The sequence below is a fragment of the Trichomycterus rosablanca genome, chromosome 19 (genome assembly GCF_030014385.1).
Source record: "Trichomycterus rosablanca isolate fTriRos1 chromosome 19, fTriRos1.hap1, whole genome shotgun sequence".
In the NCBI taxonomy this organism is placed as follows: domain Eukaryota; kingdom Metazoa; phylum Chordata; class Actinopteri; order Siluriformes; family Trichomycteridae; genus Trichomycterus; species Trichomycterus rosablanca.
The window spans coordinates 19633353-19777531 of NC_086006.1; the positions used below are offsets into that span (position 1 = coordinate 19633353).

The 144179-nt window shown below is 39.2% G+C and overlaps 8 protein-coding genes and 2 non-coding genes across 14 annotated transcripts; 7 read left to right on the top strand and 3 right to left on the bottom strand.

The window, feature by feature from the left end:
- Positions 1-8833: 8833 nt before the first annotated feature.
- On the top strand, positions 8834-22305 carry prim1 (DNA primase subunit 1). Its single transcript, XM_063015693.1, has 13 exons — positions 8834-8988; positions 14810-14967; positions 15048-15154; positions 15267-15340; positions 16431-16567; positions 17616-17674; positions 18532-18641; positions 18791-18882; positions 20960-21095; positions 21258-21327; positions 21523-21629; positions 21771-21869; positions 21983-22305. Exons 1-13 carry the CDS (start codon positions 8877-8879, stop codon positions 22000-22002), a joined length of 1281 nt encoding a protein of 426 aa, XP_062871763.1. The 5' UTR covers positions 8834-8876; the 3' UTR covers positions 22003-22305.
- A 2993-nt stretch (positions 22306-25298) lies between these two features.
- On the bottom strand, positions 25299-34269 carry tfip11 (tuftelin interacting protein 11). 2 transcript variants are annotated; one of them, XM_063015948.1, is made up of 14 exons: positions 34167-34269; positions 32297-32506; positions 32022-32175; positions 31359-31515; positions 31147-31274; positions 30869-31024; positions 29674-29865; positions 28649-28963; positions 28449-28555; positions 28084-28252; positions 27662-27905; positions 27407-27549; positions 26894-27059; positions 25299-25871 (listed from the first exon to the last, which is right to left on the bottom strand). In XM_063015948.1, the coding sequence occupies exons 2-14, from the start codon at positions 32500-32502 to the stop codon at positions 25498-25500; spliced, it is 2511 nt and encodes an 836-aa protein (XP_062872018.1). In that variant the 5' UTR covers positions 32503-32506; positions 34167-34269; the 3' UTR covers positions 25299-25497. The 2 variants fall into 2 exon arrangements, with proteins under 2 accessions (XP_062872018.1, XP_062872019.1); XM_063015949.1 differs by lacking the exon at positions 34167-34269 and adding an exon at positions 33984-34032.
- Positions 34270-34297: 28 nt separating this feature from the next.
- naca (nascent polypeptide associated complex subunit alpha) lies at positions 34298-45070 on the top strand. The gene is made up of 8 exons (XM_063015950.1): positions 34298-34350; positions 36763-36835; positions 41404-41489; positions 41889-41966; positions 42051-42197; positions 42834-42962; positions 44656-44778; positions 44958-45070. Exons 2-8 carry the CDS (start codon positions 36766-36768, stop codon positions 44970-44972), a joined length of 648 nt encoding a protein of 215 aa, XP_062872020.1. The 5' UTR covers positions 34298-34350; positions 36763-36765; the 3' UTR covers positions 44973-45070.
- On the top strand, positions 42677-42750 carry LOC134334027 (small nucleolar RNA SNORD59). Its single transcript, XR_010015448.1, has one exon. It is a non-coding gene; the product is annotated as a small nucleolar RNA SNORD59 (small nucleolar RNA).
- LOC134334025 (small nucleolar RNA SNORD59) lies at positions 44816-44888 on the top strand. The gene has a single exon (XR_010015446.1). It is a non-coding gene; the product is annotated as a small nucleolar RNA SNORD59 (small nucleolar RNA).
- A 632-nt stretch (positions 45071-45702) lies between the features above and the next one.
- LOC134333897 (calcium-independent phospholipase A2-gamma-like) lies at positions 45703-55193 on the top strand. The gene is made up of 12 exons (XM_063016063.1): positions 45703-45775; positions 46759-46761; positions 49067-49073; positions 49185-50442; positions 50894-51043; positions 51172-51329; positions 51415-51509; positions 52308-52479; positions 52574-52631; positions 52744-52938; positions 53024-53219; positions 54642-55193. Exons 1-12 carry the CDS (start codon positions 45703-45705, stop codon positions 54902-54904), a joined length of 2628 nt encoding a protein of 875 aa, XP_062872133.1. The 3' UTR covers positions 54905-55193.
- A 5587-nt stretch (positions 55194-60780) lies between these two features.
- Positions 60781-79995, top strand: nfascb (neurofascin homolog (chicken) b). Its single transcript, XM_063014895.1, has 27 exons — positions 60781-60847; positions 60924-61107; positions 61576-61681; positions 61762-61952; positions 64310-64432; positions 64515-64685; positions 65673-65784; positions 66844-67028; positions 67981-68112; positions 68203-68346; positions 68435-68546; positions 68629-68792; positions 69942-70089; positions 70174-70298; positions 70378-70479; positions 71319-71531; positions 71676-71752; positions 72221-72446; positions 73047-73162; positions 73497-73707; positions 74060-74182; positions 74277-74450; positions 75493-75624; positions 75751-75817; positions 76046-76057; positions 76208-76243; positions 77353-79995. Exons 2-27 carry the CDS (start codon positions 61017-61019, stop codon positions 77582-77584), a joined length of 3525 nt encoding a protein of 1174 aa, XP_062870965.1. The 5' UTR covers positions 60781-60847; positions 60924-61016; the 3' UTR covers positions 77585-79995.
- Positions 79996-83456: 3461 nt separating this feature from the next.
- Positions 83457-90536, top strand: LOC134333192 (acidic mammalian chitinase-like). Its single transcript, XM_063015054.1, has 11 exons — positions 83457-83517; positions 83625-83651; positions 83747-83951; positions 84047-84103; positions 85001-85166; positions 86660-86784; positions 87406-87529; positions 88124-88306; positions 88972-89088; positions 89770-89902; positions 89989-90536. The coding sequence occupies exons 1-11, from the start codon at positions 83493-83495 to the stop codon at positions 90267-90269; spliced, it is 1443 nt and encodes a 480-aa protein (XP_062871124.1). The 5' UTR covers positions 83457-83492; the 3' UTR covers positions 90270-90536.
- Positions 90537-91893: 1357 nt separating this feature from the next.
- Positions 91894-101410, bottom strand: pm20d1.2 (peptidase M20 domain containing 1, tandem duplicate 2). 2 transcript variants are annotated; one of them, XM_063015424.1, is made up of 13 exons: positions 101191-101410; positions 99229-99315; positions 98581-98816; positions 98390-98476; positions 95736-95869; positions 95514-95633; positions 95308-95383; positions 94235-94296; positions 94070-94148; positions 93884-93955; positions 93468-93633; positions 93256-93355; positions 91894-93173 (listed from the first exon to the last, which is right to left on the bottom strand). In XM_063015424.1, exons 1-13 carry the CDS (start codon positions 101408-101410, stop codon positions 93044-93046), a joined length of 1569 nt encoding a protein of 522 aa, XP_062871494.1. In that variant the 3' UTR covers positions 91894-93043. The 2 variants fall into 2 exon arrangements, with proteins under 2 accessions (XP_062871494.1, XP_062871495.1); XM_063015425.1 differs by lacking the exon at positions 98390-98476 and having other exon boundaries at positions 101191-101397.
- Positions 101411-104758: 3348 nt separating this feature from the next.
- lemd1 (LEM domain containing 1) lies at positions 104759-112986 on the bottom strand. 3 transcript variants are annotated; one of them, XM_063015426.1, is made up of 8 exons: positions 112792-112986; positions 111508-111649; positions 109551-109694; positions 109261-109316; positions 107558-107644; positions 106113-106217; positions 105745-105809; positions 104759-105376 (listed from the first exon to the last, which is right to left on the bottom strand). In XM_063015426.1, exons 1-8 carry the CDS (start codon positions 112984-112986, stop codon positions 105064-105066), a joined length of 1107 nt encoding a protein of 368 aa, XP_062871496.1. In that variant the 3' UTR covers positions 104759-105063. The 3 variants fall into 3 exon arrangements, with proteins under 3 accessions (XP_062871496.1, XP_062871497.1, XP_062871498.1); XM_063015427.1 differs by lacking the exon at positions 106113-106217; XM_063015428.1 differs by lacking the exons at positions 106113-106217; positions 107558-107644.
- Between the last annotated feature and the right edge of the window lie 31193 nt (positions 112987-144179).

Below are 144179 nucleotides of genomic sequence, written 5' to 3' on the forward strand. Positions count from 1 at the left end.
AGTATCTATTACCAACAATTTTGTAATGAACTGCAGCAAGACATTAAAACATTATTTTTGTTTTTTTCCATTTAAGTGCAGTCAGACAGAAAATTATGTTGATACAGAATGACCAACTAAAAGTAGTTCTTGAAGTAATCAGATGCAAAAAAAAAATTCTAATTTCAAGCCTCATTACCAAATACCTGTGACTGGCTTCCAAAAACAAGTATTTGCATTAAAATAGTGTGACTGAAAGCAGCAGCTCTCAGACTTTCATCCAGCCTTTCAACTGCTGCTTGTCATTAAATCACCTCTAATAATATATTCATTTATTTATCATTGTCTGTTTTAACACTGCTCTTACCTATCCGGGGTCACAGTGGGTCTTATTCACTGGACGAAAGGTAGGGAATACCCTGGACAGGTCGCCAGTCTATCACAGGGTAAACACACTAACACACATTCTCACACATTCTTGTCTTTTGCCCCTACATACAGTAAAGATGATGGTTAGGCAGGCAAAAGCCCTTTACTTTTATGTCTATACAAATGAAAGTTACAGAGTTTGCTACACACTACTGGAAATTTCTGTTCTTCCTTGCACCCTATTGGTTCTTGTCCCTTTATCGTTACCCTGACCAGAATGAATAAAAAAAAAAAATTACGGTGTTTTAAGCAACATCAGCATCTATGTAGAGTCAATAGAATTAAAGGTATAAAATAGAAATATAGACCTATTGGCTCATTGGTATATTATGCTAGCCCACTACCTCTGGGATTTAGGGTTCGAATCCCTAACTGGCTGGGTATCTAAATACAGACATGACTAGTAATCAGAAGATTGCTGGTTCAAGCCCCACTAGCACCAAGTTGTCACTGTTGGCCTTCTGAGCAAGGCCCTTAATCCTTAATTGCTCAAATTGTATTCAGTCATAATTGTAAGTTGTCTGCTAAATGCCACAAATGTAAAAGTGAAACTGATTGGCCATGTCTAAAAAAAGAGGATTGGCCGAAGCCCTGCAATAAACTGGTATCCTGTCAAGGGTGTGTTACTGCATTGCCTCCAATGATTCCAGGGTAACCAGACCCACCACTACCCTAACCAGGATAAAGTATTTAACGTGCCAGGTTTAAGGTATGTTATCCAGCTATGTCTTTTTGTACATACTTAATGATAACACACCTCAAATATGTGGAGCCTGTATGTGTGTTTGCGTGTTTTAAAATGTTCTTGGATAAGCTGTGGCTTCATTAAAATGCTGATTTATTGTGTGTTTGTGCAGATTTCATGGTGATTCCAGCACCGTGGCAGATATATGAATTCCCCCTTCCTCCACCACTGCAGTTTTTGGGAGCATGGCATTACCCCCCCTGGGGTTTGTAGTCTGATAGCTCCACTGCAGATGAGGCTCAGTCTGCAAGATACTCTCTCAATATAACATTTCCACAAACCCAGATTGCTCCCTGGAGTGCAACATAATGCTCCCTTGGTTTCTAATGTATTGAAAGATTGCAGACACGGAGGAGCGCACTTATTCTTTGCACTGTAGCGTCAATGGTAGATATAGTAACAATGTCAAATGACCTTTAGTATTGTTAACTGGCTATTTCATTTTATCGCTGTTATATTAAAGGTAAACAAAGATGTTCGTTTCATTTTATCATTTCATTTTATCATTTCATTTTATCCTGGTCAGGGGCTTGCTAGGTCCGGTTTCTCCAGGCGCAAGACAGGAATATCTTGGACAGGGTGACGGTCCATTGCAGGACTTTGGCTATTCTGCTTCCAGAAATAGCCAATCCTCTCTGTGTAGACACCCATTTGACCGATAGCACTCTAAAATCTTGAGTACTTTTAATAAACACTTGATGTAATTTAATTATTTGTTTATTCAATTTTACTAACCATGTCGTCCTGGTCAGCACTGCAGTGGGTTCAGTGCCACTTGTTTGTGCCACACTGGGCACAAAGCTGAATAACAAACTGTAAATTAGTAGCAGTCCATCACAGAGCATCACATGCTCCTGCATTTACTCCCTTACATCTAAGGCAATTTGAAGCAGTCAGTCTACCTTCCTACTATCTTTGGGAGGTTGGAGGAAACTGAAGATCCAGAATGAAACCCAGGTGTCAAGGACCCATGTTGTGGAGCAGCACTTACTCTACCAGCTTGGTCACTGTGCAACAATTTAGAAAATACAGTATCAGCAGTATGTACCGGATACGGACCTTGAGAGATGAAATGTCATTGGACAGCTTAGCAGCTTAAAACCCTGTCCATCAGATGCCTGGCTACTAATGAGCTTGAACCCCGTGAAACAGTCAAAACTACCCTACAGCTTAGACTAAAAAAAGACAGATAAGAAATTGCAGTGGGTTCAGTGCCACTTGTTTGTGCCACACTGGGCACAAAGCAGAATAACAGTCTGGCAATGGCGGCAGTCCATCATTGGGCATCACATGCTCCTGCATTTACTCTCTTACATCTAGGGCAATTTAGAGCAGCCGGTCTACCCTCCTACCATTTTTGTGAGGTTGGAAGAAACCAAAGATCCTGAGTCAAACCCAGGTGTCAAGGACCCATGTTGCTGAGCAGCACTTATACTCTACCAGCTTGGTCACTGCGCAACCCTTTAGAAAATACAGTATCAGTATGTATGACGAAAATACGAATGTCATTGTACGGCTTAGCAGCTTCAAACCCTCTACATTTGATGCAAAGCCACTAATGAGCTTGAACCATGTGAAACAGTCAAAACTACCCTACAGCTTAGACTCAGAAAAGAAAGATAAGAAGTGATCAAGAAAACGTACGCTGTCTTTTTACTGATGTGCCGTATAGAGCCAGTCTTCTAAATCATACACACACCCAAGCATTCGAATGCAGCCCCCCTGCACTTAGACACACATGGGTTACTATGGCTTTTCTGCAGCCCATCAAAGATGAATGCACATAATCAGCATTAATAAGCACATTAGCATAGACAATGTGCTCCCAATCAGACTTGCTTTTTGCATAATATCTCTATTAAACATTTACATTCACCACATTGCTCGTCTTTGCTTGGTAAATTTTTGCATTCTTTATTCCGTTTGTTAATATACTCTCTTCATTATGCAAACATAATAATCCATACATAAAGAAAGATCATTTGAATTTTAGTGGCATGTTTGCTAACATTAATGAATTAATTTTACCCTCATTTTCAGACATTTTTCCTTTTTCTTAGCTCAAGGACATTTCTTGGCTTCTCCAAACAAAGCCCACCCTTCCCCCGGTACACACGGACATGATGCCTTGGGGCTACGATGCTGATGGATGCTCATGTTTGGCCATTTAATTAGCTGTCTAGGACTACATGGCATCAGGGTCTTGTCAGGACTCAGTGGGGAGTGGCAGCGAATAGATTGGTGCTGTATGTGTGTGCATTTGATTTGGTGTGTTATTCTGGTGTCCACAGTATTCATTGTTTATATAACCATGGTCACAATGTGTTAAAGGAAGACATGAGTGAGTTGAGAAATGAGCTGTCAGCCACACCCAAAAAATCAAGCATGCAGCAGTGCCAAACCATCACCAAACACTGAAACCTTTACTGATATAGCATGACCATCCCATTGTGCTCAAAGCATTGTCTACTATAAAAGGGTTTGCTCAGTTGGCTGTGGAAAACATTGACTTGCCTGCAAAGATTCCTGAACCCAAACCCATTCAATATCATTGAGATGATCTGAAATGCTGTCTACAAAGCCTTATTGTCCAGCATCTGCTCACTTTCTACTAAGGTTTGTAATGTATAGCTGAATTGATTTCTTATAATCATGTTCCAAAGTGGGCACTGTGGCTTTGTGGGTAGCACCATCACCTCATGGCAAGAAGGTCATGGGTTCAATGCAGTCAGGTTGGAGAAACTAAAAAGGTATGAGTGTGTGTATGTGTGTGTTTGCTCTGTAGTGGGCTGGCGATTCGCCCAATGAGTTATACCCACTGCGTGCGACCCTGGGTGGGATGGAGCGGTGGTAAAACAGACAATAAATGATTGTTCCAAATCTTTGTGGATTCTGATATTAAGGACTATGTGCATGATATTCACAAAATTATGGCTATATTAGGAATCTTAAACAACACTCAATTTACATTTATGCTAACATATCCATTACTGTGCTTATAAAGTAGCAAGCAACCATCTTTAAAAACCTGTCTCTAATACTTTTTCAAGACAGAGCATGTATAAAAAAAACTGACATTTCATCTAGAAACTGGGTGTTTGTACTTGTAATGGGACTTCTGTTTTCCTAATGGAGCACAGACAGTCTACATTCATTTCAGCATATGGTAAGCAGTTGAGCGTGAAACAGACTTGCATTACATAGGATGCTAAATAACTAATTGGGTCATGCTACACTGCTAAAGTGTGTGCTCAATCATAAATGCGGGAGGGGGATTTCTATGGGGACACTACTGTACAGCGTGCATTTTATACTAATCAAAACAAGAAACTATTGGTCCCAAGCACCATGCCAGTCCCAAGCCAGAATAAAATGAACAGGATTGGGTCAGGAAGGGCATCCAGCTTAAAAACAATAATCCGCGGTGGCAACCTCTAAATACGAAAACATGTGAAAGGAGAAATAAATATAATGAAAACTCAGAACAGAGTGCAAATAAAAAGCTGCATGAATGGTTTGTCATTAAAAGTGGCATTTTGTGTTAAATTTAAATAAACCACTTGTTATACTAGTTGTGTTAAGCTATAAATTGTTCTTGTTTTTATTGGTTTGTTGTAAACAGCTGAAAGTTTGTACGTTTTGCTAATTAACCTCATTTAATTTAGATTGCTGAAAGTGTGAATGTGTGAATAAAATAGCAATTTCACATATTAGACTAAGTGTACAAATTTCTACATTTACAGACAATTATTCTTCACCTTTTATTAGAATTAATTGAATAATATTTGCACAGTGATAGAAAGCAGTTCTGTTCTACAGAGCTACCAGAGTACTCAAAAATAAAATACTCAAGGTCAAATCGGATCCCAAATTACCTGCAGAGCCTGAAGCATCTGTGAGAGAGTACGCTCTTTCTTCTTTTTAGTGTTTGAAAATGCCCCTATGGCAGGAGGAATGTAGTCATGGCAACATACCTCTTAAGTGTGTGATGAGCTGTATGAACTGTGAATACAGATCGACTTTTACACATTAAAAGAATGAGAGCAGACCAAAATAAAATATTTAATAGACACCTTTCTAGTTTATACACTTTCTGGGTTTTTTTTCACTCTTTCTTGCAATCTGGAGATACAACCCCAAATCAGAAAAGGTTGGGACAGTATGGAAAATAGAAAATAGCAGTGTTTCTTACATTTACTTATTACTATATTTTATGTTTTGTCTGGTTGACTGGCAACTCTTCATGTTTTGTCTGGTCAACTTGCAACTTTTAATGCTTTGTCTGGTCAAATTGAAAGCCTGCAACACATTCCAAAAAGTTGGGATGAGGGCAATTTAGGACTAGAAATGAGGTAAACAAACAAAAAACAAACGTAATAATTATGTGATTTTATTATGATGTCAACAGGGGGTTGTACTGTAATGTTATGATTTGGAACAAAAGCAGTATCCATGAAAGGCTGAGTCTTTGAGGAGCAGTTTGTCTCCAGTTTGTCAACAAATGTGTGAGAAAATTATTAAAATGTTTTAAAACAATGTTCCTTAAAGAAAGATTAAGAAAGATTAATTTGCTTATTATTTCCTCTACAGTGCATAATATCATTTAACGATTCAGTAAATCTGGAGGAATTTCAGTGCAAGAAGGCCAAAGTGCAAGCCTAAGCTGAACACCTGTGATCTCTAACCCCTTAGACAGAACTGCATCAAGAACTGTCATTTATCAATAGCTGATATAATCACATAGGCATGGGATTGCCTTAACAATACAGAGTTACATTCACAAATGCTCCTTAAAGCTTCACTGTGCAAAAATGAAGCCTTATGTTAACCATGTCCAGAAGCAACATCGAGTTCTCTGGGCTCTGAGGTATCTGGGCTGGACCATCACACACCGAAAAAAAGTGTTGTGGTCAGACGAATTAGCATTCCAGATCTTTTTTAAAAGAAATGGACGTTGTATGCTCAAGAAGGACCACCCAGACAAAAGAAAAACCAGGGTTTGTTGTGGTATGGGGATGTGTCAGTGCCCTTGGAAAAGGTAATTTACACTTCCGTGGTGGCAGCATTAATGCAGAAATATTCATTGAGATTTGCTGCTTTCAAGTCGACATCTTTTCCAGGGACATATATGCATTTTAACAAGACAAAACCACATGCTGCAGCTGCACACATTACAAAGGCATGGCTGTGAAAGAAGAGGCTACAGGTACTGGACTGGCCTCTAGTGTTTAATAATAGAATTACACAGCAATGACCAGAGAATATTAATATAATGTACCTGAGTGTTCAAATGTTTAGTAGCAGTAAACAGAGGGGAACCATCAATCATAAATCCTTGTAATACTGCAAACTAAAAATACAATAATTTATCAAAATTTACTTTTTTGTTTTATGGTAACATCAATAAAATAAGCTTATTTATTAAGATTATTTACAATGCTGAGAAGTGGGCACTCAAAACTTCAGTCTCTAAATTATTAAATGAGCCATAACATTAAAACCACCTGCCTAATATTGTGTAGGTCCCCGTCAAGCTACTAAAATTGCTCTGACCAGTTGTGGCATAGATTTAAAAAGCGCTGTTCAAATGAAAATGTCCTGTGGTTCTGTAAATTGCAAGGTGGGGCCTTCATCTATCAGATTTATTTGTCCAGCACACACCACAGGTGCTCTATAAGTATTGAATCTTATATAATTAACCTTATAATAATACTAGCTAAATATTATGTTCATAAAGCTAAAAACTATTTTATTTGTCTGCCACCTTTTATTTATTTTATAAATTTAGAATTGAAAATAAATTTGCAGATGGTAAATTCCTTGAGCCACTCTTTAAACTAGAAATTATGTAGATTGTTAACTGTTTTAAAGCACTTTAGATTTATATAAAGATAACACATTTTCTGAAGAGGATTATTGTCTCTTTATTATTTTAGAATTTATGCTACTTGGAATAAGATTTCTTGAATGATTTACAATTCCTCTGGTTTTGTTTCTTTGCTTTTTATTATTATTATTATTATTATTATTATTATTATTATTATTATTGGGCGGCACGGTGGCTTAGTGGGTAGCACTAACTGTGCGGAGTTTGCATGTTCTCCCCGTGTCCGCGTGGGTTTCCTCCGGGTGCTCCGGTTTCCTCCCACAGTCCAAAAACATGCCACCAGGCTAATTGGAAACACTGAATTGTCCTATAGGTAACTGGCCGCTAGATGCACAAACCAGTGCATTGTAGTGTCGGTCCCAAGCCCAGATAAAATAGGGAGGGTTGTGTCAGGAAGGGCATCCGGCGTAAAAATTGTGCCAAATCAATGCGGATCATGATCCGCCGAGAGCCGACCCCTCAACCGAACGGGACAAAGGCTGAGGAAGAAGAAAATTATTATTATTATTTGTTGTTGTTGAATGTATACAGTTTATTATTGTCTTAATGTTAAATCTTTTTAGTAATATGTTCATATATATTATTTATACTGTATACTGTTTTTTTTTATTAGAAAGAAGTTGCTCTATAGGATTGAGATTGGAAGCATTTGTCATGTTTCCTCCCACAGTCCAAAGACATGCAAGTGAGGTAAACTGGAGATACAAAATTGTCCAGGACTGTGTTTGACATTGAACTTGTGAACTGATGAATCTTGTGTAACGAGTAACTGCTGTTTCTGTCATGAATGTAACCAAAGTGTGTAAAAGTGTATTAGGGACAGTGGTAGCCTAGTGGGTAGAGCTTTGGGCTATGAACAGGAAGATTGACGGTTCAAATCCAGGCTCTGCTATGCAGCCACTGTTGGGTCCTCGAGCAAGGCGTACGATGGCTGACCCCGCGCTCTGACCCCAGCTTCCAAACAAGCTGGGATATGTGAAGAAAGAATTCCATTGTACTGTACACCTGTATATGTATATATGACAAATAAAAGATATCTTCTTCTTCTTCTTAAAAACATAACTTAAAAAAACTGCCATTAGTGAATATTGCTGCCATGAAGAGGTGTCCTCAGTCTGCAGCAGTGTTTAGATAGGTGGTTTGTTTGTTTATTAGGATTTTAACGTCGTGTTTTACACTTTGGTTACATTCATGACAGGAACGGTTGTCACTCAATACACAAGGTTCATCAGTTCACAAAGTTATTTCAAACACAGTCACGGATAATTTAGTGTCTCCAATTCACCTCACTTGCATGTCTTTGGACTGTGGGAGGAAACCGGAGCACCCGGAGGAAACCCACGCAGACACAGGGAGAACATGCAAACTCCACACAGAAAGGACCCGGACCGCCCCACCTGGGGATCGAACCCAGGACCTCCTTGCTGTGAGGCGACTTTGATATAAGTGCTACCCACTTAGCCACCGTGCCGCCCTAGATAGGTGGTATGTGTGGAATTAACATCCACATGAATGCCAGGACCCGTTGCTTAGAGCATCACACTACCTCCGCTGGCTTTGTCTTCCTCCCAGAGTGCATCCTAATTATTAATCTATTCTTATTGCTATTAATTACACTAGCAGATTTGTGTTGATTAGTGCTGTGGGTTATACAGTATGTAGAACCTAGCTTGATCTATCCTCCCAGGCTTTAGCGGCAGCAGAGCACCACATACATGAAGCCAAGAACCGCCAAAGTCACGTGGTAGCAGATGACGTCAGTTCCGTGGTTTTTCCCGCGCTGGGATTCGAGCTGTCAGTAAGCAGTACCAGTGTGAGAGTGATCAATATTATCTAATGATGTCGAATTCAGATTATGATCCTGCTTCATTACCTGATCTGTTACCTCTGTATTACCGCCGCCTGTTCCCCTACTCACAGTACTACCGCTGGTTAAGCTATGGAGGAGGTGAGTCGCCCTGACAGGGAATGAACCGCATTGTTGTGACTGCTGAATGATCTGATCTGAATAAAAGAGAAATAAAGAAGTTAGCTACTAATCTGTTAAACTGTCTACAAAAGCTGGAGGTTTGGATCCACACTGATCTCAATCTGATCAAATATTACTAAATAAGTGAAACTCCAGCGTTGGTTTACAAAGAAATAACAAATTGACTAAAGCAAGGTTTATACTGTGTGATTTCTGTGTTGTGTGATCATTACCGGTCACTATATTCACTTTATTTGTTTATTCAAAAATATATTGTCCGATTTTGTGACATGCTGTGCAATAACTTGTTTACTCAGTGTCATGATCAGATTCTTTAGTAAACAGATCTGTAACGTAATGTGCAGATCTGTTATTAAAATGTGTTTAATATAAATTATACATGTTATGATATGTGATAAAACAACGCTTTATTGAGAAATTATCCTTTAAGAACGTTTTACCTGATCGTTAACTAGACATGGTGATGCTAATCATTGAAGGTGGACAACAGGTCACGTGATCTGTTACATTTGTTGCCTATTTTGATTAATTAGACAAAGTATATATTTATATATATATATATATATATATATATATATATATATATATATATATATATATATATATATATATATATATATATATATATATATATATATATATATATATATATACACTGCCTGGCCAAAAAAAAAGGTCACACACTCTAATATTTGGTTGGACCGCCTTTGCTTTGATTACAGCACGCATTCACTGTGGCATCGTTTCCACAAGCTTCTGCAATGTCACAACATTTATTCCTGTCCAGAGTTGCATTAATTTTTCCTCAAGATCTTGTATTGATGATGGGAGATTTGGACCACTGCGCAAAGTCTTCTCCAGCACATCCCAAAGATTCTCAATGGGGTTCAGGTCTGGACTCTGTGGTGGCCAGTCCATGTGTGAAAATGATGTCTCATGCTCCCTGAACCACTCTTTCACAATCTGAGCCTGATGAATCCTGGCATCGTCATCTCGGAATATGCCCGTGCCATCAGGGAAGAAAAAATCCATTGATGGAATAACCTGGTGGTTCAGTATATTCAGGTAGTCAGCTGACCTCATTCTTTGGGCACATAACGTTGCTGAACCTAGACCTGACCGACTGCAGCAACCCCAGATCATAAGCACTGCCCCCACAGGCTTGTACGGTAGGCACTAGGCATGATGGGTGCATCACTTCAGCCGCCTCTCTTCTTACCCTGATGCGCCCATCACTCTGGAACAGGGTACATCTGGACTCATTAGACCACATGACCTTCTTCCATTGCTCCAGAGTCCAATCTTTATGCTCCTTAGCAAATTGAAGATTAACATCTTTTCCACGACCACAGGATGTCTTTCCACATGGTTGTTTAACAAATGAGAAGCTACTCACTGCATCAGTTAGGGTTAAATAACTTGTTACCAGCTGAAACATAATTACCCATGCAATAATTATCCAATGGGAGACTCTTACCTATTTGCTTAGATACAGTATATATATATATATATATATATATATATATATATATATATATATATATATATATATATATATATATTTATGTATTTATGTATATATATATATATATGAAGGTTTTTACAACGTTGCTAATAAAGCCAAATAAAGCTTTACAAAACAGACGTTGGACGGTATCTACAACCCTGTTTCTACTGTACGGTGCCCTGTTATACGGTGTTTTTAATTCTCGCATTTAGTGGTTGTTTCTAGTAGTGGGCGGATCAATCCAAATATCGATAGTACCTATACCAACCTTGTTATTTGAATCGGATCGATACTTCAGTTTTACTTTTTCTCCGCTACATTTAGTATGTTTCTCTGGTTTAATAAGAAAGTAAAGATCATGTGTGTGTACAGACTGTAGCAGCTTCTCTCACTAGAGGTGGGCGGATCGATCCAAATATCGATAATATCGATACCAACGCTGGTATTGATATTGAGCAATACTCGTGTAAAAAGATCGATACTCAAGCTTTTTTTCTCTCCCGCACGCACTGACTGCTGCGCACGCGGATTCATCAAAGTCTCTCTGTCTGTAAGAGTAGTGCTGCACTGTGTCACACAGCACGGAGCAGCGCACCATCCCCCCTCCCCCCCCCCCCCCTCTCCTATCCTAGGTCTTTTGGATCCTTTGGATCTATATAGCTTAAATATTAAAAAGTATCGGTATCGGTATCGATATCGGCGATACTGGCCCTGCATTTACTTGGTATCGGATCGATACCAAAATTCCCGGTATCGCCCACCTCTATCTCTCACATCTTACATGCGCCCCTCTCTCCCCTCTCGCCCCTCCCCTCGCTCCGCCCCTCGCCCCTCCCCTCTCGCTCCTCCCCTCGCCCCTCCCCTCCTGCTCTGCTGTGTTTTGTTATGGTACCGTCTAGAGATGCATGAGTACCGATACTAGTATCGGGTATTAGCCCGATACCGCGCTCATTAACTCGTACTCGCACTCGCAAATGAGGCTCCGATACTAAACATCCGATACCTTGTGACATTACGAGATTTTTTTACTTCTAAAACTAAAGCAATTCATTTTTCACCCACGGGAGACAGATTGAATTATTCTCACTGACCACGCTCACATGCACGTTTAATGTTATTTAGTTCCGTTTGAAAAAAAAAAACCTTCAAAATAGAGCTAACAGCGAAGATAACCGGTTACAAAAGCAGCGGCCGCTGTTATAGGACGTGTTTGTGTTCAATACTCTGTTCAGTGTCGATACAAGTGATTCAGGAGTCGACTCATTTTAAGCTTCTTTTCTCAGTCATCTCTCCGTGTTTACTGTTATAATAAATGTTGCGGTTGTAAATAAACACCAACTACTACAGAACATTTTGTGTGACTCGCTTACATTATAAAGCTCAGGCTTAATTATACTGGTTATTACCACAGAGCGGGAGCCGACTCAGAGTCGTTTACGATTTACCGAGGTGAACCACGAATGGATGTGCTGATAGAATCGGCTCAGATGGGATCGGACTGTATTATCCTTTTAAAGTAAATATTTCAATCAGCAGAATCGCCAGAAGCTTTCTCAATCGTCTGTGCGGTGTTTTTTTTTTTTTTACAATTAGTGATGGCAACCCAAGCAACTGTTCCACTGCACTATTTTACACTAAAAACTACACTATTCCATAATGCTCCAGATTGCATCATTCTAAATAGGTATCGGTATCGGCGAGTACAAAAATACATGTACTTGTACTCGTACTCGGTTTGGAAAAAATGGTATCGATGCATCCCTAGTACCGTCACGTGACTGGGCGGCACTGAGAGACCAAACACATGTAGCAGTGAGTGAGAGAGAGAGAGAGAGAGAATGGAATACTTTTTCAATACTTTGCTTTGCACATACTGAAATAGGGGCAATTTTATGGAAATGATAATGTAAATTATACGTATGTAAAGTACGAACACACCTTACGCACTTTGCGCACCCTACGCAAATTCACGAACCACTAGGTACGTGGGTCATGTTCGTGAATCGGAGCATGCGTAGTGAGGCTCTCACTCCATGTGTTTGTGTTTATGTATAAGTGCTCTTTTCTTTTGACTTTGTGCTTATAAATGTATATAATATGCTTAAATGTAAACAGATTTGTATCTATTTTAAAATTTAAATTAACAAGGACACATACATTTGGTCACTATTACAATTCTACATATTTATTCATCCGGCAAGCACAACTATGTGGTGTGAGTTAGCCGCTTGGTGGTGATACACCATGATGGTAACATGAGAAAGTAAAGCATCTAGAAACAAGAAATGTGACCGCTTTAAACATTTAAATTAATCTACAACCCTACGGACAGCAGCTACTTACAAAAATGTATGTATTACAATATTAATATGATGAAGAGTTGTAAATACTGAGTGCTTATAGAAATTACTGCAATTAGCATAGCCGCTAACACTAGCGACTGAGCTAACAAGTACCATTCTTGTTGACTTTTTGGATATTAACTCACAGCCATACTGTCTTTCCTATACTAAGCGTACTGCACACAGTGCACAAGTCTTTATTTAAATCTTTCATATTAATAATAGTTATGGTTTATGAGTTATAAGGGTTTTAGTCAATATCTCAGCTGTGAACTAGTTGGCTGGGCTAGGTATTGACACCTTCACACGGCCGATCTAACCTTATTACTAGGAGTGGGCGGATCGATCCAAATATCAATAGTATCCATACTTCAGTTTTACTTTTTTCCGTGACATTCAGTGCGTTTCTTCTGATTCATAGGAAAGTAGAGACCATAGCTGCGTCCGAAATCGCTACTTCCACACTGAACAGTACGCGAGAGTGAGTAGTGTGTCCGAATACATAGTATTCATTAAACAGTACACGAAAAGTACCCGGATGACTGTTTTCACACAGCACACTAAAGGCGGTCCAACGAAATATTAGAGTGTGTGACCTTGTTTTTTGGCCAGGCAGTGTATAATTCCTATTGGCAAACCGCTTCAGAGAACTCCAACATCTGAAACCCCAAACTGTAAAACCGGACACTGATCAGATGAAGGAACATCAGAGGAACATGCTCACCTCTGCTCTGCAGTGTTTTGTTGTGGTACCGTCACGTGACTAAGGGGCACTGAGGGACCAAACACATGTAAGAGAGAGAGAGAGAGAGAGAGATGAGCGCTGTGTGGGGACTTAGTTTATTATAGTAATAAATGCCCTACTCATAAATCATGACACACTGCTCTCCCCTACATGAAAGTAAATAAACTGCTTTTATAAGTAAAAAGTATCAGTATTGGTATCGGCGATACTGGCCCTGTATTTACTTGGTATCACCATAACTTGTTTCCATCCCCAAGTGACCCAAACTGTACCCAAGTACCCGTGCTAAATTTGGTTAGTCTTCATGACCAGGAGCCTAGTTTGGTGGCACAAGAAAGAATGTCAAATTCCGTCGACACACAAATCACCTTTGAAGTGGCACAAAACAAGCACCATGTTTAATACCCAATTTCATTGTTGTTTTAATTAATACGGTGCCAGAACCACATATATATATATTGGCGGGGGATATTCAAATATGCTTAAAATGTACTTTCCTTCCAATATTCTGATGTAAAAAATATAAATAAACATATTTTACTTACATATTTGTATAATGTTATGATCCATCAGTGTTCCCATCAGTTGTTGATATGGCAGGGATGTTTTAGAATGGCAGGACCCACACTAATTTGTTCCCCCAGTGTTTGATTCATGGCTACAAATCTGTATTAAAACGTTTATGTGAAAAACACACAAAAACTGGCTACTAATAAGTAAACACCATGACAAACGCAGCAGAGTAAATCAAAAACCACCCTGTTGTTGCTACTGCTATTGTTTACATTTGTTCTGGTGCGTGGAGAATGCTTTTACAGCCTCACGTATAGCAAACGTCTTGTTTTTTGGAAATAAGCAATAGTACATTAAGTACCGTATGGATAGTTCTGAATTTGAATATGTACCATATTGAACTAAGTACGTACTGAACTAAGTAAGTACTGTGCAATGGAACAGTTCTTAACCTTGCTGAACAATTATGTTACAACCCCTATAAGCGTTTTAATTTAGACGTTCTAACTACATTCGTACAATGTTGCGAATGTCCAAAATAGTGGTTGTTAAAACATCTTAACCACGTAGTTGTGTTTGCTGGAACAAGCTTTCAAGCTCACCCTTGACTGTTGGTCAGAAATTGCAGTAAATTGGCACCCAGTTCTGACACACTGACTGTTGTTTTCCCAGTCGCTAAGAACTACTTCCAGAACCGTGAGTTTTCCTTCACCCTCAAAGATGACATTTATATCCGGTACCAGTCTTTCAGCACCCAAACCGAACTGGAGAAGGAGATGCAGAAAATGAATCCATATAAGATAGACATTGGTGCGGTCTACAGCCACCGGGTAATTAAGTGCACATGCATTGTTAAATAGTAAGACCTAAAATAGATGTGCAGTTAATTTGTTAATTTCTTTCTGTACAGCCAAGTCAGCACAACACAGTAAAGTCGGGAACGTTCCAGGCTCTGGAGAAGGAACTGGTATTTGATATTGATATGACTGACTATGATGATGTTAGAAGCTGCTGCAGGTAACTAAAGATTTAATACATTTTTCATCCTCTGACTTTCCTCACCTCTGACTTTCCTGTCTTTGTTAAAGAGAGTAAAGTGTGTTATAATGTTTCAATATTTTATTTGCAGTGCTGCAGATATTTGCTCAAAATGCTGGACACTGATGACTATTGCGGTTCGTATTCTGGATCGAGCACTAAGAGGTAAGAATAACAGCATGCACTGTATTCTTGGAATAAATAAAATGTTTCACTTTATTCTTATTTTATAAACATTCAGGTAATATATTTTTAAGACAGGAATTCATTAGTACTTAGGATCATTTGCACCTCCTTTTACTTCCAAAATTACAAGTCTCTCTTTTTTCGCTTAAAAAAAATCTTTCACTCTGTTCTTCAATGGTCAGGACCACTACAGAGCAGGTATTATTTAGGTGGTGGATCATTCTCAGCACTGCAGTGACACTGACATGGTGGTGGTGTGTTAGTGTGTGTTGTGCTGGTATGAGTGGATCAGACACAGCAGTGCTGCTGGAGTTTTTTTAAATACCGTGTCCACTCACTGTCCACTCTATTAGACACGCCTACCTAGTTGGTTTACCTTGTAGATGTAAAGTCAGAGACGATCGCTCATCTATTGCTGCTGTTTGAGTGGGTCATCTTCTAGACCTTCATCAGTGGTCACAGAACGCTGCCTACGGGGCGCTTTTGGCTGGATATTTTTTTGGTTGGTGGACTATTCTCAGTCCAGCAGTCCTGACCATTGAATGACCGCATGAAAGGGGGATAACAAAGCATGCAGAGAAACAGATGGACTACAGTCAGTAATTTTAGAACTACAAAGTGCTTCTATATGGTAAGTGGAGCTGATCAAATGGACAGTGAGTGTAGAAACAAGGTGGTTTTATTGTTATGGCTGATCAGTGTATATATAAATACAAATATACTCTTAAACTTTAGTTACTTGTATTTGATACACTGCAGAATGTAATAAATTTCTGCACTGCATAACATCTGTTTGCTTGACACACAACAGTGTATACATCTGTGGTCCCATAAAGTTAGAATAGGGTTCAGAAATCCAGATCAAAGAATGGGACATAAACAGACTTGGCAAAAAAAAACCCCAGCTTCCTTCAATTAACACAGTATCTTGAATACTTATTTAACACAAGTACACTGCAGTATTCCATATAACTTTACTAATTAGCCTGTATTATATGGTGTTCGCATAACAGCCTGTTTCACAGAATGTATCTTGGATGTTAATTTTGTTCCACTTTTTATGTTCTAGACGATTTTGGATTTCAGCACCTTCTTTGGGTGTACTCGGGCAGGAGAGGAGTTCACTGTTGGGTCTGTGACGAAGGTGCAAGAAAGCTGTCAGTGGCTGCTCGTTCGGCTGTGGCCGAGTACCTCAGCTTAGTCAAGGTAAACCTTCATCCAGTCCAGTCGACTTTTTCAATGTTTTCTAAATTGTTCCATTAATTCAACGTAAGGATCACACAAATGTTGATACTATGTTAATGCTTTTTTGTAGAGATGGACCGATCGGGGTTTTTGGCACCGATTCCGATCTCCGATCTCCTTTCAGGGACATCGGCCGATAGCCGATTCCGATCGGGGGGGGGGGTGGGGGGTGGATTAGCAGTAAATAAACTTAAAAAGAGCCTCACAGTAAAGATAAACCGGAGCAGCGCGCGCGCGCGCGTGTGTGTGTGCCTCTAAAAGATACGCTTTGTTCACAGTATCGCTATAAGTGATTCATTGATTCATGAGTTGATTCGTTTTTATGTGAAGCGTAAGTTTCTCTTCTCGGTTATCTCTCTGTGTTTACTGTTATTAATTAAATGTCGTGGTTTTAAATAAACACCAGCTACTACAGAACATTTTGTGTGACTCTCTTACATTAAAAAGCTTAATTAAAAAGCTTAATTAAACTGCTATTACCACAGATCTGTAACCGAGTCAGACTCGTTCCGTCTAAGGAGCTAAACGTTTTCTAAAAGTTCAGCAGATGATCCTGAACTAACGAATTTGGTAATGAATAAATTTTTGCCTCTGATTGGCTCTGTAACGTCTTCTGTTCTCATCTACATCACAAGTAAGAACCACTTACGATTTACCAAAGTGAACCAGGAGTTTATATAACGTGCTGATAGAATCGACTCAGATGTGACCGGGTTGAATTATCTTTTTAAAGTAAATATTACAATCAGCAAAATTACATCGTCAGAGCTTTCACGATGGTTTCTGTACGATTGTTGATGAATGGTGATGTGATGGTTGGTGCTTCGTAGCTCAAAGTCTGGATCAATCCACTGAGCTGTTAACTTAACGTGATCTTTATATATCACACGATCGGATCGGCTACTTTTAGGAAATATCGCCGATCGCCGATAGCATATTTTGATTAAAAATCGGCCGATACCGATTCAGCCGATCGATCGTCCCATCTTTACTTTTTTGTGTATTTTAGGGTGGTGAGGAGACAATAAGAAAAGTGGTGCTTTCGGACCCCATTCACCCCTTTATCAGGTGAAATATTAAACACATTTCATAAATCAATTACAAATCAGTTACAGCAAAGAGTTTCCATTGTTTTACATTGTTTTCCAAGTGTTTTAGACTATCTGTACATTCAAACAAGGCCAACCCCATCCTGAAGTTATTTTTTTTCTGCTGTGTACATTTTTGGCTGTATTATTTTTGGATGTAACTATTAGGTACTGGGCAAAACAATCCACATATAAATATCAAAAATAGGTGGAACAAAACATGGTCCATGTCGGATTATGCAATCCAATAAAATTGCTCTACAAGCACTAGAACATGCAGTGTTTGACCACTCAGTTGTGTGTTTTTGTGGCATTTTTTAAAATTGAGCATATAGATTTCAGCAGAAATATATATATTTTTCCCATTAAGCATTTTTTAATCCATCTATTGCAGGGCCTGTTGCCCCACTCAGACATGGTGCTCAGATAGCACTGCTAGGAATCTGAACCCTGTATCCCACCAGTATTGGACTAGCACAGTTTACAACTGCGCCCTTGAGTTCAGGTTATTATACACAAATATTGGAAATGTTTGTAATGTTGGAAAAGGTATCTTATGTAGTAAAGAAGAGGTCTTGACTCCACTATAAATGTAGCTACTGTGTAACTGCAGAAACTGTCTGTCTTTTACTGTGAGCAGCTTTTTGTAATTCAATACTGTGCGACAAGAATTGTGATTGAATATTCTAGCTGATTTGTTAGAGGGCTGAACACACATTACTAAAAAATTAGAGCTTCTCGAGGACTTACCGCTCATTCAGACAACCCAACAACCATGTTAAAGAATATATCAAGCCTGGTCTTTGTAATGTGTGATTTTGTTTGTTTGTTTTACAGTAAGTCTCTGTCTGTAGTGGAGCACTACTTCCCTCAGTATGCCATTGTGGATCAGGACCTGATGGGCAGTAAGGAGAGCGTGGATAAAGTGCTCACCCTGTTACCTGAAGATATCCTTTCTGTCTGAGTCCTCCATTCAGTTTTAGCTCAGTAGATGATGTGATTGTAACTTTGCAAATATGCTACGTACCGGTGAAAGAGTATAAAAAGAAGTATTTAACAGTGAGGCGAGTTGTTATTTCTTTAACTTTGGTTGTACATGTCAGGAAAGAGCTGCACAATTTTTACCAGACTGAGAAGAACCCAGTGAAGCGCTGGGAAAGACTGACTTCTCTAGTGCATCAAAAAAAGGTCAGATCTTTTTTCCATATATAGTTTGTATGCTTAAAAGTTTGGTGCTGAATTTGCTTCTGTAGTTTTGCACTGGCTTTACAATTTACATTCTCAGCACTGCAGTGACACTGACATGGTGGTGGTGTGTTAGTGTTTGTTGTGCTGGTATGAGTTTTTAAACACCTCACGGTCACTGCTGGACTGAGAATAGTCCACCAACCAAAAATATATCCAGCCAACAGCACCTCGTAGGCAGCATCCTGTGACCACTGATGAAGGTCTAGAAGATGACCAACTCAAACAGCAGCAATAGATGAGTGATTGTCTCTGACTTTACATCTACAAGGTGGGCCAACTAGGTAGGAGTGTCTAATAGAGTGGACAGTGAGTGGACACGGTATTTAAAAACTCCAGCAGCGCCACTGTGTCTGATCCACTCATACCAGCACAACACACACTAACACACCACCACCATGTCAGTGTCACTGCAGTGCTGAGAATGATCCACCACCTAAATAATACCTACTCTGTAGTGGTCCTGTGGGGGTCCTGACCATTGAAGAACAGCATGAAAGCAGGTTAAAAAAGTATGTAGAGAAACAGATGGACTACAGTCAGTAATTGTAGAACTACAAAGTGCTTCTACAGGGGTTGGACAATGAAACTGAAACACCTGTCATTTTAGTGTGGGAGGTTTCATGGCTAAATTGGACCAGTCTGGTGGCCAATCTTCATTAATTGCACATTGCACCAGTAAGAGCAGAGTGTGAAGGTTCAATTAGCAGGGTAAGAGCACAGTTTTGCTCAAAATATTGCAATGCACACAACATTATGGGTGACATACCAGAGTTCAAAAGAGGACAAATTGTTGGTGCACGTCTTGCTGGCGCATCTGTGACCAAGACAGCAAGTCTTTGTGATGTATCAAGAGCCACGGTATCCAGGGTAATGTCAGCATACCACCAAGAAGGACAAACCACATCCAACAGGATTAACTGTGGACGCAAGAGGAAGCTGTCTGAAAGGGATGTTCGGGTGCTAACCCGGATTGTATCCAAAAAACATAAAACCACGGCTGCCCAAATCACGGCAGAATTAAATGTGCACCTCAACTCTCCTGTTTCCACCAGAACTGTCCGTCGGGAGCTCCACAGGGTCAATATACACGGCCGGGCTGCTATAGCCAAACCTTTGGTCACTCGTGCCAATGCCAAACGTCGGTTTCAATGGTGCAAGGAGCGCAAATCTTGGGCTGTGGACAATGTGAAACATGTATTGTTCTCTGATGAGTCCACCTATACTGTTTTCCCCACATCCGGGAGAGTTACGGTGTGGAGAAGCCCCAAAGAAGCGTACCACCCAGACTGTTGCATGCCCAGAGTGAAGCATGGGGGTGGATCAGTGATGGTTTGGGCTGCCATATCATGGCATTCCCTTGGCCCAATACTTGTGCTAGATGGGCGCGTCACTGCCAAGGACTACCGAACCATTCTGAAGGACCATGTGCATCCAATGGTTCAAACATTGTATCCTGAAGGCGGTGCCGTGTATCAGGATGACAATGCACCAATACACACAGCAAGACTGGTGAAAGATTGGTTTGATGAACATGAAAGTGAAGTTGAACATCTCCCATGGCCTGCACAGTCACCAGATCTAAATATTATTGAGCCACTTTGGGGTGTTTTGGAGAAGCGAGTCAGGAAACGTTTTCCTCCACCAGCATCACGTAGTGACCTGGCCACTATCCTGCAAGAAGAATGGCTTAAAATCCCTCTGACCACTGTGCAGGACTTGTATATGTCATTTCCAAGACGAATTGACGCTGTATTGGCCGCAAAAGGAGGACCTACACCATACTAATAAATTATTGTGGTCTAAAACCAGGTGTATCAGTTTCATTGTCCAACCCCTGTATATGGTAAGTGGAGCTGATAAAATGGACAGTGTGTGTAGAAACAAGGATGTGGTTTTAATGTTATGGCTGATCAGTGTATACCCCATTGAAGTGCTATATATTTATAACTAAACACATCTTGCTTGTGTATAATTCAATGTACCATATTAACAAAATGTGTCTGTTCTTGTGGAGCAGATCAGCAGTAAAAAGGGAGCTCAGTACTTGGATAAGGAGATCATGCTGCAGTACTGCTACCCACGCCTGGACGTTAACGTCAGCAAAGGCGTCAACCATTTACTGAAGAGTCCATTCAGCGTCCATCCTAAAACAGGTAACAGAAACTTGCTGGAGGGTGGAAGGGTAACTACCTGGTTGTCAATTCTTTAAATAATAAGATATATTTATAGTCTCACCTGTTTTATATATTTAATGATATTTTCATTGTTCTGGTTATTTTCTGTTACTAATTCTTTGATGTGTGTGTTTGGTTAAGGTCGAATTTCTTTACCAATCGATCTAAGGAATCTAAATAAATTTGACCCCTTTGAAGTCCCTACAATCAGGTAAATGTTTAGACTTTCAACTTTCACATAAATGTCTGTGATTTTAGAATCTGATGTCCTAGAAGCTAATGCTCAGGTGTCCACATAATTTTGACCATTTAATGTATATAATTCAGAACATAAGTGGAATAAAGTAAAAAGGATACAATAGTATCTTAATATATTGACTTCAGCTGGTCAATTAAAACTTTACAGCCTTATCTGTGAGGAGCTGGACAAACCCAGAGCGGGCGAGGAAGAGGAGGAGGAGATGAAGGATATAGAGAATGAAGCAGACTCTGCTGAAAAACGTAAAATCAGAGGTGAGCACAAACACAAACTACATCTTAGTAATTAATAGGGATGGCATGATGTCCAGTGGTAGAAAAACATGCACCTACTGACCAACATGTTGCCAAAATTAACATGGTCATAAAGGGCTTTAAAAAATAAATTTCTTTCAGATTACAAGAGGACGAGTCTGGCCAAGTATGTGAAGCTGTTTGATCAGTTTTTAGATGCGATGGCTCGTTCTAGAAAAGGAGAGATGCTGAAGAAAAGTGGTATGTACACACTGTCCTCCAAATACAGATGTTCTGCATGGTGTAGCACTCAAGAACACTTTCGATATTTAATTATTTATTTGAATTATTTTTATTTTTTGCTTGTTTGGCAGATCTGCAAAAGGAATTTTGATGTTTTGGTGGTGGTCCAAACACTTGATCTACCAGGAGATGCCTTGTTTTTTACTGCCATGCTAAAGCACTTCCCTTCAGTACAAAGGAAAGAAAGTTCTGTAGACTGCTCTGTATCTCTCATTTAGATCAGTTTAGGTTTGGTTTAGGCTTAAACACACAGTTTGATGCCACATCACACACACAGATGTAAAACAATAAGGCGAATATTATTAGTTCAGGCTCATAATACCAATAAACAATGAAATACATTTTTATTACTTACAGATCTTGTATATTAGAAGAAATGTCATCATTCTGGGCATTTGGTTTTTGTATATTTACTATTTCTATAAATAAAATGCTTGTTTAATACCTCTTTGGAAAATCATTTATCATGGAATCACAAAAAAGCTGATTATCTGCAGGCATCAAAAAGGTTCTATTTGGAGAAAGCACATGTAAATATTTACAGGTTGCTTTTGTAAATTTAGCAGAATCAGGTCTCTAGCACAAAGTCAATTGTCGGTTGACCCTGATAGCCGTACCATTCCTGACCAAAACTGGATTCCTCAGACCAGTCGGCCTTCCTCTGTTGCTCCAACCTTCAGTTCCAATGTATGTGCGCCCATCTGTGACAGGAGTTTGCAGGAGTCTCGTGCCGCTTGTATCAGACTAGCACCTAATAATAATATCCACATTGTGGTGATGTCATTCGAGCTCAGTTTTGGTATTTTTCATCCTGTAGTAACACTTGCTTTCAATAATGTCATGTAAGTGCCTCATCACATGCCCAAAGTAACGTAGTGCTCCTTTTCTGTTCTGGATATCTCAAACACTTGCTCAGTGGTCATCATCTCCCTCTTCTGATGAAATGAATGCATATATCTTCCTCTTTCTTTAGGTTCCAGGCTTTACGTCCACATGTGGCTACTGGCCAGACCAAAGCTTTCATCAATCATAGCTTGATGATGGTACTAATTTGCGAAATGAGTACGGATTTGCGAAATGAGTCGAATCAGAGACGGATTAATTCAGAGAGTCTTTGTTAAAATTTTACAGTGCTCAGACAAAACAATAGTCATTTCTTCTCTTGGCTCCCCTGTTATCAGCAACGGCCTAGCTGATAAGGAAATTCCTCCGGAGGATTTGCTGCTACGTACCTACCCCGCATCCACTGACTGTTTTTCATTCTGGGCAGTAAGCGCTGTATACTGCCATGTTATCGCGAACTTTGTACAGACTTTTTCTTGCTGCAGGAATGAAGGACAGAACTCTTTCCCAACCCCCTCACCAAACGTCTCCACTCTCTGCTTCTTAGCTTAATTCCACCAATACAGTAGTTGGTTACTTTTCCGACCCCCCCATCCCATCCCTAACCCGTGGCTAGTTGTGTGATGTTTTTACATGTGCTTGTGTGCTGTATGGGGCTGTTTTTTCGTGTTACCAAAATGTGCTCCTAAAGGGAGCACAATCTGGTTGCTGTTTTTTTTATCCCCTTCTTTCCCAATGTGTTCATTTTTTTCTTGTTTCTTCGAAAGATGGCGCCGGTGAGGTGGCTGCCGTCAGACTGCTCCGAACTACTGTGGCGGCGCAGTCTCAAAAGCATTTCACTGCTAGTTGTACTGTGTGTATGACCATGTATGTGACAAATAAACTTGACTTGGTCCAGAATATACTGGGAGAGACCAAGCTCTTCGATCAAGAAACTAAATCTAGATGTTTTGACAACTCGTGACAAAGCCAAAATATATTCTATATGAATATACAGGGGTTGGACAAAATAACTGAAACACCTGGTTTTAGACCACAATAATTTATTAGTATGGTGTAGGGCCTCCTTTTGCGGCCAATACAGCGTCAATTGGTCTTGGAAATGACATATACAAGTCCTGCACAGTGGTCAGAGGGATTTTAAGCCATTCTTCTTGCAGGATAGTGGCCAGGTCACTACGTGATGCTGGTGGAGGAAAACGTTTCCTGACTCGCTTCTCCAAAACACCCCAAACTGGCTCAATAATATTTAGATCTGGTGACTGTGCAGGCCATGGGAGATGTTCAACTTCACTTTCATGTTCATCAAACCAATCTTTCACCAGTCTTGCTGTGTGTATTGGTGCATTGTCATCCTGATACACGGCACCGCCATTGGATGCACATGGTCCTCCAGAATGGTTCGGTAGTGACTAGCACAAGTATTGGGCCAAGGGAATGCCATGACATGGCAGCCCAAACCATCACTGATCCACCCCCATGCTTCACTCTGGGCATGCAACAGTCTGGGTGGTACGCTTCTTTGGGGCTTCTCCACACCGTAACTCTCCCGGATGTGGGGAAAACAGTAAAGGTGGACTCATCAGAGAACAATACATGTTTCACATTGTCCACAGCCCAAGATTTGCGCTCCTTGCACCATTGAAACCGACGTTTGGCATTGGCACGAGTGACCAAAGGTTTGGCTGTAGCAGCCCGGCCGTGTATATTGACCCTGTGGAGCTCCCGACGGACAGTTCTGGTGGAAACAGGAGAGTTGAGGTGCACATTTAATTCTGCCGTGATTTGGGCAGCCGTGGTTTTATGTTTTTTGGATACAATCCGGGTTAGCACCCGAACATCCCTTTCAGACAGCTTCCTCTTGTGTCCACAGTTAATCCTGTTGGATGTGGTTTGTCCTTCTTGGTGGTATGCTGACATTACCCTGGATACCGTGGCTCTTGATACATTACAAAGACTTGCTGTCTTGGTCACAGATGCGCCAGCAAGACGTGCACCAACAATTTGTCCTCTTTTGAACTCTGGTATGTCACCCATAATGTTGCGTGCATTGCAATATTTTGAGCAAAACTGTGCTCTTACCCTGCTAATTGAACCTTCACACTCTGCTCTTACTGGTGCAATGTGCAATTAATGAAGATTGGCCACCAGACTGGTCCTGTATATATATGAATTAACATTATATATTAAATTATTACAACTTGTATTTCAACATATTAGATATTTTGGATTGATGACTAATGGACTGATCCGGTCCAGTCTACTCTATGTAAAATATAAAGAAATTAGCTTTCTAAATGTTTGAAAACTGCTTTATCCTGGTCAGGGTCACAATGCAGTAACACCCCAGACAGCATGCTAATTCATTGCAGGGTCTCGGCCATCCACCCCGCTCAGACATAGCCAATTATGTCTGTATAAAGACGCTTGACTGAAAGCACAGCTGGGGATTCGAATCCTGCATTCCAAAGGTAGTGGGCTAGCATTTACCACTGCACCATCTCAGTGCCCAGAAATAAGCATATAAAAAAAAAATTCAGCACATTTTCACAATGAACAATTTATTTTCAACTTATTAAAGCACTAAACATTTTACAAATGTATAAAACATTAACATAAAGTACACAAACACTACCCCACCAGTTGAAACAAAAGACAGATGGTTCCCCATGTCACTAAAGCAGTGCTCCAAACCGCAGTGCATCCACTGGCAGGGTGCAGTCTCTCTCACTCTCTTGTTCACTCACTTGGCCATATCGATGAGACTCTGTAATGATGTGGGTACCCATGTCTTTTTACCCTGGACAAACACCACTCCTCTCTCCACATAGATAACGATCCTGCCAAACGTGTATAGCTGCTTTCCCATGTGCCTCTTGCCCACCAGAGGAATGAAGACAATGCCGTTCTCTTCTGCTTTCGCCTGGATCAAATCTTTGAAGTTGGTTGGCACTGAGGTTAGAAGGCTGCTGCCCGGCATGCGTGGGATGCTGGCCTCGACTTCGTGCTGTGGCGGTGCTGCTGCTGGAGCTGGTGGCTTATACTGGAAGTCCTTTCTTCTCTCTGTCTGAGTCAGATAGGCGATGTTTTCCTTGGCTCCAGGCTGCATGTAGCCACCTGTAAGGCACAAAGGAGAAGGTGGTAAGGCAAACTTGTACACTTGTTTCAGAGTCACGTTAAGTGTTAATTTATTGGTATTTTAACATCATGTTTTACACACTTTTTACATTTATTTATTTTTATTAGGATTTTATTAGGCTTTTTTATTTGTTTTACACACTTTGGTTACATTCATGACAGGACAGGTTACTGGTTACATAAGATTAATCAGTGTAATGACCAATTGCTCGATTGCGTCATGCTTCCTCTCCACCAATGCCGATCCCCGCTCTGATTGAGAAGAACGAAACTGACCCACGCCCCCTCCGACATGTGGGCAGCAGCCGTATGCATTTTGTCACCTGCACTTTGACGAGTGCAATGCGGATCAGCACTGTGTATGGAGAGACACACCCTGACAGCGCTCTTTTCCCGTCTCTGTGCAGGCGCCATCAATCAGCCAGCAGAGGTCGTAATTGCATTAGTTATGAGAGAGTCCATATCCGGCTTTAATATCCCACCCCTATCTGAACAACAGGCCAATCGTCGTTCATGTGGCTGCTCAGCCCAGCCGGCAGGCGGAGCTGAGATTCGATACGATGTATTCGAGATCCCAGCTCTGGTGTTCCAGCGTGTTTTTACCGCTGCGTCACCTGAGCGGCGTCATGGACAATTTTTGTATCTCCAATTCACCTCACTTGAATGTCTTTGAACTGTGGGAGAAAATCGGAGCTCCCGGAGGAAACCCACACAGACACGGGGATCCACACACAAAGGACCCATGCCACTCCACCTGGGAATGGAACCCAGGACCTTCTTGCTTTGAGGCGACAGTGCTACCCACCGAGCCACCGTGCCGGCCGAAAATATATGAATTTTAGAATTTCTTAGTATTTTGTATAGGAATATTTGTAAGACACACAAAGTGCACTTTTTTCTGTCTGGCACTTCATAACAGGAGGCAGCATAGTAAAAAAAATTAAACAAAACTAATGGATGGGATATTATGTTAAGCGAGTGTAGATGTAGGTGAGTCTGACCTATTCCGGAGGCTACAGCTCTATTCATGATGTCCAGGGCCTCATTGAGCTTTTCTTTAACGACCAGCTGGCTAAGCAGTTGCTCTGAGAACATGCTCTTCCAGCCCAGATACCACTTGGTGATCTCTTCGTAGTTCGGATTGTTACTCAGCCATGAGCACAACACCTGAAACAGAGGGAAAGGTCAGAAAGAAAAGAGAGTAGGAAACTACTTGTGTACAAGGGTCCCTATACACAAAGTTGCTTAGTACCAATGATGTAACCTGATGTAAACTCTAAATGCGATGGGTACGGCTTTCTAAGAATGAATGAGCACAATGCAGTAATACAACCCACCGTGACCCACAGGCCGATAGCACTGCTCGGAGTCAAACTCAGGATCCCAGCAGTACTGGGCTAATTTACCCCTGAACCCCTGACCTCCTGAATTTTACTGTTCAGCTATATTATTATCTTTTAAACACTGCCTTTTGGAATGTGCTAGCCCTCCAGAATATTCTTGCTTATACACACCTGTAACCATTTGTTGAAGAAGTGCTTGTCTAGTAATCCCACCATAGTTGAGAGAGAAAGCATCCCCTCCCAGTCCATTACCCAGTTAAATGGTTCGATCACTTGCTGATGGGGATTCACCACCAGCTCTCCAAGACTTAAAGCTGCAACACACAAGACAATATATATTAAACACCTATAATATAGAACGTTTCATCAGTTCTACTGACAGATTAGAAATAAAGACCTGGAGAACCTGCAAACGTTGACACATACCTAACTTGGGGACAATGTTCTTGACCATGAAGGCCTCCCAGGCTCCGGGAGTAAAGACATCTTTCCAAGGCTGGAGGATAAGGCGGGCTGAGGGGTCGCTGGGGTGCCAGCGCTGCAGAGCGTTTGCTAGTTTGCTGCGTATTGGCGGGTACAGGGGCTCCAGGCGCACCTGCATCAGAGGCAGCCATGGGTGAATCCAGGAGTGGATGGGCACCGTGTCTGTCAGCGGGTTCCAGTTATCCACCTAAAAAAAACAAGATAAAAATAGTATGTAAGACATTGTTTTGTTTGGGTTTGGGATGCAGGCAGAAAATATCTTGCAAGCATACACTAGATAAGTTCAGTTAAGTGTCAAGTCATTTTCCAAGTCAAAAACTAATGTTAAAATATTGAAGTATTAGTTTTAAGGTAGTAAAAGTGACCTCTTTCTGTAGCCGTGGAAAAATGAGCTGATCCAGCATGTAATCTAAAATCCAGTGAGGCAGCACAGGGGCCCAACAGTCTACCAGGTCCACCATAGGTCCTACGATCCTTGGTTGCCACTGAGGCACACAGTTTCTCATCACTGGAACCCAGACCTCCCATACCAACCTGCACACAGATAGATATCAGGTTTTTTTTACTACATAAACAATCAGCAAAACCCATACATGTTCAATACCCCTTCCTCCTATTGGCCATTATTTCAGCTTAGATTTCCTAAAGCTACTCCACTGTTCATCTACCCTGACCAGGGTAAAGCAGTGGTAAAATGTAAAATGAAAGAAACAGTTCCAGTGAGGTTTACCTGTGATAGGGGTCCATTTGGGTGGCATCAGGGGCGCTATGAAAAAGCTGCGTATTCTCTAGAATGGCCCTCCACTGACCCACCTCTTCTAAACCATATGAACAGTCCTAGAGAGACAGAATTCCATACAAATCTTTAACAAAAACACATGGAAATGTATTTCTTCTCTGACATTTGTTTCCTGTGTGCATTTTGTTTACCTTCAAAGGTTCCCAGATTTTAAGTTTTTCATTCAGAAGTGGGTGTACCACGGACACTGCGAGGTCAGACACACCCATTGCCTTGTACTCGTTGTAGAAGTTCGTCTGCAACTCCTGGAAGGCCTGGGCACATTCGTCAAGGCTGAGTGGTGGGTCGCCCCCTTCTCTAGCTGACTCCAGACGGTCCACCAACTCTAGCATGCCCTCTAGTCGCTCCAGAGCCTCGGTCTCTTCGCTTAGCCTCGACTGCAGGGCTGTGCTCTCGTGCTTCAGAGTCACTACTGTATCCTTCTCGTGCTGCAAACGCCGAGCACTCTGCGCACACAAAAACACCAGTAGAAAAAGATTGGTAAGCACCTATTCGATTTGCACACATTATTAGTTACTCGATTATGACTGTACTGCATTTAACCACATTAAAGAGACAAGTCACTGTTATTTATAGCAATGCAGCCTCCAACTATTTTGCCTCCTTTTTTTGCTGGAGAGCTGCAGGCTAGCAGATGCATCCTCTAGCGTATGACTTTAGCTTGCACAGTGTATCAGTGTAACCCACCATTGTTTACCTCAATATTCAATATCAGCACCACTGTATTTTGTGGTTACTTGGGCGTCTTCGGGTTATAATAAATTAATAGTAAATGCCAGGGTATGAAGAATATACAAACATTGAATAAATTATAAAGAGGGCAGGGTGCTCGCGGGCAGTGAGGCCTATTATGCTAGCTGAGTGGTGCAATGGTTTGGCCAGATGTCTACACAGACTTGTTTGGCTATGTCTTTAGGGGAAATTGAAGCTCTGTGATGGACTGGCACCCTGTCCAGGACCCTGAAACTGGGCTTGCCAAGACCCTGTCTAGGATAAAACAGTTGATAGAAATGAAATGAAGGGGGTACACAAATACAGCACGGGACTGTATATAATAAAACTGTGTTTTTTATTAAGGTGTAGACCAGACCATGAAGTGATTAAAACTGTAGTGCTGACATGAACTTAAAGATCTTAGAGAGATTTTAGCAAGCACCTGTAAAATATCCTGCTCGGTGAGCTCGATGAGAAGCTTGAGGTTGTGTTCTAATTCAGGCAGGACAAATCTGGAGCTTTTCTGTTCCTGCGCACTCGCACTCATAGGAGCCTCCTCAGGAATATTGTGCTTCTTACTCATCTGGCTGTAGCTGTAGTAAACCTTCTGCTCCCGACCTGTCATATCTATAACCTGAAAAGAGAGAGAGTGTTCAATGAAGGCTCTGGTTTATTCCCAGTCAGAAGTGTTTGATAGAGCAACGTAAAATAGTGATGGCAAGCCAGGAATTTAGTTATGGTTCTTACTGTGACTCAAACAGGGTTGTGAGTGGGAAACGAACAACAGTAACACCAGCATGCCTTCACAGAGATGGGGACATGTTTGCTGCATTGTTATAGTTAGGCTAGATACTGTGAAGATACAATGACCTTAGACAATGATAAAAAACTTGTGTTCCATACTGAAAACTACAGACATACATGAATAGTATATTAATATAGAAACACCAGCACAGGATGCTGTGGGGTTTTTATTTTGAATTAAAAAGTGTTTATTAAGTAATGCTGTCTCTAACAAATTTGAAGACCCTATAAAGGCAGGTCCCCAACCACTGGGTCATTTATTACCGGGCCGCACAGAAAGAATAAATAATTAGAGATTGCTACATCAGCCATAAAAACACTGCTTTTATTTTCAACACATGGGTGTTTATCCTCTTATATCACCCCCAGGTGGAAGCAGTATCTAGTTGCAGCGAAAAAAAAGCTAATTTGTAAGTAGTACAGTTATTCTATTTTAAGTCCCTCCACCCCCGCCGGTCCGTGAAATTATAATTTTATATGAAACCGGTCCGTGGTGCAAAAAAGGTTGGGAAGCGCTGCTATAAGGCACTAAGCACCTATGGACAGTAGTACCTCAGTGGTAAAGGTGGTTGACTAGTAAACAGGAGGTGACTGATTCAAGTTCACCCTTGGGCCCTTGAGCAAGACCCCTGATTATTAATTGCTTGGATTGTATATGGTCACAGGTGTAAATGGATTTGGATAAAAATCACCATTCCTTTACCGTCCATGCGAAAATCTTGGCGCCATCTGGTGGTTTGGGGTATAATTTTATGCCTTATGACATGAAACAAGATGCCAGATTCTGATACCTCAAATTGATGTAGTTTGGTAACAGTGCTCTAGTATCTCACCTTGACCTGGGCGAGTTCTCCAGCTGGTTTGGTCATGCTTGTGCTGGTGATTTTTCCATGAACTTTAAGATCCTCCACAGTTTTGAATGAATATTTGGGCTTTTTCTTTCCTGCTCCTGGTTCTTTGCGCCACTGCCCCAACTCCCTTTGAAACTCCTGCAGCCAGAAAGAAAGAGAAAAATACACAGTCAATACTACTGCCTGTGTAACTGTTTATTTAGGGTTAATGGCATCTTCCCACTTGTAAGAACCAATGGCCGTCTCTGGATTTAACCCACCTTCTCCTCGTCCTCCTCAGAGTCCACCACTGGGAAATCTTGCACTGACTGCTGAGTTCTTTCATTTCCATAAGCACCCACTGCTCCTTTGCCCTTCCGCACCTTGGCCTCAATTGGGTTTAAAATACCTGCAAATGGCATCTAAATGTCAGGATAAATAAATTAACCACAAGTTAAAATACATTTAGTCTTGATCTAAACTGACACCCTACCCTGTGCATTTTTGCCCAGGCCTTTGCCTGGGACGTAGCCCATCTTCTGTAAGAGCTTTTGGCCAATGCCTTTTGTGTGTTTCTCCCAGCCACCAAGGTCCTGACCTGGCCTTATGTTGCCTGCAAATGTTCTCTGGGATGTCTTGAAGTTCCCACCCTGTACAAAACAACATACAAAAACACAATTAAGGATTTCCTGGAATATTATTAATTTACAATCTGTATACAACACATGTCATGCAAATTAAAGACAGTAACAGAAAGAGCAACATATTAAAATTTTACATAAACAATCTTGTTAAAACACCAGTGCTGAGATCTCGAGTAATCAAGTTGGAATCTCAGTTCTGCTATCGGTTGGCTCGCTGCTTATACAGACATGATTGGCTTTGTCTGAAAGAAGGTGAGCTAGGGGATTCCTTATTGTTACTGCAATTGTGGACTCACAGATATGTACTGTGGTATCACAGTGGTAACTTAAGGACTAGTAAATGGAAGGTCACTGGTTCAAGCCCCACCACCACGTTGTCACTGTTGAGTCCGTGACCCAAGCCCTTAACCCTCAATTGCTCAAAAAGTATTTGGTAACAACTGTAGGTCGCTTTATGATGCAAAGACACACAATGTGTCAGTAAAACACTGGTTGAAAATACTCTTGGGTACCGTCTGAAGATTTTTGGGTGCAGTAGCACGGGGTGGTGGAGGCACTTCTTCATTCTCATCGTCGGAATCATCTGAGCCTTTTTGCTTCTCTTCAGCTGCAGTCTTCTTCAGACCACCACTGATAAAGTTCACTGGAGCTGTGTAGTCTTTAGATCTGTGCAATCGCCAACACACACACACACACAGTTTAAATTAAAACAGATTAGAACAGGTGCTTAATGCCATACAAAACCCAACTAAATAACTGATCAGCTTCAGAACTGCAGTAACGGTACCTCTTGCCTCCAAAGCTTGGTCTCTCGTCATCAGAATCGTGTTCAGCCCATATGCCATATGTTGCCTCTTCTTTGGTCTGTCTGTGACGACGTCTGTCTGGATTGAACTCGTTGGCCAAGTCCCATTCAGAGATCTCGAAATTCTCAATTTCCACTCCATCATTCTCCTCATCTCCTCTACGCCCATAAAGATGGGACATAGACATGATTCTATAGAAAAACATGTAGAGACACGAAATAAATTGGTTACAGATCATACAGTTTTTAAATAATATACAGTGCTGTGAAAAGTGCCAATTTTTCACACTACAATTATTTTTAATATTAAACAACAACAAAACAAGTCAACACAAAATGCTTTTTAAATAATGATTTATATTTATTGAATTGACAGTTTTAACATGCTTTTCTCCTGGCCTTGAGAATTGCGGCTTTAGGCTTTTCAGATCTGTGCATTCTGGTCCTAGTAAAACTTGTATTTTATATTTATAATTTACTTTAATGTCTGAGAAGACTATCTCTACCTTCTATTTTAAACAATTTACTGTAACAAGGGTTAAATAGTTATATAGTGACACAGGTAGTAAGTGTTCAGGGTCTTGGGTACACACATTTGTTTAATTTCTGCCCATCACGAATTTCCCTCTGGGATACATAAAGTGATCCAGTAGATTCTGTTGTATTATTAAACAGAAATTTCAACAAATAAGCACGTGTTCATCTATCAGTAACAGGGCTAAAGAAACACAATTTAAGTTAATTCAAAGATTACAAATTACTTCACATCTTAGGAATAAGATGAATCCTAGGTGCGGTAAGAAAGGAGCTGATTTTGTGCATTGTATCTGGGCTTGCAGATATATTCAGGACTTTTGGGAAAAAGTCCTATTAAAACTAAAATTAATATTTGGAAATAAGCTCACAATGGATCCACTCTGTCTTATTATGGGAGTCCCAAACCCAGGTATTAAAGAGATAAATAAACAGAAGCTTTTGCGTTAACTGACTTATGCTGCACGCAAAGTTATTTTGTTGAAGTGGATCTCTGACAGGCCCCCAACAATCTCTGACGGGCATAGAGTAATTTTTTAATTCCTGCCAATGAATTATTTGACATAATGGGCTAAAGATAACCACAGACAATGGTACAATATCTGGACTGTTTTTTTTTTAACTGTACTGGTGACAGAATCTCAAGAATATTCTTTGAAAGAATAATAAAGAGGAGCTAGGATTTACCTTCTGATCACCAGTTATTATACTGGGACATTGGAGATGCAGCCAAGTTTGTATTACAAAGACTAAAGTTGGGGGGTTTGAATATTTGTATTTACTTATTAATATTTGATGTATATATGGCATTTATGCATAAATGTATGTAGAAACAAACACTGAACCCAGTGTGAAGGACTGTTTGGATATTGTATATGTAAATAATGTAATGTAAATAATAAAGTTTAACAATGTGAAAATTAAAAAAATAATAATAATAATAATAAGCTTGTGTTCAGATTATTCAGTCACAGAAAAGAACCGTTAAACATCATTGACATCCTAAGATTGCTATGACAGCCACGATCTAACGGACATACGTGTCTGTAAACGTTCGTCTTCAATTATATGTGATATGCAGCATGTCAATATAATTAATTAAATTCTAATTGTTATAAATAAAACACAACCATACTGTCAATAAACAAGTTATTCCGTCACCACGCATTCTCTGCATCATTAGCAAAGCCAGCTAACATAGCTAGCTACCCCGTTAGCTCGTTTTATAAGCCGTTCGATACGAAAACCTTTGCCTTAAGTGACTTGCATTAATTAATAACTGTTTATAAGACTAATATAACAAAGACAGAAAACTCACCGCTTATTTATTTATTGCTTCAGTCCTTCTTCGGTTAGCCAGCTAGCTAACAAAACTGTGCTATCAATCTAGAGCACCTTCCTGTTGACGTCATTGCGAAGCGGAAGCACATTTTCTATGTGCCTGTGACGCAGAGGTCAGACTCTCTCTCTCTCAGCCATCTTGGACCCCGAGCCCGGACCTTGTAAGTGTTTCTGTCTCGAATCCTTTACCATCCAGCATTTACACGCGGATTTATACTTTCGTATTTGTGAAGGTGCTTTGTTAACATGTTTTCTGCAACGACCGGTAAACATTTACATCCGTTACTTTTGTGAATTCTGAATATCAGGGTTCAAATTCACCCGTCGCTTCAAAATGGGGGAGATGCAGCTAGCGGCCTTGTGTTTTATTATTGTTATTTTCACGTTTAATGGAGTTTTCGCTTTCTTTCCTTTAAAAATGACGACTCGTGGATAAACGAACCCACTTGCGTTTTAGTTTTGTTTACTTCGTTTCTTAAATGTGTGAGGTGTTTATTACAACTTTTAAGACGCACGCTGTGTCAGAAGCTAAGTTTATGCTAGGCTAACTAGCTTAACTAGTCATGTTTTTGGTGGCTGTAATGGTGCCATGCTTACTATTCTCTTCAAACTGCCTGGTGAATTTATTATATGATGTTGCATTGTTTTGATTAAAACCTTGTAGGGTTTTCCTGAGTACAGGTAGTATTCTGTACGATGCTTTCAGGCATGACTACAGCATGGCAGCGTTCCCAAAATAGTACGCCGTGTTAAATAAGCTGTGATTAAGGTTTCGGTTATTAAACGCCGAACTAGATCTAGCTTGTTTCATTTATAGTAAGTGGATAACTATGAAATAATACGGTGTTTCTTAGGTTGTTTCACCAGTGTTCACAGTGCAGCCTGATCATTAAGTATGAAGTTGATAGGGAATACACAATGCTGTTTCACTTGTCAGATTATATAGGTGAAGCAAACTATCTAGTTCAAGCTTAGATCTAACTTCCAGTTCATTGTAAACCTATTTTACAGCATTTAAAGGGGTATTTATTTAAACTGCCTTAACATTGTGTACAGAAGGGTTTGGATATTCGAATCAGCCCAATACTGGATGATCAGATTTGATGTTTTACAATTGACTCATACAGGTGATTGCAACTCACAATTAAATTGTCAAGTTGCATTAATTCTTATTTATTCTCCGTTTAATATACAGTATTGAAAGACAGTACATTTTATAAATATCAGTAAATTAAAATGATCCAAAACTTCTCTAATACTTTATATTACACTCTTTATATTGAAGCTACAACAGTACACGGTTTGAAGAAATCAGCTGACAAGTTTTAATTAGATGATGACATTTTTTGACATGATAAAAGACTGTCCACCTAAACATAGGGCCCAAACTGTGTTTAAGCATATCACCATTATGTATTTGATTGTATGCAAATAAGAAATTGGATGATTGTCAGGTCAGTTTGTCAGAGCTTTAAAATGTGAGCAAATTTTAGTTTAATTGGAAAATGTTTCAACAGAGTTTAATATGTATTAAAATGCTTGATATAGATATACTTTATTTGTGATATATACATATACAGGTGTACAGTACAATGAAATTCTTTCTTTGCATATCCCAGCTTGTTTGGAAGCTGGGGTCAGAGCGCAGGGTCAGCCATCATTGGCACCCCTGGAGCAGACAGGGTTAAAGGCCTTGCTCAAGGACCCGAAAGTGGCTGCATAGCAGAGCCTGGATTTGAACCGCCAATCTTCCAGTTGATAGCCCAAAGCTCTACCTACTAGGCTACCACTGTCCCTAATATATATATATAGCTTTCAGCATGACCCCAATGTGTTGTAAAATGCTTGCTATAATTTATCAATGCAATACATGTTATTTAAAGCACAAACAAACCAGCAGTCTGCTTAGCTAACCCACCACTGCTGAGATCCAGGTACAAACCTCAACTATGCTATCGACCAGCCTGGCACCTGCCAGGCACAGTTGGCTGGGGAGAAGTTACAACTGTGGCCTCTGCTGTCTGGTTGAGGCACCCTCACTAGCTGTTGATCTGGAGAGCTTAGCATATCTCTTTTTAAACACACCTGTTACACTGACTAAAATGCAAGTGCCAGTGGCCAATTGGAGAAGACACAAGGTTTGGGCACAAGGTGGGAGAGGAGGAGTCCTTATCATATCCACAATATTCTCTCTCAACAGTGTTAAGTTGTGATACATTATCATCATGTGCCAGTTACGATTCATACTGTGTGCATAGGAAAGCCAATCCATTAAACACAAGGCCCAGCTTGCCATTATGACTTGAGCATTTTGCTTGCTGAGTAGGTTTAGGGCCTGTGAGAATTCCTGCACCCTGAGTCAAAGTGCTGAGCTATCTAGCTGAGTCAGGCTTTCTCCCATTAACTTGCACAGAACACTGCAAACAAGTACTGTGAAAATTAAACCTGTAATGGTGTGTAAAGTGGATGATCTATAATGCCACAATTGCATCATATATATCAATCAAATGATGAGATTTGGTCATCCAGACTGAACTGTTGGAAGCTAAAACTTATCTTTTTATCTTATCTAGACAATGCCAGGTGAAGCCACAGAAACTGTCCCAGTGACGGAGCAGGAAATGCAGCAGCCCCAAGTGGAGACGGGTTCGTAAAACTCCTTTTCTTTTTTAACCCAATACTGACAAAGGAGTCCTGGAGCTTTTAATCTTGAAATGTTTTAGCTAGGGACACAAATGTTTCCTGTAATCAATAACCGACAAATATAAAGCATCCTATTATTAAATTACCAAGTGTAAGATAGCGCATGTGGCAGTGATGCTGTGTAGAGAGATGAGCATAAACACAATGGATGGATATATTTAGTTTATATACAGTTAGTTTCAAGCACTATCAAAACAGGCTGATCAAAATAAATAAGAAGGGAGTGAGTATATTAAAGCTCTTCCTGACATGAGCGTAGTTGTTAAGCAGTTTTGCCTGGATTAAACTGGAGCCTGATGTCCACGTTTGTTAGACACAGATCCACTTGTGCCAGGTTTAACATGCAGTTAGACTCCATACTCATGCAAACGGGCTCCACCGGTTGTGATTTTACTATGTAATAGTTTATTATTTAAATATAAATGCACAACATTTCACAGTTCCCTGTTCAGCTTAGAATTTCCTAATGCAGATTGCAAGCAGAGCCGGCGCCTGCATACTGGAGGTTGGCCGGAGTGTTTTAAGATCTGCATTCTTACTCTCTGTACAGACTTGTAGCTGTGCTTTTAGTTGGAATCAAGCGTCAGCGTTAGTTTTAGCTTGGCTGCTTAAATGTAGTCCACTAACGTTTTGGTCAGCAGTGTTTCTTTTGGTATTACCACCTGTTTCTGGCACTCTGGTTCATGTTTATTCCCACTTACCAGCTGTTGTGGCCTCTCATGCTTTACTGGGTGGGGGAACAACAAAGAAATTTTACCTCAGCCCTTACTCCCAGTTGAACTGTATATCGTCACAGTTACTCAAACACCCAAATCCATATGAAGTCTTTTCATAAATTATGAGTAAACATATCAACCCTCACTTTGACTTAAGGATGGGACCTTTTATTCATCCATGATAATAGCCATAGCTGCTGACATGGTGTTAAAAATTAAACAAGCAAACTGGGTGGGGGAAGATCGTTTTGTAGCTTGGAGATAATTGTTGAATGTAGTTTGGAACTCAGAACCTTAACAAACTCCTACAAATTTAGGTTTAAAGAGATGTGCTTTAAAAAGTGTTTCAGGACTCCTTTTGTAGAAACGTGTGCTGTGCCTGTTAGTGAGGTGAGAAAGATGTTTGGCAGTTGATTATTAATTGCATGAAATGTGGACAGTACAAACAAGTATTAATGTTTGCTCATGTGTTATCTAATCCTAACTGTTATTAATAGTATTTAAATCAGGTCTTCAGATTTTGTGTAGTTAGCCTTTTTAAGCATTTAGCACTCTGCAGTGTAATTATAAAATAATACAACTGTTAGCCCACAACTTGATATCTGGATTTCAATGTTTGACACCTGATTTTTTGTGTGTGGAAATTGTGTGTATTTGCATGTGTTTCATATTAAGACTTGACACACTGGGTCACATTTTATCTACTACTCTGTAGTCTCGGCTGCAGCAGTCATTTTTCCAATGGCTAATGCTAAACATGTTCAGTAGTAGTGGTGGTTGAAACTTGTTCTGAAGTGTGCAGGATAAGTACTGTTTTCTTAACACTGACTGGGTGGCGTTGTACTGTGACCACTTATTAAAGCTAGAAAAAAGTGCTTTGTAGCTCATTGGTAAGTGTTTTGGTGCATGGTTTGTTGTTTAGGATTTGCGAGTATGTGTACAAGTAATACGTCAACAAGGCAAAAAAAGTCTTTGGCATGGTATAACACCTTTTGTGAAAGAAGTGTGAGGATGCTTGCCCCCTTGCCTAACTTGCATGGATATGAAAAAACCCTGAAGAGTTGTTCACCTTTGCCAAATAAACTCAAGGTCCTTTATTTTTCTCAGCTGCTGCTGCAGTCCCTGCTGGGTCCCAGCCAAAGGCTAAAGGGGTCAAATCTGACTCCAAACAGTCCTCACCTAAGCACGCTTCTGCCCCCAAGCCTGTCCCAGGGGGCCGCAAAAAGCGCTCCTCTCTTTCTGCCTCCTCCTCCTCTCCCGCTTCACCAAAACCAGCCTCAGTGCCTCAAGCCACTTCACCGTGTTCCCCTCTTGCAGCTTCTCCAGCTACCCCTGCGAGTCCAGGGAAAGCCGAGTCAACTGCTCCTAAGGTTGTAAAGGCTGGTAAACAGGCGAAATCAAAGAAGGCCAATGCTTTTAAACCTGCTGAACCATCTTCTACTGCACCTTTGGAGGCTAAACCAGCACTTGAGCCTGTCCCAGAATCAACTAAGCCTGTAGAGGCTGTGACTACTTCCCCAGCTCCTCCTAAGGTTGCTGCTCCACTGGTGGAAGCAGCAGTCCCAGTCCAAGTGGAGGCAAAAACAGTGAAAGATGAAGCACCTGCATCTCCTCCTACAGTAGCTGTTGCCGCTCCAGTGGAGGCAAAACCAGAGACGGTTGCAGCACCAACTACAGTCTCAGTGGCAAAAGAGGCAAAGCCTGTGAAGGGTAAAGCATCTCCACCATCTGCTCCTAAAGTAGCTGTTGCAGCTCCTGTGGAAGCAAAACCAGAGAAGATTGCAGCACCTGCTCCAGTAAAACCAGTACAGAGTGAAGCACCTGCCCCAGCTTCTCCCAAGGCGACTGTTTCCACTCCTGTGGAAGCAAAACCAGAGAAGGTTGCAGCACCAACTTCAGCCTCAGTGGCCAAAGAGGCAAAGCCAGTCAAGGGTAAATCATCTCCACCGTCTGCTCCTAAAGTGGCTGTTGCAGCTCCTGTGGAAGCAAAACCAGAGAAGGTTGACCTGCCTGCTTCAGCAAAACCAGTGCCAAGTGAAGCACCTGCCCCAGCTTCTGTGGAAACGAAACCAGAGAAGGTTGCAGCACCTGCTTTAGTAAAACCAGTGCCAAGTGAAGCACCTGCCCCAGCTTCTCCCAAGGTGGCTGTTGCCACTCCCGTGGAAGCAAAACCAGAGAAGGTTGCAGCACCTGCCCCTGTGGAAGCAAAATCAGAGAAGGTTGCAGCACCTGCCCCTGTGGAAGCAAAATCGGAGAAGGTTGCAGCACCTGCCCCTGTGGAAGCAAAATCAGAGAAGGTTGCAGCACCTGCCCCTGTGGAAGCAAAACCAGAGAAGGTTGCAGCACCTGCCCCTGTGGAAGCAAAATCAGAGAAGGTTGCAGCACCTGCCCCTGTGGAAGCAAAATCAGAGAAGGTTGCAGCACCTGCCCCTGTGGAAGCAAAATCAGAGAAGGTTGCAGCACCTGCTTCAGTAAAACCAGTGCAAAGTGAAGCACCTGCCCAAGTCCCTCCTAAAGAGGTGTCCAAGCCTGCTGCACCCAAATCATACTCTGAGGCTGTTGCTTGTAGCCCACCTAAAGTACCGGTGATGCCAAAGGTTGCCCCAAAGGCTCCAGCAGTTCCTCCTGAATCCACAAAAAGTGCTGAAATAGTCAGTGCTCCCATTGAACCACCAAAAGCACAGCCTGTACCTGCCCCAGCTCCTGTACAAGAAGCAAAGCCGTCCCAGGCAGCCGCTCCTAAAGTAAACACTGAAACTCCCAAGAAGAAGCCAAGTGTGGCTCCAGCTGCTGTTGCAGCACCACCTTCCCCTCAGTTTTATGTTGCAGCTCTAGAGGACGATGACCTCCCTCCACTTATTCCACCAGAGAAGCCTTTAACAATGCCTGTTTTCCAACCCCAACCTGTAGCTCTTGCTCCACCAGTAGCCCCTGTGGTTACTGCACCTGTGCCTCCAGCTGCTTCTTCTGCAGCTAAAGCTCCTGCACCTTCTGCTAAATCTCAGCCAGCCCCTGCACCAGTCAAAGTCCCAACCAAACCGGAACCATTCATCAAGAATGACAAGGGTATACCAGTCTGTCCCTGTTTGTGTGTATCCTGTCTTGGTTTTAAATAGCTGTTTTAGCCGCATTTTAATGTTACTTTTTGTTTGTAGCTGTAGTTGTGGCTTGTAGTAAAAGGAAAAATTGTAGTTTTGTTGATTGCTTATTATTTAGGGCAATTATTTGTGATGTGCAGAATTACTGAGGGATTTTCTGTTAACACAGCTGACTTGCTTGTGGTATCTGGTATCAGGACATTGCCAGTAGGTCCTTCAACTTTGCTTTGATTTCCAGTTTCTATGCCTGTGTCCCCATTATAGATGCTTTCAACAGTGAACAGGGTTAGTTTTGTGTAATACATTCACCTCAGTAGGGTCATGGACCAACAGAAAGTCATAGCCTTCTGTCCTCTGGCATCAGTGGGTCTTGGCCACTTGTCATCCTGTCAGTGGTTTGTGGCTTGGCCCTCTGACCACTCTGCCCACAAATAACTACCATCAACCCAACATTTAATATATTCCTGACCAATTGTTAAGAAAAGCTCCCTTGGGTACATTTTTGGTGGGTGATTCTAATGTATTGGCTCATCAGTGTATGTTTCACAGGCTTTGTTTTTTACTTTTTGTTCAGTTTAAATGGGTCAGTATTTGCTTTTTTATTCTGATTTAAAACTTTGCTTTTAGACAGCATACTGAATCTGTTTTTATACGCACATGTAGAAACTTACGTTTTTCTTGGTTTTGTTTTTTTAAGGATCCGGCACGGAGTCAGACAGTGATGAATCAGTTCCTGACCTTGAGGAGCAGGATTCAGCACAGACACAAACACAGCAGGCACAGGTAAGTTTTCTTTATAAACGTCTAGTGGCTAAAGGATTGATAACAATGGCTGTTGTGGTTTATAATTCACATAATTCTTGGTGGGGTTTTTTCAGGTCCTGAAATCATCATCCAGCTCGATAGTTCACTTGTGCTTAAAGCAGCCTTTGATTAGCCTTAAATGTTTTTATCCGGAAAAGACATTTTTATAATTGGTCTGGGTAGTATTGTAACGTTTACTTTATAAACTGGCAATTCTTTTTGTTCACCCATTTCTCCTCCTTTCTGTTATGCCCTTTATCCACCTATAAATGATCTCTGGCCCATTTTCGGTTATGACCCACCAATTGAAATTGAAACACTAAGTTACTGCTCACTTTTAGGTTTTTGCATATTGACATCTTTTATTTTTCTCTCCAGCTCGCAGCAGCTGCTGAAATTGATGAGGAGCCTGTCAGCAAAGCAAAACAAAGCCGAAGCGAAAAGAAAGCAAGAAAGGTGAGAGCAAAATGCTTTTCCCCCCTCTAGTTTGTATTGAAATCGTCACCCAAAGTCTAATGTTTGTCTTGTGATTTCTTTTAGGCCATGTCCAAGCTGGGTCTGAGGCAAGTGACAGGAGTTACCAGGGTAACCATTCGCAAGTCCAAGAACATTCTGTTCGTCATCACCAAACCAGACGTGTACAAAAGCCCTGCTTCAGACACTTACATTGTCTTTGGTGAGGCTAAGGTGAGCTGTTTTTGTAGTGTGCATTATCTTGGTTATATTATTTCATGTCATTATAATAATCCATTATAATCTTAGTAAAATTATTAGTATTTTGTATTTATAGAAATGTTTTATTCTGACAGTCTTTGTCTGCCATTAATGTAACCTCTGTGTAACCATGGCGAAAACAACTCAAACAAGCACTATTTATTTAGTTACCAGTAATTAGTGACAACAGATTTCTTTAGTCATATTTTACTCGATGACCACATACGCCTGGACTATGTGACTATGGTTAACTGAACTAGTGTTGAGTAGATTGCTGGTTTAAACCCCATCACAAAGTTGGCTTTGTTGTGCCCCCGAGTGTGGCTTTTAACCTTCAATACAGTGCTTGTGATACCTCACATCTTTTAGCTTAGCTTCCATTGCACACAAGATTGCACATCATCCTTTTACCCATGTGCTTGATGTGCAGCTGAAGCTTTTTGACACATTTCCTCTTCATGATGATTTAAACAGTTTGACTTTCGTTCTTCTGAGACTAATGAAGCCAAACTCTGTTCTGAAAGAGGGTTCTGTTAGTCAATGTCTTTTGGAATAAGAATTGCATTTACTAAAACAAATGGCTGTATTGCCTCACTTTGTTCTCCTCAGATTGAGGACCTGTCCCAGCAAGCTCAGTTGGCCGCTGCAGAGAAATTCAAGGTTCAAGGAGAAGCCGCTTCAAACATCCAAGAAAACACACAGACGCCCACAGTACACGAGGAAAGCGAAGAGGAAGAGGTGAGAACAGATTTATCCGTAATATAGCTACAGTGGTGTTCAAAAAAAATAGCAGTCCAACACCATTAACTTGATAAATCACTGTTTTTAGTAGAAATGCTATTTCTACATAGCAAAACATTTACTTGAAAGTGTAGTAGAGTATTGAAAACAAAACAAACCCAACAATTAGGACGTGCATGCCGTTCATTCTGAGTAATCGAAGCATTGATTAAAAGGGGGTTGTTCAAAATAATAGGAGTGAGGAGTTCAATTGGTGAAGTCATTCATTCTGCAGAAGAATGGGTGTCAATTTTGGCCCTTATTTAAGGTAGGAGGGGGCAAATGTTGCACAGGTTGGTCATAGCGCATTTCCTTCTGAAATACTGCTAAAATGGGTTGTTCCAGACATTGTTCTGATGAACAGCGAACTTTGATTAAAAAGTTGATTTTAGAGGGGAAAAACATACAGAGAAGTGCAGCAAATGATAGGCTGCTCAGCTAAAATGATCTCAAATGCCTTAAAGTGAAAACCAAAACCTGAAAGATGCAGAAGGAAGTGTGGAACTACTGTTTGAATGGATCAAAGAATAGCCAGAATGGCAAAGGTTCAGCCAGTGATCACCTCCAGAAAGATCAAGGAACATCTGAAGTTCCCAGTGAGTACAGAAGATGATTAAGTAAAGCCAATTTACCAGCAAGAACTCCTTGCAAAGTCCCGTTGTTAAGAAAAAGACGTCCTGAATGGGTTAAAATTTGCCAAAGAACACATTAACTGGTCCAAAGAGAAATGGCTCAACATTTTGTGGACTGGTGAAAGCAAAATTTTTCTTTTTGGGTGAAGTGGCCATAGACAGTATGTCAGATGACCCTCGAGCACTGAATTCGAGCCAAAGTTCACTGTGAAGACAGCAAAGCATGGTGGTACAAAATGATGATATGGGGATGTTTTTCATACCATGGTGTTACGTCTATTTATCACATACGAGGGATCATGGATCAATTTAAATATATCAGAATACTTGAGATTATCATGTTGCCCTATGTCGAAGAAGAAATGTCCTTAAAATGGGTGTTTTAACATGACAATGACCCAAACCATCCTGGTTACAGACAAACAAGATTGAGGTAATAGAGTGACCAGCCCAATCCCCTGACTTCAATCCCAGAGAGAACTTGTGGGCTGACATCTGAAACACGCTTTTTTGAGGCAAAACCCAAAATTGCAGAAGAACTGTGGAATGTAGTTTAATCATCCTGGACTGGAATACCTGGTCAGACGTGCCAGAAGTTGGTCGACTCCATGCAACACAGATCTCGGACACAGTCGTTATGCCTCTAAATATTAGTTCAGTAATTTAAAGTAAAGTAAAACCTCAAAAAAAATTTCATGTTATAGATAAATTTTTTTAGTTTTTAAAGAAAAATGCTGCACTGCTATTTTTTTTGAACAGCCTAATATTCATTTTTCTTAACTTTCTGTAAAGGATGAACACAAACTGGCTACATTTAGTTAATGTTTTGATTTAGAATTAAAAGTGTAGTATTTTCAGTGCATTTGCATTTATGGAAATAAAAGTTATTATAATGATTTTGTGCTTTATTCACTTTTTTTAAATCACTGCTATTTTTTTGAACACTACTGTATAAACACTTTTTTTGTAGTTACATATTGTGAGTTCTGAATTCCAACCTTTTTTGTGTGTGTTTGTAGGTTGATGAGACCGGAGTGGAAGTTAAGGACATTGAGCTGGTCATGTCACAAGCCAACGTATCACGGGCGAAGGCTGTACGCGCACTGAAAAATAACAATAACGACATTGTTAATGCTATTATGGTGAGTTCAGACCATTACGTTATACCCGCGTCGAAATACTTCTGTGATGATTTAACAGCATGACTTTCGTTCTTCTGAGTTTGCTGAAGCCATTATCTGTTCTGAGAAGAGCTTGTTCTGTGATGGTTCCTCTTACGTTCATGGCTTGGTTAACTTTTTTTCCCTTCCTCTTTCTACAGGAATTGACGATGTAGGTGGAGATTAAGTGGGTCGGAATGAGATGTTGCTGAGTTAATCTACACTATTTGTACAATTTATACCCAAGAGAAATAAAGATGTGGCTTGATGGGTATTGTTTGTGGTTTATTTATTTGGGATATTTGAAGTTAACACCTTAAATATTTTGATATCTACCTATTAGTTATAGGATATTGAAATTCTTGTGTTTTCATATATAAATAAAGATGTCAGTAAGAAAACTGCTTTGTGATGTAATCAAGTGGTTAAGTGAAGGAAATTCTTTTTTTTCTTTTTACTTTTTTGTACATTTAAAAATTCAATTTTGTCCCAAACAAAGCCTTACAAACTTTTTTTTCTTCTTTTTTATGGGTTTTCCTAACACACTAAGCCAAGAATATACATTCAACTTAGGTTTTATACCAATAAATGAATAATCTATGTAATTTAACTGGGTGACCCATAGTTTTTTTTTTTACTTCATCTACCATGTTTTAGTGGTTAGATTTTATCTACCAACCAGCAAAAACGGGTATGCCATGTGTTACCTAACTGCTGGAACATAAGTAACCAGTCCACACAGTCTGGAAAAATTTCCTTTTAACCTAAGGTGATTTTTGGACAGACCTTGGCTAGAGACCATTTACTTTATAATACATGCTGTCAAACTAGCCCTTTTTATATTGGTACCTAATCAATCATAATTACCATAATTACCGACATTTTACCACTTGCCTGGTAAGCTACATGTGGTCTTCAACTTCTGTGGACTTCAGTGTGACTCGTCCTACAGTGCAACCCGGTGCCATCTCTTCTGCAGGTAAATGATGCACCTACAAATTGCTGTGCGTGTTTTCATGTAATCTGAAAATTTGTTGGACTACTTGACCTTTGAATTGAAGTCCCAATGTCTGCTTATTATAGGTCCCCTTAATGGAGAACAGAAGTCAGTATGGGCACTTTGACTCAGAAGCTCAATGTACATTTATAAATTTGCCCTCATTGCCAGAATTAAAATTATTGCTGTCTTGAGTCTTGCTATAGATCATTCTTGGGTGCTACAGCTATTTTCCAGAATAACAGTGATGTCTTTACTTGGAGTATTTCCTCTTCTGGGGTGTATATTCTGGTGGGGTATCCTTTTGGGGTTTGAGTTGAGATCTGACCGATGGTCCATGAAGCTAGTTTAACAAGGTATGCATTCGTGAGAATAGCAAGTTGTACATTTACAGTTTAGGAAGAGTTTTCATGGTTCAGTTGTACCATCTGTGATTTGCATTTCACTGAATGTTGCATTGAATGTTTAAGAGCATAAATGTGAACAAGGTGGTGATTTAAACTGGCACGACTGAAGTACCTTTCCATGATGTTAAAGGTTATTTCAACACTTCAATACTTTTGTTCTTTGTGTATAAGTGATTGGTTCAAGTTGTTGGTTGTTTTTTGGTCATTTAATGAACTTCATTAAACCATAGTTAGCTCGCCTGTAAAGTCTAGCTTATGATTTTTACTTTTGTCATGCTAATCATAGCATTTATGAACCTGCTTGTGATTTGTGGATGAAGCATTGTCATCCTTCATGAAAACTTCCTTAAGATTAAACTTTGATTTTCAGTAGATCCAAACCATGCTGGTGTTCATTTCTCATTAGCATTCTGCTTAGTGACATGGCACACTTTAATGCCTCTGCTCACCCAGCCATATCAGAACTGTACAACCTAGTTCCTAGAACATATTAATACAAGAAAACCACTAAATATAGACTCCTCATAACTATGTGTGCCCTGTGGCATATTCTTTCAGGAGGTAGGAAGGGGATTGGTCTGCAGGACAAGCTTTGCCTACCAGAGAAACAACCAATAGGAGGCCGCTGGTAAAGATTTGTAGATTTACAGGTCTGAACTGGACAGTGTATAGTGTTGGGACACTTGATTATACAAGTAAAGAGCAATCTTTAAAATGATCCACTTATTTTTGGATGCAATAAAGACAGGTAAAATCATGGTTTTCTATTTGTATTTCTATCCAAGAGTCAAGGTTATAAAAAATGGGTGTAGCTACAAAACCTTTACTACGTGAGCTATATAATTGTAGTAGTAATTGTGCTGTTTTATACTTTTTTATATAGAGGTTTGTTTTGTGGACATAATTCTGATTAGCTTTCTGAAAGGACACCTGGTTCGAAATCATACTATATATTTGAGAACCGTTTATATAAATCTACTAATTAAATATACAGTATATGGCTTAGTAACTCATTTGTAGGAATCACAGTTGTGCACCTTTGAGACTTTACATTGTTCTTTACAGTCCTATATAGTGGGCTCACATAGCAGAATGAGTTTAATATAATTGCCATCCAATAGATGTAGTTGCCTGTAGAGGAATGTTGCCTTTTTTGATAGTGTTTACATGGCATTAAATAAGCTTAGTTGTATCCACGTGGATGAACAGTTTGTACACAATATCAAGGGCAGCAAGGCAATAGACATAATGTACAAGGAGGACCTCATGCTTGCCATGTGACCTGTAGCATGCTGCTATAAATAAGCTTTAGGATAAACATAAACAGTGTAATAAAGGTCAATAGAATGCATCGTTGATGTCAGCATTGTGTTACACAGCATATAATTCAGTAGTGTTAATCCCTTACAGTTTCAGGACTGTTAAAGCTTTGTACAAGATTTATTTAGTTGGAATTTGTTTATTCAGTTAAGAGAGCATTTATGTGATCAGGCATTACTGATGGATGAGAAAGCCCTAGCTCACAAGTGACATTCTAATTCATCCTAAAGGTGTTTACTGGGGCTGAGGTCAGGACTCATGTTCCAACACACCAAGCTAATTCATTTGTTTGTTTGTTTTTATTTACTGTTTTATCTTGGTCAAGTCCAGTTTTATCCATAAATACTGAGAGCAAGGCAGGAATATTTTGGACAGGGCAGCAATCTATCACCAGGCTTCAGCCGTCCCCTTGGACATAGCCAACATACACCGATTAGGCATAACTTTAAAACCACCTCCTGGTTTCTACACTCACTGTCCATTTTATCAGCTCCACTTACCATGTAGAAGCACTTTGTAGTTCTACAATTACTGACTGTAGTCCATCTGTTTCTCTTCATACTTTTTAGCCTGCTTTCACCCTGTTCTTCAATGGTCACGACCCCCACAGGACCTCCACAGAGCAGGTTAGGTGGTGGATGATTCTCAGCACTGCAGTGACAATGACATGGTGTTGGTGTGTTAGTGTGTGTTGTGCTGGTATGAGTGGATCAGACACAGCAGCGTGTCCACTCACTGTCCACTCTATTAGACACTCCTACCTAGTTGGTTCACCTTTTTAGATGTAAAGTCAGAGACAATCACTCATCTATTGCTGCTGTTTGAGTTGGTCATCTTCTAGACCTTAGAACTAGGCACTGTCGGCTGGATATATTTTAGGTTGGTGGACTATTCTCAGTCCAGCAGTGACAGTGAGGTGTTTAAAAACTCCATCAGCACTGCTGTGTCTTATCCACTCATACCAGCACAACACACACTAACACACCACCACCATGTCAGTGTCACTGCAATGCTGAGAATGACCCACCACTTAAATAATACCTGCTCTGTGGTGGTGAAAGCAGGCTAAAAAGTATGAAGAGAAACAGATGGACTACAGTCAGTAATTGTAGAACTACAAAGTGCTCCTATATAGTAAGTGGAGCTGATAAAATGGACAGTGAGTGTAGAAACCAGGAGGTGGTTTTAATGTTATGGCTAATCGGTGTATATATTGTAAGCATATATGCATTTAGCAGCGGGTTTGACTGGACGGCTAAACTGAAACACTAGCTGAGGTGTTTACATATCGTGTTTAGCTAAGGTCTAAATTTTCAAATCAATAAAATAATGATGTGAAATATTCCAAAAGTACAGAATAATTCTCGTTTGTTGTTCTTCATGAGTAATAAATGTTGCAAATGTAGAGTTTTCCAGAAGAGGGCACGCTAGCACAATGCTAGATGTTTCCACACAAGCCATGTATTATATCACCTGATGGGCTTTTCTAATTGTGGACATGTTAACTGTACCTAATGAACTTTTGCTTTTTTGTTTTGCTTTTTAGGTATCCAGTGATTCAACTTAATGCTCCAATTTTTTTCTACATAAGCACAAATCTGGGACCCCATTTGGCCCACAAAGTGTTGGTTATAGTTACTCGGGCCTTTGTCACACCCTCTCAGAAGTCCTTGCTCCATGAGGTCTTACAGGTCATACTTCAGTCACCATTCTTCTGTCTGTACTTATGTACAGAGAATTTCTCTTAAAAGATCAAAACAGAGGCCATTTAGACATGTGAACATGTACACATGTCAGAAACACCAAGCCAAATTATGGTGTGTCCAGGCTTTTCGCATCTATTCCACTTCCAGCACGGAATCCTATAAATCTGAACCCCCAATAGGTGTTTACGCTGACAGCAAGACTGATTTCCAGCTTCGCTTACTGCAAAGAAGGGTTGGGGACTCCTTTAAGCATCTGTCAAGACACATCAATGTGTACTTTAAGCAGAAAGGGATGTCTGTGGCTGGTGGTGCTGGTCAGTCAGGCATTGTGTCTGGAGTGCAAGATCTTCTCACTGGAGTACAGAGGCCAGAACTGGATGAAAGAACCTCCCTTAAAGATATAGATGCTACAGAGCTTAAACAGATGCATTCTGATGAATCGCTTTTAACTTCAGCATATTCAAGACTACAGTTGTTTCATATGAGTTCTCTGGTGAGCAGGTTTGGGGAGAGCTACAACTATGTAGCCAGCCACATAAATTATGTCTTCTCTAAAAATCCAGCAAATCAAGTCTGTACGTCAGTGTCAGCATCTGAAGATTTACTTAGACGATCCAGAACCAGATCTACAGGAATCAGTAATCAAAGAGCCAGTAGTAAAGAAAATGGCCCTCTAGTAACTGGACCAGCTCGCCATAAAGCAGCTGTAATAGATGTTGACAGTAATGATGACTGCAGTACTTTGGAGGAAGGCTATCTTCATTTTGCTCATCATATCAATAGATACTTTGGGGCAAAAGTGGCAGATACTGTTAAGGAACCATTACACCAAAGCATGACCACGGATACCCAACCACTGCCTTCTCTCTCATCACAAGAACAGTCTTCCCAGAGGCCACAGAATTCCCACCCTCTCCGACCTAAATCCCTTTTCCATATGAGCACCCTCAGTACACACTTCGGGGAAAACTACGCCTATATGGCCACTCACATTAATCGCTACTTCAAAGGCTCGACAGCAACAGAGGAAGAAATGGAAAGAGATCCATACAGAGGACAGCCTGAGTATAGAATCACCATGAATAAACATATATCATTTTTCCAGCACATTTTAAGCACCTCAGCTATTCCCAGCTTTGTTGGCAGCTACTTGGGAATGGCTTCCAAAAATCCCACGTCAGGAGACACAGCCCCAAAGGCCATGCTGGATAAAGTGGTGAGATTGGCTATGATATTGCATGCTGCTAATTTATTGTTATCTATTGAATTTTTTTTAAACCTCTACCATTCTTTTTGCTTTGCTCTTTTGTTCGTTGGCACTGACAAATAATAATTTATCCTCTGCCATCAGAGGAGTGGATTTGTTGATAATGTTTTAATCAATTGCTTGCCAATTAATACATTATTTGTAGTGCACAATGATTCAGGGAGCAGTAGGGTACTGTGCAAATTGCTCCAAGCCATGTTATCCCAACATGATTTACAGTATTACAAAAAGCTTCTTGTGCTGTTACTGAATGCTTGGGGTTTCTGTCTTAAAGTGCTTCCCAAATGCCCTATTTGTAATAAAACAGTGTTTTAAACATTAGAAAAATGCTTAATACCAGGCTTTTACAAGTGGTCACAGATTTTGGCCCTCACTATAGATGTTTATGACTGCTCTATAGGCAGTAAGAAGAAAGCTGGCAGAAGAAAGGACCCAGATTCTTCTTGGCAAATTGGACAAAGCCAGAACACGATCATTTATCAACTCTTGCATAGAGGAGTTGAATGCTCATCTTATTCTCCACCCAGCATGCAAGACTGTCGTGTGGCAGGTACAAATATCTACTCACTTTCCTTTAACCTCAGGCTTTAGATCCATTTTTTATTTGACTCTATAAAGTTTCTGCAGTAAACCCGTCAAGTCTCTTAATGGAGGCGATTAACAATGTAATTGTTCCAGGAAAAAGCAACAACGCAGATTTTAAAGCTTCGGCGGCTTTTCTGGATGGATAGGAAAGTTCAGGCAGCCATTAGAGAAACTCTTGCCCTGATTGGTTATGTGGACCCGCTCAAGGGTTGTGGCATACGAGTTCTATCAATTGATGGTGGTGGAACCAGGTACAGGTCTTAAAAAATTAAACTTGGAATTTGAAGGATTAATGTCTGAAAACTGATTGTGATAATGCAATGAATTCTTTTGCAGAGGGGTAGTTCCACTGCAGATACTGAAACAGCTGGAGGCTCGGACCGGAAAGCGGGTTTATCAGCTCTTCGACTACATATGTGGAGTGAGCACAGGTAACCTTGCGTACAGCTGTGTAATTTTATTTGCTGGGAGACCATTTCTGGTTATGGCAATTATCTACAGATCACATCTCTGAGGTTTCCAGGTTTTTCCTGTGTAAAGCTGTTGGGATTAAGACTGTTATTGAAGCTATATAAAACATTAAGTGTAAAGAATTCATATTAGTATTGCTTTGAATATATGTTATGTTATAAGGTATGTGTGTGCACTGGGATAGTCCGCTAGCACACCAGCACTGGGATTCTGAACTCCCCGAGTTCAAATCTCAGCTCTGCTACCGTTTGGCTGGGCGCCCCCTAGCAGGAACAATTGACAGTGTTTGCAGCAGACAAAATTGGCCACTAGGTCTGCCATGTGGGAAAAGACCGGACTAAAAAGGGAGTGGGGTCTTCACCTGGTTAGTAGCTCTAGGCGCCTGGTCAGTGTGTGATTCTCCTTGCGCAAGACTGGCCTCATGTGCGAATCCACCAAAGTATTGGCAAATAAGATGGGATCGGTGGACTGCACACCCATCGGAAAATATACGGGTGGGATCCCCACCAGCAGAAGACTAATTGGTTACTCAAAAAAAATAGGACAAAAAGGGAGAAAATGCATAAATAAAATAGAAAAATGCATTTATGTATTTTGGGTGCTACACAGCTCCATGGTGTTTACAGTTTTATATATGTAAGTTTCAGAAATATGTACTTTTTACATTATTTAACATAAAATGTTAATGGATTTTAATGATTTTATAATATGCTGACTATAGCCTTGTGTGTCTCTGCCTTTCTGCTCATTCCCCTTAGGAGCGGTTTTATCCTTTATGCTGGCACTGGCTCATTTCTCTCTAGAAGAGTGTGAAGACATGTACAGACGTTTTGGGTCAGATGTTTTCAAACAGAACCCCTTTGTTGGCACTGTGAAGATGGGCTGGACGCATTCATACTACAGCACAGAGACCTGGGAAATGATCCTGAAGTATGTTCAGTCAACCAGTACTTTCTGGTTTATACATCTAGTACAATCCAGTCGTTGATATTTAATATTTACACAAGTCTGAAATGATTCATAGGGAGAAGATTGGCAACCAGTTTCTTATAAAAACAGCCAGAGATGAGCGAAGTCCTAAGGTAATGTATATCCTGTAAAGACAAAGACATTTAGAGCAGTTTTGTTTAGTTTAAAGCGGTTCATTATTCTACTGTTATAATATTTTTCTTGTTTTTTTTATTATAAATGCAGGTGTCTGCTGTAAGTGCAGTGGTGAACTGGGGTACCAGTCCCAAACCTTTCATTTTCAGAAACTATAATCACCCCCCAGGACGCCTCAGCCGTTACGCAGGTGGATCTGGGTACCAGCTTTGGCAGGCTGTCCGAGCCTCTTCTGCTGCTCCAGGATACTTCCGGGAGTTCCCCCTGTATAACGACATACACCAGGTCTGACACGTTTAATACGCTTTACAGCACTTGCAATGTTCTGTAATATTAGGCCAGTTCTGCAGCGTTTGTTCTTCTTGCCTAGGATGGGGGCATCATTCTGAACAACCCCTGTGCTCTTGCTGTCCATGAAAGCAGGCTGCTCTGGCCAAATCAGCCCTTCCAGTGTGTGCTTTCTTTAGGGACTGGACGTTACGATAATGCTAAAAGGGGGCCTGCAACTTCTACCAGTCTGCGAGCCAAACTCAGCAACCTGATCAGCAGTGCCACAGACACAGAGGGTAGGTCTGCAGGAATGACTGCCCTGATTCATTTTATATAATATACTTAAACACAGACGTGTCTTTTTATCATGTCTTTGTAAAGCAGTGCACAACATGATCAATAATTTAGTGTAATGATTTTCTTCATATCTAATATTGTTGTGCTCTGTTTTACATCCAAACATCTTCCTGTACCTGTTACTTAAAGACCAGTACTACTCTTAGCAGTCTTAGTTTGGTGAACATGGGGCCAGCCTTTCAGCGTTTCTCTATCCAAGTGAGAAGTTGAAAACACTAGTGTGTATGTTCAACACGTTTTCAATTATGAGCTGTGTGGCACAATTATGTTGGCAGCAAAAAAATTACATAGGCCTATGTCAAGACATTGTTTATGGTATCAGCGCTGCATAGTTAGCCAAAGTCATGACAGTTCTGTTAGCCACTACTAATAGCAAGGCTATATAATGAATCAACTAAACGATTTATTTGAGCTACAATTGAGAATGAGTTCATTTATTGATTGGTGGATTTCAGCACAGGCATATACACCGATCAGCCATAACATGAAAACCACCTCTTTGTTTCTACACTCACTGTCCATTTTATCAGCTCCACTTAACATATAGAAGCACTTTGTAATTCTACAATTACTGACTGTAGTCCATCTGTTTCTCTACATACTTTGTTAGCCCCTTTTCATGCTGTTCTTTAATGGTCAGGACCCCCACAGGACCACCAAAGAGCAGGTATTATTTAGGTGGTGGATCATTCTCAGCACTGCAGTGACACTGACATGGTGGTGGTGTGTTAGTAGTGTGTGTTGTGCTCTGATGGCGTTTTTAAATACTGAGTCCACTCACTGTCCACTCTATTAGACACTCCTACCTAGTTGGTTCACCTTGTAGATGTAAAGTCAGAGACGATCGCTCATCTATTGCTGCTGTTTGAGTTGGTCATCTTTGAGATCTTCATCAGTGGTCACAGGATGCTGCCCATGGAGCGCTGTTGGCTGGATATTTTTGGTTAGTGGACTATTCTCAGTCAAGCAGTGACAGTGAGGTGTTTAAAAACTCCAGCAGCACTGCTGTGTCTTATCCACTCATACCAGCACAACACACACTAACGCACCACCACCATGTCAGTGTCACTGCAGTGCTGAGAATGATCCACCACCCAAATAATATCTGCTCTGTGGTGGTAATGTGGGGGTTTGTAAAAGTATGTAGAGAATAGATGGACTACAGTCAGTAATTGTAGAACTACATAGTGCTTCTATATGGTAAGTGGAGCTGATAAAATGGACAGTGAGTGTAGAAACAAGGAGGTTGTCATAATGTTATGGCTGATCTGTGTATATACTGCAGTGAAATCTTTGCACTTCACTTACATCATGTAGTTCTCCTGATTTATACTGCCCTAAATAAAAATGTATTTTGACAGGTGTGCACACCCTCATTGCTGACCTGCTGGAGCCAGATGTGTATTTCCGCTTTAACCCAATGCTGAGTGCCGAGGTCTCACTGGACGAGAGTCGGCCCGGTGCTCTGCAGCAGCTTCAGCAGGACACTCAGCACTATCTGGAGCGGAACGAACTCAAACTGGAGCTTCTGTGCAGGGTACTGAGTGAAGAACGTACAGCACTCAGGAAGACCAGGGACTGGATTAGTGAGAAAGCCTGGGAGCTACAACAGCGAATGGTTTAACATAGGATCAAGAGACCACTAACATACGCTATATGGTTGAAAGTAAGTGGACACCTGAGTGTATGCTTTTTGGGCGTCCGATTTTAAAACTATAGACATTAACATGAAGTTTCTGCCTCCTTTTGTGACTATAACAGCCTCTACTCTTCTAGAAAGGTTTTGGAATGTTTTCTAAAAAGGGGGTCCATATACTTGACCATATAGTTAATAACCAAATATTAGTTGTGCAATATGTATATTTTGTCATATTTTTAGGAGACACAATAAATGAAGAAAATTTAAACTCAAATGTTTTTTGGCCTTAAAAGAATGTCTTTCAGACAAAGTTGCAGAAATTGTTAAAATGGCAAGTCATTCCATATAAACCCCAGTTCTGTAAAAGTTTGGTAATATGTAATTTAAAAAAGCAAAGCTTTGATTTGCTAATATTTAATATTTTGATTTATTTATGCCAAATCAAATTTTTTATATTTGTAAAAACATTAATATTTGTTAAAATTTTATAAGAATTACATTGGTACTATATACCAGCATTGGATAAGTCTGCCTGTGTTCAGAAACTGGTCCTGACACATGCTGTTTGGTGTCCCAAACCACATCTTATGCACTAATAACTTATACAGAATATGGCCCAATACTGTAATTATTTATTACTAATATTCTTAAAAGTACAAAATCTCCACCTAAATTTGTGCTCTAGCCACCAACTGGTGAAACGTGTGTGTGTGTGTGTGTGTGTTTGTGGACCGCTCTACAAAGGGTCAGTTGCTGACAGAGGGCAGAGCTGCTTTGTTTCTGTTGTGTCTCATTTCAGACAGGATTCAGACTTACTTAAAAAGCTGGGGAGCAACTTTACTTTACTGTAAACTTTACTAATGCATACATTTTAGTCAGTAGTAGATTATTAATGAATGAATGGCAATGGAAACATCAACTCTGGTAAGAATTAAATTCTGATTTATTTAAATAATATAAACATGATGGTAGAAAGAGATCAAGTACTGTTATGACACAAATTGGCTTGGATGTGCCACTGTGTGGGTGCGTGTGTGTGTGTGACCTGCAAGACACTGTGAAACTAATCATGCGTGTTGATGTCATGGACCTTTCTGACTTCTCAAGAGATGTTATTGTGTGTCAGCTTCTTAGTAAGACATGTAGGAGAGAGAACAGCCAATCGTCTCTTGCAACATAATTTACTCATATCAGTCTGCCTTATGACTTCCAACAGCTAATATAAATGTAACCTGGCAACATGGTAGCACCCTAAAGAGATAGGTTTAAACATTGCTTCTGGTTACTGAATATAAGGAGTTTGGCATGTTTATTTATTTATTTATTAGAATTTTAATGTCAAGTTTTACGCTTTGGTTACATTCGTGACTGAACTAATGATAGTTACTCATTATACAAGATTCATCAGTTCACAAGTTTAATGTGAAACACAGTCATGGACAATTTTGTATCTCCAATTCACCTCATTTGCATGCCTTTGGACTGTGGGAGGAAACCGGAGCTCCCGGAGTAAACCCACACGGACACGGGGAGAACATGCAAACTCCACAGAGAATGGACCCAGACCATTCCACCTGGGGATCAAACCCAGGACCTACTTGCTATGAGGCGACGGAGCTACCCACTGAGCCTCCATGACACCCAGTTTGGCATGTACCTAGGTTGAGTGTGTGATGCCCTGTGATTGGCACCCTGTTCTTGTACTTACTTGTTAATTATGGTTAATTATCCTGGGTAAAAATAAGTATGAACGTTTATGGGAAAAACCTTTATATCTCTATAGCTAACCATATAATAATAAACCATGTGTGACCACTGTCATTACCCCTACAGTTCCTTACGAACCCCTTTAGTCATTCATTAACATGGGAAAGATCAGAAAATACAAAAATGAAATGAGTCTGTTGATCCTCATCAATCAGACAATGACTTTTAAAGTGTCTTCATGGCTGAAAGTAGGCACATCTACTGTAGGTTTAAGGGCAACATTGAAAATAGTTTAAAAACACTAAAACAAAAGAGATTTCCCCCATGTAGAGTAAGATAGATGGTTAGTGAGGCAAAACAAAATCACAAATGAAGAGAAGACAAATCTACAATTAGACATATCATGAAGGTGTGCTCATAGCTAAATGAACTATTATGTTTAAGCAAATTTTTCCTTCAAAGGTAATACTGGGTTGTCATTAGAGTAAAAACATAAGTCTAAATCAACATAAACAAGTTTTTTTGTTTTGTTTGAGCTTGTTCCAATTTGGATATACTCATTTCCCTTGTGCACTCTGGAGTCCGACAAGCTCTCTGGCTGATTAAGGATCAAGGAGGAGGTGAAATGTGTATAAATATGTATATTTTTTTTACCCAGATTGTGTTGCTAGACTGATTAAAGAATCAGTAATGTCCAGCAGTTAAGGTATTGGACCTGTAATCGGAAGTTTGCTGGTTTAAGCCGTACCACTACCAGGTTGCCAGTGTTGGTCCTTAAGCAAGTTTGTTAAACCACTTGATTTGTATTAAACCACAATTGTAAGTCTCTTTGGAAGAAAGCAGTGCAAAACTGTCTTCTGTCTACTCTACTCTGGACCTAACCAAGTACTATGCTTTCTTTACCTCCTCTATCTTTACTGTAAGGTCAGCTTTAATGCTCTCTAAGCTTTGCTGCAGGGCAGAACTGGCTGGGAATGAAAGGATAGAGATCTTGTTGTGCTGTTTGTAAAGGAAATGGCTCAGTGAGCACTTGTGCTTGGTGCAGGCCACTCTGGTGCATGGCACTGCCCAGTCACTGATGTCATGCCTGCTGCTGAGGATTGTGTTGTACAGACAATAAGCAGGGTTATATCATACCTTTAAGTCAGTAGTGAGTCAAGCTCTTTTTTTTTATTCTAACATGACACTTGACAGTTTGTTGTTTTATTTCTGCTACAGCATGCATTATTTACACAAAACTTCTGCTATTTTTTGGAACACTGAACCACTTTAGGCAGCCCTGTAGATTATACATCACATTTATTATAAACCTTATCATTTATTCAAGCAGTCATTTTAAAGTTTCTATAAGATCTTATGCTACGGTGATAAGCTGGCAAGAAAGGTTTTTGAAATAAACATGATCAGCCATAACATTAGAAACCACCTCCTTGTTTCTACACTCACTGTCCATGTTATCAGCTCCACTTACCATATAGAAGCACTTTGTAGTTCTACAATTACTGACTGTAGTCCATCTATTTCTCTACATACTTTTTTTAACCTGCTACCACCACAGAGCAGGTATTATTTAGGTGGTGGATCATTCTCAGCACTGCAGTGACAATGACATGGTGGTGGTGTGTTAGTGTGTGTTGTGCTGGTATGAGTGGATCAGACACAGCAGCACTGCTGGAATTTAAAAATACCGTGTCCACTTACTGTCCACTCTATTAGACACTCCTACCTAGTTGGTCTACCTTGTACATGTAAAGTCAGAGACAAACGGTCATCTTCTAGACCTTCATCAGTGGTCACAGGACGCTGCCCATGGGGTGCTGTTGGCTGGATATATTTGGTTGGTGGACTATTCTCAGTCCAGCAGTGACAGTGAGGTGTTTAAAAACTCCATCAGCATTGCTGTGTCAGATCCACTCATACCAGCACAACACACTCTAACACACCACCACCATGTCAGTGTCACTGCAGTGCTGAGAATGAATGATCCACTACCCAAATAATACCTGCTCTGTGGTGGTCCTGTGGGGGTCCTGACCCTTGAAGAACAGCATGAAAGGGGGCTAACAAAGCGTGCAGAGACACAGATGGACTACAGTCAGTAACTGTAGAACTACAAAGTGCTTCTATATGGTAAGTGAAACTGATCAAATGGACAATGTGTGTAGAAACAAGCAAGTGATTTTAATGTTATGGCTGATTGGTGTATATGGAAATGTTAACAAATCTATTTCTGTAGGCTTTAGGACTCCACTAAACTACAGTGAGAGAACATGTATCTCTAGAGAAAACCCAGAAGCGGCCAGCTTGCTGAACTATTTTCATACAGAAGATCCAAATTTAGGACCAAAAATAGCAAATAATTGCTGTTTTTTCTTCACATTTTTCCTACTGTCCCAACTTTTTAGAAACTTGGGTTTAAACATACAACAGGAGAAAGAAATTTTTCCTGCATTGTAGTCTTGCAAGACTTAGTAGTCTTGTAAGCTTGCTGGACTGTAGATGGTGTCAACTTCGTTCCAGCTCCAGAGACCTGTTGTCAATCCAGACAGTTTTTCTTTCAGCATTAGGGCCAGGAGACCACTGTTTCATGTACACAATATATAGGCCAAAAGTAAGTGGACACCCCTCCTAGACACACTTAGCAATAACGTGTATGTTACTTTTATACAATCAATGATATGCATACACCTTTGTGGCAACAGCTCGTGAAAGGCCCTTTCCTGTTCCACCACGACTCTGCTCATGGACAAAGAAGACATGGTTTGAGTATTGTTTGAAGGAACTTTAGTGGTTTGCTTAGAGCCCTGACCTTAACCCAAATTATCCTTTTTCTGCAAATATCAGACAAGCAGCAATGTTTCCTCTGTGCAACCCACTGAATACACTGAAAACCCACATTCTTAGCATGTATGAGTATGTTTGCAAACACTGGTAAACATGACCTGTCCCAAATTACACTGTCCCACACATTGTGTGTGTGTGTGTGTGTGTATATATATATATATATACATGATGCTTCCACCATATTTCACTGAAAGACTGATATGAATCTGGGAATTAATGAATGCAGCCCAATGCAACACCCTAAGCCCTGACCTTAACCCCAGTGAACACTTATGAGATGAGACTCATAAAAACCTTCTCAGAGGAGTGGAAACTGTTTAGGAGTCTACATGTTCCTTACAAGTGTCCGTAAAGCACAGTTGTACTTTTAAAAATGTATTACAGCTTCAAACAACTTCTACTCTGTTACTATACAACAATATCTACAAATATTTCTCAGATTAACATCTGCTGTTTCATGTACAGTAAGCCTACATCTCGGAGCACAGCAAACTGTCTTTTTTCCTGAACGTGTAGGTTAGGAATGTTTCACCCACACGATCTCCTGAGCTCTCTCCTGTCCAGGGCCACGCTGGCATGAATCCATTCAATTGCTCGATTATTATTATTTTTAGCATGCTTAGTTTGATCTTATAACACGTCACATTTCTTTTAATAAAATCCTCTTGTAAAGCTGAACAAATCTCTGCTCTTTTTGTGGAGTCATGGGATTTTGTTGCATTTTAATTTTCCTAGAGGAACAAACAATTCATTCATTGTGATGGGTCAGTTTCACAATGGAGCCCACACATTGATGTCATTATCAAGTCTGTGACATATTTTTGTGCTGTTTTGTTTCTCGCCGAGATTGTTTAATGCTTTTAAACATAATTTATTATATTATATATTTCCCAATCCTAGTTTAATTACAAATCTCTTTAAATTTTGAACATCTTTAATCACAAAAATTAGTTTTCTCATTTCACCAATCCTTGATTAACATAATGTAACCAATGTATAATTATTTACTATATTGATTTTATAATTTATTTCTGTTGTGACTGATTAAAAAAATGGGAAATCAGTAGTCCTACTGCCAACTGGTCAGATGTTCATTTGGCAGACTGGGGTATGAAAGAGTGAGAGAGAGTGGGGGTGGCATGTCATTCATGGTGTTTGAATGGGGTGGATAACAGTCATGAGACAGCTGCAAACAGAACGCATTGGCTTGAGTGCCTTGCAGTGGGGAAACATCTGCTGAGATGCTGGCATTGTTTCTGAGCATTTTCTACTCGAATAGCATTAGAAACTGGACTAATGACTTGTTTTGCTATGAAGAGAGGATAACTGAAGATTGATAAAAACACTTCTTGCGCCAGAGATCACTTCGTACCAGAGGTAACAGTATGAACCTGCTCAATGGTCTGGACAATTCCTGGTCATTTATTGTAAACATTACTGTTCTTGATTTCAGAATTTTGATGAGTGGATGATCAAGACTATGGTTGCTGAGGGTTTTTGTCTGACCTGGTATGTATGGTGAAGTATTGAGGTGATTGCTTCAGAGATGAGGACTGGCGGATGGTGGAACATTTTGGCCTCATTCACTCTATTACAGATGTGGAGAGAGGCATCTGCAGTGGAAATCCCTCCTGATGGTAAGCTATTAGTTTTCTCTAATAACCTTTGTGGCTGTAGGTGGACACTTGACCATTAGCTTGTGTGACATTCTATCCTATGACCACCACACACACTCCCTGGGAAGGTTTTCAATTAAGTTTTAGGTTGGGAATTTGTGGCCAGTCATAGTGAGGCTCTGTTGTTGGATTAGAATCTATGTTCCAGTTTATCACAAAGGTGATGGACAGTGGTCAGGGCTCTGTGTAGGATGCTACACTTACCTTCTTATACCAGGTCTTAATGGACGTCAAAGCCACAGACATTCTGGAACAGAAAAGCGTTTTTACCAAAGTTACTGCAACTGGTGTGGTTGAACCATCTGAACTTACTCATTAGGAGGGGTGTCCACATATAGTGTACTTGGCAGTCACATCTTCATATCACTAACATTATACAATGAAGGCCATGTTTATGATGTTGTGTGTGTTCATAAATCTTCTTTACAGTGAGACAGCCTCCTATGATATTTAAGCAGAGTGTCCCGGACTACATAGTGGAGCCAACGGACCCCATCACAGTGGAGTGTGAGGCCACTGGAAATCCTCCTCCAATGTATGAGGCATAATATACATTGTTCTTTTATTTAAAAAATTATATAAACTATATAAATAATACTGCATCTGTTTCTATAGTTTCACATGGACACGCAACGGAGTGTATCTGAACGTGGCACGTGACCCACAGGTCAGCATGAAGAGACGTTCTGGAACGCTGGAGATATATTTTTGGGGGCGTCCAGAAGACTATGAGGGCGTTTATCAATGCACTGCTACTAATGAGTTTGGCTCGGCGATATCCAGTCACATTCATTTGCGCGTGTCAAGTAAGTCTGAACTGCTTCTGCTTACACTAAAGAGTGTAAAGCAATTAAATAACTCTAATTTCTTCATTAATTCTTTATTAAATCTCGTATAAGTCAAAATAATAATAAAAAACACTCTGTCCAAATGAATAACACACAAACAACTGTACTGTATTTTCCATGTCTGTAATAAACACAATGTTTATGCAGTCAACGTTGGGGGAAAAAAAGCATATAACTTTTTGGATTTAATAAAAGATATCAAAAAGTAGTTTTAAGTCAGTAGTGCTTCCTCCACCATGCTTTACAGCTGGGATAAAATGTCAATGTTTAGTGTTTGTGCAGTGACTTTAAAAATGTCCATTACAGGCCGCTCAGGTGGCACAGCGGTAAAATACGCTATCACACCAGAGCTGGGATTTCGAATACATGGCTTGGCGGCTATATGAACAACGATCATCCAGGGAGGGAGTCGGATAGAGACCTCATAACTGATGCATTTATGAGCTCTGCTGGCTGATTGATGGCGTCTGCACAGAGTAGAGGAATAATGAGATCAGGGTGTGGCTCTCCATGCACAAGGCTGATCCGCATATGAACTCACCCTGTGCAGGTGAAAAGATGCAGTCGGGTACTGCTCATGTATCGGAGGGGACGTGTGTAAGTTTGCTCTCCACAATCAGGAGCGGGGGTCAGCACCAGTAGAGAGAAAGCGTAATGCAATTGGGTAAAAATTGGACGCACTAAAAGTCGGGAGAAAAAGGGAGAAAATGCATTTTAAAAAGTCCATTATAGCATTGTTTATTTTTGCTTATATATCTACCGAACATGAATCGGGAAAAGTTGTAAAAAAAAACAAAAAAAAACAAGAGTACATAATTTTATTTATTGTATCCTTTCTCTAGGGCTTTTGCTATTGTCATAGGAAGTTGTTTTTTTCCCTCCTTTAGCATTGTACAATGTGCCCTTTGTGATTTTTAAAGGGCACCAACGTCAGTGAACTAGAGCAACAATACTGGATTTACCTCTAGTCCTCTCACTCCTGTTCTCAAGCTGAAGTTTTGTGTACTTTTTAGAGCAAAAAAAGAAAAACATCTGACCTTTGGGGAAGTCATAGAACAAGCAGTTCACATATATTTTCTGCATGAATTGGGAATAATAAAACAATACATGTTTGAGTGTTATTAGTATAGCCAGAGTGTGTTTGTCTTTTATCGTGACCTAGGTGAATATCTAAGTAAATTAATTAATGCACACATTCAAGTAATTTCAAAATGCTGATTTTTCTTTTTTTTGCAAATGCAATTTTTAATTTGCACATATTTACTGTATGTATGATTACTTAAAACATAAATTTTGACAAGTGTCCTGTATTTAGAAAATCCAGTTTACTTTTAACCTGCAGCCCGGAGTCACTTAATACCCATGGGAAACAGAAAAGTTATACACTGATCAGCCATACCATTAAAACCACCTCCTTGTTTCTACACTCACTGTCCATTTTATCAGCTCCACTTACCATATAGAAGTTCTACAATTACTGACTGTAGTCCATCTGTTTCTCTGCATGCTTTGTTTGCCCCCTTTCATGCTGTTCTTTAATGGTCAGGACTCTCCCAGGACCACTACAGAGCAGGTATTATTTAGGTGGTGGATCATTCTCAGCACAGCAGTGACACTGACATGGTGGTGGTGTGTTGTGCTGGTATGAGTGGATCTGACACAGCAATGCTGATGGAGTTTATAAAAACCTCACTGTCACTGCTTGACTGAGAATAGTCCACCAACCAAAAAGATCCAGCCAACAGCGCCCCGTGGGCAGCGTCCTGCGACCACTGATGAAGGTCTAGAAGAGGACCAACTCAAACAGCAGCAATAGATGAGCGATCGTCTCTGACTTTACATCTACAAGGTGGACCAACTAGGTAGGAGTGTGTAATAGAGTGGACAGTGAGTGGACACGGTATTTAAAAACTCCAGCAGCGCTGCTGTGTCTGATCCACTCATACCAGCACAACACACACTAACACACCATCACCATGTCAGTGTCACTGCAGTGCTGAGAATGATCCACCACCTAAATAATACCTGCTCTGTGGTGGTCCTGTGGGGGTCCTGATCATTGAAGAACAGGGTGACAGCAGGCTAAAAAAAGTATGTAGAGAAATAGATGGACTACAGTCAGTAATTGTAGAACTACAAAGTGCTCCTATATGGTAAGTGGAGCTGATGAAATGGACCTTGAGTGTAGAAACAAGGAGGTGGTTTTAATGTTATGGCTGATCGGTGTATGTGTGTATGTTTTTAACACATGCCTTATATAGATTTGAATCCTATCTAATCTCTGTTTTTCTCTCTTTGTGTTGTGTCTCAAACAGAGGCTCGTACATGGCTGAAGGAGTTTCTGGAGCCGGTGTCTGTGTTCGTGGGTCGTCCTTTAATCCTGCCCTGTAATCCTCCAGTTGGCCCACCAAAACCCCAAACCTACTGGATGAACAGCTGTACGCACTGAAAGCTTCTATTGTAAAAGAAAGACTGTCAGGTCCAGAAATATCTAACACATTGTTTGTTTTCTTATGGCAGCTATGGTACCAATTCCTCAGGATCAAAGAGTATCGATGGCAGAGAATGGAGACCTGATCTTCTCCAGTGTAATTGTTGAAGATGCTTTCACAAATTATGTCTGTACTGCCCGCTTCCCATTCTCTAACACCATCCAGCAGAAACCTCCACTCATCCTTCAGGTGCACACAGGTGAGAGGAACTCAAAAAAGCATTTTTCATGTACAGTATGCACAGTACAGTATGATCAAAATTATCTAGACAGCATAAAAAAAACAGTCATATATAAATTATATGGCCAAAAGTATATGGACACCCCTGCAATTTCTTTAGCTTATTTGGCTAAACCCTTTTCTTGTTCCAGACTGTGCCCCTGTGCACAGAGAGGTCTAAAAAGGTATGTTGATGAGTTTGAAATGGAGGAACTCCACTGACCTGCACCACAACCTCACTGAACATTAATCCTTCAGGCCAAACCACTAATGTTTTTTTCATTTTTACCCTTTTTCTCTAGCCAATTAATTGTCCGCGGTCCAAGGAGAGTATATTTACCTGCCCCATGCTCCCTTCAACTTGTGTGCAGTCTCTTGACCCCATTCCTATTTGCCCGTACTTCAGTGTATTCACACTTATTCGTACTTCACAGATTTCACGTATGGAGAGCCATGCAGCGATCTCCATGCTCCTCCACTTCTGTACAGGCGCCTCGGGCCGATAACCAGGGTCCTTGCACAGCTATTTAAGACTCCACCCACTTATTAGTTCAGTCTTTCCAACCAAGAAGATTGACTGCCAGTTGTGCGCCCAGCCGACCGGAAGCAAAGCTGAGATTTGAACTTGGGGAGTTCAGTATCCCAGCGCATGTGCCCACAAATGTTCTTTTTGACTGAACTGGCACAAGTAAAGTAAAGGCTAGTGATTAAAGGGGGTAATTTTTTTAGCGCTTATATTTTCTAAATGGGATGTCCAGCAAGCTCATGGTCAGGTGTCTACATACTTTTGCTCATCCCTATCAAGAGTGCCAGCTGTTTGTTTGTCTGTTGATCATCTTATTCCAAAACCACGACCATGAGATCTCCACACAGATTTATCAATACATTGACTTATTTGATTGAATCTAATGGTAAATTAAAAATGTCAGTCAGAAGCTGATGAGTGTTTTCTTTTTTTAATGCTTAGCACGAATGGCAGCTCAGACTGCTCCCAAGTTCCTAAGGCCCGGAGGAATAGCCAGCTCTCAGATCACGAAGCTAGGAGAAGAGCTTATCTTGGAGTGTTTTGCTTCTGGAGTGTGAGTCTAAATGATTTTTGAATAATTTCATATAATTTAAAGGTGCATGTTATACTTCAACATAAAACCTTCAACTGTATTTTCCATGTTTCACTGCTTGACTTGTGTGATAATTTCTGGGTCAGACTTTTTATAGGTTTGGATTTCCTGTTAAAACAAGCACTTGCCTTTAATCTTAATAAACCACCAGTTTATTATTAACCAACAATAATACCAACCACACCATATAAATTACAAAAAGTGTGGATCACTTATATACAGTAATTATTTATTTTAAAATGTAACACAGCAACATTAGCTCTGAGGTCCTGGATTAAACCCCACCTCAGGTCATTGTCTGTAAGCAGTTTTGCATGTTGTTTTTGGGTTTGGGTGAATGGGCCACACTAATTTGGCTCCTAATATAATACAGCCAGTGTATGCAAGTGGTGATTATGACCAGGATCAAGTGTTGTAATTGTAAATTTATATATTACGTCTTTGCATACACTGAATGGTTAAATTTATAATTTTTTAAAATAAAATAGTACAGTTACAGTATAATTAACACTTGCAGGAGAGCTTTTTAATAATAAAGAGAATTTTAGTAATAAAGAAATAGATTTTTATCATGCTATAATTTTGTACATTTTACGAGACCTGAGCTGCTGCTGTATCCCAAATTACAGAATATGTACTTGATATTATGGCAAAAATCATCTGATCATATAATACAAATGTTTTGTTTACTGCCATTTAAGCTGGTACATCATGAATTTTGTGAATTTTGCTCTCATTGGCTGCTGGGCTAAAAGCTAGTTCATACTACTTGACTAATAACAAATAATAATCATTTAAAAACATGAATGTATGACTACTTTTTAGCAATAAGGTAAATGATTAGGTGTAATGTCCACTACACTGCTAAGTAAATAATACATGTATTTATTTTACATTTGTACATACATGTATACTTTGTCTATATTAGCGAATGACACCACTTTTTAGCTGTAATTAAATGATTCCAGTTGCAACAATAACCTATCATGGATCCTCTCATTGCTTTTTTTGCTTCATTAGTCCCGCTCCCACCATCAAATGGACTAAAGACTGGGAACGGTTGCCTATGGAAGGCATGCAGCTGGAGAACTTCAATAAGACCCTGCGCATTAAGAATATATCTATGGAAGACAGAGGCGAATACATGTGTACTGCCAGCAACCGTATGGGCAGTATAGACCACACCATCACCGTAATAGTGAAATGTAAATTTGCATTATCATTACCTATTATTCTGAGAGAGAAATAAATGTAAGAGTGATTTTTTGTACATGTACAATTATTTTTTTAAATGGTGCAGTGCAGCAGAATTTAACACTCAGAACAGCTTTGACACTAAGAAGAGCTTTCCAGCTACAGCTACATTTGCCCCTCCCTGTACAGACACACTGCCTGTCAAGTGTCAGTATAGGCGCCTGGACAGCCGATAACACAGCTGAGATTGTAGTGGACAGTGGTAGCTCAGGGGTTTAGGTACTGGACTAGTAATCAGAAGGTTGTCTGATCATGCCCCACCACCGCCCTTAACCCTCAATTGCTCAAACTTTATTCAGTCATATTTGTTAGTCGCTTAGGGTAAAAGCGTCCGCTAAATGCCACAACTGGAACTCAGATCATAGCAGGAATCTTGGAGTCCATCAACTATTTTAAAAAGTATATGCTTCTAATTTGGTGGCAACTGTTTAGGGAAGGCCATTTCTTGTTTCAGCATGACTGTGCTGCTGTGCACAAAGAATTCTCCTTAAAGAAATGGAAGAGTTTGGCATAGAGGAACTCCATTGGCCTGCACAAAGCCCTGACCTTAGCCCTACTGAACTTTGAGATGAATTAAAACATTGATTCTAAGCCAGACCTTCCAACCAACATTGCCTGACCTTACAAAGGTTCTTTTGATTGAATGGGCACAGATTTCCAAAGACACACTTTTTAATTTTGAAAACTTCCTAAAACTGTTAAAGTTGTTATAGTTTTAAAGTTGTGTGTGTGTGTGTGTGTGTGTGTGTGTGTGTGTGTGTGTGTGTGTGTGTGTGTGTGTGTGTGTGTTGAAGGTTACATGATTGCATACTTTTGGCCATATAATGTATGTATAGCTTGTCAAACATCTGGATATTCTTATAACTTTGTCCTTCTCTCTACATTTGATCTTGTTTTCTGTAGCTGCTCCATTTTGGCTTGAGAAGCCCCAAAGTCTGATCCTGTCTCGAGATGACAGTGGACAAATGGAGTGTAGGGCTGATGGAATTCCCCGACCACAAATACAGTGGCTGGTTAATGGAGAACCTATTGAAGGTCAGGGATATAACATGCCATTAGTAGTCATGATCTTACCCAATTCTTAAATGAAATTCACCTACAGTATTTCTTTTCATGTTTTTTTAGATGCTCCTAAGAGTCTGGGCAGACGGGTATCAGGTGACACTCTGATATTTCGCTCTGTGGTGCCAGATAGTACAGCAGTGTTCCAGTGTAACGCCTCCAACCCGTATGGCTACATACTAGCAAATGCCTTTCTCACAGTGTTGGGTAAAAATATACATAACATTTAAAAGTATGTCAGGTACTTGTACATATAGTTCAACGTCCTTATGCAATGTCAATGTCTCCTGTGTAGATATGAGGCCTCGATTGCTGAGCATTAGGGATGAGATGATTAAAGTGACTGAGGGGACTCGGACTCTCCTGCACTGCCCATATTTTGGCTCGCCAAAACCAGACCTGCGCTGGTAATGCAATAATGACTTTGGGAATAATCATGTTTACGCTGGTAAGTGTGAGTGATTAACATGTGCATGCATTTGTGTGTAGGTCTAAAGGTGGAATGGGTTCATTACAGGGAGGTCATTACAGAGTTTACTCTAATGGAACACTGGAAATAAAGCGCACCAAACTGCAGGACCAGGGGGCGTATGTCTGTGTCGCCAGCAATGTCATTGGACGAGATGAGATGCAGATACAGCTGGAGGTCAAAGGTAAGCTTTTGCAGAACAGTACTGAAGATTTTTCCCAGTACAGTTGTGGCCAGTTGGAGCTTATGGTTCTTTCGTCGACTGCTGAGGCTGCCATGCTCCGCCTTTAAATTGTGCGTAGCAATTGCTTCTTTTCACCTGCCAGGGACAGAGTCTCAGAGAGTGGAGATGCCATCTATGATCAGCTTGTATACAGTATCATTGCAAAATATTGTATTTTGGCATCGAATTTGTAATATACTTAATATTACTCTAACAATAAAGCATTATATAGTTTAATATATGTATTATAAAGGTCCAAACATGACTTGGTAATGGCTATGGTAATGGTAAAATTGTAATGGGCTTCCCTGCTGGATGGGTGTGAATTACAGTACCATGCCCACCTGCCATGCCACTTATGGCAAGGGATGGATGTGCACAGATGACTGCAGGTCTTATTAAGTGCTAATATGCTTGTAGCTGGATTATCTTTATACTATCTGGAGTATCTTTATTATCCTGTCCTTAGGGACAAATCCTGCTGATTTCTCTTTGTGTTCTGCAGTTCTGTTTCTAAGGCTGGGATGCCATGGTCTGTCCAAGGGCAAATATGCTGATGCTCTTTAATCTTTTTTCTTGGGAAATCAGCCGGTGTTGTGGCCCCTCAAATTTTTCCATGCTGTAAAAAAGCTGTATCAGTTGGTGGAGTGGCTGCTCCACTTTCTCTCTGACCCTCTAGCCTCTGCTGTTTTTACTGAGTTCCCTCTCTTTATTCTTTTTTAGAGATTTTGGGTTGTCACACACTGGTGGATTATGGTTATTAGTTACCTTTACTAATAACCTAATACCTTTATACTGGTTATTAGTTACCTTTATCTCTTAGAATCTCACATATGCAAGGTTTTATCTGGTATAGCAAGGCATGACCCGTTGTGTTATGAAAATGTTGTGGGTTTTAAATTTAGTAGCTTGTACACATTAAAAAGACTATTCAAATTAGAAAAAAAAGTTGTTAGTCATTTCACAGACATTTGTTTACATTTGTTTTAAATGTGTTTACTCTGTTCACTTTACTTCATTATTGCGCATGTATTTTGCTTAAATTACTATATTTTAAATTTATTAAATTGTTTGGATTTATATTTTTAACATAATAAATATTTTTTTCAGAACCCACTAAAATTATTCGTGCCCCCCATAATGTGACTGTAATCAAAGGGGGCCTGGCACACTTTGACTGTAAGATTCAATCTGACCCAACGCTGGAGGTGACTGTCACATGGCTTAAAGACAAAGCATTCCTAATCTTAGGAAGAAGGTAAATGCAACTACGTACAAACAAGTCTTCAGATACAATTTACGCCAAAGCAAGCTATGCATAAGTGTATGTGTGTGTGTGTAGAATGACGAGGGATGAGGACTCTCTGAGCATTGCTAATGTGTTTAAAAAAGACGAGGGCGTTTACACCTGCAGAGTGAAGACTGAAGTAGAGGAAATCAGTGCATCAGCCAAACTCATTGTGATGGGTACAAACCAACATGAACAAACAGATAATATAAAGATAATATGAACTGTGTACTAACCTTTTATTGCTCTTTGTGTTAGACCGTCCTGACCCCCCTACTGACCTAGAGGTCTCAGATCCATCAGAACGGAATGCCAGACTTACTTGGGTTCCAGGACGGAGCAACCACAGCCCTGTCAAAGGTATATACAAATACACTATACGGACAAAGGTATGTACACAACACTTGTAGACTGATGACATTTAGCTTTTTTTGGCTACAAGCCATGAAACCTGTATAGACAAACATAAAAAGCTCAGTGGTTATGGTACTGGACTAGTAATCAGAAGGTTGCAGGTTCAAGCCTCACCACCGCCAAGTTGCCAATGTTGGGTCCCTGAGCAAGGCCCTTTACCCTCAATTGCTCAACCTGTATTCAGTCATAATTGTAAGTCAAAATTCTTTCCTGGTAGAGCTGCTTGAGACAAGTTTAGATGTAGTTATTTTAAGCTGTAACATCTAGGTGCAACAACAGCTAATTCATAAAGTTGGATGCCACTTATAATACTGGTTAAAATAAAGCTGTATGCCACAGAACAAGACTGCAAGTTCCTGCCCTTGTTTGAATTACTCAGCTGTTCCATTACTGTTCCATTCTTCATCTTGATGCAGTGTCAGCACAAATCCCTTATCCAGTAATCAAGAAATCAAGAAATCAAGGACCCAACCCAATCTGGCAGTGTTGGAGTCAGAACCAGAAACCTTCTGACTACTAGTCCCATACCTAAACCATTTAATCACTAGTACTTCTCCTTAAAAGCTTAATTAATTTGGTTTTCATAGTCAAAAACACACCCAAGCCAACACTGTGTAAGAAGTACACTTCTGTTGGAATAAGAGGTAAAAGTATATACAGATGTGTGTCTATTTAGTGAATATTCTCATGTCATCACTTTGACTCATGACTTTTATTCATAGATCTATTATTAATGTATTATTAAATTTTACATGCATTCATTTATAATAACATCTCTCTTTTAGAGTATCTGGTGCAGTATACCGAGGACCTCCTTGCAGACTACTGGCTCATACCGAGCGCCTGGATGAACCTGACCAGTTACCCTGGCCAACTGAATTCAGTCATACTGCAGCTCAGACCATTTGTCGAGTATCAGTTTCGGGTCATTGCCATCAACGCTCTCGGCTCTAGCAAACCCAGCAAGCCATCCATGAATTACCAGACTGGTGGAGCTGGTCAGTTAGGCATCATTACTGCTGTGGTTAGACATTTTCTATAGAGCAATAATAATATACAGTGGGCTTTTACTTCTATTAAAACTGAACTAAAGACAGTAACTAAGTGCTACTGGTAATAACTTAACATGTTTTGTGTTTCAGTGCCAGATGCAATCCCAAGAAACATTAAAGGAGTGGGGACGGGAGTGTTCAGAAATAACATTGAGATCAGCTGGGAGGTGATGGATAGATAAATGTACAGATGGATGGATGGATGGATGGATGGATGGATGGATGACAGACAGACAGACAGACAGACAGACAAACAGATGAACGTGTAGATTGATGTATGAATGGATGAATGTATAGATTGATGTATGGATGGGTTGATGTATAGATTAACAAATGAATGAATGGTTGGATGGATGTATAAATGAATGTATAGATGGATGTATGGGTGGATGGATGTATAGATGGATGGTTGTAAAGGTTAATGTATGTATGTATGATTGTTTTTTTCCATCATCATGTTCTTCAAAATGTATAGCAATAGAAGCCAAACATGTCAAATTGTCATGTTTTTTTATGTAGGTAACATTACAAATGTATTAGTCTAGATGGCTTTGTAGCTAATTGCTTACTGTAGCTATAACAGTGTTATTGACACATGTACTATGGAGTCATTGTGTGTCATTTTGTGTTTAAAGCCTTTAGAGTACAGAGAGTGGAACGGGCCAAAGCTTGGCTACATAGCATGGTGGAGACGGCGAGACTCCAGAGAGGAATGGAAGAACTACACAACCTACTGGTGGTGCAGTCACGTTATTTATGAGACTGATACATTTACTCCCTACGAGATTAAAGTGCAGGCTATCAATTACTTCGGCCTTGGACCAGAATCCCCTGTCGTCATCGGCTACTCTGGAGAGGATCGTGAGTGGAACACGTCACACAAAGACAGTCAAACAACGCCCCAGTGTTTCTAAGTGAGATGTTTGTGGTAGAGGCAACATGTTACTCCTGGCTGGCTCGCCAAGTGCAGCAGACATTGGCAACTCATGGCTTGATGGGAAATGTTATTGTAAATACTTTGTTTAGAGGATAAACAAGTCATGAAAAATCTAAATCATATTTAAATAATCTGAGAGATTGTGAACATTTTAATACAACACAAATTAATGGCATTACAGCTATGTCTAGATAGAATAAGATACAGATAAATCTGTATCGGTATTACACAAAGAATTCTAAATTGGTTTTACCAAAGCCAAAGAAATCAGTTGTAGTGACATTACAACAGCTAATAAAACATTTGGGAAAACAAACATCTTGCTTAGAAACATTAGGTTAAAACTAATGGTAACTAAAATAATTAATATAAGCCAATCTTAATTATTAGTAAAAAGAAGAAAACATATAGAAGCTGACCATACATTATGCAAACTACAAGTTACCATACCTTACCCAAGTTACTATTACATGTACTATTACCTACCATAACGTTTATTACATTTACATGGTCTGCTTTACCAGGTCCAACTGCTGCTCCCACTGATCTGCGAGTCTCAGATGTAGAGAGTACAAAGCTGACAGTCCACTGGCAGCCTGTACCCCGAGCCAGCATCATGGGGGAGATTAAAGAGTACACGGTAAGAGCTGGAATCAGTGTTCAGTCAGAGTGCAATAACATTGTGAAAATGTGACACCTTGATAAAGAACAAAATATAGATTAGATTTTAGATAAACTACCCAACTTGGTCTTATGGTCTCAAAGAGTAAGGCATTGCACAACTTTGATATAAAATTCAATGGGTTTTATAAAGATTACATTTGTATGCAATAAAAATATGACAAATTAATGTTTTAAACCAGCAATGACTTGCTTCTACGATGTTAATCAGATTGTGTAGCATAGACAAGAGTGATCAGGTTCATTATTGTAAACATGAGCATAACTTTGGATTTGGTGTTGGTGTTCCTCAGGTGTACTTCTGGCGAGAGAGCAGCCGTCTGCCACATCACAGTGTCAGCACAAGGATGAAGTCCAAGAGTTTCAAAGCCAATGGCCCACGGCTATCTGGCACCCTGACCGGTCTCATCCCCTACAGCAACTACAACATGTACATTGTAGTGGCCAATAACCGCTTTGAGGGTCCTTCAAGCAACACGATTGAGTTCCAGACACTCGAGGGAGGTACTGACTGCTGCACCAATGGGGTTCATCATGCATGAAACAATAACATTTAGGTCATTGGTTCAAAATGATATTTTTGCTATTTTTTATGTTTATTTATACCAAATATTGAAAAAGTACAAGTACAGCAGTTGTTGTTCCACTGTGAAAGTTTGGGGTATATTGCTTTGTAACTAAGCTCTTGCTGCCCCTAGACATGTTTATTTTCCCATAACAGAATGCTTAATTGACCTGGGTATCTCTGGCATTGTGAAAACTGACCTTAAACTGTCTGACTTACTGTACTGTACCTGCTATACTAAAATTCTATACATTATGCACTAAAATACTAATATGTTTTCCATCTCTGCAGTGCCATCAGTGCCCAGGTCATTCAGAGTCATGAACAGGCATTATGACACCATCTATCTAGAATGGGAGACACCTGCAGAACCCAATGGTATTCTGACTGGATACATCCTTAAATACCAGACATGTAAGCGTACTGTACCTCCACACAATACAAGAGACTGTTTAACCTTGCTACTGCCTGGTTAGGAGGTCTTACCTGTGGTATCACTTCTGTGTAGTAAACGTGTCAATAGGAGAAAGGATTCAGGCGGAGTACCTTCCCCCCAATGCCACCTACTTCACGCTGCGCCGCTTTGACCGTTACACCCGCTATAAGTTCACGCTGGCCGCACAGACACAGGTGGGAGTGGGAGAGTCGTTCACTGAGGAGTCACCCCATTTTACATCTGACGGTAAGAACACATACAGTAGCATCTGTTTTACAGGTGGTCTGGTCTGATTCATTGGGCAAAAGGCAGGCAACACCCTGTATAGGTCACCAGTCCATCACAGGGCACACACACACTCACATGTAAGGCATTTTTGGTAGCTTCGGTTGACCTGACTGCATGTTTTTGGTCTTGTGGGTGGAAACCAGAGCACCCAGAGGAAAACCACAAATCAAACCCAGGCCCCTCTTGCTGTTAGGTGACAGCATTATCCACTCTGCCACTTCCACATCTAACTTTAATCCAATGCAACACATAATTGTGACATCTCACCAGTATGAGTTTTTAATTACTTCATAAGAATAAAAAGCACATCATTGTGTCCGGTCATTTAATGTGGTCTGTCCAAAGAACAAATCAAAATAAAGTTGAAGTAACATTCAAAATAATATAATAAGATGATAATAATAGCAATAACAATAGTTTTATGCACAAATCTGGAAAAAATGGCACAAAACATACCCTAGAGTTCAATTTAGTCCATCAAAAAGCCAAGTTAACAATCCTTAATGGCTACTGTGACACCAAACAATCATGGATTAACAACGATATATCAAAAGGACTGTCATGAAAGGGCAGATGCCTTTATTTGTCATTTATACATATACACGTGTACAGTACAATTCTTTATTTGTGTATCAGAGCACAGGGGCAGCCATTGAACAGTGCCCTTGGAGCCAAGAGACACAGGGGACTTGCCCATAGGCTCAACAGTGGTTGCAGAGCAGAACCCAGATTTAAGTTTCAAGTTGTCAGCAGCAGTTGTACAATGAAATGTGTGTCATGAGTCTTGGAAACTACAGATGTGCAAACAAAATGAAAATAGAGAACCTTCCAGTTGGTCACCCACAGCTTTACCCACTAGGCTACTACTGTCCCTAAATAAAAGAGTAACTTACTGTAAAGAAACTGTGGTCTGATTCAATCAAAAAGTTTCAATCTGTTTATTTTATTACTATTGTTTGTTTGTGTGTGTGTGTGTTTGTGTGTGTGTGTGTTTGAATAGAACATGCCCAGGAACAAGTGGACATAGTGACTCAAGGATGGTTCATCGGGCTGATGTGTGCCATTGCACTGCTGGTTCTCATTATGCTCACTGTCTTCTTTATCAAAAGAACCCGTGGAGGGAAGTACCCAGGTATAAATCCTCACATGATTTTACAATAGGTTTCATTAAGCCCTCTATCACAGCCAAATATTTAAAGCACTTTGGCATCAACTAAGAGCTAAAATGTAAAATGTGCTTTTTTTTTTACCATTAAAGTACGAGACAAGCAAGATTTTGCACTTGATCAAATGGATGAGCGGGAGGAGGGGTCTTTTGACTACAGGTAAACATTTTAATAATTGTGCTCTTTGCATGATGCAGATATAAACACCATGGTCCAATAATGTTGGAATGTAAAAGAAATTAGAAAACATTATCAACACAGTTATGTTAAAATATGTAGCATAATAACTATGCTTGACTTCTCTCTACATTTATCTCTAAACTGCATCTCATCATTGTTTATTCTTTCTTATTTTTTACCTCATGTAATCTCATCGGGTCGCTGAAGGTCTCTTGAAAGGTAAGGTGTATGTAGAACTTACCTTTCTATCTTTTTAAGATCATAAGTGTTGTATATTTTCCCTGCTTTTTCTATTTGTCTGTAAATAAGTATCTATTTACACTTATTTTGTACATTTTATTCAGACTCGTATTGTTTTTGTTACTATAGGATAACTCGTATTCCCACCCTCCCCTACTCCAGACGGTATGTATATTATCATGCCTTTTAAAAAAGAAAAAAATTTAGCATTACTTATCATTACAACTATTATCATTACAGTATGAACACTTATAATGCATAATAAATTACAGTGTGATAAATGAATGCATTAGAGCTTTAAGTGGCAGTATTTTTTTATTAACGTTTTATCAATTTTCCCCAATTTTTCTCCCAGTCTAGTCTTATTTGATTACCCGATCATATTTCTCCTCCACTCACGCTCCCTTCGACATGAGATGTCAGCTCTGGTGTTATATTCTGTATGGTGCTCTGTAGTACCAACTAATAATCACCTGTGCATAGTGGTAGAGCTTTTTATGAACAATTTAAATGCTTTAAATAAAGTATTCCTGATATTATAATGATATCATTAGTGTCACAATTTCTTTAATATTCTTATTTGAAAAAAGTAGTAATATTATGAACATTTAAAATACATACTATTTAAAATATCTTTTTCTATTAATATAAATCATTGGCATTCTGGTCCGCATATTTGATTTGGCACAGTTTTTACAACAGATGCCCTTAACCATGTAACACTTCCTGTTTTTATTTGGGCCTGTGACCAGCACTGACAGCCTACTGACAAGTGCACCTCCCAATAGCTAAGCTGTTCGTCCATTCCAAGACATAGCCGATAATTTTTGTGTAGACGCCCAACCGGCCAATAGCACTGGTGAGATTAGAACCCTGAATCTCAGCAGTAGTTGGCTAGCATATTTATTTGGTTAATATAGAAACAAACGTTTAATCTGATGCAGGCAACACACTTAAAAATATTGGGATGGGGACAATTAAGAGTAAAAAGTTTATAGAATATTCAAGTTACACCCTTTTGAAATATACCACAATAAGCTGATGAATTTATAACAGGTAAGGGAATTGTGATTGAGTCATGAGGTGGATCAACTAAAGGCTCAATCTTTAAAGGGAAAGATTTGATATGGCTCAACACTTTTGCCAAACTACATGAGAGAATTGTCAATCCATTCCAAATGAACATTTTGCAACCCAAGATTGTAAATAATAAAGGTCGTTCACCATCTACCTGTACGTTTATTTCTTTATCTCTGCATCTGTGTTTTCTTCAGCGAGGAAGAGAGCCGTCAGAGCCGTCAGGGCCGCAGTAAGGGACACATGCAGCAGAAAACAAGCAGTGATGACAGTCTAATGGAATATGGTGATGAGGAAGAGATTGAGTTTAATGAAGACGGCTCATTCATTGGTGAATACACAGGCATTAGTAGGAGAAACAGGGACAGTATCCAATTCCACGAGAGCTCTGAGCCTACTTCGCCTGTCGCCATCTACTCGGTCGCATAAAGCATGAGAAAGTGTAAAGGTGGTGGTGCCTACTGGTCTTCTACTGGTCTTCCTTCTATTAAGGAGTTGGTTCCTGTAGGTTAACCTGAAACCAAGATTTCACCTCAGATGCTACTGAGCATGGACAAGGTTTTAATCACAACAGGGGTGATTGTGTTCTGGACTGACTCAGCTTGTGCAGCAACAAAGGCAAACTACAGGTTAAAAGTATGGAAGCAAGCGTTTTAGTTTACAGTGACATCACATGTTCTTAATCATTTCATCTAAGGGTGGCATGGTGGTAGAGTTGGAGAAATGGGTACTACACAGCAACATGGGTCCACCAGGTGCATTGACCTGTCTAAATTGCTCCCTATGTGTGTGTCCAAGGTGTAATCCTACATTATATAAATAATTTACCTAAAGAGAGTAAATTAAGAAAATTTAAGGTCCTTTAAATGTTGTTCCCTTCAGTAATTACTATTTAGACAGGCTGTTTTATTAGCTTTGTTAGATATTTATTGTGAATATCATTTTATTATATTTACCAGCTCTTAATAACATATAAAGTCAAATTTTCAGAGATGAGTCATTAGGCGCTCAGGTGGTACAGTGGGATATTCTGCTAGCACACCAGCGCCGAAATTCTGAACTCCTTGGTTCGAAACTCGGTGTTGCCACTGGTCGGCTGGTCGCCATTTAGCGGGCATAATTGGCAGTGCCTGCAGCAGACACGTCTGCTAGGGCGGGATGACCGGACTATGTGGGTAGGCTCTTCAAACGCTGTGCTTTCACACTTTTGACATGCCATCATGTACAGCAAATTTGGAAAGAAATGTAACTGTGGTTTTGTCAGTTATGCTCACTGAAAATTCTATTTTAAAATACACAAAAAAATTCAAAAAGTCTCTGTATGGAAAGTGTAATGGCCAGTGGATGAATCTGTTTATCATGTTGATTAAAGTAATAAGCATGCAGGGTAAATTTTGGCTATAGATGTTAATGAGTTGGCTGAGGTTTGAGGTTTTAATTCTTCAGCGTGATATTTTAAATGACAATGGTGCACAAATCCAGTTTATCATTTACTTGTTGAGATAAGGAACTTACCCTTAGGGAACTCCCTTTGTCTAAGGGAACTTAGACAAATGTGTGCAATTAGTGGAGGAACATAGTTATGTAGCATTCATAGATGCCACTAACAATACCTCAGTGATGACATATCTAAAACTGGATAGACAGGATTCACATATACTGTACAGTTCAGCATTTTTTTGATAAAATTTCTGTGTGTATATTTTACACAACACAGTCTGTGTAAGGACCCTGCTTGGCAGATAGAGAGGCGCCTGTGCACAGTACTTAGGTGAAAAAGGGTTCCGCAAAGGGCTGCGCACGGGTCGGAGGAGGCGTGAGCAGCAATATACCCACCTCAACTGCAATCAGGGATCCCCCAGCAGCAGAAGACAAATTGACTACGCTAAATTGGGATAAAATGTATAAATAAAATAGAAAAAAAGAGATAAGCCATTAAACTTTGCTTTTAAATCTTCTAAATGTCATAATAAGTCTTATAAGACAGTCAATTTCCCATAGCCCAACTGTCCAAGGGTCCAGGGTGTTCTAATTGTTGTCCAATAGTTATAAATTTGGTAGTTGTTTAGTAATGCTGAAAATATTAATTCAGACCACGTTAACATTAAACATATTACTATTTATTTCCCACAAACTGTTTGTATAAAGTCAGTTTTGCTTTTAAACATGTCATGTACACCAAATATGCAAAGAAATGTAACTGTGGTTTTGTCAGTTATGCTGACTGAAAAAAGTTTCTGTATGGGAAGTGTAAAGGCCAGTGGATGAATCTGTTTATCATGTTGATAAAAGTAATAAGCATGCAGGGTAAATTTTGGCTATAGATGTTAATGAGTTGGCTGAGATTTGAGAATTTTAATTCTAAGACAATATTTTAAATGACAATGGTGCACAAATCCAGTTCTTCATTTACGTGTTGAAATAGGGAACTTAGACAAATGTATGCAAACAGTGGGGGAACATAAGTATGTGGCGTAACTAGGAGCTCATGGGCCCCAGTGCAAAAAACAAATTGGGCCCCATATATATATATATATATATAAGTTCATGTGGCCCGCCTTGCGCTAAGCAAAATAATCTACAATAGACTTCAAATTGCTGATGACATTTGTACATTAGGTTACGCCCCTGGTATGTAGCATCCATAGATGCCACTAACAATACATCAGTGATGACATATCTAAAAGCCTGGATAGATAGGATTCACATATACTGTACAGTTTAGCATTTTTAACATAAAGAGCATTTGCAAAGTAACTGACCCACCATAGCCATTAACAATGCCTCAGTGTTTACATATCTGAGACCCAGAATAAATAATAAAAAGAATCTAACCACTGCCTATGTTTCTTTTTCAGTTTTTTCAGTAATGTTGTCCCATTCTTCCTGTAAACACGTCTTAAGATGTGCAACAGTACGGGGTTGTCGTTGTCACATTTTTTGTTTCAAAATTCTCCACACATTCTCTATTGGGGACAGGTCAGGATTGCAGCCAGGCCAGTCCAGTACCCATACTCTTTTCTTCCGCAGCCATGCCTTTGTAATGTGTGCAGCATGTGGTTTTGTATTGTCTTGTTGAAAAATGCATGGACGTCCCTGGAAAAGATGGCGTCTTGAAGGCAGCATATTTTCACAGATGATTCATTAAACTTGGGTTTCAAAATCTTCTAAATGTCATAATCAGGTTTATGAGACAGTGAATTACCCACAGCCCAACTGTCTAGGGTTTGCTTATGGGTTCAGGATTCTTATTCTTGCCCTATAACTATAAATTTGGTAGTTTAACGGTAACAATAAACATATTACTATTTATTTTCTACAAAATATTTCTATAAAGTCTGTTTTGCTTTCACACTTTTGACATGCCATCATGTACAGCAAATTTGGAAAGAAATGTAACTGTGGTTTTGTCAGTTATGCTCACTGAAAATTCTATTTTAAAATACACAAAAAAATACAAAAAGTCTCTGTATGGAAAGTGTAATGGCCAGTGGATGAATCGGTTTATCATGTTGTTTAAAGTAATAAGCATGCAGGGTAAATTTTGGCTATAGATGTTAATGAGTTGGCTGAGGTTTGAGGTTTTAATTCTTCAGCGTGATATTTTAAATGACAATGGTGCACAAATCCAGTTTATCATTTACTTGTTGAGATAAGGAACTTACCCTTAGGGAACTCCCTTTGTCTAAGAGAACTTAGACAAATGTGTGCAATTAGTGGAGGAACATAGTTATGTAGCATTCATAGATGCCACTAACAATACCTCAGTGATGACATATCTAAAACTGGATAGACAGGATTCACATATACTGTACAGTTCAGCATTTTTTGGATAAAATTTCTGTGTGTATATTTTACACAACACAGTTTTAGAAAATGTACAATAAGATTATGGAGGAAGTATCTGTTGGTTTACCTCAAACTGTGAGGCTTACAGTAAATATCAGTAAGAAAATGCAGTACGTATTGTGGTTTGATCAGATTTACAGTACAGAATACAATCAATAGTCACATGCTTTTGCAACATCCTATAAATGTGAGGCTTATTATTTTTTCTGAGAGCTGATGATAATACTGCACTAATAAGTTAGGAGAAAAATACTAATACTTTATTATTTTGTGCTGTACATGTGTATTACAAACCAAAGAAATGTAAAAAAAAAAATTGGATAAAACAATTAAAAACATTGACTTCACTAAACCCTAAATAAGACAAAAAGTGGTGAATTCACTTGGATTTAGTTAGAACTTTAGGTCACATATAACCAGCTTTTATTTAAAGCTTATAATCACTACTTTTTTAGATTTTAGTATCAAAACATTGATGTATTAAAACAAACCCTAACATTTTAAATGTAGACAGCATTTTTTGGAAGTTTTATAAAGTTCTTATATTTGGGTCTTTGAGAACACTTTTTTCTTTTGAACCCATATGTACACTGATCATGCATAATATTATGTCCACCCTACTAATATTGTGTTGGTCCCCCTTTTGCTGCCAAAACAGCCCTGACCCATCGAAGCATGGACTCCACTAGACCCCTGAAGGTGTGCTGTGGTATCTGGCACCAAGATGTTAGCAGCAGATCCTTTAACTCCTGTAAGTTGTGAGGTGTGGCCTTCATGGATCGAACTTGTTTGTCCAGCACATCCCACAGATGCTTGATTGGATTGAGATCTGGGGAATTTGGAGGCCAAGTCATCACTTCAAACTCGTTGTTGTTCTCCTCAAACTGTTTCTGAAGCATTTTTGCTTTGTGGCAGTACGCATTATCTTGCTGAAAGAGGCCACAGCCATCAGGGAATATTGTTTCCATGAAAGGGTGTACATGGTCTGCAACAATGCTTAGGTAGGTTGTACGTGTCAAAGTCACATCCACATGAATGGTAAGACTCAAGGTTTCCCAGCAGAACATTACCCAAAGCATCGCACTGCCTCCGCCGGCTTGCCTTCTTCCCATAGTGCATCCTGGTGCCATGTGTTCCCCAGGTAAGCGACGCACACGCACCCGGCCATAAAGTAAAATATCAGTTTTGTATATGGACAGAATGTGATCTTACTGGGCAGAAAACGAAATAAACTAAGAAAACAAGGTGAAGTTGCTTGCATGGTTTATCCAATGTCCTATATGACTTTATTTTTAGATTTTATATGAGCTACTTCTTTAGAGGGACTTTCGTAACTGAAATATTAAAGACAATTAGTCAAGAGAAAATGGCCAAGAATTACTAAGAAAGAATAACTAATTTGTGGTATAAGTAAATAGTTGTAACCAGTTAACACTGATCTAACCTGGTAATAGTCAAAGTTTGACAAAAATAAAGAAGTATTTTCTAAAAGTAACGTTTATGGTTGCTCTTTGGGTATCACTGTCGCATCACAGTAAGAAGGTCCTGGGTTCGATTCCCAGGCAGGGCGTTCCAGGTCCTTTCTGTGCGGAGTTTGCATGTTCTCCCGGTGTCTGCGTGGGTTTCCTCCGGGAGCTCCGGTTTCCTCCCACAGTCCAAAGACATGCAGTCAGGTTATTTGGAGACATTAAATTGCCCTATAGGTGAATAGGTGTGTGTATGTGTGTGTGTGTTTGTGTATGTGTGTTTGTGTATGTGTGTCTGCCTTGCGATGGACTGGTACCCCGTCCAGGGTGTTACTGTGTGCCTTGCGTCCATTGAAAAGCTGGGATAGGCTCCAGCACAACTCCCCTTCCCCCCCCCCCTTCCTTCCCAGTACTACTGACAGATGATATGGTTGCTGTACAGCTCCAGGGTTCTGGGGACCTGTGTCTGATCACCAAAGTCTGTGAGAAGTTGAGTTTTTTCACCTTTAAAACAGTAAGTCAGGTAGATAGTCAACTGTAAATTGGCCCTAGGTGTGTGTGAGTAAGTGAAAGCAAGTTTTTTTAAGGAAACTGTACGTATTTGAAAACCATTTCTGTTTATAAACACCTATAGATAAGTAATGCAGAACACAGTTATTATTGGGCAATACTGGATTAAGAGAAATGTGGATTTAGTTTAGTCACCGTTAGTCAGTTGTCACTATCGTAGGCTGAAGCATGTGAATCCATGTGGCAGCTTTGTGACCACATAACTGTACAATCACAAAAAAAAAAACACACCAAACAAAGACGTTCCAGCCCCAAAACAGATTTTTACAGAAGTCTACTAGCCGTAAATCATCACAGCATTTCCCTCTATGTAAACACATTATGCAACCAAGGACAGAGCGGATTGGGCGCCGCTCAAATTCAGCTGTTCTGACAACACACCATAAACCAATAAATTTCAGGGTTTTCTTCCTTGACACAGGCACAGTAGCTTGAGTGACACAGACACCAGAATGAAGAGACTCTCTCTGTTTGCAGGTGAATATAATACATTTGATCAGGATGAAACCTCAGCTGTTATTAGACATTGTATATTCTCTGCTTCAACACTGCAAAACTTTAACACTGTTTGTTTTACCTTTCAGGACTTTGCCTGCTGTTTTTTAACTTCTGTAAGTTTCATTTCATCACAGTCATTTAAAAATATTGTACAGTTTATTGTATGATCAGCATTTCATATACTAAGATGTATTTTGTTGTGAATTAGGTTCAGCCACTGAGCTTCTATGCTACTTTACCAACTGGTCCCAGTACAGACCTAATGCTGGAAAGTACCTACCGGACAATATTGATCCCTTTCTGTGCACGCACCTGACCTATGCGTTTGCTGTTATTAACCAAGCAAATGAGCTGGCAACCTACGAGTGGAATGATGAGACGCTGTACCAGTCGTTTAATGGTCTGAAGCAAAGGTGTGTTGCTCTTTATTATATTATTATATAAATGATATTGCATTGTTTGTTAGAACTGATTTGCTGATCTTAGATGTAAACATTTGGTCGAACAGAAATCCCAGCTTGAAGACACTTTTGGCTGTCGGAGGATGGAACTTTGGAACAGCTCAGTAAGTGATTTACAGTTTTGGGTAGTATTTTTGGATAAAATGATCAGATAGCCAAAAATATGTGGACACACCTTCTCATTATTGAGTTCAGGTCCGTCAAATAGACTCAATGCTAACATGTGTATACAATCAATTATATTAAATTAATTATATGTTTTCATTTCATACTTTGTGGCAACTGCTTGGGGAAGGACCTACCCAGTCATTTTCTAGCATGACCGTCCATAATGTTCGATGCACAAAGATATGAATTGACGAGTTTGATGTGAAGAAACTGGTGTAGAAACTGCTATATAGCTTTAATTGGGATACATTTGAACATTTATTTATTGCAGTCATTGTCTGACCACCAATACTCTTCAAGAATGCTCCAAATGGGCACAAATTCTTATAGACACAGTCCAATCTTGTAATTAGCCTTCTTAAGACTGGAGGCTGGTATAGGAACAAAGAAGGATAGGGGGCCAATGGGTTTGGAACAGGTTGTCTTACCAGCTGATGGTCAGGTGTCCACATACTTTTGTCTAAAAGTGTGTGTATTATTTTAGAATACATTTAAGAGTATTATTAGCAGAGATGATTGTAAGGGGGATATTTTGTTTAGAATTATTATCACTAAAACAGTTTGTTCATAAGGGTCACTGTGGCTTAGGCAGGCAAAACACCCACCTCTACTAAAGCTGAGATTCAGATTTTTGTGTGTGTAATCTTTTCTGTGTTCTAATCTTTTCTGAGATCAGGGGTAGGATAGTAGACTTTGAAACGTTCTAAAAGGTTACTGAACTGGTTCTTTCACATAAAACAGTATTTTATTCTTCTAAGCAAATTTGTTTTGTAAAATGCCATTGGACCTCATTTTCAGTACCCATGCATAAAATATTTTTCTAATTTTTCTAGATTCTCCACCATGGTGTCCACGCCAGAGAACAGAAAAACATTTATTCGGTCTTCCATCCAGTTTCTAAGAAAGCATGGATTTGATGGTCTTGACCTAGACTGGGAGTTTCCTGGGAGCCGTGGTAGCCCACCGGAAGATAAACAGAGATTCACTCTGCTCTGTAAGGTCAGAACATCAGATCTTATACTGTCACTAAATTTCCATATTCATATTTACAACTGATCATATTTAGGATGAGTTTTCTAGTGATATCCAGTGAGGGGAAACTTAATCAACTCTAGGTTTTTATAAATCAAGGCATAAATAACAATTGTGTAGTCCTTACCAACCTTACCAACCTTACCAACTTGGATTTCAATATACTGTACAGACATTTGTAGATGTGAAATTAACTGACTTAGTTATTACAGCTATAGGCCACATACAGACAATGGAAGAACTGTTTCCTTTAAGGTCTTTGAGTTTTGATCATTAAAAGATTTATTATACAATATAAATATCTGTGTAAATACATTTCTTTTATCACATACTAAACAAACAAAAAGTCATTAAAATTAAAAACTCTAGATGTAGTAATTTGGCAGCTTTGTCTAGTTTTAGATTTAAAAAAAATAGCCAAGCAAGAAGTTTAAAGGAGTTAAATGTAACTGAGAACAGTTCTGTGTTTTTTTTCCAATTTTTATCAGGTTACAACCCAACATAATTGTAATTTAAGCTAAATTACAGAAATAAGGATTAACCTTTTATTTTATCCATTGCCCATTTATGAACAGTATTGTGACTCTAAATAGGTGTGTTTACTGGTATTGATGGGGTGTTTTGTCCTGGGCTCCATTTCTTTTTTTTCCCCCCTCACATTTACATTAACATTTTCGGCATTTAGCAGACGCTTTTATCCAAAGCGAACACGATTTTTTGAGCAGTTGAGGGCTAATGGCCTTGCTCAGGGGCCCAACAGTGGCAACTTGATAGTGGTGGGGCTTGAACCGGCAACCTTCTGATTACTAGTCCAGTACCTTAACCACTGAGTTATCACTACCCTCATGAATCACTTAGAGGAGTCGTGACTCACCAGTTAAGATTTTTTTCAACACAATAATAACTATTGTTTAGGGAATAACACTGGTAAAAAGCTAACATCTGAAGGACCAGAAATACATTTAGTTAAAAAGCTGACGCATATATATGACACAAATCATTAGGATTAGTTAATTATTATAAAGTGTTTCAATCTTCATGAAAGCAGAATATTTGGTAGGTTGGTGTTCTGGAGCATGCAGCTGTGTGTCTACATCATGCCAAGTAGAATGCTTTTTTACATTAAAATATTAAATATTTCAGGCGCTCAGTCAGGTGGTGCAGCCATAAAACACGCTAGCACACCAGAGCTGACATTTCATCTCGTTGGTTCGAAACTTAGCTCTGCCATCCAGCAGGCTGGGCACCTACGTGAACAACAATTGGCTGTAGTTCATACAAGGTGGGAGCCAGACGGGAGATTCCTCATAATGTGCAAAAATGAAAAGCAAAACCTGTTTTCACATCTTTACTGAAAAACAATACACAACGATATGCATTTAATAACATGCTTAATTTGTGTCAGAATTGTAGACAAAACACTGTGTGATATCCTTGATCCATGTGTGTTTATGTTGTAGGAACTTTTAGAGGCCTACATGGATGAAGGCAATGCCACTGGACAACCCAGGCTTATGATCACAGCTGCAGTTTCTGCTGGAAAGGCAACTATTGACGCTGGGTATCAAATTGCTGAAATTGCCAAGTAAATAATACATATTAATTTTTATTCAACTCCATATTAATCAGGTGTCCACAGGTTTAATCTACAGGTTAAATCCAGGATTTCCATGTTAATGTAGAAAAAGCAAAAGTTTAAATAGTTTAAACATAGTTTAGAAAGTTTAATATTCCCAAGAGTCACTAGTCACTGATTTCAACTAAGCACTGCTGGTTTTATGCCTCATTTGTGGATAGGCTGACACTGGTTTATGGCTCTGTGCAGGCCACTGGAGTTTTTTAAAACCAAGATTTTCTTAATTTCTTTATGGAGCTTACTTTGTGCACAGGGGCACAGTCATGCTGGAACAAGAAAGGGTATTCCCTTAATAGATTTAAAATGAACTAGAACATCAATCCTCTTTTGACAGAATAGGCACATATTCCCACAGACATACTTCAAAGTCTTGTGAGAAGCCTTCCCAGAAGAATGACTATTGATATAGCTGAAAAGATCACGTAGAGGTCACTCTATTTTAATACCATTAGTTTTTTCCAAGCTCATGGTCAGATGTCCAAGTTTTTTCTGGCCATATAGTGTATTTCTAAATCAAACAGTGCTTAAATTAAATGAGAATCACAATCTTGTCTGTTATGGTTAAAACAGGTACCTGGATTTCATTAGTGTGATGACCTATGACTTTCATGGGACCTGGGAGACTTTCACTGGGCACAACAGTCCTCTGTATCGTGGTTCTCAGGACAAAGGAGATCAAATCTACCTCAACACTGTAATTTTTTTATTTAATCTAAATTTATTATTATTTATTACAATACATGTACATTTATTACAATACATTTCTATAAAAGTTGGGACATTTTGTAAAATCCACAAAAAAGTTACACCGTTTAAAACATTCCTTAATTAGCAGGTGCATTGGTAATAGGTGAGGGTATCATGATTGGGCATAAAAGAAGGATCTGCCAAAGGCTCAGTCTTTGCAAGACTGGTTGTGGTACACCAGTTTGTGCCAAACTTTGCAAATTAATTTGTCAATCAAATCAAAAAGATGGTGCAAAGCAATTAATGTGTTACAGTCAGCAAATGGACCCATAAAAGCACACCTTTGTAGTAGGTGGAGGTACTGTTATAATTGGGAATTGTGGTTAGTGTTAGCATCTTTCCATTGGGTTTGCTCTTTGGTGAAGTACCAAAAGAGGGATGGTTCATGGATGTAATTATTGGCATTTAATGAAAACCCTAATTGGCTGATGGTACCATTTGAATTAGAAATTTTGATGCGCTTTTGGCATTAAAATGGGTGTGGGTAGAAGGTTAGTCTACCTAATAATCTGGCAGCAATACAAAACTGTTGATTTTGCAGGATTATGCAATGACTTACTGGAGGGATCAGGGCACCCCAGTAGAGAAGCTGAGGATGGGTTTTCCCACGTATGGTAGAACATTCCAACTGTCAACTGCACAAAGTTCTGTGGGAGCTCCATCAGGTGGCCCTGGCCCAGCTGGTGTCTACACTCGAGAGTCAGGATTCTTATCTTACTATGAGGTTTGTATTTCTACTACAGTGAATAAAGTGTGATTATGAGATTGTCCGGTAAGGGAGGAGAAGTCTGAGAATATCAGGCTGGGGTACATGGTGGCCTTCTTCTTGAGCTAGACAGCCAAAATCCCCCTTTTTATTTACTGGAGTTTATTTACTTACCTCCTTATTTACTTATTTACTTTTGAAACCAAACTCCAGTTTTATAACTCTAGGCCAGACCTTTGACTATAGCGAATAAAGAGTGATTATGAGACTGTAAGAGAAAAGAGAGGAACTCTGAGAATATTGGGATGGAGTTTAGGGTGGTTTTGTCAAAGCACCGGAAAGCCAAATCCAAGCTATTAACAGGTAATGCCCCAAGGAAGGCAACAAGAGAAGTGGGGAGAAAATTCCACTGTGGCTGTTGGTCTAGATCGTCCTTCGGCTGGCTAATTGGAAATTAGTTAGATGAGGTCTTCCTGTAAAGGGGCTTTGTGGGCTGTGGCGATTAGAGGCTTTGCAGTGGATGGGTGGACTTGGAGTAAATCAAGCTATGTTGATTAATTGACAAATGCCTTAGACAACCTGTCATCTATGTCTAAACCTATAGGTGGGATAAATGGAAGAGGTTAGGATGAATAAGGGCGGAGGTTGTGTAAAAATAGCATTGAATGTTTATTCCCTATTAGGTCTGCACCTTCCTACAAGGAACAACCACACAATGGATCACGGATCAGAAGGTACCTTATGCCATAAAAGAGAAAGAGTGGGTCGGCTTTGACAACAAGGAGAGCTTTGAAACAAAGGTATGAATTTAAAATCATAGCATTTTTCTTAATCGCATTAAAACTGTGGACACCAAAACATGAAATCAATGTGTGCATCAACAAAGCCATTGGTGTTAAGCGTTGGCAACCTCATAGCAAGGTAAAAGCTTATAGTGTTCTGGAAAGACTTTTTGGGGGTTGTTTACATGTAGTCCAGTTCATCCAAACTGTATAAGGATTTTTGTCCTTTGTTAGAAAGAATTTGTAAGTGACATTGATAGTGATTGATAGTGTTCTTATATTAAGGGCTTCTACCTTGTATTAATTACATAAAGGTCCGTAAAGTGAATATTACAGAGCCTACAAAGCCAAAAATGGACCAGCCCTGACCTTCTTTAGACCATGGGCATTCATATAGAGGGGTCCCTCCTCCATTGCAGCTATTACCTTCTCAGTGTCCGACCTCATGGAGTTCCAACAGATTTCCAAAGACATCCTCTAAAATTTTGTGGAAAGGCTTTCTAAAGGAGTGAACATGGCCTGGCTTGCAACTGACATTGTAATTCATCCTAAATGTGTTTGATAAGATAGAGGTCAGAAGTAAAGTTCCTCCACCTTGAATGCTTAGGGGAAAGAAAATGAGGAAATTCTACAGAAATTTTGCAGATTAGGATGTATCACTTGTATAAATAGACCTTACTTGTTGCTTTTTTGCTAAAGGTAAACTACCTCAAAAATAATAATTTTGGAGGTGCGTTTGTGTGGGCTTTGGATATGGACGACTTTGCTGGAAATTTCTGTGGACAGGGCAACTACCCTCTCATAGGCCACCTCAAGAAGCTCCTAAATACTGGTATGTAATCTGACCCATATTTAAGCATTGTAACAATAATATAATCATGTAAATGGCTACTAACCTATCTTTTTTTTTCTGGCCAGACATGCCTACAACTAGTATGAGAACCACTGCTAAGCCTCATACGACTACTTCATCTATAAAAACTACTCCTAAGCCTCGTACGACTACTTCAACAACTACATTTTCAGGTGGCAAGTTTTGTGAAGGCAAATACGATGGTATCTATCCAGATCCCACTGACCAAAAACGCTTTATCCAGTGTGCTGGCGAAATTATGTACATACAGTCATGTCCTGTTAACACTGTATATGATCATCAGTGCAAGTGCTGCAACTGGCCAAAGAATGTGCCCAAAGCATAAAAGAACATTTGCTGTAGTCCCGGCATACTCAGTGGCACTTTAATACACAACGATTTATATACAGAGGGGCCCAAAAATGTATACTCACTGTAACATGAAAAATATTTTAAAAAAGGCAGAGATAACCACTACTGAAGTGTGTATACATTAGCGTCCCCTCTGTATATAGCAGATAGCGTTAATGTTAATGTTTCCTACATAAAATCATGATTATTATGATCTATTATGACATCTTGGCTTATATTAAATAAAATGCTTTGAATTAAATTATGTAAAGTTTATTTTTATTAATGATTAACGTTAGATTTGGTGTATTAGCGGTTATATAGCTAACATGGTATCTATCGACATAGAATCATGGTTATTCTGGTATGTTTTGCCATGTTTTCTGAGAATATGAAATAATAATTGACCAGTGATAGCTCAGTGGTTAAGGTACTGGACTAGTAAACAGAAGGTTGCCGGTTCAAGCCCCACCACCACCAAGTTGCCACTGTTGGGTCCCTGAGCAAGGCCCTTAACCCTCAATTGCTCATTGTGTAAGTCGCTTTGGATAAAAGCGTCTGCTAAATGCTGAAAATGTAAATGTAAATAATTCAGGGTATGTTAGGATATTAAAAACCCTACCTGTGCTTCATACGATTTAAGGAATTACCAGTTAGCCAGTTAGTGTCCTATTAAGTGTAAGGCTCTGTAAAGGCCTTACAGTTAATAGGACACTTGTGTGGAGAACTGGAGGTTCTCCACACAAAAGTAATTAAACCATGCTGTATAGACCTTGCTTTGTGCAGACGGGCACAGTCATGTTGTAACACAGGGCCTTTGCCAAGCTGTTACCACAAACCTGGAAGCATCTAATTAATTTACTGTAATTGATTTACAAATGTTAGAAATAGCTGTAGCTAAAACAGCTAAATTTATGAATTAAAAGTTCTGTCTAAACAATTTTGGCTATATAGTGTATATTATGGTACTATTGTTGTAAATGCATTTTGACATTTTTCATCTATTAAATATTTTTTGCATAAAAAACCCCCCAAAAAGATCACTGGGGATTTAAACCCTGGGGTTGATAGTTAGAGAACAGGTTAATGCGGAAAATAAATAAATCTAAGACACATTTAAACAATTTACATGTACAGTTATTACCCGACGGGCTCAGGTGGTGTAGCAGTAAATTAAGCTAGCCCACTACCACTGGGCTGCAGAGCTTAAATCCCCAGCAAAGTTACTGGCCGGCCCACCATCTACATACAGACATGACTGACTATGTCTGAAGGGGGATGTGTCCAAGGCCCCAAGATGTATTTCCGACCTTTTTGGGGTGTTTTACTGCATTGCACCCATTAATTCCAGGAGAAGTGGACCCACTGTGAACCTGCTTAAGAAACAGTAGTAGAAACACATGAAAATTATTTTTTTTTAAATGAAATAAACCTGCCTACTTGAGCCATGTCATTCTTAATTTTAAATGCTGGCTGTACTTATCAAATACTCATCTTTTAACATACAACGCAGTAATTTAGGATGCTTCAAAACACACACACTTTGTGTGTAGTCTATTCTTTATTTGTACTAACCTCTTCATTCTGATCAGCAATAATACAAAAACAATACAACTGACTACTTGGTCATTTTTTTATTAAAAATAAAAATGCTTACAATTTTCATGAAAAAACTAAACTGAATTACACTGTAATTATTACTGATTAATGAACTGGCTTGTCACACATCAAAACATTAAATAAAAACACATTCACCATCATAAATTAAAAAGGATTACAGAGTTTGTCTGAAGCAGGATGATAATCAAAATACAGACAGCAACTTTTATTTCATTTTCAGCCAGCACCAACATTTATAAAATACAATTATTAATATATTCCTCAATTCTTTAAGGCAACAGATTTTTCAAAGATAATTAAACCCATTAGATCATAAAATCAAACTTACAATACATATTATTCATAATAAAGCCCTTGACTGAACTATGAATTACATGTAATTGTATGATCTGTTACAGGGGTCAGAGCCCCTGATACTGGTACACTACTGGATTTTTAAAATGTATACATTGTTTCACAGGTCCAAGCACATGTTAAATCTACAGCAATCAAAATAATTATTTTCTAAATATGCAATTTGGACTTATTGATCAAGCAACATAAAGTAGGTTTAGAATTAAACGAAATAGATTTTATAACATTTGTAATACAGCAATGAGACAACAAGCAAATGTTGAACATATGTTTTCTTGAATTGGTCGTAGGCCGTCGGCAATCGCCGCAATATGATTTATTGGAGTTGTAACCTACTCATGGATGAGAGGGGTATAGCCTTTTGTAGCTATGATACAATATTATACAGTATATTGTGTATACACTGTTAAGATATAATATACAAAAATATAAGGACCACCCTCCAAAAATGCAGATTACATAACAATTGAGACACATCACATTAGATATATTAAATGTCTGGCTAATGGTACTTACTTTAAATGTAGAAGTTATAGTTAGGCATAACAACCTGATTGACTTTGATGGCCAGGCAAGTGGGTTCAAATATCTCCCAAACAAGGGGTGGCCAAGACTTATTGATGCCATGACATGAAGTCTATGGCGCCTTGTATAGACCAAAATAGAACTACAGTGATTGAAAATTGGAGATAATTTAAATACTGGTGGTGCGGTGAACATCAACATTATCCCTAACCATTAATAATTATTTTTTATAATAATAATTATGGCCCAGCATTACATTCACAGAATGAATTAGAGCTCATGTTCGCTTGTGTGAGAAGGTGGTATGTTTCTGACATCACAGTTTTGGATGAGTTGGAAGTAAAAGAGCACAAGATCCTCGTAGTTCTGGCGAGAGATCCGTTCATTGATGCCATGGAATCTAAACAAATCATAGTGCTGTTATACCTACAGTGATCAAAGTTTATTTTGTACTTTTTACTTGGTCAGCTTTGGCGTCTTACCTCTGAGGGTCACCAGGTTTAAACCAAGTGGGGGCGAATCGGTAGATGTCCTTGGTGAGCTCGGTATAATGACGGCTATCGGTGTTGCCAACGCAGATACCTGTGGAACAATAAATGCTGTTAATTTTGTCAATTCCTTTAACTATATTTATAGAAAACACCTCGACTTTAAATGCAAACAAAACTCCAAGGGTGAATAAATGAATGTTTACCTGGAGCCACATTGACCTGAGGAAACATATTCAAAACTGTCCTCTTTATAATCTGAAATCCAAACGATTCCTCATCATAGGAACTGACGGGCAGGGGGTCGAAGCCGTTCACCAGCTCCACTTTCACACGATCATCGGATATAGTGTACTCGATCAGATCTAACACCTACAGCATAGATAAAGATAAAGGTGTTTGTACAGTGCTGTCTACTTTACTGCCCTGACATCAAGTCAACAGCACCAGGATTACTGTCCTTTGGAAAACACAAAGAACATTTGACCCCCATTTGAAAGAATTTACCCCCGGTTATCATTACCATCATAAAAAAAACAGAAATCTCTCTGTAAAGTCTCTGTATTAAAGGACTTGCACAGTAGGTAAATACTGATAGTTCCATTAAACCAAACCTCCTGACCTCCTGCAGTGTTTGAGCAGTGTGGATGCGCAAGTTCACAAAAGCCTCTGCATATGATGGGAGGACATTATACTGTATAGAGAGAGAGAGAGAGAGAGAGAGAGAAAGAGAGACAGGGAACGATGTGCCTATGTTTAAATTATTAAGCAATATATTTATGCAGTATTAAAGAAGTAAGTGTTTCACCTTCACGCCGGAGTTAAACATGGTGACTGCTGTAGTAGTTCTCACAAAAGCATTCATATCAGGACTTCTCTCCATAACTCTAAAATAAGAAAACACTTTAGACTCCTCATTTAGATCCCAGTACTTTGGTTTGTCTATACTTGCAATGTATATAATATGCTCTACCTGCTCAGCAAGGGGGTAAAAAGCCACAAATTAGACATGATGAACTTGAGAGGCAGGCCAAACTGCAACGTACAGAATTAAAAATTAATCAATTGATCAATTTATTTTAACAAGACTGTGTGCTAGGTTTATATAGGCTGAAGCCAAATGATATCTGATCATATTACAAACAGCAATCCAGAATAGCAACAAATTTTGAATTGCACTGGTTGGACATTGTTTCTACACTCAGTGTCCATTTTATCAGCTCCACTTACCATATAGAAGCACTTTGTAGTTCTACAATTACTGACTATAGTCCATCTATTTCTCTGCATGTTTTTTTAGCCTGCTTTCACCCTGTTCTTCAATGGTCAGGACCCCCACACAGCAGGTATTATTTGGGTGGTGGATCATTCTCAGCACTGCAGTGACACTGGCATGGTGGTGGTGTGTTAGTGTGTGTTGTGATGGTATGAGTGGATCAGACACAGCAGCGCTGCTGGAGTTTTTAAATACTGTGTCCACTCACTGTCCACCCTATTAGACACTCCTACCTAGTTGGTCCACCTTGTAGATGTTAAGTCAGAGACGATTGCTCATCTATTGCTGCTGTTTGAGTTGGTCATCTTCTAGACCTTCATTAGTGGTCACAGGACGCTGCCCACAGGGTGCTGTTGGCTGGATATTTTTGGTTGGTGGACTATTCTCAGTCCAGCAGTGACAGTGAGGTGTTTGAAAACTCCAGCAGCGCTAACACACCACCACCATGTCATTGTCACTGCAGTGCTGAGAATGATCCACCACCCAAATAATACCTGCTCTGTGGTGGTCCTGTGGTGTCCTGTCCATTGAAGAACAGCATGAAAGGGGGCTAACAAAGCATGCAGAGAAACAGATGGACTACAGTCAGTAATTGTAGAACTACAAAGTGTTTCTATATGGTAAGTGGAGCTGATAAAATGGACAGTGAGTGTAGAAACAAGGAGGTGGTTTAATGTTATGGCTGATCGGTGTATTTAGTAGTATGCTGTTTGGAATGCTTTTTCTGCTGCTTTTTGAGTGTTTGTATGAGTCTCCCCTGTTGGATTTACTTCATGAGCTAGATGTTCAAAAGTGCTCCTCTCAGGGCCATATCCAAATAGTCTAGGCATGCGATTTTCCTCCAATCTGCAATTCAGACAAAGTAAAAACATGTTACGCTTATTCCCCTTAAAAAGCCACTTTAATGAATGCAATGTTTCCCAGAATACTGATTAATTGCATTATTGTATGCATAGTTTGTAGTTTCTCATTTCACCTTGTCACTGCACCTGCCAGGACGCCAATGCTACTCTGTCTCGTGGGCATGGAAGAATGACCTGGCTTCATACTGACGCTCAGTTTCACTGTTGCCTGTCCCTTTTCACTGACACCGATCCTACAATGTGCACAAACACACACATACATACATATACTGTACAATGAACTATGTTTTCTTTTAACATACGTAAGACCGTGATCAGTGATTATATGTTCTCACAGTGCAGCTGGTCCATCCAGACCACTTATAATTCCATCCAGCACAGCAAGGCCTTCGTCTAGAACAAACTGCAGCTTCACACCACGACTTTTCAGCACTTTGACTATATTCACCGCTCCAGCATTGCCATTTACCTTGTGAAAAAGACAGACGTCAGGACGTCATTTACAGTGGCTGCTCATTGCTTAGAACACAACATATCACAAGGTAAGAGTCTTGACATTAAACTATGTTTTATTTTGAATATTTTAGCACATTTATAAAGTTAAAATCAATAGAAAATAAGATGTAACAAGTAAATAATTGCATTACACGATTTTCACCAATATTACTGTTATATACACCGATCAGCCATAACATTAAAACCACCTCCTTGTTTCTACACTCATTGTCCATTTTATCAGCTCCACTTACCATATAGAAGCACTTTGTAGTTCTACAATTACTGACTGTAGTCCATCTATTTCTCTACATACATTTTTAGCCTGCTTTCACCCTGTTCTTCAATGGTCAGGACCCCCACAGAGCAGGTATTATTTGGGTGGTGGATCATTCTCAACACTGCAGTGACACTGACATGGTGGTGGTGTGTTAGTGTGTGTTGTGCTGGTATGAGTGGATCAGACACAGCAATGCTGATGGAGTTTTTAAACACCTCACTGTCACTGCTGGACTGAGAATAGTCCACCAACCAAAAATATATCCCGCCAACAGAGGCCCGTGGGCAGCGTCCTGTGACCACTGATGAAGGTCTAGAAGATGACCAACTCAAACAGCAGCAATAGATGAGCGATCGTCTCTGACTTTACATCTACAAGGTGGACCAACTAGTTAGAAGTGTCTAATAGAGTGGACAGTAAGTGGACACGGTATTTAAAAACTCCAGCAGCGCTGCTGTGTCTGATTTACTCATACCAGCACAACACACACTAACACACCACCACCATGTCAGTGTCACTGCAGTGCTGAGAATGATCCACCACCTAAATAATACCTACTCTCTGGTCGTCCTTTGGGGGTCCTGACCATTGAAGAACAGAGTAAAAGGAGGTTTAAAAAGTATGTAGAGAAACAGATGGACTACAGTCAGTAATTGTAGAACTACAAAGTGCATCTATATGGTCAGTGGGGCTGATAAAATAGACAGTGAGTGTAGAAACAAGGAGGTGGTTTTAATGTTATGGCTGATGAGTGTATATGCAGAGTGCCAAGCCATAACTTACAATAAATTGATTGGATATGCTAGATGCTGGCATTACCCCAGGGTACAGCACAGCAGCTCCCAGCATGCAGTTCATAAAAATTGAAGTGGAATAAAGAATCCCACAAAACAACCAATGTAAACAAAAAAAACTCATTTTCTACATTTTATTAATATTAGATGATTAGTGATATAATCACATGCACATGTATAGACATGAGTCAGAACCTTGATGGTCAGTTTGGAAAGAAATGTGATATGAGTGACACAGGCTAGTTTGAGTGCTCACCTGGGATGTGCAACAGACTATAAGAGATTACACATAGTAGTGCAAAAAACATCTAGTAAATGGCAGTTCTGTGGGCAGAAATGCCTGATTAATTAAGTTAGTCTAGGGAGTATGGTCAAAGTGGTTCAAATGTACAGAACCTTGCAACTCTTAGAGCTCATCAAAACTAAGAGTTTTACTGCTGTCATCCAAGAACAAAAATCTAATGCTACAGTGAACCATGGATTAATGTACTGTATATAAATAATTTAAAAAAAAGGTTGCCTGATCTGAACAGTATGATCAGTCCTGTATTAACAGTTTAGGCTGCTGGTGGTTTTAGTGGTGTAATGGTTTGGCCAATGTTTTCTTGGGATCAATTATGCCCCTTAATACTAATAAACAACATCTGAATGCAACAGCCTATCTAAGTACTTTTACTGACCATGTGCATCTCTTTATGGCTGTAATTTAGCATCTTGTAATGGCTACTTCTAGCATGATAATGCACCATGTCTTACATCACTAGTCATCACAAATTGTTTGGTGTAGTTTATTGACCTCTCCTTCAAGGCTGTTTTTGTTAGCAAAGGGGGTTCTGTCCAGTTTTAATGTGGTGCTTAAAATAAAATGGCCACTGACACTATTATAGTGTAATAATTTGTCCTAATGGGAGCGGACGGGCACTTAGATATCCGTTCTATGCAGTCTTTTTCTACCCACATTTCTTCCTCCAGCAGTCGGCTATTGGGAAAAACTAATGTGGCGCTTATTCACTGTGCTGCAAGAACTGGATGACCGCTGCTGATCTGTCAAATGACCATTTGTCCATATTTAATCATTCTTTCTTTAATTGTCCCTTATGACATTTAGCAGATGCTTTCCCCAAAGTGATTCACAAATGTGACTGTAATTGAGGGTTAAGGACCTTCCTCAGGGGCTCAACTGAACTTACTCCAGTACCTGAACCAGTAAGCTACCAAGGACATCTAGCCTAGTGGTTAAGATACTGGAATAGTAATCAGAAGGTTTTTGGTTCAAGCCCCACCACTGCCAGGTTGCTGCTGTTGGGCCTTAACCCTCAATTGCTTAGACTGTATACCGTCACAGTACTGTACACAGTACTGGTTAAACATGGTCATAAGCAGAACATCTAGCAGTACTTCGAAAATATGTCTATCTGACCTCTTCGTCGTGACCCAGGCCGATGTAAAACCCTCGCCGGGGCACATAACCTCTCTCCAACAAGTACTCCAGTCCCTGAAGAATCCCCTATACAGCCAGATGTCATCATGTTCAGTATCAGCTTCAAAAGGACAAACATAACATTGTCTTAACCAACTAAAAGAGAGTGATGCCCACCAAGCTGGCCATACCATAACAGACTGCTTATTGTCGATGGTCCCGCGTCCATAAATAAATCCATTTAGCTCCTGGGCCGAGAAGGGGGGGACCTCCCACCCCTCCGCCTCATTGGCTGGCACCACGTCAATGTGTGCCAGCAGCATGTACGGCATCAGTTGAGGATCACTGCCCGATACAGTAAACAGGTGGCTGTAGTTCTGCACCAGCTCATGCTTAACCAGGCTGGATGAGAAGATCGCTGGGAAAACTGACAGGGACAAAAACTTCAATTTAAGTAACACCGTATTTTGCAGTTAAAGAAAAAATGTTAAAATTATTTGTAACAGGTGGCACATTGGCGCAGTGGGCAGTGCTATCGCCTCACAGCAAGCAGGGCCAGGGTCCTTTCTGAGTGGAGTTTGCATGTTCTTCATGTCCACGTGGGTTTTTGCCGGGTGGTCCGATTTCCTTCCACAAATCCAATAAATTGCAGGTCAATTTGAGGTACTAAAAGTTGCCCCAACTGTAGGTGTTTGTAAGTGTCTGCCCTGTGATGGGCTGCAACTTTAATACGAATGTGTAAAACTGACAATGAATGAATGAATGCAGGAATGAATGAATGATCTGTAACATTTAGCATTTCATCAGATTTTTTACCCATTGTGTAGGAAATTTCTTACCTCGTTCCAGAAGCTGGTTAAACTCTTGCAGTGCACTTGTGTTCTGGTGCGTAGTTGAGAACGAGACAGTTGGGATCCGAATAGCCTCTGGTAAATAAAAATACACATACCTGGCATGAGCAAATCACTTTGATTCTCTTTATTTAAAACTAACATTGTTGGGATATTCCGCTAGCACACCAGCACAAATTGACCACTGTGTCTGCTGGGTGGGGAAATGACTGGACCAAGTGGGTGGGGTCTTCTGTGCAAGAACCCTGGTTGGCAGATAGAAGCGTAAAGCAGCAGGTGTGCCCTCCTTAGGCACAATTTAGGGATCCATAGCAGCGGAGAATGGGTTGGCTGTGCTAAATCAGGAGAAAAGGGGAGAAAACACATAAAGCTTCCCACCTAATTAATGACTTCAGCTGTTTTTGTCATACCCATCTCTAATGGGTAAAACAGGCAGTTTAAGCTCAGTATTCAAGGTAGGCCTGGAACTGTAATCGGATTGTCACTGGTTCAAGCCCCATTACTGCCAGGTTAATACTGTTGATAATTTTGATAATTATAACTTTGCTTTGCGCAAGGCCCTTGCTTGGACTGATTTAGCATAGACTTGTACACTTCTATTGATACAAATGTAAAATACTGTTTCAGTATTACTGTGACCATGTGCATAAAGCAAGGTCAACATGGTTTGAGCAGTTTGGTAAGAAGGAACTTTAGTAATCTGCACAAAGCAGCAACCTCTCAATTTTAAGAAGCACCTTTTAGAATTTGTACATCGATTGTGAACAAGGTCTTCACATCCAACATAAACTCTGACCTTAAAAATGCTTTTTAGACTAAATTGACACACTCCCAGACACACTCCAACTCTTGTAGAAAACAGCAAGCCTGTACTAATTGATATGGTTTTGGAATGTGATGTCCAACAAGCTCACTGTCTGCTAACCAGATACCAGCTTACCTGTCAAAAAATGAAGGCGTTTAGTTCAATCCTTACATCGTTTATTAGGTTTTTAACATCATGTTTTACACTTTGGTTACATTCATGACAGGAACGGTAGTTACTCATTACACAAGGTTCATCAGTTCACAAGCTTATATCGAACACAGTCATGGAGAATTTAGTGTCTCCAATTCACCTTACTTGCACGTCTTAGGCTGTGGGAGTAAACCCACGCAGACATGGGGAGAACATGCAAACTCCACACAGAAAGGACTGCCCCGCCCCGCCCCGCCCCGAGGTCGAACCCAGGACCTTCTTGCTGTGAGGCGACAGTGCGACCCACTTAGCCACCGTGCTGCCTCAATCCTTAATACACAATGTCACACTGGGAGCACCCGACTATAACTAACTGGCATGTAAATAAAGCTTGAATGTGTCTCGAATCTTCCATATTGAAGTCGACACAGATTTACAGTCGCATTTGTCTGTATGTAGTACAAAGTTTTTCATCATATAATCAGCATAACAAATTGAATAAAAAGTTGAATCTCTGGAAAATACATAAAAATATATATTTTACAATTTATATTATTCAGCACTACTGGAAAAATAAGTTTTGATATTTGTGAAACTGACCTTGTCATTTAATTTGTACAAAAGGTCAGATTTCATCAAGCATGATTCTTATTATTGAAGCACATGTTCAGACTGACTCTCAGCAAGTGGATTTGATTTACTCATCAGAAGCTTGTCCATTGTTAACCTACTTTATATGACATATCATATGTTAAACAAATCTATAATTTATGATTCAATGATACCTTCTTCACTTGAATTGTTAAACAAATTATATGATTTGAAATAAAAGACATTAAATTTAAGGAAAAGTGTAAAATAAGAAGAATTTTCATTAGTGGTTTTAGACTTTTTGCCTGAAATTGAGGGTTTACAATCACCCTTACAGAGGTTAGCGAGACTATAGCCTACATGTATTCACGAAAGCTGCATTCAATATAAAGCTGCGTTACCTTTAAAATGAGAAAGCAGTTCCTCCCTCTGCTGTTTGCTTATATCCCCTGATATGTTGGCTGTTTTTTCCCATTGTGCAAGCTGAAGTCCCGCATTTACCTCTAAAGTAAACGTTCTAACCGTAGCCACAAGAAACAACACAAGCAGTATTAGTAATAAACCTAGTATCATTAATTTTACACATTTAATTATTCTACTCTTTGCGCTCTGGAATGACATTTTGCAGGAAGTGAAAGCTTAGTCGGATACATGCAGTTCAAAGGTTGAACGCTGCACGACTGAACGCCATCTGCTGTTGTCACTATGAAACACTAATAGTGAACACAGCACACACTTAGTCAAACACTGCAAATACTGGGAGGTACGACAGCGTATTAGGTAGGGTGACCATATTATGGTTATTATGGGGTTGAGGTTTAAATAGTTGACAAATGAGTCAATAACCATCCAGCTGTGTTACTGAACTTCAATAAATGTACAGCTGCTCTTTAACAAGGGCCTTTATGGTCAGATAATCTTATTCCTTCACATTCAGCGTTAAGCCCTAAACAATAATAAGAATAAATTAAAAAACAGTTGTCACCTATAAATAAAAATCCCCTTATTTTTTAGTTTCTTTGATGTATCGTACAATCGTATCAGCCGACTTATTAGGAGTGTTTAACTTTAATTGGATTAATTTAATTACTTGCTCCCATCAGTAGAAACCCAGCAGTAAGATGTGTCTTCTAGTGCTTGCTGAGCAATTTCCACAGAATGCAGGGCCATCACGGTGTTGACGAGAGCCTCTGTGTTAGTACGTGCACGTGAAAATCAGACTAATTTTAACAAAACAGATGCACTCCTAAAAAGAGCTAAAAACAAACCAATGCAAAAACATACACACAGAATAGCGATGATGGTTTAGAAATCTCGGCCGGACATTTTTTTTAGGTCTCAAAAAGAGGACGTATGGTCACCCTATATTAGGGCCACTTTAAAGATTTTTTTTTTTTAAGTTTCGATTTTGAGAATAAAGTCGTATAAGTTTTGAGATTGAAGTCAAAATATTTTGAAATATTACGAGATTAAAGTCGAAAAAATTACGAGATTAAAGTCGAAATAATTACGAGATTAAAGTCGAAATATTATGGCCATAGCAACCTCCTTGTGTTAAAATGAGGGATGTTCATAGCCGCTCAGGTGGCGCAGCGGTAAAAAGACACGCTGCAACCAGAGCTGGATTCTGAGTACCTCGTATCGAATCCAGCTCTGCCTTACCAGTTCGAGGTTGAGTGGCTGTATGAGCAACGATAGGCCGGTTGCTCAGTTGGGGGGTGGGACAAAGAACCGGATGTGGGTCTCTCTCTGTCAGAATGCAATTACGACCTCTGCCGGCAGATTAGAGATGAGGAAAGAGTGCCCTTAGGGTGTGTCTCTCCACATGCAACGCTGGGTGGCGCCACACTCAACAATGTGTGGGTGGCAAAAATGCATCCGGCTGCTGCCCATGTTTCGGAGGGGATGTGGGTTAGCTTCGATCTCCTCGGTCAGGGCAGGGTTCGGCATAGACAGAGAGGAAGTACGATGCAAATTGAACAATTGGATGTGCTAAAGGGGGAGAAAAAGGGGAAAAATAAATAAATAAATAAATAAGGGATGTTCATGATTTGTTATACTTTCATATCGGTTTCACAAATAAAGAAATCCCCAATCTCCTGCCACATCAGCACCAGTTTGTTATTAGTATAAGGACAATGAAATGGCTTTGCAATAAACTGGGTTTATTTAGAAGAACGTGCTCCACCGGTGCGCTCGGCGTCTGTCATCAGCAGTACTTCAACCGAGCCTTATGGACTTTATAAACTAAAGCCGTATGGCATCACTACAAATGATTGCATTGACATGTATAGTCACCATGTCATGTGGATGGAAGTGTACAATGCAAACAGCCACCCAAAAATAATTGCGGGTTATTGGATAACCTGCCCTCGGCGCTTGCATGCCAATCCAGGTACTGAGACCCGTGCTTCTCTGAACTGACAAGGCTACGACGGATGCACACGCTTTGGCCATAATATTTCGACTTTATTCTCATAATCATTTCAACTTTAATCTCGAAATAGTTTCGACTTTATTCTCATATTATTTTTACTTTAATCTCGAAATCAAAACTTACAAATATTTTTTACAGTGGCCCTAATATGCCGTGGAAACCCGGTCTCAGAAAAGCCTCAGTTTTTAGTGACGTCTATCATGGTTTGACTCTCGTTCTACCTCTTGTCCAAGATGCACTATTAACTCGTAGCTCTGGTGATTAGAAAGCATTTTGAAGTCCACTAAACCTGTATTTCTGGAACCTGTTTTTGGAAACCTGTGCTTTGTGACATTAAGCACAGAAGTAGCCACAAAAAGTGGCCATAAAAGAAAGCACATGGTCAGCAACAATACCCTGAAAGGCTGTGGCTTTTGAACAATGCTTGACTGGTGTTAGCTGGCACAAGGTGTGCCAAGAAGTTTTTTTCCAACACCATTACAGGCCAGAATCTATTGACGCAGCATGATTAGGGTCTGTGGATTTATGCTTTAAGTCACACCCTGTTCTGACCCCGTTATCTGAATGTCACAGCAGAAGTAAAACCAGGCAACATTTCTTAAGCCTGTCCAGTTACAATGTGACCACAGATTCGTTCTTGGCTGACAGCAGTTTAACCTGATGTTCTTTTGCTAATGTAGCCATCAGCTTTAAGGATTGATGTGTTGTGCATTTAATGTGCTATAAAGAGTGATTGTGAGTTAGTTACCTTCCTGTCAGCTCAAACCACTGCAGCAGTTTTCTGACCACTAAATGCTGTGAAATTAAGATCTGGACACCTAACCTGTGTTTACCCATCATCAAATTTTACAGTTAAAACTACATTTCTACTGGTAGCCCTGTACTGCGGCCATTAAACTCTAGTAAACGTCATGCCCAGTTGACCTTGGAAATCTAATGCCCTGATGTTGCCTCACTTAACAGTTTAGAACTCAATAGTTTTACCTAGTTGTTACCTAGCAACCAGTCTGCCAAGCTGTTGAAGATGCTTCAATTTCACAGTTGGCCAAGGAGCTACACAGCAGAAATGTGATGATTGACTTGTTGGAAGGATGACAAACTTAAGTCAATGTGCAGTCAGTGTGCACTTTAACAATTGTACATCCAATACCTGAATGCTTGGCCATGTGGTCTGATGGCTAAAGCATAGCTAGAGCAAAAAACAAATGTTAATTTGCATATACAGTATATGCATAGCACTATGTGATTGTGCAAAGTAATTCATAACCTTTTAAAACTGCTGTTTAAAATTGTAATGCAGAAATTCAATTACATGTTAACAACTAAGAACAATTCTGGTAAATTGGGCGTACACAGAAATTAATCCATGAAGCATATTGTAACAACTCCAGTGCTGAATGTCTATAAATGCATCATGCAAATTGTTTTACTTTAAGTATTTTTATTAGACATCGTCATTTAAAAGCTGAAACTCTGGCAGTGGAGCTGTACGGTATACAGATGTCTACATAACCATAATAAATACACCAATATAGAAATATCAAATATTTATTTATTCAGCAACAAGATCACTACACAATAAAATTAAATACATTATCTTTCAGTATCCAGCAGATAAGACAAGCGGTCCCTGTGGTTCACCCACCAAGAGGTCACCAGTTCATGTCATCCATCCTGCTTAAAAAGAACAGCAGACAACTTTCAACAAGGTGACAAACAGCTTACACTGCACACAGCATGAGATTATTTAATCTAATGCTACTTTACACTTTTGCAAACTGTAAAATATACACATGTATTATTGAATTCCCTGCAGATGGGTTTAACAGACCAGACATCAGTCTCTGGTGTTTATCTCTGGAGCTGCTGAGCTGGAGGTAAGGTCAAGTTCATTGTTGATCGGCTCCTGATTTAAAGTGTCCTGATTTAACAGTGAGCTGAAAGGATTCTCTGACTGCTCCTCCATCAAGATGTAAATAAAGTAAAGGAGAGCCACAACAAAAAGAAAGACTACAAGCTGCACCCATAGTGGCACCAGACGCTGCTGGATCTCCCGTCTCTCCAGTGTGGTGGGACTCATTGGGGTTTCTGGGTATTTAAACTGAACAGGTCGACCTGCTGCCCCTTTTATGGCACGTCTCTTCGTGGCACTAAAAGGTAAAGAAAATTTAAGGAAAAAGTTTAAACCTTCTTATTAAAAACCTGATTACATAAAAGCAATATTGAATTACAGTTGCATGAAGTTCACAAAACGTTTGGCATTACCTGGATTTCTGCAATAAATAACTAGTTTGAAAATAGTGCTGTGACCTTTTCTAAACTGATTTCATAAACTTTATGCATTTGACAGCTTTATTATTATTGCTTGTTGAGACATTCAAGCTAAATTTTTTGGCAAATTTGCAAAAACCCTATTAAAAATAATTAATGCAGAACTCAAGGTAATCCCAAAGGGTTCAAACTTTTAACAACTGTTCGATAACAGTGTCAAATTTGCACATTTACAGGCTAAACTCACGTGATTCCAGTAGGAGTAACTGCAGCATCTGGAAACAACTCTGTCAGGATATCAGTCACTTCTTCCTACAGGTAAAAAAAATTAAATTGTAATTAAGTTGTCTTGGAAAAACATTTGAGAGAAGTTCTGGAGACCTTCTGCCCCCTACATGCAGAGAAAAGGTACAGAAAATAAATGACTAAGTGAATCTAGTGAAACCTGTGCCATGGGAAAAAAGACTGACCCCAAATGAAGATTTAGAAAAGAAGAAATAAAATAAAAGAAACAGCTACAGAATGATGGGAAGCCGTGAGTAGAAGCTCCTCTGTGCACAATAAAATTTATTGGAACGACATGTGTTAAGGGAAACATTAAAACAGGACAGTTACAGTAGCTGGTGTTATTGTTGTTGTTTGTTTCTTATGAGGCAAGCACTCTGGGGTGAGATAAAGAGACATATTGGTCGTGCCGTTTTTGCCGAGATGCTGAACATCCTAAAAAGAAACACATATACTTTAGAGACAAGTACCTTCACTTCATCACCTAAAACAGCTGCAGCAGAAGTCAACATTTGTTTATAACAGTGAAAACAATTAGTTCACGGCAGTCTTGAGATTTCAATCGTTTCTGCAACTGGTCTTTCTATTGTTTTGAGACAATGATTGGCACACACATATATACAGTGTTGTGCAAAAAGTCAAGGGGTCCGAGTATTTTTTAATGGGAATTCAATTTTGAATGAATTGAACATTTTTACCCACGAAGTTACAAACCACATTTCTAGAAATGTCTAAAATAAAAACTAATGTTTGTATTTGTTAATTCACTCCAAACATTATTTATCAGGTAAAAAGACAAAGAAAACATTCAATGTCAAATGTCCATAATGACAAAGCAAAAACCTCATGAGGATCATTAAAGCAAACAGGATATACCTGACAACACAAAATCTAGAGAGCCACAACACAGTGTCTGAATATTTTTGTGTAATAAAATGTTGTTATTTGATTTTTAAGTAATAAAAAAAAAAAAACCCACAAAATATAAATCCACTGTTTCTAGATATTCCAATTAATCATAAGCAACTGATGGTGATTTCAGTGCCTATATGAAAAAGCTAAGTTGACCACATCTACACTTTTCAAAAACCACACAGCTTAAACATCAGTCACAGAAAAGTAGCAGAAATAATTTAAATTCCAAGACCATCATGACATTACAAGAATACCTGTAAATTAACAAACTGCTTATTCTGACTAAGCAACTACTCCCCTAGTCCCAAACCCGAGATTAATATTTAAACACAGGTATGCACCATGCCAATGTCTCAATGATTAGTGTATGCCAAATACAAAACCCATACAGCATACAAATAGGATGATGGCAGGATTTAAACAGTTTAAATGCTATGCATGTCAGTTAATGTCAAATACATCCATGGCATAAATGTCAACAGAACTGATGAGACTAACAATTAAATTAAAAAAAAGGGTAATACAGCCAAAATCTTGTCACAAACAATTCCAATTGGGGTAAATATATAAATTATATTACTTTTGTATAAGAAAGGTCACCGTTTAATTACCAACTCTGACCTGCTCATTTTGTCCTGTATGAATCAGTGCTGTCATCCACCATATGTTTTAATCTTTATAATTAGAACAAACCCAACACCATGGTATTTTTAGTCAGATGGCATACAAACATTATATTTTCTTGCTTTAATAAGCCATTATGCCAATATAATAAATTGGCTCAGTGCATACCTGCTAACTTAACTAAGCTACAACCATTAATTTTAGCTAATGCATCTGTGTTTAATAGGCTTACTGACCCATTGTGCTGCGTTTTTCACTGGGGTTTGGCTAGACCTTCGCTCCGTGTCTTTGAGCTTCGACTGAGGACTTAGTCTGTTCTCAATCTGCAGGCCACATAGCCAATTAAATTAGAACTCAGAATCTCAACCAATAAACCAAAGCAATTAACACAGACCTTCACTTGTTAACACTACTGGAAAACTCCAGCCTTCCTCCAGAAAGAAAAAAGAAAACATGCTGGACGTTCAAAATCCTAAATAAAATATTAAAAACATGACTTTTAACTCAATCCCAATGTTCATGGTCAGTGCAACTACAGAAATGATCCAAGGTATTAGACAGCGTTATGGTCAGGGCTCTATATAGGTCAGTCAAATTCCTCCACACCATGCATGCCAAACTATTTCTTAATGGACCTTGTTTATGCATGGGGCATTATTATGCTGAGACAGGTAGATTGTTGCTGTAGCATTACATTTACCATGACTGAAACCAAGAGACCGAGCTTAAATCACCACAACTGGCTCTAAAGTGGCACTTTTTTGGCCTTTTTGTCCGTCAGATGTAATTAAGCAGCAAAAACACATTAAGGTCAATTACTTGTGTGCTACATACTAAATATCATCTAAGTTTGCTTGGCAATTTGTAATCACTGTGCTTTCCTAGTTTTTCTTTAACACCTGTTTTACTGCCAATGTTTGCCCAAGATACGTATGTCTATGTTTGACTACTTCTGCCACACCTGTCTGCCACTACTTCATACACACCCGAAAGAATGAAATCAAGCGTTGGAAAGACAGACAAATTAAAATTAGTGGCCATATAGTTTTGACCTCATAAAACAGCACAATGTGATCACAATATTTTGTTAAAAATTATATTCACTCCCCTCCTCAACCAGCTCAGTAATGCTGAAGGACTGTGAGCTAAACTGGCTGCTCTCCAGTGACCTCCCTTGGTTCTTTCCCTGTAAGTCACAGATATTCAGATCAGCCATAGAAGCTTAGTCTAAGCTGTCGAGAGGACAAAAACATCATTAACACAATACAACACAATGATAAGTTTCTACTTTGCACCAAGATTCTTTGGACCCAAATGAGTTACTATTTGGTAAAAATGTAGTAAAGCCGATTAAAACAAATATATTAGGACTTGCTAAAAGAAAAATCTAAATATACAAATTTTTTCAAACGTATACAGTGGATTTGCATATTCTGCAAAGCCCATCAAACACCACCACCACCACCAAAGCGTTAAAACTGTACCTGTCTCACATCTGGCACAAAGCATTGAGGATAAAATCTTTCTTTAGTCTGAAAGTATTTCCCCACCTGCACACGTACAAAATGTTGCATAAAGTTTCAACCAATGTCCACTGGTTACTGTGTAAATATATAATTAAAAAGGCTTAAATTCTAGGCCTATTTACAGCCCACCAATCAGTACTTAGGATTTATTTGTCTATACCACTTCTATAAATCCAGTGCACTCTCTAAAAGCCACTCAGCATTCTTTCATCACAATTAGGCTTCATTCTTAATCCTGCATTTATGTCTGCTAAACATCGTTAGCTCTCTGCTCAGCTTTTTACACAGTGTATGTACTGCAAAATTTTATTTACCAAAAGGAAAATAAACAGGTTTGCCTAACTTTGTATATACAGAAACACACACATACAAAATGACAAGTATTAAAAATAAAAAAATAAGAGTATACACACCTTATTCTGTTTACTCGTAGTATGTGAGACACTGTCTGGGCCCTGCTGTTCTGATCCTATACAACACCACAATAAAAACACTATTAATATTTTTCTCTGTACAATACTATAACATATAGACTTTGAAATTAAGATCAGCATTTACACATTTTTATTATACCCTTACTTTAAAAATGCAAGGTAATAAACCCAGATTCATCTACTATTGAAATGTTAACTAATTTCCAAATAGGACCAACAACAATGCTTGTATTGTAAGCTATAATAAATAATATTTAAAAAATCCATACCAGACTCATCTTCATCTTCCTCCTCTTCTTCCTCCTCCTCACTGTCAGAGTATTTTCCAATACCAGCTTTATTGTTGACACTGTGCTGTGAGTCATGAGTCATCAGTCTTTGCAGCTTTCTTTCATACAGTGCTCTAGTGCTACCTGTCTCCATCCACACACAGACACAATTGTTTAGTATCTTAAATTACAAACCTCAATTTGAAAAAGGTGGGACATCATATAAAATGCCTATAAAAAACAGAAAGCATTTGAATTCTGCCATGTCTGTACTTCACTAATTTTATGTAAGCAAGAAAGCCTACACTTCAAACACATACACTTACAGCAATGTATGTTTAAGAGAGTGGGGTCTCTGGCCTCATTAGCATAAAGACTAAATCTAGACAGGTTGTGCATTAAAAGCTATTAAGGACTAGGGTCATTTGCAAGTTCGGTATGATTACTCTGTGAACAGGTTGTTTTTATACAGCTTGTTAATTTTGTCCTTGCACTAATGTAAAACATGCAGAAAACTGTTACAGAACAGTATGAATATTTATTGTTGTAACTTATTTTGCCAGGGGTCAAGGCATAAAAAACACCACCACACCAAAACTAAAGTTTACTTTAACACCTATTTATTAAAAGAAATCTTGTCAATATTAAAATAACAGAATGAAGGGAGTGAAGTACTTGCAACTGTGTTTTAGGACTACAGACCTGCATTTAACATTTGACCATTCAGTCTCTTCAGTAATGCTAACAAGTTTAATCATACATTACAATCATACAGTCTTAAGCTACAAACTGATTTACATAATCATCCATCACCTGTGTGGTTTGAAAAGGCTATGCACATTACCTAGCCAGAATAAATGGTCATTCATCTACATTCTTAAAAGATCTGACACTCTCTGTTAACTTAATTTTTTTTTTAATAAAAGACATCTTTGTGTCCTGTGTATGCTTAAGCAGAGTGGTAGTAAGGTTAATGTTTCCTCGCATAAAATCACATCAAGATGATGTTAGTACAGTAGTTGCTACTTGCAATAAGCATTTGCCACCAACAGTGGAAACATTGGAAACTATGTAAATTGTATTTTTCAAACAAGTTCCAATGCTTTTTGCAATAATTTTTGTTACACAAAGATTTAATGCCTACTTAATTTCTAATGAGAATTTATTTTTTTCCCTTGAGGTTGGGTCACTACAGCGAATCACTTATGTCTGCACACCTGGTCTTGAACATTTTTATGCCGGATGCCCTTCCTGATGCTCTAATCGGCACTGACAAGTGCAATGACAAGTGCAACTCCCAATAACTAGACTGCTGAAAACTAACAAGAGGCCTCCGAAGTGAATTCCATTTCAGCACAGTCCAATCTGAACAAGCTCAGTTGAAGCAAATCCCAAACCCTGTTTTCAGGCAGACCAGAGAATAGTATCTAGCAGTGCAGGTGGACTTAAAAACTAATTTGATTTCCTACCTGCCCACACCCACCAAATTTAAAGTCCAAATGGACTCTGGTCTGGAAGAAAGGTTCAAGAGTGGAAACACAATCTCTCCTGTACAGCCCAAACCAAAACCAAGCACTTCATTCGCATTACTATGTAGCAAGTCATTCTACTTTAACAATGTTTACATTCAGATCTAGAGGGGTACTGAGAAGGATTACTAATGTAGGGATGCAAATTTGCTAATTTCATTTAATTAATAACCAAACATTACAATATAAAACCCATCAATCAGCTGCACAGCACATACACAGTAAGGCTATGAAAGAGTGTGTTTCAAATCAATGTCTCTGTTCTGAAAAGACTGTAGCTGCGCTCTTAATTAGCTGTTGGAAATTAAACATTTTAACTTTTAGCATTAATTAAACAATGACTTGTCATTTATCCTGTTAATCATTGACATTTCTTGTCACAAGTGGTACACGGTAAAGTTTAAAAATCAGTTTCAGAACACACTGACCTACAATTGGTCCAGGTTTAACTCCATACTGGAGAAGTTTGCATTTTAACTGATCGTCAGTCAGTGAGCTCAGGTCCACCATGTCCGAATCGTCTCTTCTGTCGTCGTCGTAGTCTTCTTCTTCTTCTTCGTTTTCTTCCTCCTAACCAGAAACACAGAATTGTACACAATTCAATTAAACAAACATTGGAGCAAAAGGCAAAATATCCACATTGTTTTTGTTAAAAGAAAATAATCCATTCGTGATTTGAAACCAGAACAGTTCCATTAGTTCCATATTATAAAAAAAAAAAAAAGGGTTTTCTGTTTGGATTAACAGCAGCTTACTTCTTGTGAATGAGTATGTAAACGGTCAATTCACTCAAGTCAATTTAGCAGTCTGGCCTCTTTACCACGTGCATGTGAGATCACAAAACTCTCCACCAGAAGACTTATCATCCATGCGATCAACAACAATTTAAAAGCTTTTTTTCTAATCCAGTTCCTTTATTTCTTTATTTAACACCAGCTGAAAAGCTTCCCTGACAGTGGAAAATGATGCATTTAAGCAGCTTTTAATTTATGCCAGACCTGTCTTTAATGGTTTGGGAATACATTATTTCTACCCAGCCTCAGTAAAAAAGAATACTGTGTGACCACAGTTGCTTGTACAGATAACCTTGGAAAATGACATTCTTGAAATGGAAAAATTATGATCCTCTTAATAGAGCTTCCTAGGCTTTGCAATATTTACGGCTCAAACTACTCAGTGTAATCAAACTAACCCTATTTTTGTAGGCACAAAGAAGTCCCCAGCTGTCATTACCACTAACCAGTTGTAGGCCATGCAACAAAGTTATGACATAATAGAACTACGTGTATTTCCAACACATATCTGTTTTAATAATCTATTTTTGTATCAATATAGATTTTCTTCAGCATACTGTTACACAAACAGTGCAGAAATCATTAAAATACTGTCATGACATACATGTCCCATACATGTTTATATAAACAAATGCCCTTTAATGTAAATGTGAGGGAATAAAAGCCTATAATGTATGATGGAACTGTTTTCTGTTGTTTATTTACATTAATAAAACACAATCTAGGGCAATTCTTTTCATTTGCCTGTTTATAATTTCAAAAGTATGCAAGAAGTTTATTAACTTTATGCAGAGTCAATTACATGGACAATATTTTGGCCAGCACACTATCAAGTTTTGTCTTGATATTCATTATCCATACCTCACTAGAGAGCCTAAATCCAGCCAGTATTGGATTATATAAATCTGATAAACTTACATTTCCATTGTAAACCTGCTCCTCCTCATCACTAGAGAAATCAGGGCTGTTGTTATTGCCGACATGTTTCATATAAAGCTCCACATACACGTTTTTCTCACTGCCTACAGGAGGCAATTTCACACGATGAGAAATTAACTCCGATTTCAGGCGCTCTATAGAGAACTGAGCAGGATTCTGCATAAACACCGGCATTATTTACTGATACAAAAACACCCATCCACTAGAACATGAAGACCCATAGTACAGCACAGAGACTGAACATACTGCTGCTCTGTCAAGCCCCCGGTAACCAAACACCTCAAACCAAATGCAGCAGACACAGGAACTTCTCGGATTGCAGCAGCCATGCGGTGGTATGAACAACAGGTGGACCGAGACAGGATCCGTAGTTCCCATCACACTCACAAACTCTGTATTGAAGTTTTGAATTGGTTGATGCCAACAGATTACATTATGCCAATCGTTCCTGCTTGAACTTTATGTTCACCAGTCTGGAACAGTCCTAATGCTTTGCTTTTTTTGCTTTTTCAAAAGATAGTCAATCAATAGAATAGGGGCTACGCGTAATGTTATACATAACAAGGCTTTTATTAAGACATGTATATATAAGAACGTTTAACCTTACCGTTAAATAGGCATGCTTGTGCTAGTGGTAATTAAAGGTAACACGTCACGTGACCTTCCATTCACTTACATACGTGTTATAATAAAACATACTTGTAAGGATAATTTTATGGATAAAATGTTACCGTTTATTATGCCAAATAGCAAAACATTGCAAGTCACCAAATTAATAACAAATATTAAGTTTTATCTTACAATGTTGTGCTAAAGAAGCAGAATGAAGCCTGCAAAAAAGTTTTTCATGGTTACTATGTAACTTTACAAAACAACGTTGTTATAACCAAAATAAAACGTTTCATTTCGTTTTTTTTTTAAAACGAATTAAAATATAAACCATTTTGGCAGTTTTGCCCACGAACATGCTGTCTGTAAGCCATAGTCCTCCATTAATTCTTTTAGTTAGGTGGGACTGACTAGTGTTAAAATGAGGCTACCAAACAATTCCACTAAATAACACAGCTTTAAAATCTCGGGTTTGTTTTGTTTCACGGTTATTGTTTAATTTTTTTAAGTTTTGTTTATTAACTTACCTCACAATTTGCTGTTTTTAAACAAGCACCTCAACAAATCTTCCCCACAGTCACCAGGTAGGTTGTAGACTACAAAAATTCGCGCCATTTTTGTAATGACGTCAGCTATAGCAAACCACGTTAGCCTAATTCTTGTGTTTGGAAATAAAATGGACATTGTTTAGTAAGAGCTAATCTGTATATTAGGGGCATAATTAAAATAAATCTGGTATCTAAACCAGTTTCAGAATTTAATTGGAATAACCTGTACATGAATATGGATACACATGGAAAACAACATGTTTCTTTTAACCTAGGACATATCTCACTGTGTAAGATAAGCAATGTTACCTCAGTTATTGCTACATTTTAGGGCTGGGCGATATGATCAAAAATTTGTATCGCAGTATTTTTTAAGATTCTGCCAGTTTCACGGTATATCACGGTATGTTTTTTTTGTGTATGACTGGGACTTTTTATATGTCTGTGGCTGATTCTACTGTCATAAGTACATAGAATATTTGTTTGTTTATTAGGATTTTAACGTTGTTTTACACTTTGGTTACATTCATGACAGGAACGGTAGTCACTCATTACACAAGGTTCATCAGTTCACACACAGTCATGGATAATTTGGTGTCTCCAATTTACCTCACTTGCATGTCTTTGGACTGTGGGAGGAAACCGGAGCACCCGGAGTAAACCCACGCAGACACAGGGAGAACATGCAAACTCCACACAGAAAGGACCCGGACCGCCCCACCTAGGGATCGAACCCAGGACCTTCTTGTTGTGAGGCGACAGTGCTACCCACTTAGCCACCGTGCCGCCCAGTACATAGAATATTAAAAAAAATTATTTTGCCATGTATATAATTATTATATACATATAAATATAAGGTTTTGAGTACTATAAGCTTTGTTTAGCCCCACAAAATAAACAGTTGCAATAAATAATATTTTTATTGTACAGATACCCTTGGCTCTCCCTTTAACAAATAAAACGACGTTTGCAAACTCCGCTGTAGAAAAGTGGCCGACTTTAAATATCTTCACTTCCAGTTCACTTATAACATTAAAATAGCGACTAACATGAAGTATTTTCACCCCGTAAGACATACCTGGAATCTACTGTTTTAATTATTGCTCTGAAAGCTTTTTTCTCGGCTGTTTATAGAGGAATCGTGTCCTTGCAATTGTGGATAGTTACTGTGTTCGTAATGTCGTTGTTTGCATCAGCCGTGGCTCTACAAACCGAACAGTATATAGTGTTTTAGTCTGTTCTAAACTGCCGACACGCCTCATTTCTTTGGCAGGTTCTTTCAATGCATATTTGGTCTTCCTCTCTTCATCCTCCATCTGTTTTCTGTTTTTTGTTTATATTTTTTCACCATATTGAGAAAGCCTCTCTCATCTGTTAACACTGTTATGTTAACGCTACCTGGCTAACTAGTGAGCTGTACCTGATCTGCACGGCGCTCCATAGCACTTTTAGCGGTGAACAATATTATATGATTTGCTGCCTTTTAAAACCTACAGCTGTCAAAATTAACGTTAGTTTTACGATATGGTGGTATATGAAAAATCCATACCATATGAGGAAATCGAAAACAGTATACCGAATAAATACTGCATGCCTTTTTATAACGAATATTCCCCTCTGTTTAAACCAATCTGTTTGGGACTGTAAGTTATGTTTCTTTTTTTAAAAATAGGTTTATGATTATGATTATGAGATGCACCTAGATATGTTTGTTGTAAAATTGTGTAGTGTAAAGTTGTAAAGTAAAGCATTATTTTTGCTGTTTTAATAAGTGGCCCAGAATCTTTGGTAATTTGATTTTCTCAACTTGGCAGCCCTATTGTCCCGCTGTTGGGCTGTGTTTCCATGCGAGTACATTAATTAACATTCAGGTAGGGCCCAGGATTGTAGTGTAATGCTGACATGATTCCTAGAGTCCAAAAAAATTTAATCTGAAAACCAAATTGAATCTGGCATTTCTGAATAAGGGTTTTTAGGGGGATTCAGAGCAATGAAACTACATGTTTTGTTACAGTGGCCTGACTAAATTTACTTATTATTTAATTTAACAACCTATGTACAGCAGCTTAATTAAACAAAGCCAAAACAGTGATCAATAATGTGTAAAATTTAGTTATGGAGCCCTCATTTGTTACCTTGCAAGAGCAGTAAAATCTCACTTGGTATATCAGTGATGATGTGTTGGGGTGCCTGAACTGGAATAAATGTTGAATTAAGTCAATAGAAACATGACATATGATAATGGGGGGTACACATATTACTTGTTAACACTTAAGGGAAAATCAAGCATCTGCTATTTCTAAATAGCCAAAATAGCAAACATAGAAATATCTAAAACTGCCAAATACTGAGAATGTGGATTTTATTTGTCAACAATGTGTGCTGCTTCTGTTTGACAAGTCCCTTGAATTAATGGGATTTAACATGAATGAAAATGAAAGAACACTGTGCTAACATCTCCACCTTGTGGAAGAACTTCCACCTGCTAAGCATAAGTAACTTGGTGGGTTACAGGCAAGATGTTATCAGTTGCTTCACATAAAAAAGAAACAATTTAGGTAATAAAATCAACGGGGAATGGAGGGTCAATTGTTTTTTTTACACACAAGGTGGTCCTTGGCTTAAAAAAGGAAAGAAACACTGACATTGACACTGGCATAACATGAATATTTAACTATGTGCGTATGTTCTAATAATCAGAAATCCTATATTGTTGAGAGCAAAGCCCCAGCCCAAACCATTATAATATCAAAACCACTTTCTTTCTAAGCAGAGAATTAGCATTTAAATAGGTTTTTCTTCAGGTTAAAGGCTATACAATTTGCTTAAACGATTTTAAATGATTCCTGCTTTTTTATTACTGAGTTCATTGCTTCTTTCAATGTTCTGACATAAGTCTCCTTATAGCTGATTTGATTAGCTCAGAACTGTTTATTGAACATTCATTATAAGAATAGTACATCAATAAACCTTTAACTTATATTTACCACATTTTTCTGCATTAAGAAAAGAACAAATCTTGGCAAGTCCGGTAGGTTTTTATTGTCATCTTAATAATATACAGTTAGATCAAAAGCAATATCATTTAAAGTAATGTTTTAAACAATCCATGCTTTAAAGATCTGAAGATGTTCTGAAAGCAAATAGGGATCTAACCCAGTATGAGTATAATGTTCATAATAAAATGAACAAGTATGTTATGTGTTTGTGCATGGTTCCTTGGGCAAAATGAGGTACCAGCAAATCAAGAATTGTACCGCACCTGGCGGATGCGAAATGAAATCTGTCATGGCGAGAAGTCTCTTTGTGCTGAGTGGACCCCAACCACGAAACCAAAACTAAGTAAGCAAAATTAATCTTTACTGCACAGGTAATCCACAAAGTTGAATCAGTTCATCTGGACACAAGTTTGTTGTAGAGATACGTTTCGTCACTCAATCCGAATGACTTCTTCAGTCCCACAGGTAATGTTTCCCCTGTGTTCTTCTTGGTTTCCTTCCAGTATTTCAGTTACCGCCCACATCCCAAAACCCATCTGTCCTGATCAGAATGAAGCAGTTTGCATTGCTCTAGTGTTTGTAAGTCTCAGGACAGATAAATGCATTATATTTCTTATTTGTGGTAATTGTGCATATTAAATAACAGGTGCAAGGCATAAAGATTAGGTTTAAAAACAAAGGGATTTCTTTGCCATCACACTTTCAAACAAAACAGATTCTATGTTTTTACAAGAGCCTCTCTCCGATGCATTTTCAACTGCTGTTCCATCATTAAGAATGAATGTGTTAAATCTAGACCTTTTTGGCTTTGTGGTTCCAAAATACAATTTTAGCTTAGGGGAAAACATAATCACATTTTTATTTTGATCTTTATAATAAAGCCAATGATTTAAAATCATTTAAAAGAATTTGAATCATTATCCTGGGGCAAAACTCAAACTATACCTCAACTTTAGCTCCTGGACAGATGACCTTACATCCTTCTTATGTCCATTGTAACAAAAATCATCCCAAACATCTCAGATTCTTTGCCATACTTAACAATTAGGATCTGCTTCTTTTGTATAACCATTATTTTATACTAAACCTGCCATAACCCACCTCCTGCAAATTTTTTGTCATGATACCTGGGGATTTTTTTTTTTTGCCTTTTAACCATTCTCTTCACTGTGCGTGCCGGCCAAAATACATGTGTCCCCTTTTACAGACAAATGTATTACTCCAGTAAGTTCCAGCTGTTTTAAACTTTATATCCCTATCAGCTGATATACAAAACCCATTTCCTGAAAAGTTGGGACATTTTGTAAAACAACGTCCTGTCTTCTCGCCCCGTGTTTGTCAGTTTTTACTGAATCTCATTGTACTTGTACAATGACAATAAAGGTATTTGTAAATCGCAATAATGCTGCATGGGGTTTGTACTGTAAGCATTTTCCCTAGATCCATTACCTGATTTATAAAGGTAATTAAACATATGTTTTATTTTATTTCAGTATTTATTAATCAGACAGATGGTGAAGGTCAGCTCATATTTTATAACCAAGTAAAACAGAAAGTCATGGATGGGTGCTTAAAATGTTTAATTGATTAATCTTAAACATGAGAACATTCTTTAGTTACATTTTGTTTATAAGACTTTAAACCTCCTGCAAACACTGGGAGCAAGGCACGAATACATTACGCCCAGGGTACCAAACCATTGCAAGGTACTCTACACTCATCAATACGCACACACCTTAAGGCAATTTGCAGCAGTTAATCCACCTACTGTGTGATTTTGGAAGGTGGCTGAATGCATATTGCTGTGTACCACACGCTTTATTAACTGCACAGTTCAAGACTGAGTCTGTGTCCAGAGCTGACCAAAGAATTAATCCTAACATTACCAAAGTCACAAAGACAATAGAAAAGATTGCATCCAATTGTCATTCTTTACACTCCAAGCTGTGAATTCCGCCCAGACTAAATTGCTTTTTAGTTATTCATCAGGCTTATATCGTCTTGAAGCACTGCCATGCCCAGCTTCTAGTGAGAGGATTATCCTGTACTACAAGACATTTTAATGGGCTCCAACAGTCCAGAAGGACCTGCCAGCAGGGGACACATCGAGCATTACAACTGCACTTGTTCTCTCTCGTGCCGCCAGGGACTGCAGGCACACATCCCCCATACAGCTCCACTGCTCTAGTGCTTTCAAAGTGTACGAGCCCTGCTTAATTCTGATCCGTATTCCAACGGTGCAACATTTCAGTGGCTGACCAGATTAGAGGACCATGATGATTCTCATCAGCATGCATAGCTTGTGCACATGTTTGCACCCTATTCTGTTTATTTATTCTCTTCCTGAATGGAAGTGTCTATTCCCCTAGGAAACCATGAAGCAAAGAAAGGGTAAACTTGAATGTGCTTTCTCTTTGAAAATGTGCTTTTAATGCAGATGGATGGCAAACACAAACAGTGATTTCATTTGGTTATACAATTGTAAAAGGAGAGATCAAGTAGGCATACCTGCTGCACCAAACTGTCCCTGTTTTATTTTCTTCATTAAAAGTAATGAAAAAAAAAAAATACTAATAGGCTAAAGTAATGGGCCCTTGAGCAGGGCCCTTAACACGACCCCAATTACTTGGATTGTATCATGTTTCACAACACAAGTAAATGTAGCTGTAATGTAAATATCACACACTTACCTACAGTGTATCACAAAAGTGAGTACACCCCTCACATTTCTGCAAATATTTTATTATATCTTTTCATGGGACGACACTGTAGACATGAAACTTGGATATAACTTAGAGTAGTCAGTGTACAACTTGTATAGCAGTGTAGATTTACTGTCTTCTGAAAATAACTCAACACACAGCCATTAATGTCTAAATGGCTGGCAACATAAGTGAGTACACCCCACAGTGAACATGTCCAAATTGTGCCCAAAGTGTCAATATTTTGTGTGACCACCATTATTATCACTGCCTTAACCCTCCTGGGCATGGAATTCACCAGAGCTGCACAGGTTGCTACTGGAATCCTCTTCCACTCCTCCATGATGACGTCACGGAGCTAGTGGATGTTAGACACCTTGAACTCCTCCATCTTCCACTTGAGGATGCGCCACAGGTGCTCAATTGGGTTTAGTCCATCACCTTTACCTTCAGCTTCCTCAGCAAGGCAGTTGTCATCTTGGAGGTTGTGTTTGGGGTCGTTATCCTGTCGGAAAACTGCCATGAGGCCCAGTTTTTGAAGGGAGGGGATCATGCTCTGTTTCAGAATGTCACAGTACATGTTGGAATTCATGTTTCCCTCAATGAACTGCAGCTCCCCAGTGCCAGCAACACTCATGCAGCCCAAGACCATGATGCTACCACCACCATGCTTGACTGTAGGCAAGATACAGTTGTCTTGGTACTTCTCACCAGGGCGCCGCCACACATGCTGGACACCATCTGAGCCAAACAAGTTTATCTTGGTCTCGTCAGACCACAGGGCATTCCAGTAATCCATGTTCTTGGACTGCTTGTCTTCAGCAAACTGTCTGCTGGCTTTCTTGTGCGTCAGCTTCCTTCTGGGATGACGACCATGCAGACCGAGTTGATGCAGTGTGCGGCGTATGGTCTGAGCACTGACAGGCTGACCTCCCACGTCTTCAACCTCTGCAGAAATGCTGGCAGCACTCATGTGTCTATTTTTTAAAGCCAACCTCTGGATATGACGCCGAACACGTGGACTCAACTTCTTTGGTCGACCCTGGCGAAGCCTGTTCCGAGTGGAACCTGTCCTGGAAAACCGCTGTATGACCTTGGCCACCATGCTGTAGCTCAGTTTCAGGGTGTTAGCAATCTTCTTATAGCCCAGGCCATCTTTGTGGAGAGCAACAATTCTATTTCTCACATCCTCAGAGAGTTCTTTGCCATGAGGTGCCATGTTGAATATCCAGTGGCCAGTATGAGAGAATTGTACCCAAAACACCAAATTTAACAGCCCTGCTCCCCATTTACACCTGGGACCTTGACACATGACACCAGGGAGGGACAACGACACATTTGGGCGCAATTTGGACATGTTCACTGTGGGGTGTACTCACTTATGTTGCCAGCTATTTAGACATTAATGGCTGTGTGTTGAGTTATTTTCAGAAGACAGTAAATCTACACTGCTATACAAGCTGTACACTGACTACTCTAAGTTATATCCAAGTTTCATGTCTATAGTGTTGTCCCATGAAAAGATATAATGAAATATTTGCAGAAATGTGAGGGGTGTACTCACTTTTGTGATACACTGTATACAATCACACCTTGGGGCAATTTAGAATAGCAAAGCATGTTTTGCTACTGAGGTAATTGTAGTATACAGAGAAATTATATGCAAATAGACAAGAAATCCAGAATAGACAGTGACTGGCAGTTAAGGTTTGGTTGCAGGTCTTTAGGACAATTAATCAATTAATAATAAACATTATGGCACCCACACAAACTGCAGCACAGTGAAATAAAAAAAATAAAACATTTTATTTATGTTTGGTTGTGCTGTCTGATATTTTGTGGGTTATAAACTTGTCTGTTATCTGTTTAAAACAAGTTTATACTTAAACCAAAACCTTAAGGAACATTAAAGTATTCATAAATTTAAGTTGTTAAATTGAATATAACGAATGAAAATATTGGTATATAACAATAACGACCTGGCAAGTGCAGCCAATGGGGGTCAGTGCCGTGGGGGTTGAGTTAATGTCGTGGAGAAACCCCCCGCCACCCCCGCCATGGGCCTCAGTGCACCTGCCCCCCCTGCACCCCCGGTAGTTACCCCCCTGATTAACACTTACTATTTTAAATGCAGATACGTACTTTTTGTTTCTAAATACATAGTCTGGAATAAATATATTCTATTACTGCCCAACTTTGCAGGCAAAACATTGAAAAGCATGATCAGGACAAACAATGCGGCTTAATTATGCAAATTATCAGATTGTATTTACCTCAGATTTAATTGCATGTACTAAACAAACACAGAAAGAACAACAAGATAAAAACAAGAAACAGGAAGATATTTGGAGGAGCGTTTGCATCCTGTCAGGTTAGTAGTGGTATAGCAGAGCTATGAATAAATCATTCGAGCTCTGTTTTTCTCTTGCAGATTTGTCACTCTGTATCTAATGGCTTTAAACCCTACATGACATTATTAAGAAATCACATAGGAATAGAAAGCCATAAAGCACAAGAGTGATTTATGCAGCATTTTATTGAACAATAACAATAAACCAAAACGGCAAGAAGTTGTTCTGCTTTGAGCCTTTTGTGTTCTGCGGTGCTTCATCAGCCAAAACATAAACCACTTGAGCCAAGTTGCAGGCAGCCCGGAAGATTAAAAAACTCATATCAACATGAATAATTAAACAGAAGCGAGAGCATTATTTAACTTCTCCACACTGCAAGGATTAAAGTATTTGGATCTCATTATTCTTTTTAAAATAACTCATCAGAAAGAGTTCGCTTTTTTTAAACACTCTGAGCCACCCCCGAGCTCCTCTTACTGCTCCAGTTGAGAGATCTGACTGAAAGTCACTGGGTCCCAAAGGCCATTCAAAAGCCTCTTTGATGAAACATGGCACCCATTCCAAACACTGAGAAGTACAGTGCTAATCAAAAGGGGGGTGGGGGGGATCCGGAGTTGCCATGGCCTGGCGAATGCTATGGGGATTACACAAACCTTCATTTTCAATTCAGCTCCACGGCTTCTCTCGGCTTTCTCCCATGGACAAAAGATTTTGAAAATTACCTCACTGATCATGGACAGTGCCTGGGGAGCTTAACAGATTTGTATAATTAACTATTCCTTGTATGAACACTTCAAAGCAAACTCACGGTTAAGACAGTACATCAGGAATTCTGCACTTTCGTCATGCATCTGCTTTATACAGATGTTTACCAAACCAAATGTGTTCAAACTGGTGGCGGCTGATATTAATGTAAAGTACTGTACAACAATAATAATATGAAATGGTTAAAGATCCAAAGTAAGAATACATTTTTTACTTTCATTGATGGCCTGGGCTTGATTCCCCGGCCGTGAAGCCAGGTTCCTTTTTTTTTGCAATTTTCCTGCCAGTCTATCCAATTTGGGGTCATATCCAATGACCCAAATGCATTTCACTTTCACTCTACTGCTGCTGACCTCCACTCTGACCGACTGCATTTTTTTACACCTGCACAAGGTGAGTTCATATGGGGCTCTGTCTTGTGTACGGAGAGTCACACACCTATCTCAATTATCCTTCTTCTCTGTGCAGGCGCCATCGATCAGCCAGCAAAGGTCGTAATTGCATCAGCTATGAGGAATCCTTTGGCATCCGACCAAATGGACGAGCCAATCATTGTTCGTGTAAGCACCCAACTAATTTTTTTTACCACTGTGCCAACTGAGTGCCCTGTCAGGGTTCTTTCTGTGTGGAGTTTTCTCCAGGTGCTCTGGTTTCCTCCCACAAGTCCAAAGTCATGCAGTCAGGCCAGTTGGAGCTACTAAAAATTGCCCTATGCGTGAGTGTGTGCGTAAGTGTATGTGTGTGCCCTGTGATGGACTGGCGACATGTGTGAAGTGTTTCCTACTTTTTGCCCAATGAATCAGACCCAACACTACCCTGATCAGGATAAAGTTGTGGTAAAATAGACAATTAATGAATGTTGCAATTTGGCTATATCTAGTTCTTCTGACAACCCTACTGGAGAGCCCCCTTGTACAAAGGATCAGGCTATGCCTTCTAAAAACATCCACCACTGGTGCTGACAGCTTGACAAGTCAGTGGGAGTGAATTTCAGAAACAAGGACTTTCTTTCAGACATTTCTTCTGAATGTATATAGCTAACGCTTTTTCCAAAGGTACTTACAATGTGACTAATTACAATGTGAGCAATTTAGGGCTAAGGCTAAGCCATGCTCAGGGGCCCAACAGTGTCAGCTTGGAGGTGGTGGGGCTTGCACCAGTGATGTTTTGATCGATGGTCCAGTACTCTAACGGTACCAAACATGTCCTGGCCAGACCAGTGCTAAGTAGCCTACCATTTATTTTTGCCATTCTTTCTTTTATAGCAATGGCTAAACTGCAAGATGAACTGTATACATAATGTTATGATATAAGCCATGCACATAAAATACAAACACGACCTGACTGAACACATAGTCCCAGCTTGTTTTTAATACATGAAATTTATCTGACTGATGCTGATGCTTTGTTGTTGAGTGTTAGCACAAGGTTTATGGAATCAGGAATTTAAGGAAAGTGTATCATGCTAAAACTCTTGACTGAATTTGCACAGATTCCCATATACACTCCAAATCCTCATGTCCATTAAGCTAATAGTCAGGTATCCACATACTTTTGTCCAAATAGTGAATTTGTGTATTTAACAGTGTAAGTTGTGTGGTGGTGGTAGTTTAGCTGTAAAGGTACTGGACTAGTAATCAAAGGGTTGCTGGGTCAAGCCACCACTGTTGGGTTGCCACTGTTGGGCCCTTAATTGCTTGCTTTGTATATGGTCAAAATTGTTGGATAAAAGCATCCGATAAATGTAAAATGTAAATGTGTTAATCCCAGATGCTAAACAGTCAGCAGTTCTGCAAAAATAATTATAGTTGGTGGATGCCAATCTAATTAGTTTTCGTTTTTGTTTTCCTCCAATAATTGCTAATATTTATGCTTGGAAGCCTTCCCAACTTCTCTGAATTCTCTGAATAAAGGCCCAGATCCTCACATAATTTACACAATCTTAAGTGCTTTTTCCCCATGCAAATTCACAGCTGATCAGAAGTCCATTACCTTTCTGCAGTTCCTCAACCTGCACACTGATTATTCATGTGGACTTTATGAGAATGCTTTTGTAACTTCTTCCTGAAATGGTACACTTCATATGTCTCTTTTATTTAGATGTCGTTAAATCAGAAAAAGTTGAGACAGTATACTTTATTCCAGTTGTTAATATACATCCATTCTTGTATTTTAGGCCTGCAGCACATTCCAAAAAAGCTGGGACAGTAAAGCATTTACCACCTAGTAATGTTGCCATTCAGTCTCACAACACTTAAAACAATTTTTGGCACTGAGGAGACCAAGCGATAGTTTTTTAGGGTGTCATTTTCCTTAAGGTGTGCAACAGTACATGGTTGTCATTGTCGAATATTTTGTTTAGTTTTCACACATTCTCTAATGGAGACAGGTCAGGACTGCAGGCAAGCCAGTCCAGTACCTGTACCCTCTTACTCAGCAGCCATGCCTTTATAATGTGTGCAGCATGTGGTTTTGCATTGTCTTGTAGAAAAATGGACGTTCCTGGAAAAGATGACGTCTTGAAAGCAGCATATGTTGCTCTAAAATCTCAATGTACCTTTCTGCATTAATGCTGCATCACCATGACAGACCCTTGCAATTTGGACCACACCACACAGTGTCCATTTCTTCACATTTTGTAACTCTGTATTGAAGTGCTTAACAAAGGTTTGCCAAAGTAATCCCTTGCCCGGTGGTTATATCAGCTACTGTTAAATGATGGTTCTTCGGGCAGTGCTGTCTGAGGGGTTAAAGATCACTGAAGATGAACTGAAATTCCTCCAGGTTTCTTGAATCATTTAATGATATTATGCACTGTAGAAGGAGAAATATGCAAATCCCTTCCAATCTTTTTTTGAGGTACATTGTTTTTAAACATTTCAATCTTTTCTCATACATTTGCTGACAAACTTGACATCCTCGGGCTGTCTTTGCTACTCAAAAACTCTATATGGTTACCAGTTTGAAATCCCATTATGATTATTTTTTTTTTACCTCATTACTAGCATTTTGGAATGTGTTGCAGGCCTGAAATGCAGGATTGGATGTTTATTAATAAATGAAATAAATTTGACCAGACAAAACATGAAATGTATTGGGTTTATAGTCTGCAATGAAATAAAATTCAGTTTAGTTTGTAAAAAGTTTCATTTGCATTTTCCATACTGTCCCAACTTTTTATGACTTTGGGTTGTATTTTTGTCCTTTGAGGTTGTTGAAGATTTTCTTAAAACCAAAAAAATCTTATTGGTCGAAACTACACGTACAGCAACCTTAATTTAAACATTTGCTGGTGGGCAAAAAAAAAGAAATCACTTGTTAGTAATTATAATAAACTACAGCTGGTGACTTTTCTGTACCCATGTAAATAGTGTTACAAGCATTACAATGAAAAAGTCAAGCAAGCTGAACCAATAAATGAATAAAACCCCCTATAAAACGCATTAGATCTGTTGAAACAACATCGGGATTTATAGGAGGGTAGCAAGAGGGAAACCAGTGCTAACAAAGAGCGACACTGTTGCTTATCTGACATTTGCAAAAGCTCCTGGATGAGCTTCAACAAACGAAAGCCGATCCTAAAACTAGCAGGGTGTCTGATTTAAAACATGACTGAGCTAAAAGTCTGATCCATAGCAATGTAAACAAACCTTTATAAGGAATATTAGTTTGTTTTTTAAGTTTTTATTTTCTGTAGGTCACAGAAAAAGCCTGCTATGACATACAGTACATTTCCCCATACAATGCACACAGTGGACCTTTACTTTATATTAATCTATATCTATATCTGTATATTAATTAATCTGCTATAGGGAATAAAAATCAAAATATATAATGAACCAAAAAATAAAGACAAGATAAAGTAGACAGAAACATAATACCTATTTTCGTCATTAAATGCCACACGTGTTAAACATAGTGAAAAAAACAACAACCCAAAATTAATACATAAATAAATACTCTGCTATAGGGTGGAAGGTGAATGGAACACAATTTGAGGCTCCTGTATTGCAGGGTTTCTCAACTTTCACATCAGGGTTCACCTTTTTATCACTACTACGTATTAAGACCCAAAAAAATAAAACAATAAATGAAAGAAAATATTCCTTTATCTTTTAAATATTAGGACATATAAAATTATTAATTATATGTATATAAATGTAAGTTTTTTTTATTTAAATAAACAAATCCCAGAAATAATAAATCTGCATAATAATCTGCATTTACTAACTAACAAATATTCACAGTTGTGGAGAAAGTGATTTTTTTCTAATTAGCATTGTTTTTTCTCTTCCTTTTTCTTTTTAGTTACCAACTCATTTGGTCATTTTGTTCAAGCCTGTTACAGACATAATTTAATAATTTTTGTACTTTTTTTCAAATAATTCTATTTGTTATATATTATAATATAGTATAATATATATATTATACTTACATATTGTGCATTTTGTGTAATTTCAGTCAGTTTAATCATGTTACAGATTATTTAATTACTATTTGTAACTATGATGTGGTTACTGGTTCACTCAGCCTCTCTGGATACATCTGAGAGAAATTTCACAGACACTATATGGTGCTTATAGGCCCACTTAAGAAACATTGATTTATTACATTGTGAAAAAAGTGATCCTGTGAATAGTCCTATGTCAGGATAATATTTGGTAATAATCATGCAAAAGCATTTTATTACAAAATTTATATAACTACATTTTTACATTTGTATTTTCAATAAGTTACCAACATATATTGGTGGACTGTAGCACCATATGAACATCATGAGCTTTAGGGAATGCATTTTGGGCAAAGCACGGTGGAGCAGTGGGTAGTGCTGTCACCACACAGCATGAAGGGCCTAGGTTTGATTCCCTGGCCAGGTGGAGTTTGCATGATTTTGTTGTGTCCGTGGGTTTCCTCCAGGTGCTCTGGTTTCCTCTCACAAGTCCAGCGTCATGCAGTCAGGCCAATTGGAGCTACTGAAAATTGCTCATGTTTGTGAATGCGTGTGTGTGTGTGTGTGTCTGTCCTGTGATGGACTGGCGACCTGTGCAGGGTGTTTCCCGCCTTTTACCAATAAATCAGACACACCAGAAACCCTGACCAGGATAAAACGATGGTAAAATAGACAATTAATGTAAAATTCATTGATACATTAAAAATTGTTTACATAAGGAAGGTATTGTAGTGTCGTAAAACTAATGCTTATTTTTAGGTAATATATAGTGTAACACAAAAATGCACACATACTGCCCTTATTCTAAAGGCCAGTGTAATCTAAAACTTCGCTCTGTTCATTTGTTTGAGCTCAAACTTAAGCCTTACTGTTAGTATGATTGACAAATGTCATGAAATTAAATTACACACATAAACAAATTACACATTTTAAAGCCAGTCAGTGGGCTGCTGTTAACAATATCAGCAAAATAAAAAGAAAACACACTTACCTGACCTTCCACATCTTTAAAACAAGCAGGTGCAACAAGACAGGAAGTGCTAGATGGTGTCACAAAAATACACATATATTAGTAACTTAGCATTTCATATACTATATATATATATATATATATATATATATATATATATATTTATATGATTTGTTTTTACCTCGAAGCTGGTGCACCGCTCGATGAGAGGCATGCAAGAATTAAAAAAGGAGAAGTTGAAACCTAAGAAACAGAAGAAAGGAGGGAAGAGGGTAAGAACGGGCCCCAGGTTCAAGCAAGCCTCTTTCTTAGTTTTGTCAATGAGCCCTTGTGCTTTAGCTTTGGCTGGATGCCCCTGCCTCTTAGATGGAAGAATACAAAGAAAGGGGGGGGGGGGGGGGTCCTTTTCATACGTGCCCCCTTCAACCTGGCTCTCCAGTCTAGAACTCAGTCCGATATTTGATATTTTCTAAGTCTCCACAGTCATCAAGTATTAAGTTTTATAGTCCAGGTCTTAATTTGATTCTAATCAAACTTGTACAGTTTTTGAAGTGCTGCTTGAAACTGTCCTGAAAAGAAAGTCCTGCAGGTTAAGATAAAAAAAACAAACAGATTCTCTGCATTCTTTTTCTTGTCGTAAGTGCTATGTTCCTCTGTACCAGTCTTTCAGTCCAGGAAAAGGTTGTTACAATAGGGCAGCAGGTGCCTCTCAGTCCTCACAGCCACATTCCTTTGCTTCTGTGTTCTTCTGTCCCCCCTCACTTTTTCTTCATTTGTTTTCTTAAATACTTCTGCAGAAATCCACAGGGTCCTCTGGGAGAACTAGAAGCTGTACTGAAGCAGAAGGTAAAAAATGAGAAAGATAGTAAAGAGTTGTAAATGATCCCACTGTCTGGCATGTTCAGAACTCTCTGCCTGTTAACAAGACAGAGGAAGGAATGAAAGGGTGAGAGATTCACAGACTGAGAGATTATTTGGCTGCCTTCATTCTCCTCTGCATCCCTTCACTGCTCTGTGCTTTATCCTCCCAGCTTTCACTGCATCAGTACACACACACACACACACACACCCCTCCTTTTCCTCTGTCAAATAGACACACCAGCTTAGTTCATTACTATGCACCAGCTTTCCCAGAGACCTGCACAGCTCCTCTATGGCAAAAGAACAAGGTGAATACAGTACAGACATTTAATATTATTCTGCTAATCCCTATTTGTCAAGTACAAAAATAGTTCTAGTCTCTCATACATATTGTACACACTATTACACGGATTATTAATAAATACTCTTGCCAAAAATTCAACCAACCTATTAAAGAAGACCAGAAAAACAAAAGGTCTCCTGATGCAACTCACTGCAACACTGCTGGCTTCTTTATCTATGTAATCATTGCGCTGTTGTGTCTTTTATTTAAAAAAAAATACTTTTTTTTAAAACAATTTTTTTTTCTGGGACTGGGAGTAGGAACCAAGGAAAACAGGTGGGTTATGCAACCTTCAATATATAAACTGGGCTCAGCTTTCTCTTTCAATAAAACACCACAATCATGCTAGAATTAATTTCTTAGAATAAATAAAATCCATCATGCAGTGTTATAACATAATTTAAGTAAACCCTCCCAGTTACACACCTTTTCAATGCTCAAATTTGGCAACCTAAGTTTGATATGAAGTTTGATAAGATTACTAAGACATAACATTAAAACCACCTCCTTGTTTCTACACTTACTGTCCATTTTATTAGCTCCACTTACCATATAGTAGCACTTTGCAGTTCTGGACTACAGGACTGTAGTCCTGCTGGACTGAGAATAGTCCACCAACCAAAAATATCCAACCAACAGCGCCCCGTGGGCAGCGTCCTGTGACCCCTGATGAAGGTCTAGAAGATGACCAACTTAAACAGCAGCAACAGATATGTGATCGTCTCTGACTTTACATCTACGAGATGGACCAACTAGGTAGGAGTGTCTAAAAGAGTGGACAGTGAGTGGACACGGTATTTTAAAACTCCAGCAGCGCTGCTGTGTCTGATCCACTCATACCAGCACAACACACACTAACACACCACCACCATGTCAGTGTCACTGCAGTGCTGAGAATGATCCACCACCTAAATAGAACAGAGGGGGCATGGAGGTGCAGATGATTGACATCTTGGTACCTCTTAACTGACAGTGACCTGCACCTCGTTGAGCGTTAATTCATTAATTATTTGTGTTTCTATTTATCACAGTTTCTGTGTCAAATAGTTGCCACCTCCTCTGTTGGCAACCTGCTTTTTCTTGGAATCATGATTCCGAGCTTGATCCTGTTTGGTTTTCCACTGGGGCAGTTGTCCTGGGAACTAATATTAATTATATTAATTTCAATGGGATTTGGGGCAACAATTGTACTGAGATTTTCCACTAACTCGCTTACTCACACTTAGTGGCAGTTTCAAACAGTCTGCCTACTGAATTTTTTTGAAGTGGGGAGGAAACCAGAATACAAAGGAAACACACCCTGACACCATTCTGTTAAATGTAGACAGTGATTGGAAGCAATAACTGAACCCAGGTTCTCCCATGTTGCTGTACGACATACCACCAGCTAGTATATCATGCCACCCTGTTTTAGCATTTCAGCTTTTAATTTATAATAATCTTTACTGAGTGTACTGAGAGTAAAAAATGATTTTATTTTAGTCAAAGTCAGAGATATAGGAGATACCAATGGTGTTAAAGTAGAGGCGTTTTGTTTTTTCTCTCAGCTGTCAGAGTGCTCTAGTCCAGTCTGGCTAGGCTCTATTTTAAGCAGGGGCTTGGCTGGGGGGAAATGAGACACCTGGAGTGAAATTGTGTTGTAATAAAAGACTCATCAGCAGGAAAAGACCCATTCAGACAGGCTGAAAATATCAGACACTTCTAGGATTCTCTGTATTTTTTAATCAAAACTAAGCTCACCAATCAAATGATCATAGCCATTGATTAATAAGCTAAATCCTATTAACAGATCATGATTTGGGGGATTGTGTGACAATCTGGCCAGGTAAATGCATCCTATATCTGTAAATATTAAAAGGTTCTGGATGGTTTTTGCAGCTGCAATAAAACAGTTTGTGAACCCCTTGAAATTACCTTAATAAAATTTGACCTAAAGTAACCTTTCAGCCTTGACGTTGGAACAGCATGTTGGGTCGCCTGGAATGCAAATGGAATCACAGAGGAATCACAGAGGAATTTTTCAAAACGTTAGTAAACAGTTGTAGACCTATCTATCAAATGCATGGAATATTTTATTATATTTGTAGTTACTTTTAGCAAAACTTATTTTCATATGCTTGGAAAATTGAATCAGTGTGGAACTACCTTTATGTTCATGGACCCATTGCATATTTTTTTTTGGCTAAACAAACCACATCACCTTTCTCTGTTTGTAGCTGGTGGGCATAGCTACATGGGAGGTCTGTATTGGATTGGCTTATCAACACACAGCAGAGTCATTCATTTACCTACGAGCACAGAAAAATGACAGCTGTAACTTATTCCTGGAGATCAATCTCCAACCCCATCTGAAAATGTAAGGAGCCTTGGTGTCGTCCTGGATAACCAGCTGACCTTCTGTCCTCATGTAACCTTCATGACGAGATTGTGCCGGTTCCCCATCTACAACATCAGGAAGATTCCCCCAGATTCTTGTCCAGTCACTTGTAATCTCACGGCTGGACTACTGCAACTCCCTCCTGGCAGGAGCTCCCATGTCCACTATCAAACCCTTGCAACTCATTCTAAATGCAGCTGCTCGCCTGGTTTTTAACCAACCTAAACACTGACACATCACCCCACTGCTGCATTCTCTTCACTGACTTCCTGTAGCTGCCGACATTCAGTTTTAAACACTGATGCTCGCCTACAAAGCCAAAAATGGACCAGCCCCAAATTACCTTCGAGGTCTAATCAAACCTCGCTCTGTACCACGCAACCTCCGAGCCACTAGTCTCGCTCGACTTGATCCTCCACCCAGGACTTGAGGAAGACAAGCATCAAGGCTTTTATCTGTACTGGCACCCAAGTGGTGGAACGAACTTCCTCTGAGTCTCTCGCTGTCTTCAAAAGACGATTAAAAACCTTCATCACCTCTTTACTAAGCAATTAAGCTGACAAGTACTTACTAACACTCTTATTCATTTCCTGTAAAAATGTTTACTATGGAAGCATTTCTGTAAGTGGCTCTGGCTAAGAGCGTCTGCTAAATACCGAAAATGTAAATGCAATGGAAAACTGTGGACTGTAACTAACAGTTTCCTGTAAAATGTCTCAACACAATTTTTATTAACATTTTACTGAAAGACTGCAAGCTTTCTAGGTTCTGAAGTAGAAAATTAGCTCTAAATCATGATGCTTCCTCCACCAAGCTTCACAGTTGGGAAAATGTCTGAATAATTACCCTATAAAGACATGAAAACTGATGTTTTTGTGTTATCGCTTTGTCCAAATATATTTGCCTATTTTAAATTTAAAACCATGAATTTTTAATGCAAAATGGAAGAAATTTCAAACGCTTTAAATTTATTGCATTATTTCTGCTTCTGCTACTGTGTTTGTCATTGGCCCACTTCTTGGTTAATTAATTGTGTGCAAATCTTTCGAAGCTAAATACTAAAGCCACATCTTTCATGTAGCCCTCAAAAGAAACCAGCTAAGAAAGCTCATCACTGAAACAAGGGCACGGTCTGTGAAGCGTTACCGCCACGTTATCTCCCCTCAACCGGCTGCATCTAACCACCATAAAACCATTAGAGCATTCTGCTTAAATCTGAGCATTCAGTTGGCAGCTATTGTTTCAGGTTGATCAACACATGAGCCTGCAAATGTCACTGCCTCACATCTCCACAGAATGTTAATTCACAGTCTTTAAATCAATCAAGGGAAATCTGTCAGCAAGTCAGAAGCAGAACATCAAGCACAAATGCAATTGAGCAAATGACAGAAATTAGGATCCGATGCCACCAGAATGGTGCTAATGATCGCTGTTCTTGACATCTAAAATCATTAAACCTTCTGTCCATTTATTTTCACTAGTGTGTTCATTAAGAGCAAATGATCCTTGATAGAAGCAACCTGGAAAATCAATAGATCCTGAAAGGGTGACAGAAACTTTTCCAGTTAAAGGCATCCAACACTGATGATGATAAAAAAAACACGAATGGATCCATGTCACACTACTGCAATAATTTTACATGGTAGTGACAACCTTATAAAATATTGTGTGTGGTGGGGGGGTATTTAGGGATTCTGTACATAAATAATGCTTAACAAACTATCATGTTATAAGTAAGTACACTAAATGAACAACGTTGTAGGGACACCCCTTCTTATTTGTAATTTCTAATGTAATAAATCAGTTATATAAAGTAAATTATAGGCCATTTCCTGTTCCAGCATGACTGTGCCCCAGTGCACAATGCAAAGTCTATAAAAAAAAGAGCTTGTCCAGTGACCTGTACAGAACCCTGACCTCAGCCCCGCTGAACAGCTTTGGAATGAACTGGAACATCAACTGAGGCTTTCTTGACCTACATCAGTGCCTAGCAATACAAATGATCTTTTAACTTATTAGGCACAAATCCCCACAGACATACTGTCTTGTGAGAAGCCTGCTCAGAGAAGTGACTGCTGTTTTAGCTGGAAATATCACATTAAGGTTGCTATAGTTCAATTCCATTTGTGTTTTAAATAGGATGTCCAACAAGCTCATGATCTGGTGTCCAAATACCTGTGGCTATATAGTGTAACAAGAAAGGCGGAGGAAATAAAAAAAAAAGAAACCTTGTAACCCATACATAATTAATAACTTTGTAGCATTAATACTGTAATTATAGTGTTAGTCTGTTATAAATGATAAAGACATAAATGAGGAAATAAAAATATATATTTTATTTTATTTAAGAAAAATCTTTGTGTGTATGTTCCGGTTAGGTAATATTTATTCAAGCTTCTCCTCTTTAATTATATTGATTTCTTTTTTGGTTTAGTCCCTAGTACTGCTGTTTTAGTAGCTCCTAAACACAAAATTGTTTAGGAGCCTTTTATTTTTCAAATTTCACGCTTTCCAAACAGAATGCAAATGGAGTTTAAAACCATGACATTCATTTCTTTGTATTTTGATGTGGATCCAATATTAATGTTAGTATTTATTGTTACACTTCACTATAATTAAGTTTGGTCATCTAAGTTTGATGAACCTGATCTACTGCCACTTAGATACTAAAAATACAAAAATACTACTAGTAGTAATAGTACACAGCTGCCAGTCAATCAACAGTTAGGATTTTTGTGGTTATGGTACCACTGGTAACATTATTATTATTATTATTATTTACATTAGGTATCTTAAGCATCCTTTATATGTATTATAGTTTTGTATTAGAGACAAAATTGATTCCTCATTGGCTGGACACCTGAGATGTAAAGAGTGTTTGGGGTTCCCCCAGTGCTGCAAAATGCCCAGTGACATTTGTCTATGTGTAATATACAATGCCATGAGACTGCTGTTGTCCTTAATGCCCAAACCCAAACTTGCAAACCATATTTCTGGAAAAGTTAGGATGTTTGATTAGATAATTTCCTTGAAGATTTATTTAATTGGTAATTGAATGTTGTAACTGAAACAAACTTAGAATTTGATGCCTTCAAAACACTTAAAAAGTTGGGACAGAGCCGTGTTTGCCACTGTGTTTCATCACAATCCCTATTAAATACAGTTTTTAATGGTTTGGTAACTCAGGATACTAGTTGTTGCAACATTTCAGCTGCTTAAGAGTACAATGTCACCACGGTCTGATTTTCATCTTCCTCTCATTGTCTGATGCACATATATTTTCAATGGAAGACAGATCTGGACTGCAGGCAGGCCAGTCAAACACACGCACTCTGTGTCTATGAAGCCATGCTGTTGTAGCGGCTGCAGAATGCGGCCTGATTGAGGTCTGTCTGAATATCCAGGGATTCCCTGGAAAAATGTTGCGCCATGACAGATTTTTGCACCTTTTGTTGATAACAGTCTGGATGGTCCTTTTAGTCTTTGGTATGGAGAACCAAAGTTTCTTATTGTGGTTTTAAAATGATGTTTCAAAATGGTGTAACTTGAATATTGTATAAATTTTTACTATTTCTTGAGTGTCTAACAGTGAGTGACAGGGGCAGTTGTAGCCTAGCGGTTAAAGTACTGGACTAGTAAGCAGAAGGTTGCTGGTTCAAGCCCCACCACTGCCAGGGTGCCATTTTTGGGCCCTTGAGCAAAGCCCTTAACCCTCAATTGCTTAGCTGTAAGTTGCTTTGGATAAAAGCACCTGCTAAATACCGTAAATGTAACATTATTCTGCATTAATTACTGTCTGATGGTTTTAAATTAGGTTTTAAGGCATTATAAAGAAAATAGTTGATTAAACATGGTTAAACATTTCTGCACAACGGCTCTTCCAGCAACCCCATCATAAAAAACTGTTACAAGACTCCTGGAGCGTATTTTGTATGTGCTGTGAGTGCTGTATTGGATATTAGAAGCTCCATCAGTTTTTACAGTGTAGAGGTCATGGTCAGTGCAGCAGCAGGGAACAGACAAGAGTCCAGAAATAATGACAGAACAGATTCCTGCCTGCACACAGCCCACTGAAGCCCATTCTCACGCCTGTCGTGGCCTGATTTATCTTGTTTAGAGGAGTGAGATTGGCTTTTGTATAAGCCGAAGATGTAGCCCTGTGTTTTGCCTTGAGGCAGGCAGATAGATAGGCTGCCTCGTCGTGTCATGGTGCACAGGATTGATTTGTGCTGGTTGTGGACAGGGGGATACAGAATTTTGAAAATATGATTTTTTAAAATATTTTTATTATGATTTATAAGTATGTACGTATGAGATCAAAGTTTATAAAAAATGATGTAATTTGTATAGTAATATAATAAGTAATCAATTCCAATTTTATCTACTCATAATCTGAAAGTCAACTTTTAAACAAATACAAATCTAAATAAATCCTTTATCCCTGCCTATTCAATTTTTTGTTGGAATGTAAAGGGTTAAATTAAAAAAGGCCTTTTGTTGCCCTCTATCAGCTATAGATTTATAGATAGCCAATCGATAGGAATTTAATGAGAGACCGATTTCAAATGACAGTAAAAGTAACCAATCATATCATCCTTTTAAATGGGTGGGCTTTGTTATTGCTAACTTTATGACAACTTCCGCCCACTGTGCCAGCTGCAATAATATCTGTCTGAAAAGCTGAGTAGGCATGATTGTCATGTGTCAGAAAAAATTGGCCACCAGTCTGCTGGGTGGGAAAGAATGGACTAAGTGGGTAGGGTCTTCACCACTGTGTAAGGATGCTGGTTAGTAGCCCAAAGCGCTGGTACAGAAGTGGAGAAGCATGGGGATCGGTGCGTGATATCCAGGCCTTATGTGCAAATCCACCAAAGTATGGGCGAATAAGAGGAAGGGAAGGGAAAAAAGGAAGCATGGGGCAGGCAAATATACACTTCTTGGACGTGGTTGAAATCCCCAGCAGCGAAAGACTTTTTGGCTATGCTAAAATTGGGAGAAAAAGGTAGAAAATGCATTAATAAAATGGACAAATTGTTAAAATGAGGTATTTTGAGGATAACATTATACTTTCATATCAGTTTCACAAATATAGACATACTCTCTTGGTACAAAAACACTGAAACAGCATTGCAAGAAACTGCATTTAAGAAGTATTACGACTTTATTCTTAAAATATTACAACTTTCAGGGAAAATGGAAAAAATTAAGTGGCCCAAAACGCAGGTGTGGGTGGTGGAATGATGGGATACGAGTCACGGATCATTTTGATCATGACAGTCTCAGAATTTCAATGTTTACTGCAATAGTAAATTTCCTTGTTTAATAAGTCTATAATAAACTGGATTTTTTTTTATACAGGTACAGTATTTTCTTAAACATGAAATAGAGAATATAGATAAAGGTAGATGTATAGAGAAACGTACTTTCATTTCACTTTTTGCCACAGACATGCACCTAATTTTATGTTAGTGGATATAATGGTCTATAATTGTGCCCAGTTGAACAGGGCTAGCTTGACTGCACCCAAAAAATCCAAACTGACACTTTATGCTAAGAAAAAAAAATATCGTAATAGTCAGATGTAATCCGAGAAGCACCAAAAAGAATCGGACGCAATCAGAAGCAGCTGAAACACAGGGGATATTGTCCACAGTCACGGGAGCTTGACACTGCCATGGGCTTAGAAGCTGCCATGCAAGAAAGCTGTTCTTCAGTTTGCATGCTTGGGAGTGGAAAATCGATTCTTTTTGGGACGGACTCTCGGTGTACACATGTGGACGATGTTTGTATCAGTTTAAAAGCTAGTTAAATACAGGTTTGATAAAATAGTTGAACTACTAAAGGAGCAGTGTTTTGACATTACCAATATTTACTGAGGAATTTAGAACCACCCAACACTGAAATGAAAATGTACTGGATCTTTACTAAGCACTTACAACTATTACCTAATGCAGTAGAGCTTTAAATCTACAGTAAGACAACAGTAGTTCCCCCAAGCTTTAATGTAAAATGTGTACGTTTTTATGTCTGGTTTGAGGAATACTGGACATTTTTATGAATTTAGGGGAAGATTCCTGCAAGGCATATAGAAACCATAACTGCAGAGTGGTGAACGGCAGTCTATTCTAATGTTAGAATCTCAAATAAACAAATAAAAGATTAAATACAATTCTTTTGAAAGTTTTTTTTACCCTCTTACCACCATTTTATTTTCAATATTTCCTTCCACATGCACAGCATACATACTGGCCGAGGATGGCCAAAGGCTAACATTTGCTCCTCCAACAAGTGTGCAGCCAGCTGCTTCTTTTCTTTCTTTCAAAGAACTTTAACATGCACTAAGAAACACTGTATTATGTCTATTCTTCCGTGCTCATAGTGGTGCCTTAAACAGAAAGTAGGTAGGGTGTTCTGTGGTTGCAGCTGTCTACATGAACATTTACATTTAGCAGATGCTTTTATCCCAGGCGAATTACAATTATGACTTATATATACAGTTTCAGCAATTGAGGGTTAAAGACCTTGCTCAGGGGACCAATAGTGGCAGTGGTGGAGCTTTGTCCAGGGCCTTAATCACTGAGCTGCCTCTGTCCACGCGTAGTGTCCAGTACACTACTCTAAGACAGCAGAGTTCAAGTCTCAGTTGTGCCATCAGTCTGGTCGGCTGACCAGCAGGCACGATTGCCTGTGTAAGGGAGTAAAATGGTTGGGATTTACCTCTTTGCCATTGCAACACAACTACTGGCTGAAAATTAGGATTCACATAAATAAAAATCAATGTTGTATTGGAATGGGCTTTTCCTGTCAGTGGCTCTTTTGGACAGCATGCAGTATGCGGCCGAGCAACTGCAACAAGGAACTGGAAATTAATAAATTGAGGAATAGTAGATACAAATTTAAAAAATACCAAAAAATAAACAGATAGCAGTTGTCACTGTTGTGGTGACAAGGGGATAAAGTCTTAATGTAATTTTATTTAGACCTGCACCTTTTAGTTCGGTTAAATCGGACTTGGGTTCATTTTTCCCTCTTTGTTTCCTTTGGATAGCTGTAAACACAGGACCTAGACAACTCCACTGAGACTTTGAGAGGAGGTGGCCCCAGTCCTGTCCTAAAAGACTTCTGGAGCACTTTGTTTGTGGTGAGGTCTGTGGTTGATGTACATTCTCAATATTAGCTCCAATCTTCTGCTTAGGTGTCTACAGGCAGTATGTCTTGGACGTGCCCTAAAATACATTTACATCGGCATTCTGCTGATGTGGTTCAGAGTGTTTTATTGCACAAATAATTACAGCTATAAACAAATGCTCATCTCAGCCGTTACTCCATTTTTAATTGCATAGAAATATGCAATAGTCCAAAACACAGGACCCTTTTTCTGTATTTTCCTCATTTATTCCTGCCTTAGACACATCTGACCAATAAGTAAAGTAAACATAATCATTTGGTTTGTTGTGATGCATTCCTAGAATCATGGCTGGATTACTGACCGGGCCAGTGGGGCCAGCGCCCAGGGGCCCTTGAGGTCAGGGGGCCCCGGGGGGGCCCTGGCCCAAAACATTTTGCGATGCCTATCAACATTTATGATACAATATATTTTTATTTCCGAGGGCCCTCCATTTTAAGGATCCTCTGACTATTAGGGACTTTGACCCCAGGGCCTCTTGGGGGCCCTAGCCATGCTTTTGGGGCCCCTAGCCATGCTTTTGGGGCCCCTAGCCATGCTTTTGGGCCCTAGCCATGCTTTTGGGGGGCCCTAGCCATGCTTTTGGGCCCCTTATGAAAATGGATGAGGCGTTGTGGCACTGCTCTGACTTCGACTTCTGGCTATTAGGGGTCCTAGGAAAGAGGGGGGCATATTTTTAGAGGGCCCTGGTTATGAGAGCCCCTGCTATGGGGCCCTTGACTTCCATAGAAGTCGTTTACCATGGCTCCTTGACTTTCTAGGGACCTACAAATTGCCAGGCAAGCTACCATATTTCATGCAAATATGCGATTCAGGCCCTTACTTAATGTTTCTGAATTTGTATTGTTTCAAAATTATTATGTTCAATTTCTCTTAAGCACAGAGACACAAATTAATTTAGCAATTTTGCAATTATTTAAATTTAAGACAAGCAATTTCAAGCAGTTTGAATACACTTAACTGAGCTATTTGATGTTCTTTTCATGCCTGACAATATGTCTAACAGTGAGCTCACTTTAAAGGCTAACTCACTCGCTGCAGCATATCCTTCAGATCTGAACATGAGCCTGGCAGATGAATTGATACAATACAAATCATTCATAACAGAAAAAGAAAAATGTCCTAGCAACTCTTTGTCCAAGGGCCCAGACTATCCTTAATCCGTCCTTGCCTAGAATGAAAAGATCTGATTCAGATCAGAGCAAATGAACTGTAGATGTAAAAACACCCCAAATTGAGTTACGAGACTACCCAACCAGGCCAGTGATGGTGTCATCTAGGAAATTAGAAGTTATACAGTTGTCTACCATTATAGTATTAACTCAAGGGGGACATGCCCCCCCCCAATATTCAGATATGCTTAAATCCCCCCATAAACACATTCCACAAAACAGGTTTGCGTAATGTTAGGATCCGCCAGTCTTCCCATCAGTTGCTGATATGGCAGGAAAGTTTGGCAGGAACGAATGGCAGGAACAATCATCCCACCACTGTCCAGCCCTCTTGGTACAATTGGCCCCCGCCAAAATGGCATTGTATTAACTTCTCATTATGCACACAAAAAGCCATTCTGCTAGTGCACCAGTGCTGGGATTCTAAACTCCCCGAATTCGAGTCTCAGCTCAGCATGGTCCTTATAGCCCAGTTAAGCTCTTATGAACAATTTTTGAAAGTATGCCTTAAAAATATGTGTTCATAAACATTTATTGAGTGATGTACTAGATTTAAAGAGATTTTAAGTAAATGTATTTTCCATTGTATTCTCAGCATCGGGGTCTGTGTTTAAATTATTTTCCATGTTGATTGCTCATCTATCCATTTGGTAGTAATAAAGTATACCTTCAAATACACAGTCATCTCTCTGTCTTGTCAGGTAGACAGTTAATGATTCTGCCCTCAAGCTATCTAGTGTAGTGTTTGTTTATCAAACTAGATTTAGACCCAGTGGGCCAGTTTACTGTGTACTGCACCACTGTACTGACCTGTTCCTAATGGTTAACACAGCAGAGCAGAAGAGAGATGTCAGCGGAACTAAATGGAGAATGTGTTTGAACTGAGGCTATTAAATCTGCTATGTGTGTTTGAGTGTGTGAGTGTAAGTGTGGGTAAGATTCTATATAGGCTAAAGGGATTTTCTAGTAGCCCTGCTGTAGTGAAGCATGAAGAGGTTCATATATGGCAGTGTCTTTCTGATCCAAGAACCGTTTCACCAAGGTATAGACCATGGTTATTCATTTATTCAATCCTATATAATATCCACTTAATTCTAATTATGGGTAAGTAGATCTGTAGCCTACCCAGATATACTCAATAGGAAGACACTCTGGGTAGCACTGTCGCCTCACGGCAAGAAGGTCCTGGGTTCGATTTACTGGTGGAGCAGTCTTTTATGTGTAGAGTTTGCATGTTCTCCCCGTGTCTGCTTAGGTTTCCTCTGGGAGCTCCGGTTTCCTCCCACAGTCCAAAGACATGGCAGTGAGATTAATTGGAGATACAAAATTGTCTATGACTGTGTTTGACATTAAAGTAACTAGTAATTACCTGTCCTGTCATGAATGTAACCAAAGTGTGTAAAAATAGACGTTAAAATCCTTGATCTTGTAAAATATGCACATATTTGCACTCCTGAGACAAAAATTTCTCTCTCATATAGAAAGTAAAGTAATGCAGTGCCATCTACTGAATGTTTACCACTAAAACTTCTGTTTTCTCCAGAAGTTTTCAGACGATTCAGCAGTCGTGGGTTGTATTAAGGCAGGATGTGAGCAGGAATACAGGGGCACGGTTAAAGACTTTTTGGACTGGTGTAGCAACAACCACCTACAACTAAACATCACAAAAACCAAAGAAATGGTGGTGGACTTTAGAAGGAGGAGAAGGGATCCTGAGCCAGTTACTATCCTAGGAACTGAGGTGGAACTTGTACCCAGCTACAGGTACCTTGGAGTTCAGCTGGACAACAAGCTGGAGTGGTCTACACACATGGAGACGGTGTACAAAAAGGGGCAGAGCAGACTGTACTTCTTAAGAAGGCTGAAATCTTTTAACATCAGCAGGCCCCTTTTGTGCACCTTTTATCAGTCGGTGGTGGCCAGTGCTCTTTTCTTTGGAGTGGTTTGCTGGGGTGAGAGTGCTAGAACAATGGACACAAACCGAATAAACAAACAGATCAAAAAGGCCAGCTCCATAGTGGGGTCTGAACAGGACTCAGTTCAGCAGGTAGCAGAGTTAAGAATGCTCACAAAGCTTAACTTAATTATCAAAAACCATTCACACCCACTTCACTCCCTGGAGGTGTTTCGACAGAGCACCTTCAGTCACAGACTGATTCCTCCTAAATGCAGGACTGAACGTTACAGAAAATCCTTTCTTATAACTGCTATCAGACTGTTTAACAGTTCACAATAATTCAAATAAATCATTTATAAGAAATACTTACTTCTGTATGCTATGCATGCACCATAAAAAGTTTACATGTATATAGTACCATACTGTACATTTTTATCTTATTGCTTGTTTTTGCACTGTAAGTTAATGTTGTATGTATACAAGAAGTTGTTGTTGACTGTTGTCTGAGCTGCTGTAACAAAGAAATTTCCTGCAAAGGATCAATAAAGAATCTATCTATCTATCTATCTATCTATCTATCTATCTATCTATCTATCTATCTATCTATCTATCTATCTATCTATCTATCTATCTATCTATCTATCTATCTATCTATCTAATCTAATCTAATCTAATCTAATCTAATCTAATCTAATCTAATCTAATCTAATCTATCTATCTAAAACAACCTGCTTTTACTTCTGCAGAGTCTTTTTGATAGAGAGCCACCAGCTGAATGTTGGCTATCATAGTAAGTAATTGTCCTCCTAATTTATCCACTGGTTGCTCCACCTTTGTGGGAACAGTCTGGGGAAGGCCCTTTTAGGCAGTCCCAAGCCAGTGTGGCTATATTTTTAACAGTAGCATGGCATTTTTCATGCACTGCCATCTTTCATTCACTGCCATCTAAGAGCTTAAAGGTCATTCACATTTAACAGTGGTTTCTAGTCTTGATGTACTCTGACTGAGATGTCTCCAGATTTTTTGAATTTTTTTACAATATTATGTATGGGAGATGGTGAAAAACCTTATTATTCTCAATCTTGTGTTGAGAAGTGTTCTTTTTAAACTGACTTGCAATTCTGTTTAAGAAGTTTGCCAGAAAGTGTTGAGTCACTACCCATTGTTGTTTGCAAAGATTGAGCATTTGGTGGATCCTGCTGTTATACCCAGTCATGAAACCCTCGCCTGTTTCCAATTCACTTGCCTATTGTGGAATTGTGAAATATTTGTATGGTGTAACATTCCATAAACTTTTCACTCTCCTGTCCAAGCTTTGTTTTATTTCAAGTGTGTTACAGGCATCAAATAAAAAAATTTAAAGGGTGTTCACATACTTTTGACCATATAGTATACTGTATATCTAATGTGAAAAGGAAGCCCTTTAACATGTGCTGTTATTACTGACACATGTTAACAACTGGAGCTTCCCTTACTTCCTTTTTTACGAGTTACCAAATGTTTCTTATAGCCTCAGTTCGAGAGGTGTTAAATTTCAACACTGCACTCACTCATGGGATTCAAAAGCAGCTGGCAGATGAGTTTTGGGTTTGAGAGGTTTTACAAACCCTATCGTGCAATGCTCGTGTTTTATATATCACATATGCAATACACAGTGGATTCAGAAAGTATTCAGACCCCTTGACTTTTGCTGTTGTTGATGTATCAGTATAATATGTTTTTATCCATTTATCTACTTTTAATCACCCATCATGACCAGTGAAAAACAAGAGTATTTCAATCCTTAATGCTACATGTTGGCAGCAGTTATGACTGCAAGTCTGAGATTTGTCTTTTTAAGCCTTGCACACCTAGATTTGGACAGTTTATCCCATTATTCAGGGCAGAACCTTGATAAATCCTAAAATTGGATGATGAACAACTGTGAACTGCTCTCTTCAGGTCTCTTCGCAGATATTCAAATATGGATGGGGCTTCTTTAGAAAATCCTCCATTTCGGTCTTTAGGCTTCCAAATGGTTTGTTCAATATTTGTGTCCATTCTTGTTGCTGTCTGTCCTGTAACTCTTTTACCTTCAACTTTTCCAAGCATTATTGTCTTATTGTCCAATAAATTGGTTCTTTTCATAATGTGTCAA

Bases quoted from the DNA above. Each gene is read 5' to 3' on its own strand.
- LOC134333897 (XM_063016063.1), top strand. From the start codon at position 45,703: ATGTGGTCTTCAACTTCTGTGGACTTCAGTGTGACTCGTCCTACAGTG. The intron at 51,510-52,307 runs GTAACCTTGCGT...CATTCCCCTTAG, and splicing joins CATATGTGGAGTGAGCACAG to GAGCGGTTTTATCCTTTATG. The intron at 53,220-54,641 runs GTAGGTCTGCAG...GTATTTTGACAG, and splicing joins CAGTGCCACAGACACAGAGG to GTGTGCACACCCTCATTGCT.
- naca (XM_063015950.1), top strand. From the start codon at position 36,766: ATGCCAGGTGAAGCCACAGAAACTGTCCCAGTGACGGAGCAGGAAATG. The intron at 42,198-42,833 runs GTGAGCTGTTTT...TGTTCTCCTCAG, and splicing joins TTGTCTTTGGTGAGGCTAAG to ATTGAGGACCTGTCCCAGCA. The intron at 42,963-44,655 runs GTGAGAACAGAT...GTGTGTTTGTAG, and splicing joins AGGAAAGCGAAGAGGAAGAG to GTTGATGAGACCGGAGTGGA.
- LOC134333192 (XM_063015054.1), top strand. From the start codon at position 83,493: ATGAAGAGACTCTCTCTGTTTGCAG. The intron at 89,089-89,769 runs GTATGAATTTAA...TTTTTGCTAAAG, and splicing joins AGGAGAGCTTTGAAACAAAG to GTAAACTACCTCAAAAATAA. The intron at 89,903-89,988 runs GTATGTAATCTG...TTTTCTGGCCAG, and splicing joins CAAGAAGCTCCTAAATACTG to ACATGCCTACAACTAGTATG.
- nfascb (XM_063014895.1), top strand. From the start codon at position 61,017: ATGAGGACTGGCGGATGGTGGAACATTTTGGCCTCATTCACTCTATTA. The intron at 68,347-68,434 runs GTAAAAATATAC...TCTCCTGTGTAG, and splicing joins TGCCTTTCTCACAGTGTTGG to ATATGAGGCCTCGATTGCTG. The intron at 73,163-73,496 runs GTAAGAGCTGGA...GGTGTTCCTCAG, and splicing joins GGGAGATTAAAGAGTACACG to GTGTACTTCTGGCGAGAGAG.
- tfip11 (XM_063015948.1), bottom strand. From the start codon at position 32,502: ATGTCTATGTCCCATCTTTATGGGCGTAGAGGAGATGAGGAGAATGAT. The intron at 31,275-31,358 runs GTAGGGTGTCAG...TGCCATTTGCAG, and splicing joins CCTGGGCAAAAATGCACAGG to GTATTTTAAACCCAATTGAG. The intron at 25,872-26,893 runs GTCAGACTCACC...TGTGCCTTACAG, and splicing joins AGCTGTAGCCTCCGGAATAG to GTGGCTACATGCAGCCTGGA.
- pm20d1.2 (XM_063015424.1), bottom strand. From the start codon at position 101,410: ATGTCATTCCAGAGCGCAAAGAGTAGAATAATTAAATGTGTAAAATTA. The intron at 94,149-94,234 runs GTAGAGCATATT...TTCTTATTTTAG, and splicing joins TTTACCCCCTTGCTGAGCAG to AGTTATGGAGAGAAGTCCTG. The intron at 93,356-93,467 runs GTAAACATTCAT...ATTGTTCCACAG, and splicing joins TCAGGTCAATGTGGCTCCAG to GTATCTGCGTTGGCAACACC.
- lemd1 (XM_063015426.1), bottom strand. From the start codon at position 112,986: ATGCCGGTGTTTATGCAGAATCCTGCTCAGTTCTCTATAGAGCGCCTG. The intron at 111,650-112,791 runs GTAAGTTTATCA...GTTTCTGGTTAG, and splicing joins AGCAGGTTTACAATGGAAAT to GAGGAAGAAAACGAAGAAGA. The intron at 105,810-106,112 runs GTAACTGTCCTG...TTTTACCTGTAG, and splicing joins CAACAATAACACCAGCTACT to GAAGAAGTGACTGATATCCT.
- prim1 (XM_063015693.1), top strand. From the start codon at position 8,877: ATGATGTCGAATTCAGATTATGATCCTGCTTCATTACCTGATCTGTTA. The intron at 17,675-18,531 runs GTGAAATATTAA...TTTGTTTTACAG, and splicing joins CCCATTCACCCCTTTATCAG to TAAGTCTCTGTCTGTAGTGG. The intron at 21,630-21,770 runs GTGAGCACAAAC...AATTTCTTTCAG, and splicing joins TGAAAAACGTAAAATCAGAG to ATTACAAGAGGACGAGTCTG.